The 112036-nt window shown below is 37.7% G+C and overlaps 17 protein-coding genes, 1 long non-coding RNA gene, 1 other non-coding gene and 1 pseudogene across 23 annotated transcripts; 11 read left to right on the top strand and 9 right to left on the bottom strand.

Annotated features, from left to right (window-relative positions):
• Positions 1-5885: 5885 nt before the first annotated feature.
• On the top strand, positions 5886-8195 carry LOC117624034. The gene is made up of 8 exons (XM_034355147.1): positions 5886-6095; positions 6192-6281; positions 6686-6745; positions 6874-6913; positions 7049-7142; positions 7574-7633; positions 7715-7806; positions 7920-8195. Exons 1-8 carry the CDS (start codon positions 5998-6000, stop codon positions 7998-8000), a joined length of 615 nt encoding a protein of 204 aa, XP_034211038.1. The 5' UTR covers positions 5886-5997; the 3' UTR covers positions 8001-8195.
• A 4587-nt stretch (positions 8196-12782) lies between these two features.
• Positions 12783-13474, top strand: LOC117624039. Its single transcript, XR_004585272.1, has 3 exons — positions 12783-12981; positions 13323-13382; positions 13461-13474. It is a non-coding gene; the product is annotated as an uncharacterized LOC117624039 (long non-coding RNA).
• A 4340-nt stretch (positions 13475-17814) lies between these two features.
• Positions 17815-20392, bottom strand: LOC117624031. The gene is made up of 6 exons (XM_034355145.1): positions 20200-20392; positions 19904-19987; positions 19543-19611; positions 18951-19280; positions 18422-18520; positions 17815-18154 (listed from the first exon to the last, which is right to left on the bottom strand). Exons 1-6 carry the CDS (start codon positions 20327-20329, stop codon positions 17850-17852), a joined length of 1017 nt encoding a protein of 338 aa, XP_034211036.1. The 5' UTR covers positions 20330-20392; the 3' UTR covers positions 17815-17849.
• A 791-nt stretch (positions 20393-21183) lies between these two features.
• Positions 21184-23441, bottom strand: LOC117624037 (protein LOL2-like). Its single transcript, XM_034355151.1, has 4 exons — positions 23309-23441; positions 22694-22801; positions 22085-22194; positions 21184-21509 (listed from the first exon to the last, which is right to left on the bottom strand). The coding sequence occupies exons 1-4, from the start codon at positions 23391-23393 to the stop codon at positions 21438-21440; spliced, it is 375 nt and encodes a 124-aa protein (XP_034211042.1). The 5' UTR covers positions 23394-23441; the 3' UTR covers positions 21184-21437.
• A 1052-nt stretch (positions 23442-24493) lies between these two features.
• LOC117624347 (DNA-directed RNA polymerase II subunit RPB2) lies at positions 24494-32508 on the bottom strand. Of its 2 annotated transcripts, none has more exons than XM_034355535.1 (25): positions 31935-32508; positions 31496-31717; positions 31125-31415; positions 30834-31031; positions 30680-30744; positions 30496-30582; positions 30293-30413; positions 30162-30206; positions 29940-30077; positions 29691-29763; positions 29404-29480; positions 29198-29305; positions 29001-29117; positions 28548-28703; positions 28369-28473; positions 28132-28257; positions 27970-28047; positions 27767-27862; positions 26683-26798; positions 26538-26607; positions 26400-26453; positions 26158-26304; positions 25723-26052; positions 25194-25616; positions 24494-25096 (listed from the first exon to the last, which is right to left on the bottom strand). In XM_034355535.1, the coding sequence occupies exons 1-25, from the start codon at positions 32178-32180 to the stop codon at positions 24977-24979; spliced, it is 3609 nt and encodes a 1202-aa protein (XP_034211426.1). In that variant the 5' UTR covers positions 32181-32508; the 3' UTR covers positions 24494-24976. The 2 variants fall into 2 exon arrangements, with proteins under 2 accessions (XP_034211426.1, XP_034211427.1); XM_034355536.1 differs by having other exon boundaries at positions 25753-26052; positions 31935-32507.
• Positions 32509-34281: 1773 nt separating this feature from the next.
• Positions 34282-34988, top strand: LOC117626688 (CASP-like protein 1C3). The gene is made up of 3 exons (XM_034358496.1): positions 34282-34436; positions 34533-34635; positions 34755-34988. The coding sequence occupies exons 1-3, from the start codon at positions 34282-34284 to the stop codon at positions 34986-34988; spliced, it is 492 nt and encodes a 163-aa protein (XP_034214387.1).
• A 478-nt stretch (positions 34989-35466) lies between these two features.
• LOC117625824 (probable 2-carboxy-D-arabinitol-1-phosphatase) lies at positions 35467-37434 on the top strand. 2 transcript variants are annotated; one of them, XM_034357390.1, is made up of 7 exons: positions 35467-35699; positions 35867-36021; positions 36215-36334; positions 36431-36530; positions 36625-36764; positions 36873-36952; positions 37030-37434. In XM_034357390.1, the coding sequence occupies exons 1-7, from the start codon at positions 35540-35542 to the stop codon at positions 37154-37156; spliced, it is 882 nt and encodes a 293-aa protein (XP_034213281.1). In that variant the 5' UTR covers positions 35467-35539; the 3' UTR covers positions 37157-37434. The 2 variants fall into 2 exon arrangements, with proteins under 2 accessions (XP_034213281.1, XP_034213282.1); XM_034357391.1 differs by lacking the exon at positions 36625-36764 and having other exon boundaries at positions 37030-37163.
• Positions 37435-38873: 1439 nt separating this feature from the next.
• On the bottom strand, positions 38874-41492 carry LOC117625138 (3-deoxy-manno-octulosonate cytidylyltransferase, mitochondrial-like). The gene is made up of 8 exons (XM_034356735.1): positions 41099-41492; positions 40677-40722; positions 40481-40567; positions 40262-40386; positions 39845-39984; positions 39708-39759; positions 39498-39608; positions 38874-39276 (listed from the first exon to the last, which is right to left on the bottom strand). Exons 1-8 carry the CDS (start codon positions 41333-41335, stop codon positions 39184-39186), a joined length of 891 nt encoding a protein of 296 aa, XP_034212626.1. The 5' UTR covers positions 41336-41492; the 3' UTR covers positions 38874-39183.
• Positions 41449-43780, top strand: LOC117625137 (pentatricopeptide repeat-containing protein At2g33760). Its single transcript, XM_034356734.1, has one exon. It carries the CDS (start codon positions 41534-41536, stop codon positions 43298-43300), a length of 1767 nt encoding a protein of 588 aa, XP_034212625.1. The 5' UTR covers positions 41449-41533; the 3' UTR covers positions 43301-43780.
• A 2565-nt stretch (positions 43781-46345) lies between these two features.
• On the top strand, positions 46346-52332 carry LOC117625135 (callose synthase 11). Its single transcript, XM_034356732.1, has 2 exons — positions 46346-51791; positions 51960-52332. The coding sequence occupies exon 1, from the start codon at positions 46468-46470 to the stop codon at positions 51772-51774; it is 5307 nt and encodes a 1768-aa protein (XP_034212623.1). The 5' UTR covers positions 46346-46467; the 3' UTR covers positions 51775-51791; positions 51960-52332.
• On the top strand, positions 49430-49509 carry LOC117626830. The gene has a single exon (XR_004585649.1). It is a non-coding gene; the product is annotated as a small nucleolar RNA J33 (small nucleolar RNA).
• A 316-nt stretch (positions 52333-52648) lies between the features above and the next one.
• Positions 52649-55691, bottom strand: LOC117625136. The gene has a single exon (XM_034356733.1). It carries the CDS (start codon positions 55593-55595, stop codon positions 52713-52715), a length of 2883 nt encoding a protein of 960 aa, XP_034212624.1. The 5' UTR covers positions 55596-55691; the 3' UTR covers positions 52649-52712.
• A 301-nt stretch (positions 55692-55992) lies between these two features.
• Positions 55993-63457, bottom strand: LOC117624381 (probable ubiquitin-conjugating enzyme E2 24). Of its 2 annotated transcripts, none has more exons than XM_034355585.1 (9): positions 63031-63457; positions 60755-61809; positions 58841-60309; positions 58586-58717; positions 57627-58061; positions 57468-57531; positions 57105-57244; positions 56696-57007; positions 55993-56526 (listed from the first exon to the last, which is right to left on the bottom strand). In XM_034355585.1, exons 3-9 carry the CDS (start codon positions 60296-60298, stop codon positions 56281-56283), a joined length of 2787 nt encoding a protein of 928 aa, XP_034211476.1. In that variant the 5' UTR covers positions 60299-60309; positions 60755-61809; positions 63031-63457; the 3' UTR covers positions 55993-56280. The 2 variants fall into 2 exon arrangements, with proteins under 2 accessions (XP_034211476.1, XP_034211475.1); XM_034355584.1 differs by having other exon boundaries at positions 60755-61881.
• A 5991-nt stretch (positions 63458-69448) lies between these two features.
• LOC117624755 (50S ribosomal protein L21, mitochondrial) lies at positions 69449-71799 on the bottom strand. 2 transcript variants are annotated; one of them, XM_034356187.1, is made up of 5 exons: positions 71128-71799; positions 70952-71032; positions 70236-70337; positions 69924-69998; positions 69449-69839 (listed from the first exon to the last, which is right to left on the bottom strand). In XM_034356187.1, the coding sequence occupies exons 1-5, from the start codon at positions 71593-71595 to the stop codon at positions 69726-69728; spliced, it is 840 nt and encodes a 279-aa protein (XP_034212078.1). In that variant the 5' UTR covers positions 71596-71799; the 3' UTR covers positions 69449-69725. The 2 variants fall into 2 exon arrangements, 1 of the variants encoding a protein (XP_034212078.1); XR_004585368.1 differs by having other exon boundaries at positions 69799-69839; positions 70134-70337; positions 71128-71766.
• Positions 71800-77631: 5832 nt separating this feature from the next.
• Positions 77632-84806, top strand: LOC117624957 (vesicle-fusing ATPase). The gene is made up of 21 exons (XM_034356497.1): positions 77632-77980; positions 78131-78226; positions 78315-78396; positions 78508-78558; positions 78644-78814; positions 79257-79411; positions 79501-79609; positions 80014-80113; positions 80189-80244; positions 80429-80494; positions 80613-80695; positions 81093-81226; positions 82044-82254; positions 82525-82656; positions 82742-82802; positions 82933-82992; positions 83204-83262; positions 83379-83466; positions 83659-83781; positions 83918-83983; positions 84407-84806. The coding sequence occupies exons 1-21, from the start codon at positions 77793-77795 to the stop codon at positions 84548-84550; spliced, it is 2235 nt and encodes a 744-aa protein (XP_034212388.1). The 5' UTR covers positions 77632-77792; the 3' UTR covers positions 84551-84806.
• A 1188-nt stretch (positions 84807-85994) lies between these two features.
• LOC117624193 lies at positions 85995-87903 on the top strand (annotated as a pseudogene).
• Positions 87904-89757: 1854 nt separating this feature from the next.
• Positions 89758-94297, top strand: LOC117623958 (linoleate 13S-lipoxygenase 3-1, chloroplastic-like). The gene is made up of 8 exons (XM_034355025.1): positions 89758-90127; positions 90267-90544; positions 91644-91884; positions 92042-92320; positions 92430-92623; positions 92722-93023; positions 93134-93400; positions 93488-94297. Exons 1-8 carry the CDS (start codon positions 89758-89760, stop codon positions 94242-94244), a joined length of 2688 nt encoding a protein of 895 aa, XP_034210916.1. The 3' UTR covers positions 94245-94297.
• A 634-nt stretch (positions 94298-94931) lies between these two features.
• LOC117623959 lies at positions 94932-96066 on the bottom strand. Its single transcript, XM_034355026.1, has one exon. The coding sequence runs from the start codon at positions 95872-95874 to the stop codon at positions 95431-95433; it is 444 nt and encodes a 147-aa protein (XP_034210917.1). The 5' UTR covers positions 95875-96066; the 3' UTR covers positions 94932-95430.
• Positions 96067-97193: 1127 nt separating this feature from the next.
• Positions 97194-101674, bottom strand: LOC117623960. The gene is made up of 9 exons (XM_034355028.1): positions 100800-101674; positions 100216-100452; positions 99893-100106; positions 99576-99685; positions 99295-99494; positions 98694-98797; positions 98298-98485; positions 98019-98218; positions 97194-97831 (listed from the first exon to the last, which is right to left on the bottom strand). Exons 1-9 carry the CDS (start codon positions 101038-101040, stop codon positions 97577-97579), a joined length of 1749 nt encoding a protein of 582 aa, XP_034210919.1. The 5' UTR covers positions 101041-101674; the 3' UTR covers positions 97194-97576.
• A 4998-nt stretch (positions 101675-106672) lies between these two features.
• On the top strand, positions 106673-109318 carry LOC117626151 (L-type lectin-domain containing receptor kinase VII.1). Its single transcript, XM_034357798.1, has one exon. It carries the CDS (start codon positions 106913-106915, stop codon positions 109007-109009), a length of 2097 nt encoding a protein of 698 aa, XP_034213689.1. The 5' UTR covers positions 106673-106912; the 3' UTR covers positions 109010-109318.
• The last annotated feature ends 2718 nt before the right edge of the window (positions 109319-112036 follow it).

Here is a 112036-nt window from a genome sequence, read left to right on the forward strand (position 1 = left end):
AATTATGATTTGGTTCGATGGGTTTCTTCAGTTCGGCCGGATTGATGCCCACCCCTACTCTCATGCATGTGAATGTGAAATGCACGTGTATCAGTAAGTCTCGACTCTATGACATTTGCTAGGATTAATATATAACATCATTCGTAAGATGATGACATTTTAGGGTTGAAGAAATAGTGTCACTGAATTTTCAGCGTTTAATTAACGCTAAAGTAAAATGCTAATGATGATGCTAGACAACCTCTCCTTGGACGAATCTATAGCATGACAAGTGAATGTGGTCATCATCCCACTAGCAATTTTTTGACAAGATGTTGGACCAAATGTCCCAAATAGAGTAAGACATCGTTGGCATGAGCGGAAATCCCCAAAGTTTTTCACACATTCTTTAAATGAAAATACATGGAACTCTTAAGTGTTATTATTTTGTCTAGTGTGTTGTGGTTCTTTCTTTTCACATTTAATTTTCTTATTGGAATGTCTTCGATTTTTTTTTAATACCATTGGACTTGTGTGGCATTGCCGGCCACCTCTTCAATAGAGGTGAAATTTTCTATCATTGTGTCATTGCCCTTCTCTCTTTATAAGGAGAAAGAAAAAGAGAGATAGACATAAACAATGAAATAAAAATAAGGAAGTTTTCCTCGTCTCAAAGACAATAAAGTATGATAAAATTAGACAGAAAAACATAATTATGAGAATGCAAGGGGTGCATGCATGGAATGAAAGCTCCCCCCGTCTCCTTCAAGAAGACGGGATTGAATTGAATTGGATAGGTACGTACGCCTAACTTACTAAAGGCTCTCCTTCCTTGTAGTAAGTAAGGAGCGGTGGTGCTTGCTAGGCCACTGTTGAACCAAGTGACACAAATGCCGCAGGCCCGCAGACCAAACATTATTGTCAAACTCAAGCCCGCCGCATAGAGGACGCGTTAAATAATTAATTCATAAAATAAATAATGATAATAAAAACTTTATTTAATGGCATGCATCTTGTTGGTTTTTTTTTTTTGGGTCAATGGCATGCATCTTGTTGATCTTGGTGTTGTGTCTTGTGCAGTACATACAGATATATATGCAGATAATTCCCATGCATATCACATCGGCACATGCCTCGCCTGGTGGGATTTGTCTTTTCACATGATTCATATTTTTCTGTTTTCTTTATTCACTATAATATTGTTTTTGTTTTTATAATTTAATTTATATATGGTCGGTCTTGGTCTCTCTCTCTTCCTCACTCCCTTTCGTTTCTCGTGGGTTTTTTTTGGTCTGATATTTTCTATCAATATATAGAAGGTTTTTTGTCACATATAGTCTTTCACGTTTACGAAATTATTATGAATGGTCTTTGAAATTTTTTTTAATACTAATAGTCCTTAACGTTTGAACTTTTTATCACAAATAGTCCTTACCGTGAGAAATTTTGTTAAATGTTTGAAATGAAACATAACTCACATGTCCAATTACATCGTGACATTTGAATTAAATAAATAAAGAAATATATATATATTTTTTAATGAAAATCCATTAAAAAACCATTTAGCCTCCCTCTCTCTCTCCGGCCCTTCTTCTTCTTCAAATCTCCATTTCCCAAGATCATCAAGTCCAGCTTTTAGAGGGAAAAGGTTGCAGCATAACAAGTATAAAGGCAAAAATGGGAAGAGAGCAATGGCTCCCATGAGGGTTTATGGACCAAAGAAGAAGCTTGATCTTGATGATGGACGTGGAAAATGGGTGCTGAAAAACAAACAGAAGCTGCAAGCAGAAGAGAAGAATATGGAGGCTTCGAGTTCAAAGCACAAAAATGGCGGTCCTGATATTCCTTTTCCTCCAACCTTTGACCCGTCTACAACCAGTGTCATGATCAAGAATATCCCTTATCAGTTTCGGTAAAACCCCCTCTCTCTCTCTCTCTCTCTCTCTCTCTCTCCAAGTTTTTTTTCTAAATGGTAGACGGAGCAAGGGCAAATGGAATTTTCATTAAAAATTTATTTAATTATTTTTTATCCACATGTCACGATGTGATTGGACGTGTGGGCTCTATTTATCTTCCACGTCATACTTAACATAATTTATAATGGCATGAACCATTTGTGATAAAAAGCCTAAATATTAAGGACTATTAGTGTCACAAAAAACCTCAAGGACTATTCGTGATAATTTCGTAAACATGAAGGACCATTTGTGATAAAAAGCCTATATAAAAAGATGAACCACTTTAATAAGGCATAATTTTCTAGCAAAGTTTGAAACGCTAGAGAGTTGTTGAGTACATTTCCTATGTCTTGTCCAAATCTGGAAAACAATGTGTGTATTTATCCACCCATGTGACTGATATATGGTAGATTATGTAAAATTTTAAAGAGATGGACCAACGGCCACTATTAAAATTCAATAAAAAAAATATAATCAACTGCACATCTCATGTATAATATAAGTTATTTTGAATTTAGTAAGGAGTTAGGTGATCTAAAATCGTTTTTTTTTTTAAATAGTAAATTTAACCAAATTTAAGGGTAAATATGATTTTTCATAATTAACAGATAAAAATAAAGTTAAAATAAATACAAAATTAGAAAAAATTAAAGAAAAGGAGAAAAAAAAAATTATAATCCTAAGAACAAACCCAGAACTCACACCCCCCCTCCCCCCCACATCCTCTTTCCTTCTGCGATTTCTCCTCCCATTCTCCCAAGAATCTCAGCATCTTCAGCAAGAAATAGAGTCATGTGACTAGTGAGATTAAAGGGCGCAGACAGGAGGCACATTAGGCTGACCACAGCCTTTTTTGCCCAGCTTGGAAATAGCCAACATAGCCTTCTCGAAGGCCTCAGTGTTCAAAGTAACCCCATCACCCATTGCCCCAAAATCAGTCAAATTGAAAGCCACATGTCTCAGTTTTGGCATGGCTCTCACTGGAACTCGCTTAAATACTGAAAACCCATCTACAACATTCCTTTCCCACACAAAAACTGATGCAAATGCCCGATCCAAAGCACAGTGAAAAGAGTTTTATGCGAGGACAAGAAGGTCGAGAACCAGCGCTTCAAGTCCAGCCTTTGGTGGTGGAACTGCCCAAGTGGTAAGGTCTCCACCATGGTCAATTAGACTATCCAACAATGTAAAACAATGATCTTTTTCACAGATGAACTATTGGGTTGGGCTGATTTGATGCAGAAAATCGAATGGAGCTGTAGATGGGTGGTTGGGGAAGTTGGGGTGTTTGATTTTTGATAGCATGGAAATTGTGGTGAGACGTTAATGTTGTTGGCAATCAGAGTTAGGTGGGTTTGTTTGGACAATTTGATCATTTATGGGACAGTAATTTGATCATTTATGGGACAATGTTTGCAAATACAAACTGCCCAGCCATCTTGGTGGAGAGGGGTTGATGCCCCATGCTACCCAGCTGTCAGATTGGGAAGAAGAAGAAGAAATCTGACGAAGAAGAAGAAGAAGAAATCTGAAAAAGAAGAAGAAGAAGAAACCCAGTCATCAGATTGGGAGGAGGAAGAAGAAGAAGAAAAGAGAGAGAGAGAGTTGATGGACGAAATGACCAATTTGCCTTCACATTTAACGAAAATATTGACAGAATGTAACGGTTAGATCAAATGAGTGATTAAAATAGAGTTTATGTACCATTTGGACTACTAATTTAATTTAGGGACCAAAATGTAAATCACGTGTAAGTTTGAGGACCATTTAAGTAATTTACCCTTTATTAAACAAGAGAGAAGTATACCGTATACACGTGTTGTAGGCAACTGGAGCTACTTCGATTGTAAAAAGAAAAAAAAAAGAAAAAAAGAAAGAAAGGATTATTCATTAACATAAACAACGACTCCAAATGGCTAAGGGGTCCAGGGCCAGTGAGTAGAGGGCAACTTAGATTTGTCCCACAATTTGACCAAATGCATCACAGCTGTCATTTTATATAATATCGAACTATTAATAGCATATATCATAAATGGGGCCATGACAATCTCACACCTAAATTTAGGTCTGATTATGTACATGAACTCCAATTTACTTTTATCATACGAAGATAGATACCGTATGAATACGAGATTTTACGATACTATTATGTTTCTTCCATGCGTACGCAAAATGATCCCCACACGTTTATTTGGAGTAACTATTAGAATAAGGGGAAGTCAATGAGAAACATGACTTTCGATTCCTTATGTGTAAATAAATATAAAAAATTCATGAATTGTACGTTTTAATTTCAATACTCATACGTTAGTGAATACATATGACGTAGAGTTTCACTTGCGTGCAAATAACGACGTAGAGTTTCTAGAGGCATAAATATGACATAACATACGTCAAAAGATGGACCAACCTCAACGACTGTTTACTCTTAATGTTGATGAGGGACTAGATTAGTTGACAATTTGAAAACGGATTCCTTTTTGCTTTTCATCTTTTCTAGATACATTGACTAAATGATTGACCATCGTTTATGTTTATGGAGGTCATCTTTCATCGCCCAACCCAACAAATGCATTAACTCTGTGATCATTGACTTGTGCGACATGGATGGATGGATGGATGGATGGATGGATGGATGGGATAATGTTAATGTGCCACGTTTAAGTCTGCATATCAACTGAACCATCAAACCTCCCTCACCTCCTATCTCCTCTGTTCCCCTTGTCCACACATCAATTCCTTCATCTCTACCTCCCAAAATATCTACAACCCTAAAATCCTCCTCTCTCCTTATGATCGCTTGAGCATGATGACTGTTGGTGGCTACGGATCCCATTTGTTGGTTCCTCTGGACTTTCTTCTTTTGATGGCGGTGGCAGCAAATCTCGTGAAGTCAGTGGCGACTTGTTGTTTGTAGAATGTGATTCTAGGATTTCTGTATTTTTTTTGGGTTGTTTGTGGTTTTTGGGCCTGTATTTTTTTGAGTTGTTTGTGACATTCATTCCTTTGACCCCAAAAAAAAAAAAAAAAAAGTCTTCACCTACAAACTTGGGTTAAGCACCATTTTGGTATCTACGCTTAGCTCCAATTTTTATTACTGTTTATAGTCTAAATGAATTTAAATTAATATAATTAATAGATAAGAGAATTTGAACTGGGATGCAAAGAAGTGGAGTCAATATTCTTGTCAAATGGCCTAACTCACGTCTACTGGTTACTGTTTTGAATTTGAACAATTTGGTCATGGGTTTTACCTCATCAGTGTTTTGAGACTTTGCATGTCTTACATGTGCATATTAACCTTCAAATTACACGGAAATGACTAAAATGATTAATACAATGAACCATAAGGACTAAATTGACCCGTTAAAAAACAAGGGCCAAATTGAAAATCCAATTGAAACATGTGAATCAAAAAATTATTCAACACTTTTTTCTTTGGGTAAAGGATTCAACACTTTCATATCTCATGTACATCTAAGTTTCAACTAGATTGCAGACATAAGTTTAGCCAAGTTAGTTAGAGCGGATGTGCTTTCTACTTTACACCCGAGTTGGAATCCCCCTCTTCATAGTTTAGATTAGATTAAAGTAGACCGACTCAATCCCCCTCCGGTTTGTATAAATAAAACATAAAAAGTTTGAGCTGGATTGATTGGGTTTGGCCCATTAACAGAAATTGGATCAAATAGCATTGAGTAAAGCCGGTCAGGCCCTCCTGGGCCTAAATAGCCCAATTTACTCTGCACCAAATAAATAATGGCATGTCCCATAAAGTTTATGAATAAATTAACCAAAAACTGAAAAAAGAAAGGAGCTTATGGATAACAGGGAGGAAAGAAAAAAGAAATATAATCAAAACAAATAAATATATTTTAACTTCTATCAGAGAGGAAAAAAAGGTTTTACTATTTTAAAGTCGGGTTTTTTATTCATCGCGGTTATTTAAAAGCTTCTTCAACCTCTAAAGCCAATTTGAGCGCGCGCGAATCTTACTCTGCAACTCAAAAAGCTTCTTCAACCTCTAAACCAAAACCTCGACTTCCAAAGCGTAACGACAATGTCGACCGCCAAAGCGAGTAACAAGAAGAGCAGGACCGAGCCTCAGCGCGCCAAATCGGATCACCTCGATCTCGATCTCGATCTCGACCTCTCCAAGTTCGTTTTCCTTTCATTTCTTCTTCATCTTTTTTGTTTTTGCTCGTAGATTTGTGGACGAAGTTATGAGATTAAGATTATGGTTGAATTTTACAGTGATCTCAAAGGAATTATGTCGGCACTGCATCAGATCCGAGAGAAAGCTCACAATGACGGGCTTAAGAAGAACGAGGAGACCATATCAAGGTGAGCGGAATCATATCGGTCTGGTCCAGTTTGATTATCACCGAAATTCGAATATCGTTGACCATTTCTTTGCGAGATTAATTCGAATGTCCTTGTTTGGTTGCTTAGTTTCCCATTTCGTTTACAAATTGTATTAAATAAGTTGATAAAACTCTGAAAATTGAAGGTACAATTGCTTGCTTACTTATTTGTGTTAGTTCTGATAGGATTTACAATATGAATCTGTAACGATAATTTAGTGAAACCTGATGAACGATCTTTTTTTAGTTTTATATGAAATGTTCAAACAGCTACTAATTTAGGCATTTAATTTAATTTATTTAAAATTTTCATGTTTGAATATCTTTTGCTTTTATTCTGTAGTTATAGTTTCCTGAATTACCATGTATGTGTTTTTGCGACAGTGTGGCTGCTGAGGTCAGGTCTGTGATTGATGATCTGAAGTCCAAAGTTGAGAAGGATAGGTAGATAAGAATATTTGAATTCAAACCAGTTTAAGTTACTAAATCTTCTTATTCCTTTTCATCCATAGTTTTACTTGCTGAAGTGTACTCATTTGGATTTGATGCCTTTTGTATTCTTCAATTCTCAGACAAAGTTTCGCTAAATCTCTTTCGAAGAGCTCAAAAGAGGTCTGTGGAAGGAGAAGAAAAGAGCTAAAACCATAGATGATCCTGCGGAGAAATTTGAATTTCTAGTTAATTTGTTTGATCCCCAAATTTTTTATTCTGATTAATAATTTGGTTGTATATAATATATGTCTGCAGTGTGAGAATTGCTTGAAGACTGAAACTGCCAAGTTCCAAGCACTCTATGAGAAGTTTTGCAAGGACCAAGCCAACCATCTACAGGCCTTGAAAGGTAGTTCCTTACAGATTCCAAATCTTGTAATTGCATCTGATTTCTCTTCATACTATAAAGCGTTTCTGTGTAAGTGGATTGTAATTGTAATTAATAACATAAATTCAATTAGATAGGTATTTACCTAATCAGCAACTAGCTTATTTGTCTGCATCTAGTGATTTTTCAATTCTTTACCAGCAACTAGCTTCTTTGTCTGCATACTTTCGGTTTCGGATTTCTATGGATAGGAAGCCTGCTTTTTTATACTCTGCACACAGAACATGACATTGTCTACTGTCATCTTATGCATGTAGCTCCTTTAGTTTGGCTCCATTTTCCAGTAACAAGTAAAATTTAAGAGCATCATATCAAAACTGCAGAACAGGCCTTGCAATTATTAGCTAATATAACCCATCGACTCTGTTAAGCATTGTTGTTCTATTTGACAGGCATCATTTCCAACTATGAAGAAGAGAAGGAAAGGCTCTGCACACGATATGAACAACTGAGTAAGCAACAAAACTCCTCTACTCCTCCTTATAGTGAAATCGAATACAACAAAATTTTCTAATGGGTTGATGTCATGTCAGGAAAGAAAGAAAGGAGTCTGATATCTGAGCATGAGAAATCTTGTACTGATAAAATTGCTAAACTGGAAGAGTCATTGAAAAAGAAGAAGCAGGTACCTCTCTCTCTCTCTCTCTCCCTTGAAAAATAAAAAGAAGAAGCTTGTACTGATATCTCCATGTATATGCAAACATGTCTCAAAACCACATTTTCTGTTTATGAACTCAGGATGACAGAACTTTCAGCGTTCTGAGAAAGACTCTTGGCTCATTTCTGGAGAGTGACGAGGACATCCCGGCTGATGATTGAATGAACATTTAACTGTTTGAGCTCAAGTCTCCAGTTACTCTTTCCCCCTAAAAGATGTTACGTTTATTAATTCTTGCAATATTATATGGTCCATGTTTCTGCCATAGGTGTAAAGTTGAATTTCATATACAGTACCACATTATAACATGCTGCATGTGCAAAATGTTTAAAATTAGTCACAAATTAATTCACAAATTTTGCTCAGTACAATTTCTAGGCACGCCTCACATAAGCAGTTTAATGAACAGGATTGGCTGGGGGAAGTGGTTGCCCCTGTTGAACAGACCATGGAGGGCGCTTGTTGTGTTCCTACAGATAAAAACATTTCACATCCAGTCAAACATATGAAACACAAGCAATTGCATTCTGATCTATTTGCAACAACTATATACAAATGACAATATATGTTGTTTTTTTTTGTTGAGAAATTCTAGGATTGCATTCATAATTCAGTCAAAAAAGCCACTAGCCACAAATGACCAATACAAACTAACCACAAAGGGCCATTTTTCTATCCGATTTATAGTATCTTTCTTTTTATATATTCCAAAGTAGACACTAGAAAGAAAGAACGTTGCCGATTCTGTCATAAATGTGTGACAAATTCACAATATTGTTGCATCTGTGATTTATGACCATCTTAATCATAATGGCCAATTCAAACGTTGAGACTCATTTTATAAGGCAAGCTTGTAGGGCCTTTATTTGGAGACTATAGATTTAAAAAAAAAGAGAGACAGCTGCACTCTTCTTCTTGGGTTTTTGGTGGGAAAGATAACAGACGTTGGTTAGTTAAGGATGTATCATGCCCAACCGAAACCTTCCTTAGTTGAGAGCATCTCAAAATGGTACCATTCACAAAATCTTGCCTCTCAAATTTTGTGGTTCTAGTGGTGGTGAGGGATTAAGGGTTAAAACTCAAAACTTATTATTTTATTTGTGATAAAAATCAACACATAAGAAAAACAACACAAAAATTTATTTTTGAGCCATACTTTAGAACAACAATTTTGAGCAATGAGAAAAGACAAACAAGCATAAATGTTTGGAGTAATTGAGAGATTTTTTAGGTGAGAAAGTGATGAATAAAAGAGAAAAAGAGTCAGCTAGTTGGGAATTGGAAAAATCAAAAACCAAAAAGACCAACAACTATAGCTTGTGGACGCCACGTGGCAGCTCCTCAATGATCATTGTAATTGGAAAAGTTAACAAAAACTGCGCCCTTTTTTGGTTTTTTAAAAAACTGATCGTGGGGCTCACTCTAACCCGGGTCAACAGTGGGGTAAAACCAGCCTTTTATATTGCCTTAGGCCAAATTGGACTGAGCCAAACACATACGTTAGAAAGTGTGTTTTTTCATTTGAGGCCAGATCACTTCCATTAGATATGCTCTGAAGCAAAAAAATAGAACTTTTATTATTGTACCCATGTGAAAGTCTACAAATCCCATAACCTCTTCTAATTTTTGTTTCTAATTTCACATATGAATTAAATAATAAAAAAAGTATTTTCGTGTAATTTAGAGATTACTCTCAAAATTTATCATGAACGCTAGCCTATTGGCACATACACAATTAATGGTTTCAATATGTTTCTCCTCGAGGCTCAGGCACCAAAAAGGAGTTCACCTTGCTCGCCACATATTGAACATCCCAAGAGAATTGCACGTCCGTCGCTTAGGCCACATCCGACACAATATGAGTCTCCAAAGATGGAGCCACAGACATTATAAACAACCACCCAACCCTTGCCGAGAGTTGTGTTCATTGGCACATGATACTTATAAGGGCATAGTTGTGTAATATGCTCACGTACCATTAAACAATACCTACTTTCATATGTCTGCAATTTGTAGATTCATTGTTAAATACAACAAAAGCAATAAAAATAATAATTGTGAGGACATGACAATAAATGAATGAAGATGATAAAATCCAAAAATCAGTATTGTGAGCACATGACATAGAATTACAACAAATACAATATTATATCATAAGAAGAGGCACCCTCGAAATTGCATTACACATTTTACAAGAAAAAGAATGGATCGAATGACCCAAATCAACTCAAAAGATCAGGTGTTGGACATATTCTATACTTCATGTTAGTTGGGTCATGCACTGCTTCTTTCTTTGAATGAAGTTCAATGCAACTGCAGTCTCTCTTTCTCCTTTTACATCGTTATCAAATTTTATGCTGTTATGGTAGCAAATTAGCAATGCATCAATTTATAACCCAGTCTTACTATCTGCCAATGCATTGCAAGTTGGAAAAACCCTTGTCGCATTTTAGACAGTATCATGATGAGTCACATAGACGCTCCTTCTAGTGTAAAAATTTAATCTCAAGTCAAGTAAGCATTTCTTATTGGGCTTATTTATTTGGGTGATTTTCTTTCATTTCTCTATTGTTTTAACATGCCTAGTAAGTTTTGTGAACTTTGAGATCAGCTCAAATAAATTATACTTGATGACAGAAAAAGGTAGAAACCATGAATTACACATTTGAACTCAATTCTAAATTCCTAATCAGTTCCTTATCTAATTGATTTATGAATTTAAAGCAACCCTAGCACATTCATAGCCAGTTTCTCATGAGAGGGTGGGAAGCAGTAGCATTGATTATATCGCTTGGCTCCGCTTTCCCTTTTCTATGTGTACAATTTTATTTATAATTATAGACCATGTGGTGCAAATTGCAATTCATTTGCGATAAAAACAAAATGCAATGTAGACATCAAATGATGAAAGGATGTATGGCTAAACAAAAGCATGACATTAATAGTAAACGACATAAAAGACCACTCTTTTTTCTTTTTCTTTTACTGTATGTAGTCAATCTCATCCAACATAGGGATATAGGAAGATTACAATTATTTAAAAACATTTAAAATAAAAATTCTAATTATTTGTTAAATTATAATTAACATTTAATCTCTGCTTTAATTTTTAGAGTACATAACTCTCCATTCTCTACTACTATTTCAATGGAAAGAACAAGAACTAGTATAAGGGTCACAAGAAATATAAGTCAGGACTCCGCTCGCGGCTCGGACACATATAAGTCATGTGTTCACCATAATTCTCAAAATGTAAACAATTCATGATAACTGCACATCCATCACTTTCACCACAACTGGAACAACACGAGTCTCTAAAGTGGCAACCACAACAATTACAAAGTACCACACACCTCTTGCTAACAATTGTGTTCTTTGGGACATGGTACCTGTAAGGGCATAGTATTGAAAAGTGATCACCCACCTTTAAACAATACTCACATTCATGACCTGTAATTTGTTAATCCATTGTCAAATACAATAAAAGCAATAAAAATAATCAGTTATTATTATTATTATTATTATTATTATTAAACAATGAATGAATGAAGATGATAAAACTCAAAATTAGTATTGTGAGCACATTACATAGAATAACAACAAGTACATAGATGTTATGTAATAAGAGATTGAAAAAAAAAATGAATATATGTAAATAGGGAAGCTTGCTCTTTTTTTTTTGGTCCCTAAAATCAAAAGCTTACCAATAAATTTTTCCGATTCATCAGTATCCAATTCATCAGTCTTTGATTCATCAATCTCCGATTCATCAATTTTGCTCCCTGTTTCCATGCAATTATACATTGTTAAATACACAACGAAAAAAGGTAATTATGCCAAAGAAATTAGAAGGAGCGACATCTATGATCCCATCAACAAATAACGATATTATGCATCATGCACACACCAAAACAACTTGGCTGGAGAAAATCATCTTCAAAAAATGATACAAAATTTTGGCATGATACATCCTCTAAAATTACACCAACAAAAATAATATAAAAACAACACTTTTTTTCTAAACCACATAATGAATAATACATGGAGAAAATGTCATCTGCAACATGCTTCCACCTAACGACAACCATGATAAATCAATTATATCTAAATTTGATCAATTAGCAAAGCCATGCGACCATCTTCAATTATTTCCCTAAAATAAAATAAAAACGTGCCACACAAATATTTTGTTGAGAAGTACACTCTCAAAAATAATTTTCATCTAAAAGTAAACAAATAAAAGTAGCATATTGTACGGGACAAAATTCTACTAGAACCAAAGCGCAAGTAATCTCATAGGGAATTTATCATACACACAATATGAGGCATAAAATTAAATTGCACATAATCTTCGTCACAAATCCTTAAATTAAACGAAAGAGGAAAAAACATGTCTGCACCGCACCAGATCCGAGAGAAGGCTCACAAGGGCGGACTTAAGAAGAACGAAGAGACCATTTCAAGGTGAGCCTCGGTCTGATCTAATTTGATTATCGCAGAAATTCGAATCGTTGAGCTGTTTCTTTGCGATTCGGTGATTAATTTGAATATGTCTTTGTTTCTTTTTTTCCTTAGTTTTTGCATTTAGTTTACAAATTGCAATAGATAAATTGATAAAAACTCTGAAAATTCAAGGTACATTTACTTGCTTATTTGTGTTAGTCCTGATATGAATCCATAACGCTAATTTATAGTGAAACCTGAAGAACGATGTTTTTTTTCTTCAGTTTTATATCTAATGCTCAAATTGCTGCTAATTTATGCATTGAAAAAAAATTATTATTTGAAAATGTTCTGTTTTTCATTTCTTCTGCTTTAATTATGTGTGTCGTTATAGTTTCCTCAATTACCATTTATGTGTTTTTGTGACAGTGTGGCTGAGGTCAGGTCTGTGATTGATGAACTGAAGTCTAAAGTTGAGAAGGATAGGTAATTAAGTGGAAGGAGAAGAAAAGAGCTAAAACCATAGATGATCCTGCGGAGAAATTTGAATTTCTACTTATTTTGTTTGAGGCCCAAAATTTTTGTTCTGATTATTTTGTGCGCGGTGTGAGAATTGCTTGAAGACTGAAACTGCCAAGTTCCAAGCACTCTATGAGAAGTTTTGCAAGGACCAAGCCAACCATCTACAGGCCTTGAAAGGTAGTTCCTTGTAGTTTCCAAATCTTGTAATTGCATTTGCTTTCTCTTCATACTTTAAAGCGTTTCTGTGTAAGCAACTAGTTTATTTGTCTGGATATAGTGATTTTGCAAAGTTTTGTATCAGCAGCTAGCTTTTTTGTCTGCACAATTTCGGTTTCGGATTTTTATGGATAGGAAGCCTGCTTTTTTATACTCTGCACACAGAACATGACATTGTCGATGGTCATCTTATGCATGTAGCTCCTTTAGTTTTCTCCATTTTCCAGTAACAAGTAAAATTTAAGAGCATCATATGAAAACTGCAGAACAGGCCTATTAAGCATTGTTGTTCTATTTGACAGGCATCATTTCCAACTATGAAGAAGAGAAGGAAAGGCTCTGCACACGATATGAACAACTGAGTAAGCAACAAAACTCCTTTACTCCTTATAGTGAAATCGAACACACTAAAATTTTCTGATGGGTTGATGTCATGTCAGGAAAGAAAGAAAGGATCTAATATCTGAGAAAGCTTGTACTGATAAAATTGCTAAACTGGAAGAGTCCATGAAAAGAAGAAGCAGGTAGGTACCCCTCTCTCTGTCTCTCTGTTTCTGTCTCTGTCTCTGTCTTTCTCTGTCTGTCTGTCTCTCTCTGTCTCTCTCTGTGTCTCTCTCGAAAAATAAAAAGAAGAAGCTTGTTCTGACATCTCCATGTATATGTATTTGTGCAAACATGTCTGAAAACCACATTTTCTGTTTATAAACTCAAGTTGAATTTCATATACAGGACCACATTATTACATACTGCGCGTGTGCAATTTGTTTAAAATTAGTCACAAATTAATTCACAAATTTTGCTCTATAAATATGAAGGAAAAAAAAAAAAAAGAACTTTTATTATTGTACCCATGTGAAAGTCTACAAATCCCATAACCTCTCCCAATTGTTATTTCAAGGGAAATCTGTCAAAGAGAGCATCTCATCATCAGGCAGTTCAAAGAGAGCGTCTCATCCCTGTCCTCGGTAAATTATTGATAACCATGGAAACAAAGTTCTAGACTTTGCCATTAACTTCTTACAAAATTTCTGACTTCACATATGAACAGAAAAAGGAAGAAGTATTTTCATGTAATTAAGAGATTATCCCCAAAATTTGTCCTGAATGCTAGCCTATTGGCAGACACAATTAATGGTTTCAATATGTTTCCCCTCGAGGCTCGGGCACCTAAAAGGGTGTTCACCTTGCTCCCCACATATTGAACATTCCAAGAGAATTGCACGTCTGTTGCTTAGGCGACATCCGGCCGCATGCGTTACAAACAACCACACAACCCTTGCCAAGAGTTGCGTTCATTGGCACATGATATTTATAAGGGCATAGTTGTGCAATATGCTTACTCACTTTTAAACAATGTCTATATTCACATGCATGTGTGCAATTTGTAGATTCATTGTTAAAGAAAGGATTGAATGACCCTAATCAACTCAAAAGAATAGGTATTGTACATAACCCAAATATATGTACTTGTATTTTATGTATTTATTATGTGAATAAATATAGGAGTGGTTTGTACTATAATCATCTTAGCACATTTGGCATTGGAGGACTGGCCCGCAGGCAGATCTACAGTCTGCCGAAGGTAAGACACTTTTGGAAACCCCTATAAACTGATGACGTCATCATGATCTTAGCTACCAAAGACATCTTCCGATGCGGCAGTAGCTTGCTAAAGCTCGAGATGGTAGAACCTAAGCCTTATACACGTGTCACTATCAAAGTGATTTGCACAATATCCTACATCAAAACTTTGTGCAAATGTTAACCCCCATTCCTATATAAAAGAAGAAATAGTGCCCAAATAATAAGGAAACTACTTTTTTACTTTTACCACTACTTTGTGCCTTGCACTTCCTGATTTAAGCATCACAGAGCTTTCGACAGGTACCACATTGGTATCCGAAGCTTGATGGTTGCTTTTTTCCATCCCTCTTATGCAGGAGTATCTTGTGACCCTTTGCCGAAGGTCCACGGCTCCTTAGCCCTACTCAAGACTCTACGCTTCCTCTACCTAAGTTGAATTCAATTTAGGACATCAACATGAGTCTTTCTATCTGCCAATGCCATCAAGTTGGAAAGACCTTTGTCGCATTTTAGATAGTATCATGATGAGTCATAGATGCCGTAAAAATCTAATCTCGAGGGAAGTCAGCATTTCTTATTGGGCTTATTTATTTGGGTGATTTTCTTTCATTTCTCTATTGCTTTAACAGGCCTCGTAAGTTTTGTGAACTTTGAGATCAGCTCAAATGAATTACACAAGTCTACTTGATGACAGAAAAAGTTAGAAACCATAAATTACACATTTGAACCCAATTCTAAATTCCTGATATGGCAAGAATGACACTGCCATATCACTTGGTTCCGCCTTCCCTCTTCTATGTGTACGATTTTATTGTAATGCATAGACCATGTGTTGCAAATTGCAATTCATTTGCGATAAAAACAAAACGCAATGTAGACATCAAATGATGATAGGATGCGTGGCTAAACAAAAGCATGGCATTGATGGCAAACAACGTAAAAGGCTACACCTTTTTCTTTTTCTTTTATTGTATGCAGTCAATCTCATCCAATATAGAGATACAGGGCCACATGGAGGAGTCAAATTAAAAATTGCAGGAGATCTACTCATGGAGTGAGTTACTCTACATGCCTATGAAGATTATAATTATTTAAAAACATTTAAAATAAAAATTCTATTAATTTGTTAAATTGAAATTAACATTTAATCTTTGTTTTAACTTTTAGAGTACCATTAACTCTCCATTCTCTACCATTTCAATGGAAAGAACAGGAACCAGCATAAGAGTTGCAAGAAAAATAAGAAGGTTTCCCCGTGCGGCTCAGACACGTAAAAGTCAAGTGTTCACCTATTTTCCCACAATGCAAACAATCCATGAGAACTGCACATCCATAGCTTAGGCCACAACTACCACAAGACGAGTCTTTAAAAAGGCAACCACAAAATTTACAAATTGGCACACACCTTCGGGTAACAATTGCGTTCTTTAGGACATGATACTTGTAAGGCCATAGCTCCGTAAAGTGATCGCCTACCTTTAAACAATACTGACATGACCTGTGTGCAATTGGTTGATATGTTGTTAAATACAATAAAAGCAATAAAAATAATCATTTATTATTATTTAAAAAAAAAAACAACGAATGAATGAAGATGATAAAACTCAAAAATCAGTATTGCGAGCATATTACATAGAATAACAACAAATATATAGATGTTATGTCATAAGAGATTATAAAAATTGAATATATGTAAATAGAGAAGTTGTAGGCACATTTTTTTATTTTTTGTTTTGTCCCTAAAATCAAAAGCTTACCAATAAGTTTTTCAATCTCTAATTCATCGGTCTCTGATTCAACGGCCTCTGATTCAAGCAAAAGAATATAATAGACCATGTGGTACAATGAACTTATATATATATTTCTCTCCTCTAATAGTCATTCAGGTTTACAAACGATACCCAAATAAAACGAAACACATAGCACTCCATAATAAAACATTACATAGTCTCGGATTGATTAAAGTTCACAAATTGACAACATCGTTGTTTGTTATTATAGATGGGAAGAGACTTACCGGAAGGCGGGGGTGGTTGGGCAACGATGGATTGCTTCTCCGGGAGTGGCCCTTTGTCTACTTCCACTTTGGTCTTCATCCTCTTCTTAGTCTCTCTCTGTCTGTGTGTCTGTCTATTGCACGCACGGCAGGGTTGCAGGCAAGACAACAACTTGACATGTCTCGAAACATTGTTGTTTATGTCGCAGGCCGAAGCTCATTGGGTAAAAGTGAGGAGTTATAATAAGGGGGTTCAGTTTAGCAGTCCAATAATAATTATGCACTAGATTGAACGGGTATTAAGGAATCCCTCACTTTTATCCCTCATTATAGCCTCCCTATTAAATTTAGTGATTTATTTGAAATATTAGGAGTGATTCCTTGCAAATAGCTTAAAAATGAGATTCCTCCTTGAAGGAATAATAACGAAAGAAATAGATATATACTTGTATTTTATGTATTTATTACGTGAATAAATATAGGAGTCATATTATCTGGACGAGATGCCATCAAGTTGGAAAGACCCTTATTGCATTTTAGGTAGTGTCATGATGAGTCAAAGATGCTCTTAATGCAAAAATCTAATCTCAAGTCAAGTAAGCATGTCTTACTGGGTGATTTTCTTACATTTCCTTATGGCTTTAACTGGCATCAATGACAATGGATTATATAAGTTTACTTGATGATAGAAAAATTTAGAAACCATGAACTCAATTCCTTATCTAATTGATTTATGAATTTAAAGCAGCCCGGGCACATTCATTTCCCAGTTTCTCATGAGAGTGTGGGAAGAAGTAACATTGATTACATTGCTGGCAATTATATCCAACTACTTCCAGAGGTTGTCGAAGCATTGCTTGGCCCTCATATCATGATTCATGACACTGCCATATCACTTGGTTCTGCCAAATTGCAATTCATTTGCGATAAAAACTAATCGCAATGTAGACATCAAATGATGATAGGATGCATGGTTAAACAAAAGCATGGTATTTTGATGGGAAACGACATAAAAGACCACTCTTTTTTCTTTTATTGTATGCAGTCAATCTCATTCAACATAGGGATACATGGTCACATGTAGGAGTCGAATTAAATATTGCAGGAGATTTACTCATGGAGTGAGTTACTCTACATGTCTAGAAAGATTACAATTATTTAAAAACATTTAAAATAAAAATTCTAATTATTTGTTAAATTGTAATTCACATTAATGTTTAAAATAACTTTAACTCTCCATTCTCTTATTTCAATTGAAAGAACAAGAACCAGTATAAGGGTCACAAGAAAAATTAGAAGGTTTCCCCTCGAGGATCGGACACATATAAGTCATGTGTTCACCTCTGTTCCTACAACGTAAACAATACACGATAACTGCATATCCATAGCTTAGGCCACAACTACCACAACATGAGTCTCTAAAGTGGCAACCACAAAATTTACAAAGCACAACACACCTACTGCTAACAATTGCGTTCTTTGGGACTAGATACTTGTAAGGGCATATTTGCGTAAAGTGATCACCCACCTTTAAACAATACTCACATTCATGACCTGTGTGCAATTTGTTGATTCAATGTTAAATACAATAAAAGCAAGAAAAATAATCAGTTATTATTATTTTTAGAAAAAACAATGAATAAATGAAGATGATAAAACTCAAAAATAAGTATTGTGAGCACATTACATAGAATAACAACAAATACATAGATGTTTTGTCATAAGAGATTTTTTTTTTTTTTAAAAAAGAATATATTTAAATAGAGAAGCTGTAGGCACAATTTATTTTTTTTCTTTTTGTCCTTAAAATCAAAAGCTTACCAATAAGTTTTTCAGTCTCCGATTCATCAGCCTCTGATTCATCCGTCTCTGATTCATCAGTCTCCGATTCATCAGCCTCCGATTCATCAGCCTTGCTCCCTATTTCCATGCAATTACATTGTTAAATACACAAAGAAAAAAGGTGATGATGTCAAAGAAGTTAGAAGGAATGACATCTATGATCCCAACAAATAACGATAAATCAATTATATCTTAATTTGATCAATTAGCAATGCCATGCCACCATCTTCAATTATTTCCCAAAAATAAAACAGAATCGTGCAACACAAATATTATGTTGAGAAATACACTCAAAAATAATTTTCCTCTAAAAGTAAACAAATAGAAATAGGATATTGTACGGAACCAAATCCTACCAGAACCAAAACGCAAGTAATCTCATAATCCTACCAGAACCAAAACGCAAGTAATCTCATAGGGAATTTATCAGACACAAAATTATAGGGAATTTATCAGACACAAATTCTTTGTCACAAACCCTTAAAATTAAACGAAAGAGGAAACATACTGATTGTCTTTGGCCGGTGGATTTGCAAAAGTGGAGACACAACGCCGTCGTCCACGACTGTGTGTGAGCGAAAAGAATTCCGCTTGCGGTTCGGACACATATAAGTCATGTGTTCACCTTTCTTCCCACAATTTAAACAATCCATGATAACTGCACATCCATCTCTTCGGCCACAACTGGCACAACATGAGTTTCTAAAGTGGCAACCACAACGATTACAAAGAACCACACACCTAGTGCTAACAATTGCGTTCTTTGGGACATTAAACTTGTAAGGGCATAGTTGGGTAAAGTGATCACCCACTTGTAAACAATACTCACATTCATGACCTGTACAATTGGTTGATCCATTGTTAAATACAATAAAAGCAATAAAAATAATCAGTTATTATGATTTTTAGTAAAAACAATGAATGAATGAAGATGATAAAACTCAAAAATCAGTACACATGACATAGAATAACAACAAATACATAGATGTTATGTAATAAGAGATTATTTAAAAAATAAAAAATAAAACAAATATATGTAAGTAGAAAAGCTGTAGGTGCATTTTTTTCTTTTTCTTTTGTACCTAAAATCAAAAGCTTACCAATAAGTTTTCTAGGCTCCAATTCATCACTCTCCGATTCATCAGCTTCTGATTCAAGAGAATTGCTCCCTGTTTCCATGCAATTACATTGTTAGATACAAAAAGAAAAAAAGGTGATAATGTCAAAGAAGTTTAGAAGGAATCACATCTATGATCCTATCAACAAATAACGATATTATTGAATATCGATTATGCATCATACACACACCAAAATAGATTGGTTGGAAAAAATCTTCTTCAAAAACTGATTCAAAATTTTGGCATAGTCATAAGAGATTAATAAATAAAAAATAAAAAAAGAATATATGTAAATAGTGAAGCTGTAGGCACATTTTTTTTGTCCACAAAATCAAAAGCTTACCAATAAGTTCTTTAGCCTCTGATTCATCAGACAGAAATTCTTCATCCTCATATTCTTCAGGCTCTGATTCATCAGCCTTGAATCCTATTTCCATGCAATTACATTGTTAAATACAAAAAAAAAAAGAAAAAAAAAAGAAAAAGAAAAAAAAAGTGACGATGTCAAAAAAAGTTAAAAGAAATGACATCTATGATCCCATCAATAAATAACTATATTATTAAATATGGGCTATACATCATGCAAACACCAAAACAATTGCAGGAGAAATCATCTTTTAAAAGAAAAGGTATACATACTGATTACTGACGTTTCGCAGTTGATGGGGACCATAGCTGGAGAGACAAGGTCCTTTCTGCCGCTGTCCTTATAGAGGAACTCCGATTGGGAATCGAATTTCAGGCACTCCAAAGATGAGACGATGTCCATGGCTGTGTAGATCTTGGTGTTTGGCTTTGCGATTGTGAGAAAACAAACGACGGGCGGTTTGGGTTTAGGGTGATTGTGAGAGAATGAAAAAGGGCGTTTCTTACTTAATGTTATATAGGCGGTTTGGCTTGATTGAATAACCGACCCTATTACAACTATATTAATCAATATTATTTTTTCCATTTCAGTCTTGATTAAATAATAAATTATCATTAAAAACTAATAGACCCCAATGCACGCATCTGTAATAGGCAGGGCATTAATTTCTAGAGCTGGAATATTCTTTGGTGATTTTGAGTCCCAAATAAAGGAAGTTAATTAATGTGGTTTTTTCCTTTGTTTTACGTTTCCTTTTATTTTCAAGTTTGCGCTGACAATGGTCATTCATGCCTAGTTGCCAGTCATTTGTGACAAAAACAAAACACCATGTAGACAATCATACGATCCAATGCATGGCTGTGGAATTTATGGCAAATAACATAAAAACGCATTCCTTTTTCTTTTTCTTTTATTGTATGCATTCCCATCTCCAACCATAGAGAGATAGGGCTGCATATAAAAGGAGTCGAATTAGATATTGCAGGAGATTTTTTTCCTGAACCTTTTGCATAGAAGACTACAATTATTTTAAAACATTTAAAATAAAATAAAAATCTCATTATTTGTTAAATTGTAATTAACATTTGATCTTCTTGAACCTTTTGCTTTAACAGTAGAGTATCATTCCAATGGACATTAGTTCGAAGAAAAAGAACCATATCATGGTCGCAAGTAAATGCAGAAGGAATGGAATACACCAAAATTTTCTGATGGGTTGATGTGATGTCAGGAAATAAAGAAAGGAGTCTGATATCTGAGCATGAGAAAGCTTGAACTGATAAAATTGCTAAACTGGAAGAGTCATTGAAAAAGAAGAAGCAGGCACCTCTCTCTCCCCCTCTACGTTTACTAATTCTTGCAATATGATATGGTACGTGTTTCTGCCATAGGTGTGAAGTTGAATTTCAAATACAGTACCACATTATTACATGCTGCATTTGCAAAATGTTTAAAATTAGTCAACAAATTTTCCTCTCTACAATTTCTAGGCACGCCTCACATAAGCAGTTTAATGAACAGGATTGGCAGGGGGAGGTGGTTGCCCCTGTTGAACAGACCATGGAGGACGCTTGTTGTGTTCCTACAGATAAAAACATTTCATATCCAGTCATACATATGAAACACAAGCAATTGCATTCTGATCTATTTACAACAACTAAATACAAATGACAATACATTTTGTTTTAAAAGTGCTTTCTTATTATTCTCCCTTATAATAATAGCTATTACCAATGAAAGAACAACATGACGTCTATAAATACGAAGCAAAAAAAATAGAACTTTCATTATTGTACCCGTGTGAAAGTCTACAAATCCCATAACCTCTTCTAATTTTTATTTCAAAGGAAATCTTTCTTCTTCTTCTTTTTTTTGGGTTGGGGGGGGGGGGGGGGGGAGGATAAGAAATATCATCTCATCATCAGGCAGTTCAAAGAGAGCATCTCATCCCTGTCCTCGGTAATTTCTTGATAATCATGGAAACAAAGTTCTAGACTTCGCTAATAACTTCTTACAAAATTTCTGATTTCACATATGAATACTAGCCTATTGGCAGTGAGACTCACAAGTGTATTCCCATAACAGACACAATTAATGGTTTCAACGTGTCCACAGCACAGAGGTATCTATTCTTTTGCATGTATATTGTTTACTTACTCCAATTTCTGTCACAAACTGGCAAGAGGAACACCTGACGGATGAAGCTCCATATTGATACATCAGCAACACTGCACAACTACCACATTTAACTTGTCCAACCTGATCAGCTGATAAAAGAAGAATGAGTTAAAAAATAGGACATAGTGCCGTCATGACAGTAATTGCATAACTATTGCATAACAATGAATCGATTTTAAGTCCACTGGCACTTGTGGTTTAGTCCTGAACTACTGCACACTGCATGGGGACCTTCGAAATTTCATAACAAATTTTACAAGAAAAAGAATTGATTGCATCACCCTAATCAACCAAAAAGATCAGGTGTTGCACAAATTCTATATTTAATGTTAGTTATAGATCACACATTATTTTGGGGTCATGCACTGCTTCTTTGAATGAAGTTGCAACTGCAGTCTCTCTTTCTCCTTTTACATTGTTATCAAATTTTGGCAATACTTGCGCTAGGCGTACAGTATCATCACAAGATAACATTTAGTAAGGAAACCCACAACAATTTTGGAGAAGGAAAAAGAGGAGAGAATGAGACTGAGAACGTTGCTTACTAGGTACACCAAGTATCTAAGTGAAAGAGGAAGAGAGAAGAACCTTCTAGCACAAAGTTGACTGTCTGACAGCATGAGCATTGAACATGTCTGGCTCCCCGTGAATATTTAAGCAGGCGACGGCAAGAACCACAAACCATTTGAGCTATTTCTGCATCACAATTAGCAAGCTCATCAGATTAAAAAAAACCTTTCACTGTGTGTAAAAACTGAGATGAAAGGCTCTATGGAACATTCTTCTGAGGAATCTAAAGATCAACATTTAGTAATTCAGCGGTTCCAATAAGGTAGCCATGGGATCTGATCTGATGTTTTGGATCCAATAATTATTTATGCTGGTATGGTAGCAAATTAGCAATGCATCATAACCCAAATTATCCATGATTCATTCCTATTCCTGCTCAGCCCCTAATCTATAAATCGTTTGATGATAAAGTTGCCAACGTAGAAAGTTGGAAAATTTTGAGACAAGTAAAAAAGCAAGACAAGTGAGTTGTCAAGTGGGCAACCTTAAACAAAAAATAAAATTAACAACACAACGCCTTTCTAAGTATAAGAGAAACTCCAAATAAAACGAAACACATAGCACTCGAGAATAAAACATAACAGAGTCGATGTTGTTTGTTATTATGCGGTCATACAATGGGAAGAGACTGACCGGAAGGGGAGGGTGGTGGTTGGGCAGCAGCGATGGATTGGTGCTCGGGGACTGGCCCTTTGTCTACTTCCACTGTGCTCTCCATCCTCCTCTCTGTCTCTGTCTCTGTCTCTGTCTCTGTCTCTTGCACGCACCGCGGGGGGTTGCAGACAACAACTTTACATACCTCGAAACGCTGTCGTTTATGTTGCGGGCCTAAGATTATTGGTAAGTTCTAATAGGCCTAAGGTGAGCCTGAAATGGTGAATCCAAATTGGACCAAATGTTGAGCTGTAGACCGCATGGGCTCGCTCGTTTGTGACCCTATTTTTTTATTTTTTGACGAAAGTAACCCTATTTATTGATTTCAAATGTAAGGTTTTTTTATTTTTATTTTTATTTTTTGAGTACTCTTCCTATTGAGAGGAATAATAGCATATTATAGTCACACATACTACATAGATACTAAGACTCGAACCAAGAGAGTACATACTCTAAGCAACTACACTAGTGAGTCTTTTACTAAATCCAAGGATTTACCAGGACTCGAACTCAGTACCTTGCCCGAAGGAGTACATACTCTAAACAACTACACTAGTAGATATTTTGCTAAATCCAAGGATTTATTAGATGAAGTTATAAGGCAAAATTGGTTGTTCAAATAATTAGAATTCATATATGCTAAGATTGATTTAGGCCAGAAAAGGAAGAAAAATGATTATTTCAAATATACTACGTGCCAGTTTGGCATTGCTTATTTGGGGTGATAAGTGATTTAAAAAAAAAAAATTGGAAAGCCCAGCCCGTCTGGTAAACTATGAGAAAATTACTTATTGTTAAAAAATACTGTAAGAGAAAGCTATAGAGAAAAGAAGCTAATGAGGCGCTTTCATTTTTCTGATTATGTAGAAATCAATTTCAAAGAGAGCTGGGTTTAATGATTATGCGGCAATCTAATTATGTAGAAATCAATACCAACAACACTTTTAACAAAAAGTTTACCAAACGCCAAACTGTTTTCTTTCACAGCAAATTTGACAACAATTATTTTCACAGCACAGCAATGCCAAACTGACTCTACAACTAGTTATTTCAAACACATTCAATATTAATATTTTTTGGTTTGTATAAAATTTAACCTATTTGTCAAATCTCCATCCACATGAAAATATTATTGGAGGAACTTTTACAGCATGGATCTGAATCTGATAATTCATAAGATTAATATGCTTTTGTTTTACTAACCACCGAAACAGATAACAGAATTCCGCTTTGACAACAACTTAGGAAAGCACATTACAACTAAAATGTGGCGTATAGATTTATCTATATTTGATAGTGTAATAGCTAAAATACAATCAATTACAGTTCAAGTTATTACAAATCCCTCTCCACCTCTTCATGTGAAATGAGAAGAAAACAAAACAACCTCATGGAAATACTACAGCTGAACCGATGCAAGACTTTGTGCCATATACTCAATCGAAATTAATAGGAACTGACCAATCTTCTGATTCGGTCTCCCACTCTTGGAGTAGCCCCCAGCATGTTTTTATTGTGGCACGATTTACAGACTCCAATCCTCAACTTCATGCTTTTTTTAAACGGAGTTGTTCTGACTTAGCTGCAGCGTACCGAAACTTCAGAAAATGGAGGTTTTTTTTGCCATCATATGCATATATAAATATATCAGGCTCCTTTCTTCTTTTGGTCTTTGGCGGGCTTGATGTCCTTTGTGAGCATTCTTGGTGCTATAGCCATGGACATAAGCTCTTGGAAGAGCAGCTTGCAAGCATAGGGAATGTATACCTACATATACATAATGTGAAAGTGGGTTAGCATTAACCTCTCCACACGCGAGGGAAGAGAGAGGTCTGGAATACACCAGAGAAGTAGAAATATTCACCTGAACAATGTCAGTTTTATTCTTGCAACCTCTGCACTCAAATGAATTCTTCTTGAGATTTGCAATAGCTATTAACCCACAACGCTCACAGACATGAACCCTATATGCATCACTCTGGTCGAACAATCTCTCTTTCAGAAAATGAGCAGCGCCATGGGCAATCATGCAATCTCGCTCCATTTCTCCAAATCGCAGACCACCATCACGAGATCGTCCCTCAGCAGGCTGCCTTGTGAGGATCTGTACTGGACCCCGCCCACGGGAATGGATCTTGTCATCAACCATATGCTTCAGCCTCTGGTAATATGTGGGGCCAAGGAATATCATAGCACTAAGCCGCCTGCCTGTGTGGCCATTATACATGGTCTCAAACCCACGCATTTGATACCCACAGCTGTGAAGAGCTCTGCTAATATTGTCCACCTAACAAAAAAATTGTAATAGATGAGAATCTCCAAAATCCCACAACAAAGAATTGGCTGCAATTTGTTATGACAGGTACAAGTAAGAAATTCTATAAGAAATTTACAGAGGCATGTTTCAAGAGAGTGCAACTCACAGTCACATCCGTAAAGGGAGTTGCATCTCCTTCCTTCCCCATGTGAGCTGCAACCTTCCCCATGATACACTCAATAAGCTGACCAATGGTCATTCGAGAAGGAATAGCATGTGGGTTCACGATAATATCGGGGGTGACCCCTTCCACAGTCCATGGCATGTCTTCTTGTGTATAAGTCATACCCACTGTTCCCTTCTGTCCATGTCTACTGCTAAATTTATCACCAATCTGTGGTATCCGGACAGATCTCACCCTTACTTTCACAAACCTCAACCCATCAGCATTAGTCGTCAGTAGAACCTATTATATGGCACAGAGCAGGTTCAGCTTTGTAAGAAAGCACAACAGAATCTGTTTCAAAAATAAATAAATAAAAGAAGAGAAGTCATTTCACACAAAGCTAACCTGATCCACAATCCCTGTTTCACTGTGGCGTAAGCTTATGCTATGGTCACGCCGTGTGTATCGTGAAGCAGCTTGCCCTTGCGCCTCATCCTGAGCCATGGGAGTGGTCTTTCCTATGATAACATCTTCACCTGAAACCCTAGTTCCCTAAGATCATATCAATGAGAACTTGATTAGATAAAATTTGTTTCACAGGATAGGTGGACAGCAAATCATTGAAAAACAAATTTACATATACTTACAGGAGGTGCGAGACCATCATCATCCAACTTGTCGTAAGAACCATGCCGCATGCCCTGTAAAATAAAATCTTAGTATAGCGTCCAACACTTACACCGGCAGCAGCATCAGTCACATAAACTAAAAAATAAAACTCTCACCATCGTGTTTGCTCTGTCTGGACGCCCGAAATCCTCTTTGACAAGGGTCCCCATCTTTTTCTCCTCGTCCCTGTGACAGGAAGTTAATACATTGTAGAAAAATATAATTACATGTACTCAGGATACCAGTTAGAGATAAACTGACCTATAAGAGCGGAAGAATATTGACCGGAAGAATCCACGGTCTATAGAGGATTGATTCATAATGACAGAATCTTCCTGGTTATAACCAGAATAGCAAGAAATGGCAACAATAGCATTCTGATGCAGAATGGAACAAAGAAAAGGAATCATTAGCAGACTAAATTAGAGAACTTAAACTGCCAAATTGCCCTCAGAACTATCACCAAATTTTTGATTTCCCCGCTGAACTTTTTCTTAGTCAGTTAAGGATACAAACTAATTTTTTTCGCCAATGTCCACCTTACTGTCTAAATCATCAACATTTCATCCAATTTACTGTTAAATATGAGGGCAAATTCGTCATTTCCCACTTTAAATGGGTTGGAGGTGGCTGTTGGGTTGTTGCCATTGGAGGAGGTGGCTGGGTGGAGAGGGGCTACTGGTTTTTAAAAATAAAAAAAATTATGTAGACCCTTTTTTGTGTTTTTTGCTTTAATCTAGACAAGGGGTCAAGGGGGCTGGTGGCTTGAAATGCAGTTATGTACTAATGCTGGAGGCAGGGGCTGGGAAAAAAAATTGCGGTTGAATCTGACTCCCAGATTTGCACGTACATGGTGATTGGAAGAGGAAAAAAAAAAATTTTGAAAATATAGTGGGTGTGTAGAGTAGATTTTTGGGGTGGGATAATTTGTTTTGGTTGGGAGTGTGTATGTGTGTGAGATAGTGAGAGAGAGAGGTGATGTGTGGATGATGGCGGATGGGAGAGGGTGGCAGGCTGCGGGTGACGGGGGGTGAGAAAGTTAATCTTAGTTTTAAATTATTGTTTGTGTTTTATGTTAAGTTAATCTTAGTTTTAAATTATTGTTTGTGTTTTATGTTTTATATTATAGTTTTTTTTATAATGTTTTTAATTATTTTTTAACTGAAATTTGGATGAAATGTCAATGATTTAGGCGGTAGGGGGGGACATTGGCCAAAAAAATTAGTTCATATTCTTAATTACTTAAAAAATGTTCAGGGGGGAAATTGAACATTTGGTGATGCCAGCTGAGGCTGCCTGAAATGAAGAAAAGAGAGAAACACGTAAAACAAAGTTAAATATTTACGATGCCAGCTGGAAGCTGCCTGAAATGAAGATGCTCCATGGCTCGTGTAGTGACAAGGGGCTTCTGAGGGTAGTACAGAACATACGCCAGTGTATCCTGAGTGAAGCAACAAGAAGTAACTTACCATAGTTTCTAATCAACTGTAACATTCACGAAAAGAAAATAGAGAATACATAATTACAATAGTGGGAACCTAATCATACCATTCGGAACTGATAATTGGTGACATAAATTCCCATAGCTTGCTTGCCCATAGCAGATTGATACGTATTACGTGGAGACTGATCACAACAAACAAATAAGTAGATGTAATAACAAATGAATAAGATATCAAACACATAAATTCATTTGCGTGACAAATTTACCTGATTATGATCGGGAAATGGTATAATTGAAGCACAAACACCCAAAATAAGCGATGGATGAATTTCACAATGAGTGTAAGTGTCAGAATATGCCTCTTCAGGATTGAGCCTTGCTTGTACAAGATCCTGGGTACAAGTTTTTAGAAATTGAGATCATCAATGGCCTACGAGTTCTACAGGTCTGTTTTTAATCCAGAATAAAATCATGATGCATTTTTTCCAACGAGAACTACTCACATTAATTGTCATGGAAATCATTGTAGTCTCCTCTTCTTCCGTATCAATATATTCTATAAATCCCTTTGCTACAAGGTCATGCCAGCCACCATCTTCAGGGTTTTCCTGAAAACATAAGGGTAGATTCCTGTAAACACTGGAAGTCCAAAAAAAAATAGTTAAGATTTCAGCTAGCTAACCCTCTGCTGTAATGCATGAATATCTTTCTTCTTTATGAGAAGCCTTTGTTTGTCCACGATGAATAATGGACGACTGCAACGGCCATAATCAGTATATATCCGCAATTCTTTAAGACGGATATCTCTGACAACCCCAACTTCAGTATTGACATCAACCTGCAGTAAGTACATAGTAATCAGCATATATAACGTTTAATGTGACATTAACACGTGGGATTTCACAAGTCAGAACGCATATGGACCCAAATTGCATTGTGTTAGGAAGATTGGGCAGGTAAGAACAAAGCACAATAATATGAAGACAAAAATAGAAAGACACAGAAATGGTGTAATCCAAGAAGACTTGGACTACTTATAAAATCCATGGTTTCAACTATTGCAGTTTGTTCCTTTGGCGTGATATCTACCCAAAATTAAATTTTAATAAAGAAATAAAATAAAATGGATACTGACCCGTCGCCTTAGCTTTCTTAATGTTTTCACCAACATTTCAGGATCACGATGTATGCCAACCCAACAGCCATTAACAAAAATTTTCGTGGCTTGGGGAATAACTGCAGGGGAAATTTCCTACAATCAATTTAAAGTAGATTGTCAAAATAACGAATGAAAATAGAAAGCCAACATTCATTAGAACTACTAGTACAAACCTCAAAATTCTCTGTACCCCATTCTTCCAAAAATTCCAATATTGGATATGCAGCTGATCCTACTGTGATGTATACCATCAACGCAAGATTCTTTACAAGTCCACATGCCTGGTGTAACAGCCGGACAAATACTTGAGTGCCACGTACAGAAAGAAAGGGTTTCTCAAAGTAACTTACACATTCAGAAATTTACACACAATACTCACTTGTCCTTCAGGTGTTTCAGCTGGACACATCATCCCCCACTGCGAGTTATGCAACTGCCGTGGTTTGGCCAATTTCCCTGATAAAAGAAACCTCAATTAAAGGGAAGGAGGAGAAATTCACAATGACAAGCCACATGTAGGTAGCAACATGATGATTCCAGGAGCAAGAAATGACGCCAAAAGCTTTTCACCTTATTGAACAGATTATACTTGTATTTGCAATCCAAAGGCCTTACAGGTGAACCTTAACTATACAATACACAGAAGAAGCCAGAAAGTAGTTTTACCTTCACGCCCTATGGGAGAATTTAGCCTTCTCAAGTGTGACAAGGTGGACGCATATGTCAAACGATTTAACACCTGTTAAAAAAATTTGAATTCCAAATTAATGAATTTGGTACATGATTTTATACAATTGATAAGCTTAAATCGACCAATACAAACCCACCCCACATTTAAACAACCTGAGCAAAGCATGATGGAATTATAACTGCCAAACTCAACAGCAGAAATTAAAAGAAAAATGATAAAAGTACCTGTGACACTCCAGCCCTTGTACCAGCTGCATTTGCTTGCCCCCAGTTCCCAGTAGCAAGTGAATATTTGAGGCCACTAGTGATTGTTTTAGCTTTGATGGCAAATTGCAGGTTAAGTTCCTTTCCATTATCGACACACTGCACCATGCATGGATTGTATAGGTATAAACCCAAATATAATAATTACAGCAACTTAAATAAGTCAGAGTTAATGTAAGGAACCTTTTGCACATAACCTCTCACATCCCTAGTCAACTTCCTGAATAACTGCACTTGCATATACAATTCTATGGTCAACAAAATAATGACAAAACAAATTTCATATGACCTCCAATTTCCACCAGAAAACAAACCATTCGAAACAAGCCTCCCAGTAAGGGACCAGCAAGATCCAGCCTCTTGTTGCCATAATGATCCCTATCATCTTCTGCCCTCCGACCAAGTGCACACAGTAGAAGCCTGTGAATGATATATCTGGTACAAGAAACAGCATGTATTCAGTACACAATTCAGAAGCCACCCTAAGGATAATGCGTGTCCTACCAGTAAAACCTACCCAAAATAGTAAGCTTTCTTTGTCTCACAAAATTCTCCAACACCAACATGTGGAAGCATTTCCTTTTGAAGGATCTCTTTTGCATACCTGTGCATATGATGCATAAGATAATAATCTCATGAGCACTACAGAAGGTTATGCAAAACATCTTGAGGCCCTGCAAATTTACAAAGATAACACATACTTGATCCTCTTTTCTCTACTAACACCAACAGTTGCACCTCTTTTTCCAATATAGTCGAGTGCAACCTGCAACAGGAGAGAATAATATACCATTTGACTATAAGGGAATTGAGACATCTGTAAACTCCGCAAAAAAAATTGACAGAGAGAGACACCTGTTGATTTTGAATCACAAATGCTTCTTCCAGAGAAGGTCTAAGCAACTCCATCATCTGAGTATCAGAGAAGTCATAACATATATGCTCTAATATGTCTTTATCAGCAACAAACCCGAGAGCTCGGAATACAATAATAATAGGAATTTCAGCTCGAATGTATGGAAGAGTAGCACGAATGTATTGTCCAGAAGAACCCTGCAATAATACAAATGCCCGCAAACAAAATCCATATAAATAAAACATACAACATAAACAAAACAACAAAATTGCCACAATCAAATTCATTACCCCTTTAGAACTAGTCCGAGCAAGCATCCGCACAAACATTGTACTGGGCGGTCTGTTTTGGGACTCCGCCATAGACCGAACTTCCGCCACGTAGGCATACTTGTTAGGCTGCCTCTTTTTGAACACGTAGACATGATTGGTGCTCATCTTCTCTTGGGCAATCAGAACCTTTTCACTCCCATTTATAATAAAATATCCACCTTGATCATATGGACACTCTCCCAGCTCTGTTAAATCTTTTTCAGAATTCTGGTACAACGTGCAATAACTAGACCGAAGCATTATAGGAACCTGATAATATACAGCAATTGAATGAATTTGTTAACAATGTTGAATCCATACATCATTACTAAAATGGTCACATTACACACCTTTCCAATGAATACTTTGGTGAAATCCTGAGTTTCGGTGACTTCTTCACCATCATGTCCTTTCTTTACAATGCTCTTTGAGACATCCACATACAAGGGTGCTGAGTACGTTAGATTTCTCAACCTTGCAGCTTTGGGAAATAAGGTTGCAGTTTCTCCATCCGACTCGGTCATCATGGGCTTACTCAAATAAATCTGACCGAACTTAATCCTATATGTAGTCTGCAATCCAACCCAACAGTATTAAAGAGCCAAAGAAAATAACCACCAAATATGCTCCAAATTCTACTTTAATTTCCTAAAAATACACAAATGTGAGAAGGAAACCTAGCTCGCAATATACTTATAAATTTTAGTTTTCATACGCTAATTGTTAGCCCTAAATTCATGGAAACCATGAAGCTCAATCTCATACAGGATTGAACAAAGGACAATCTACCTCGGCGAAATCAGGCTGGTGGCCCGGGTTGTGCTGCGACTCGGGGCGAATCTCGATATCGGCCGACTCATCGACGATTTCCTGCATTGTGTTCTGAATGAACTCGTCGAATGAGTCGAGCTGTTGGCGCACCAAACCCTTCTCTTCGAAGTAGGCTGAGATGACGGCCCAGGCGTCCTCCTGCGTGATTTCATCTTCGTCGTCGTCGTTGTACTGCTGGTCGTCGTACTCGGGCTCCTCGTCCATGAATGTGGTTGCGGATCGGAATTCGAAACCCTAGGTCTGGTTCGGTTCTTTGTGCCCGACTGAACGGTGCGTTTGCGAGTGAGCAAAACCCTAGCAGAGCTTTTCACTGTTCAGGTTCATAGGAGCTTCGAAAGCGGTGAGGTTGCAAGGTTTGAAAATAGAAAAAAGAGAGAACTGTCGTTTTATTAGCACTTGCGGGTATGGATCGTTTTATCTTTTGCCGCCGTTGCTTCCTGCTTCAGGACGTATAGGCGGTTTCAACGTTCAAGCCAAAGAGGAGCAACCAAAACAATAACAAAAAACTTGTGAGAATTTGGATTCTTTTTTCTTTTTTTTTTTCTGCCAATAAAACTATTTCTATAATGTAACAAGTCTTAATTAATGTAGTGATATTTCATCTATACTATTGTAAAGTCAAGGAGAACGCAATTGGGGTTACATGCTTCACAACAACAAAAAAGTGATTATTTACACTGACACTTTTTAAGATTTTCAGCTTGTCCACAAAACTCATTAGGTTTTAGAAATTATATAAATATTTCTTGATATTTTAAATTATTTTCACTAAATTTACTTTTATTGATTCTCCATCCAAAGATTGATGATTTTATATAAAAAGATTCTTCATTTAGGCGTCACGTGTCAAAACAATAAAGCCAAGCAGCTGTACTATTTTAGAAAGTGTTAGGAAAAACCTGAGTATAGCCGGGCGGCTATACTATTATTTTTTAAGATTTAAAAATCCGAGTATAGCCGAACGGCTATACTATTTTTAAAAATTAGGAAAAACGAGTATAGCCGTACGGCTATACTTTTTTAAAAAAATTAGGAAAAATGAAGTATAGCCGTTCGGCTATACTATATATATATATATATATATATATAAAGGACCCGCCCGTGCCTAGTCGGCATGTGTCGAAACAGTAAAGCTGAACGGCTATTCGATTTTTTAAAAAATCTAGGAGAAACGAGTATAGCCGGTTGGCCATAATATGTTTTCAAACCGAGTATAGCCATGCGGCTATACTATTCATAAAAAATAAGTTTAGAAACCGGGTATAGCCGCGCGGCTATACTATATATAAATATAAAAAGGACCAGCCCACCCCCTGGGCGCCATGTGTCAAAAAAGGAAAGCCAATCGGCTGTAGTATTTCTATAATAAAAAATTAGGAAAAAACCGAGGGGAAAGATCTTTTTATTTTTATTTTTTAAATATAAATATTTTAAAAAAAATTAATATTTAAAATTAAGTAATATCTTAACCTTATTTAATTACTTTAATTGATAATTATAGTTTAATTATTATTCCTTTAGTACAACTCATACATTTGATTATAGTTTAATTATAATTTAATTGATAAATAATATAACGCTATGATATGCTACGATAGTGTTTTATAACACAACGTATGCATTTGATTTTTTGAAGTAAATATGTCATGACTCTTAATTGAATCTGTTTTGGAGTTTCCTTATCTTTAAAAAGAAACTATATGGCATGACATGCGCTACAATCATCCTTATAAAAATTCATTCATCATAAATTCAAAATAATGTCCATAGACCATAGTTTGAGAGTCAATATATCATACAATCAATATGCATAAATGTAACATGCAATATGAGAAGAATGATCATGTGGCGCGCATGCATCTGTCTAGGTGTATGTCTGTGTATACACAAAATTTCCATGGATGTGTAATATGGCTAGCTATATTGTATTGTCCCTGTGGAAATCGACCTTCAACTACCCTCATACCCAGTTATATTATTAGTTGCCAAAATCTGCCTGCAATGCACAGAAACTGCTTATGGAAGCCACTAATTAATGGGAGTCTTAATCTTAAACCACGTGGTTAAATCTGGAAACACCCTTTTGCTCTGTGCAAATGTTTAATTGGCTCGTTATTAAGATCAAAATCTTCATAAATTTGTAGGTAAACAAACCCTTCCTGCTGTAAAGAAATACAAAGAAAACAAGTGCCCCACCCTCTATCTGTCCTCCTAACACCCTAAACATCTCTTGCTCTATATACCCTTCTAATTTTATTAGCTGAGGCCTGAAACATCGGATTATTTCCTTCCTCATTTGATCTCCATGACTAAGATTAGGAAGATCTTCACCTTTCTGCTAAGGCTGCTAGCTTTGGCTTCAACTCTGTCTGCCACCATAGTTATGGTCACAAGCCATGACTCTACCAATGTCTTGAACTTTACATTCAAAGCCAAATACAGCAATTCGCCTGCTTTCATGTAAGTTTAATTAAGTTTCTAATCAACCCTTTTCCTCATAATCATGTCCTAATCATTTTATTTTATGATTTTTAAATGTGTTTGCTCATGGCAAAGGTACTTTGTGATTGTGGAAGCAATTGTAAGTGGATACAACCTTATGATTCTGTTTCTTGCTTTGAAGGGTTCGCTTTGGCGCATGGTCATCATTCTAGATGTGGTAAAGAAAGCATTTTTCTTTCTATTTTTTGCATTTTTATTTTCATATTTCTATGTATTTTTTTCCTACGATGAACTGAAATTGAGGTCCTTTTTTCTGATTTGAACAATTTTGCACAGGTTGTGGCTTTGTTACTTACTTCAAGCATGTCAGCAGCCTTGGCAATAGCTCAAGTGGGCAAGAAAGGGAACACTCATGCTGGCTGGCTGCCCATCTGTGGACAAGTCCACAAGTTCTGCAATCATGTAACAGGAGCTCTTGTTGCTGGCATCATTGCAGCAGCATTATATTTTCTGCTAATTCTCTACACTCTTTACACTGTTCTCAATCCTCTGTTTGTTGTAAAACCTTAATTTTGTTGTTTTCATTTGATCTTTCCCCAGTGTAAAAAAAAAAAATAAGTTGAATGTAATATGCTCTAGTGTTCAGTACCTGACGGACTGTTTGGATGAATGGAAAAGTCTTTTTCATAGTTTTCTTATTCTTTGAGAATTGTTCAAGGGAAACTATAACCAACTGCCACCTCTTATATTTCTCTCAGATTCATATATATGATTTGTCTCATTGTCTTTAGTGTCTTTTTGACTTATGTTGGTGGTTATTATTATTTACAAACAGCAGTTTAAAAATCCAATTCAAAGCAGATTCCCATCTACTCCAAAGAGTAAAGAGACAAAGATTTACTCCGCACCAGTCCAATCAATTCTGACCGTCCAATCAGATAACAATCTAATATCATCCAACGGCCAGGATCAACCTTAAGATATCTGTGATGCACCATAATGACCACAACTAAAATTTCTCCAGATTCCATTGGAACCATCCCCACAACCAAATAGAAGTCAAGTGGGACTGAGGAACAGTGACACACAAACATCTCTGGAACCCCAAGCTTTCAAAGAAGATGGTTTGTGGAATTCTTAGTTTCAGCTCTGCTTTATCTCCAATCTCCATATCTCACTATAGAAATAGAACAGCTCCAAAGCTCAAGACTGATCTTTCTTCTTCTATTACACTTGGAATTCGATGCTCAAGTTCTAGCTCAGATGTGCCTCAAACCTTTGGTAAGTTTACCAACTCTATCTCCTTTTTTTTCTTCTTATTTACTTCAATTTCTCATTCAATTCCCACAGAAAGGTGCCTCTGAATGGCTTCAGAATTCAAATTCTTTATTTTGAAAAGATTGATGGGTTGTTCATAGTTTTCTGTCATTTTTCTTTTGTTATCGAAGAAAAATCTGAGAATGATGCTGCTATGACTGGTGGTGCATTTGACTTCACAAGAGCAACAACATCACTTAAAGATAATAAGTCAATCGCTTCATCAAAGAAGGTAACTCTTGTCCGGCATGGCCTTAGCTCTTGGAATGAAGAAAGTAGAGTTCAGGTTAGTTGCTTTCTTCTTCTTAAGTTGCTTAATTAATTAATTAACTATGATAAAAGGAATTTAAGTTGGTTTTTTTTTCCTGCTTTAGATTATGCATCTGTATGAGGCATATCAAACATGCGGAATTATTTTTTTCCTTTCATATAGAAAATATTTAGCTGTTCTTGAAGCTTAACCCTGGATGTATGTACAGGGAAGCTCAAACCAATCTGTCCTGACAGAAACTGGAGTGATGCAAGCAGAGAGGTGCAGAAAAGCCATTGCAAATATGCATTTTGATCAGTGTTATTCGAGTCCAATATCTCGGGCCAAGGTTTGAAGTTGAACATCTTGCTGAAGTATGTTATGGACCTTGTTGCATTTAATTTCAAAGCAGATTTTAATTGTGGGTTTCCGAATTCTGATGCAGTCCACTGCTGAAATTATATGGCAAGGAAGAGAGGAGCCGCTCGTTTTCCTCGACTCGCTGAAGGAGGCTCATCTGTTTTTCCTTGAAGGCATGAAAAATGGTCAGTATGATCGTGTTTTACTTCCTGGTTTTAATTCGTTCCGAATTCATGCATTCTAGAATCATACTAAATCACGTTCAGAATTTGGAGGCAGAGGATGCCAAGCAGAGATATCCAAAGGAGTATGCAACATGGAGAGAGGACCCTGCTAATTTTTATGTGAATGGAATCTATCCTGTAAGAGAACTATGGGGAACAGCCAGAGAGGCTTGGAAGGAGATCTTGTTAACACCTGTGAGACATGACATCGTTTCTTTGCTATCATGATACAAATTTTGTTTGTTGACGCTAATTTTTGATAATATAAAAGATGTGTAAACAAATATCTTTCTGATGTATCAGGGAGAACATGTTTTAGTCATCACTCACAAATCAATTTTGAGGGCACTGATCTGCACAGCTTTAGGGCTAGGCCCCGAGAGGTATGTCGTCAGCAATGCAGTTTAAATATCAAGAAAAATGCAATGTTGGTATCCTGACAATGCTGTTGACGGTTCAGATTTCGTGCCATTGATGTGAACAACGGTGGAATCTCCGTATTCAATTTCAACAAGAAAGGAGAAGCAATGATTCAATCTTTGAACATGACCGCCCATATGTACAGTGATCATGTCTATCTTTACTGAAACTTAGCGCGAGTTGCTGACTGATGAGGAAATATGAAGACAGCATAAAAAAGGTGTTGGAAAGAAGTTAAAACTAAGAGTTCCTCATAGGACATTCGTATGTATTTTTTCTCAGAGTCGAGGTTTCAAATTCAAATGACAAGCTTGGGGTTGTGAAAGGTCGATGGGTAAAACATGCATGCAGTAAATGCTGCAGAGTAGCTTCATGCTTTCTTGTATTAGTAACAGAATATGTACGTTCTACTTAGAAAACAAACAAGACATACATTTCTGCCAAATATTGTTATGGATCAATCTCATCGAACAAAATTCTTGGAAGTAAAAGAATCCTTATATATATATGTATGTATGTATGTATGTATGTATGTATGTATTAGCCTGCAATGGAAGACAAACCTGAATCATAAAGTATGAAAGAATGAAAGGATGGAGGAGAAGGACTGTTTCTCTTCGAAAACGCTTTTATAATCCAAAAATACATTTATTAGTAGGCTCAGGTTATCATGCCAAACTCAAAATGTGAGTGAGAGTGGGTGGTAGAAGTTCAACAGGATCACTTTGTTTGTTTGAGTGACTGGAGAAGGACTAGGATCTGAGGACAATGACATGGAATGGAACATGAAGTGAATATCAGATATTAAAAGAAGCTTTATGTTCCCCCGGCAGCTCATAAGAAAAGAAGAAGAAGCTTTATGTTATAAACCTTTATCAATTCTCTGATTGTTCTGTATCTTGTTCCTCTCTGTCATTTTTTGTTTGTGCTCTTTTTTTTTTGGTTAGGATGGAAAGGTCACTGATACATTAGAAGGTGCAGATCCTTCTTGTTTGGCCAATAAAGTTGCTAGGGTTGTTGGGTCAGCTAAGCCCGGAGAACCTAGCCTTGAGACAGTCCAAGAGTTAGCAAAAGAAAATGGATCTTTCCAGGAGCAAGAGCAAATTCAAACACAAACTGGCCTTGATGATGCCTTGAAAAGGCGGATGCAGCAGCTGATTGACTCTAATCGACTCATGCTTTTTATGAAAGGAGCCCCCAAGGAGCCCAAATGTAAAGTTAGCACATTGGCCGTTCACATTTTGAATAAAGACAATGAAGTTATGGAGGGGATACAAAAGTATTCTAATTGGCCAACAATACCACAGCTTTACAACAAAGGGAAGCTTGGTGGTTGGGGTGACATAGCATTTTTAATGCGTCGTAATGGTGAATTAGGAGAATTTTCCATAGACCATGAAACCAATTCACTGAATTGTGATAATTAATTTATGAATGATCAACAATCAAATTGTTGGTTAGAAATTAGAATACACACCTGAACACCTGTTGACTGAATTTTTTATATTATGTAATCAAATTTTGCCTCATAAGATTGTGTTGTCTTTGATGTTGTGTGAGAGTTTAATTTAAGATACATGCGTGAGTTTAATTATGTAACAAGCTTCTGAAGTTGCTTGTTTAGCCTATTAAGAATTGTGTTTTAAGTGTTTGATGTCGTGTGAGAGTTTACTGGTTTTATATGAAGACAGCAAATACAGCATAAAAAAGGTGTTGGAAAGAAGTTAAAACTAAGAGTTCCCTATAGGACATTGGCATGTATTTTTCTCAGAGTGAAGGTTTCAAATTCAAATTGACAAGCATGGGGGTTCTGAAAGGTTGATGGGTGACAACCCCGCATGCAGTAAATGCTGCAGAGTAAAGCTTCAGGGTTTCTTGTATTGGTAACAGAACATATACATTTTATTTAGAAAACAAACAAGACATACATTTTTGCCAAATATTGTTATGGATCAATCACACCGAACAACAAGATTCTTGGAAGTAAATGAATTCTTGTATATAGTAGTATCAGTATATGTCTGCAATGGAAGACAAAACTGAATCATCAGTAAGAAAGAATAAAACGATGCAGCATGAAGACACTCTCTTTCTAGAAAGCACTCATACGATCCAAGAAAGTGCTTTTGCGATTCAAAAGTACTTTTAAGTTTTTATGCCCAAATAACGCTTTTTTCACTTCCAAAAGCAGGTCCTAGGACATATTTCTTTCCCGCATGAATGATTCTATCTTCTCTAAATCTTCTGGAGTATCAACACCGTGAGCCTCATGATCAACCTTGATCACCTGTGAGAGGTAATCATGAGTTCGAAGTAAATATTTCTTCAAAATACCAGTCAATCTATATACATGAAAAACCACCCAACATCGGATTATCTGTGATCTAACTATACTCAGATTCTGATGCCTTATTTAGCAGCTCACTGATAAGGAGAGAGGAAAAGAACTTATCAAATGAAATAAGATTGATCGAAATACATAGAAGAGTCTTTATGACCAAGCAATACCTTCATCTTATATCCATTCTCAAGGACTTTAAGCTGCTCCAAATCTTCTTCCAGCTGTAATGGAGTAGGTACAAGCTCCGGATATTTCCTCAAGAACTTTGCATCATAGCTCTGGTAAGACACAAGAATGGCATAACTGGTTGGCAACAAGTAGGAGACACATTACATATTAAGGCTCACAAGTGCTGTAACATAAAGATATGCTGATACCTGGATACCAAGATGAAGTAGATATGGAAAACGTGGATTGACCTTGGCTGACCTGTGTTGTGTACATGAAAATTTATCAAGTTGCTGACGGTGTTATATTATATCGCAGACATGCTAAAATCTATAGTAAAACTTACTTATTGTATGGGATCAAGCCCCTCGAAAAATATATTGCATAACCATGAATGTCCACCACGCATTTCACCCGATTGGGATCAGATGCATCTTCAGGTTTCAAAGAAGTAACTGCAGTGCTAAATACAGCATCAGGGGCAGCCTATAACAGTAATCAAACAAAAAGGGGAAGAAATGATTAATTATATTCAGAACGAAAAAAACAAATGAACCTAAAGTCTAAAGAATAAAATCTATAGCCAGCCACATAATGATTTGGACTATTTGATTGCCATAGATTCATCATTCTAGTTCACAAAACAATATGAGTTGAAAAGAGAACAGAATATCAATAAATGACTGTTAATAAGTGTGATTTCATAACATATTCATCTTGAAGGAGCAGAACGGTAACTAACATGAGAGGATAAAGAACTTACTTGCAGGGCCTTGACAACCCCATCTATTATCTCGGGCTCTATAAGAGGCTCATCTCCCTGAATGTTAACAACAATATCAAATTTCTTTTTGAACTTTTGGAGGGCCTCATTGCAGCGTTCAGTTCCTTCAGATCATCAGACATTTATAAGAAACTTAAAAAATGATTCAAGTTTACTAACAATCAGTAAAATAGAAATATTGTGAACCATGGCTCTTACCATTTCTGCAAGTATCTGATGTCATTATCACATCAGCTCCAAACCCTAAACAGCATTCTGCTATTTTCTCATTATCCGTAGCCACAACTAGTAGAAGAGAAAATTTAAGAACTTTTTAATCAACAAATCACCACTTAATAACACAGAACTTATCATGTTGGCAAAGAAAACATATGAGGTTGACTGCTGGAAGTACCAAGTTGGTCCAGCGTGGTTGCAAGTTTTGCCCTTTCCCACGTCCTCTACAAGGCACAAAAAGATAGTTAAGCAAATGATCGTAGCATCTGCCCAGTTTATACCAAATATGATTACACATTCTACTTCCATGCTATTGTTTACAGTTTTCCTCCATTTGTCAAAGACATTGAAAAAGAAAAGAAAGAAGATGAAGAAGAAAACTTCTCATTGTCACAAGTTCAAACACTTGAAACGCAAAAGAATTGATACCCAAAATCCCGATTAGTCTCCACCACACCACACAATTAAACAACCTTTGAAATGATTAATCAAGTTCTCTTTTTTCTTTCATTAACATTGCGTTCATATAATGCAACAATTTAAGTAAACTAAAAAAATGAACTTGAAAGAAAAAAGAAGAAGAAAAACGATCACAAGAACCTGGATCATGGGTTTGCCGAGGATTGGGACCAGAGGTTTGCCTGGAAATCTGGAGGAAGCGAAACGAGCCGGTATGATCCCCAGCACGTGGCTCCGTAACCTGGCGGACCGGCGCCTGGATATCACCGTGTACGCTACGGCCGCAGCTGCTACAGCCGCTCCGGCGAGCAGTCCCTGCGCAAGCCATGAACGGTTGGTGCCGTCAGAGACAGAGGATGAGGAAGAGGGGCCCCTCATGGTTCTGCGATCTCCACTAGGTTAGGGTTTCGGCGGACGGTGGCGCGTGAGTTTGCACTGAGAGTGTCTGCGCGTGTTTGGAGAGTCTGATATCTCGGCGGCGCGAACTGTAAACTAATTCGTAATGGATTTGTGAAACGGTGCGTTTAGGGTAGTAGCTTCAAAGCTCAGGACTTTGAACCCGAAGTTTTTATTTTCATGGAAGCCAAACAGCTCGCAGTCACAGGTTCTTCAACCCCCCAGTCTCCGGTTTACCGAGCTCTTCTCCGAGCCGGCCCGTCTCTCAGAGCCCTGCAACAAGTTCATGGCCACATTGTTGTCTCCGGCTCTCACCGCAGCCGAGCTCTCCTCACCAAGCTCATAACTTTAGCTTGCGAAGCTGGCTCAATTTTCTACACTCGGCGGCTCTTCCTCTCTGTTCCAAACCCTGACTCTTTCCTCTTCAATTCCCTCATCAAAGCCTCTTCAAAGTTTGGGTTCCCCCAACACACTGTTTTCTTCTATAACCGTATGCTTGGTTTCCGTATTGCGCCTTCGAGTTACACCTTTACGTCTGTGATTAAATCGTGCGCCGATATTTCGGCTCTGAGACTCGGTAGATGTGTTCATTCGCACGTTTTGGTATGTGGGTATGGCTCGGATTCATTTGTTCAGGCCGCTCTAGTTACCTTGTACTCCAAGTCTGGTGATTTGGATGCTGCTCGGAAGTTGTTTGATAAAATGCCAGAGAGGAGCGTTGTAGCTTGGAATTCGATGATTTCAGGTTACGAGCAAAACGGGTTTTCGAGGGAAGCGATTGAGGTGTTTAATCAGATGCGGGAATTGGGTGTTGAACCTGATTCGACAACTTTCGTGAGTGTCTTAGCGGCTTGTTCTCAGTTGGGAGCTCTTGATTTAGGCTGTTCGGTGCATCATGATGTTATTAACAATGGGCTGCATGTGGATGTAGCTCTAGGTACTTCGCTAATTATCATGTATGCTAGATGTGGGAATGTGAGCAAAGCACGAGAAGTTTTTGATTCGATGAACGAACGAAATGTCATAGCTTGGACGGCTATGATCTCAGGGTACGCAACGAATGGTTATGGCATTCAAGCTGTGGAACTCTTTTGCCAAATGAGAGTTCATGGCCCTGTTCCTAACACTGTCACATTTGTGGCAGTCTTGGCGGCGTGCGCTCATGCAGGGCTAGTTCACGAAGGGCGGGAGACATATGCAAACATGAGGCAAGAGTATGGCTTAGTGCCAGGAGTGGAGCACCATGCTTGCATGGTCGATATGCTTGGGCGTGCTGGGCTTCTCACCGAAGCATATCAATTGATTAAAGAGCTTGGTCCCGAGGAGGCCGCCCCAGCTGTTTGGACTGCCATGCTTGGGGCTTGCAAGATGCATAAGAACTTCGATCTTGGGCTAATAGTTGCTGAGCATCTTTTGGAGGTTGAGCCTGAAAATCCAGGTCATTATGTAATGCTTTCGAATATATATGCACTGGCAGGTCGGATGGATCGAGTGGAAATGGTTAGAAATATGATGATGGGAAGAAGCTTGAGAAAGCAAGTTGGCTATAGTACAATAGATGTGAACCAGAAAACGTACCTGTTTAGCATGGGTGACAAGTCCCATCCCGAGACAAATGAAGTTTATCAGTATTTAGATGAACTGATGTCGCAGTGCAGGGAAGCAGGTTATGCTCCCGTACCTGAATCAGTGATGCATGAATTGGAAGAAGAAGAGAGGGAATATGCCCTTAGATATCATAGCGAGAAGCTTGCGATCGCATTTGGGCTACTGAAAACCAAGGATGGCATAGCCATTAGGATTGTAAAGAACCTTCGAATGTGCGAGGACTGCCATGAAGCAATTAAGTTTATGTCAGTTGTTACCAAAAGAGAAATTATTGTTCGTGATAAGCTTCGCTTCCACCACTTCAAAGATGGCTCTTGTTCATGCATGGATTACTGGTGAGCTTGAGCTGGTCCAACTAATTGCCTGGTAGCAATGCTTTGTGAGCCTGAGCTGTTAGAGGATTTCAGCTATGCCTTACCACAAAGAGAAGACCCATAATTTGTAGGGTCTTTTGCATTGCTTGGACAGCCAACAGAAACGCATGGCAGATCATTGTTGCAGGGATCAAGTGCAATGCTATGACTTTCTGGTCCATCTATGGAAAGGCCATTACCAATTGTTGTCAGAACTATGATCAATCAGATTATAAGTCGAAATGTTGAATTGCATAACCGAATCAGAGATGCCTTGGACGATTGATTCTTCGTTAGGCCAGGCGAAATATGTCAAGGTCTAACTAGATTGTGTTATTGAAGACCCTCTCATCTGTGCTCTTGCTCTTGATCATGCATTAAAGAATCATATATAGTTATAGGGTTTGTTTTAGCTATCTTGCACCATTATTTGTGCTCAAAATCTCTTTTCCGAGCCAAATTGTGCATAGGAATTTGGTGAATATTGAAATGAGAAAACTCTCTTTTGTGACACAAGCAGTGGCGGATGCAGGAATTTTTTAGGGAAGATGTAAATTTTAGAAGGCTAAAAATTTACAAAGGACTCAAGCAAGGCCATGGGTTCAAGTCCTAACATACGTGTAGTGTGTTAAAAAAAATAAGGCTAAAAATTAAAAAAATATATATATACAACCAAATGCCCTTAGAATTTAACCAATACTAATGTCATTCATAATTAAAACAAATAAGAGTTTTACGTCTACAACTAATTGATTATAGTCTATATGGATATCAATTAATATGAACAAAATCTTTGTCATTGACACAATTAGTTTACCAAAATTCATATCAAATATGAACAAAATCCATGTCCATTACATATTTAATCTAACAAAAGTCAATACCAATTAATCTAACCAAAAGCACATGTAAATTGGAGGTCATGAAACAAAAGTACACATGATTAAAAGTTTGGGGTAATTTTTGGTGATTTTTTTGGCACACATATGAGTTTTTAATGAATTTTTTAATTTAGGCCAATTAGAAATAGACATGTGTCGACTTGCTATTGAACAATTTAAAAAAGAATCAAAATCAAAAGCGCTGATGTCTGACGCGGAGTCTTCTTCTTCCTTGAACTGTGCCTCTGCAACTTAACTTCAAATATTGTAGAAAAACTTCGAAAATTCATAACTTTGGTTGTGGAGCTCCGATTGATGAGCCATTTTCTCCTACATGCTCGTGAGATCGAGCCCAACAATATAAGGTAAATATTCAGGGTCTCACAATGCAGCAAACAATACAATGTCTTAGAGGCATTTAGTCGAATAATTGGTAGGCACTAGCAAAGGAGCAAATTCTGGCATCCCCAATGAAGTTTCCGGCGAGGGGAAGTGCAACTGCACCTCTTTGCGCCTCTGTGAATCCACCAATGGACACAAGTACTCTTGTAAACTGGGACTTCAGAAGCAAAATATAGTTGCTGATGGGCTTGCTGGGCTGAGCTTATCTGGGCCCTTTTGGCTCTCTTTTATTTGTTACCAAAAAAATATTGAACTCTAATTTCTACCTGGAGAATGCGTGGAATATCTTTCATAGATTCGCATGACAACTCTTTTCATGGAAACAAATGTATGTTGCTATTAAATTAAATGCATGGACATGCATAGTGGGGTTAAATAAATGTTATTAGTTGAGTTAAAATGATAAGCAAAAATATTTTTAAAGAAGAAATCCAATAAACAACATAAAATTGTAGCCGTTGGAATGTTACAAAATCATAACTCTGCATCCTTAAAATCATTGATTTATTAATGGTTACTTCCAAGATAATGAAGAGACATATATTAAATGTCACTAATTGTTCTTCTTAAAGTAGTTGGGGGTTATATAGCCATGTGATATACCATGACTATCTCGTGTAAATCTATGAAGAAAGTGATTAAATAAACGTTCATTTTATTTACCAAAAACAAATAAACTTTATAATAAATTCCTGTAAGAGATTCTCTGCCTTTCTTTCTTTCATGACATGAGACCCACGAGGCTGACAACTCGTGGTAAAAACCCCACATGCCAACAGATCCGGAAAACGACATCGCAAAAGGCCGAAAGAAACAAAAAAAGACATTGCAAAGCCCACTTTTATTATGCTTCAGCTGCAGTTCTAATGACAAAAACAAAATCGAAAAAAGCCCACTTTATTCTCAATCTCAAGAACCAACCCATCACAAAACGGTCCGCAGTCGGTCCCAATCATTTATTAACAATTTAAATACACTAATGTTGCATTCATTTACCGTCCAAATTAATTAACGGGATGTTTTTCAAGAATTTATAGTGAAGATTATGTTTCAAGAACTGAGAGGACATTTTATTATTATCATTAATGAATTGTACAATTTACTTTTCTTTTTTTTTTCTCTACAAACAATTGGAAAAAATGAAAGTCAAACACACGACTTCAAACGCATGAAATAATTATTATATGAACAACATTCTGGGGCATTATTTTTCACTCATGAAAAAATAACTTTCAATTTTTATCTTCTTTTTGGGTAATTTTGTTTATGTTGTTGATAATTGGGAATGACCTTAGTGCATGTACTTTTTATCTTTTTCAAATCCTTTTTGTTGGCTTCTCTTTTTTCTGAAAAGATAAATAAAAGGGATATTCCTTCTTTTATTTTTTCTAGGCTCCCATGTGCATGTGTGACACATATCCGTTTCGCACTGTCCCAGTTCAAAACCTTCATCATACGCCGTCGTTTCGGCAAACAGAGAACGTGGGTTGCTGCTTGGTTTGTTGCGTTGCGTATCGTCCCTCCCTCCGATTTCCTACACGATATTCTGATTTCTGATAATGGAGAGATACTCAGTAATGGGTACCACCTTGAGTCCGGAGTCCGGACCCACCAAGGCCCCCCACTTCCCTCATCAGTATCTCCACCATCCTCCGCCACCCGCCCTCTGGCGCGTGCCTCCACCTTACAACTTCCACTCGTCTCTTTCAGTAGCATATGCGTGTACGTTACTTAAAGCCCTAATAAAAACCCAGCACACCATTTCTCTCACTCTCTCACTTCCACAAACAACCAACACAACTCTGAAAAAGAAAAGAAAAATGAAACCCAAAGACCAGCTTTGAGAGCTGAAGAAGAAGAGAGGAGAGCTATGAATCTTCGGCAGCGTCCGCAGCCGACGCGCGGCGGCCGTGGACCACTCCACGCGCCGCTGCCGCCCATGCAACAGGCCTACAACATCATCCCCATCCACGACCTCCTGGCCGACCACCCTTCGCTCCGCTATCCTGAGATACGCGCCGCTGCCGCCTCCTTACGCGCAGTCGGGGACCTCCGGAAGCCGCAGTTTGTCCGCTGGAACCCGAGCTACGACCTCATGGACTGGCTCGGCATCTCCTTCGGGTTCCAAAACGACAACGTTCGGAACCAGCGGGAGCATTTGGTCCTCCACCTGGCCAACTCCCAAATGCGGCTCCAGCCTCCGCCGAACCTGGTCGACTCGCTCGACGCCGGCGTTCTCCGGCGATTCCGGGGCAAATTGCTGCAGAACTACTCCTCCTGGTGCTCCTACATGGGCCGGAAGTCGAACGTCGTCATTTCGAGACGCCGCGCTGATCTCCGCCGCGAGCTGCTCTACGTGGCGCTGTACCTGCTGATTTGGGGCGAGTCTGGTAACCTTCGTTTCGTCCCTGAATGTGTTTGTTATATTTACCATCATATGGCCATGGAACTGAACAAAGTGCTTGATGAGTCTATCGACCCGGATACTGGTCGCCCGTTTGTGCCTTCGGTTTCGGGGCACTGTGGGTTTTTGAAGAGTGTGGTTATGCCCATTTACCAGACCATTAAGACTGAGGTTGAGAGCAGCAGAAATGGTACTGCGCCTCACTCTGCTTGGCGCAATTATGATGATATTAACGAGTACTTTTGGTCTCGGAGGTGTTTCCAGAGGCTGAAATGGCCTATTAATTATTCAAGTAATTTTTTTGCTACCACCCCGAAGAATAAGAGGGTCGGGAAGACGGGGTTTGTGGAGCAGAGGTCGTTTTGGAATGTGTTTAGGAGCTTTGATAAGCTCTGGGTTTTGTTAATCTTGTTTTTACAGGCTTCCATTATTGTTGCTTGGAAGGAGACAGATTATCCCTGGCAGGCATTGGAGAGAAGGGACGATCAGGTGCAGTTGCTAACATTGTTTATTACTTGGGGCGGTCTTCGCCTTCTTCAAGCAGTGCTTGATGCTGGGACTCAGTATAGCTTAGTTTCCAGGGAGACGATGTTGCTTGGTGTTCGGATGGTGCTGAAGGGTGCAGCTGCCGCAACATGGACTATTGTGTTTTCAGTGTTTTATGCGAGGATTTGGGATCAGAAGAATTCGGATGGGAGGTGGTCGGATGCGGCCAATCAGAGGATTTTTGTTTTTCTTGAGGCTGCACTTGTTTTCGTCATCCCAGAAGTGCTGGCATTGGTTCTCTTTATAGTTCCCTGGGTCAGGAACTTTCTTGAAGGGTTGGATTTTAGTATACTCTATGTATTCACATGGTGGTTTCATACACGGATTTTTGTGGGTCGTGGACTGAGGGAAGGGCTTGTCAATAATGTCAAGTATACAATGTTCTGGATTGTAGTGTTGGCTTCAAAATTCACATTCAGTTACTTCCTTCAGATCAGGCCTCTTGTTTCCCCAACGAAAACTCTGTTGGACGCAGGGGATACCAAGTACAAAATACATATCTTTTTTAATAGCGGGAACAGAATAGCAATTGTGTTGTTGTGGATTCCTGTTGTGTTGATTTACTTGATGGATCTGCAAATATGGTTTGCCATTTTCTCATCCTTAGTTGGTGCAACAATTGGGCTGTTTTCACATTTGGGGGAGATCCGGAATATCAATCAGCTAAGGCTTAGATTTCAGTTCTTTACTAGTGCGTTGCAGTTTAATCTTATGCCGGAGGAGGAGTCCTTACGTCCTGAGGTGACAATGGTGAAGAAGCTCCGTGATGCCATCCACAGACTGAAATTGCGGTATGGACTTGGTCAAGCCTACAAGAAGACTGAATCAAGCCAAGTAGAAGCTACCAGGTTTGCCTTGATATGGAATGAAATCATGACAACTTTCAGGGAGGAAGATCTCATCAGTGATCGAGAACTTGAGCTCATGGAATTGCCACCTAATTGTTGGAACATTAGGGTTATTCGTTGGCCATGTTCCCTCCTCTGCAATGAACTATTGCTTGCTCTAAGTCAGGCAAAAGAGCTGGGTGAGGAACTTGACCAGTCGCTTTGGTTGAAGATATGCAAGAGTGAGTATCGCCGGTGTGCTGTCATCGAAGCTTATGACAGCATCAAGTATCTGCTTCTTGTGGTCGTTAAATATGGCACAGAAGAAAATTCCATTGTTTCAAAAATTTTCAAGGAGCTGGATCAATGTATTCAGAGTGGGAAGGTCACGGTTACGTATAAGTTGTCACTGCTTCCACAAATTCATGCAAAGTTGATTTCTCTTATTGAGCTTTTGATTCAACAAAAGAAAGATGAAAGTAAGGCAGTGAATGTGTTGCAGGCCTTGTACGAACTTTCCGTTCGTGAATTCCCGAGGTTGAAGAAGTCCATGGAAACCTTGAGGCTGGAAGGCCTCGCAACTTGTAGTACAGCCACTGATGCAGGCTTGCTTTTTGAAAATGCAATCCAGTTTCCTGAGGATGAGGATGCGGTCTTCTTTAGGCATCTGCGCCGTCTGCATACAATTCTCACTTCTAGAGACTCAATGCACAATGTCCCAACAAATATTGAGGCGAGAAGACGTATTGCCTTCTTTAGCAATTCACTTTTTATGAACATGCCCCGTGCTCCATTTGTTGAAAAAATGATGGCTTTCAGTGTGCTGACTCCATACTATGATGAGGAAGTGTTGTATGGAAAAGAATTTCTTCGAAGTGAGAATGAAGATGGCATTTCCACCCTGTTTTATCTGCAGAAGATTTATGAAGATGAGTGGAAGCATTTTATGGAGAGGATGTACAGGGAGGGCATGGAGAATGACGATGAAATCTTTACTAATAAGGCTAGGGATCTCCGTCTTTGGGCATCGCACAGAGGTCAGACATTATCTCGTACTGTGAGAGGAATGATGTACTACTATAGGGCCCTTAAGATGCTTGCATTTCTTGATTCTGCATCTGAGATGGACATAAGGGATGGATCACAGCAAATTGGCTCTCATGTTTTGATAAACCAGAATAGAGGGTTGGATGGTGTACAGTCAGGCATGCAATCTTCTTCTCGGAAACTCGGAAGAACTAGTAGCAGTGTTAGTTATTTATTTAAGGGGAATGAACATGGGATTGCTCTGTTGAAGTTCACATATGTGGTTGCCTGCCAATTATATGGGCAGCATAAGACGAAGGGAGACTCCCGTGCTGAGGAGATCTTATATCTTATGAAAAATAATGAGGCCCTTCGAGTTGCCTATGTTGATGAGGTTCACTTGGGGAGAGATGAGGTTGAGTACTACTCTGTCCTTGTTAAATTTGATCAGCAGATTCAAAGGGAGGTTGAGATCTATCGGATCATGTTGCCTGGTCCATTGAAGCTTGGTGAAGGCAAACCAGAAAATCAGAACCATGCCATAATCTTCACAAGGGGTGATGCAGTTCAGACCATTGACATGAACCAAGATAATTATTTTGAGGAGGCACTTAAAATGCGGAATTTATTGGAGGAGTTCAAGAACTTTTATGGTATCAGGAGGCCGACTATCTTGGGAGTCCGCGAGAATATCTTCACTGGCTCCGTGTCCTCTCTTGCTTGGTTCATGTCTGCTCAGGAGATGAGTTTTGTGACCCTGAACCAGCGTGTTCTGGCAAACCCTTTGAAAGTGCGAATGCACTATGGTCATCCAGATGTGTTTGACAGGTTCTGGTTCTTGCCTCGAGGTGGAATAAGCAAGGCTTCCAAAGTGATCAATATCAGCGAGGACATATTTGCTGGCTTCAATTGCACACTGCGAGGTGGCAATGTGACTCACCATGAATATATACAGGTGGGCAAGGGGAGGGATGTTGGGCTGAATCAGATCTCCATGTTTGAGGCCAAGGTTGCTAGTGGCAATGGTGAGCAGGTTTTAAGCAGAGATGTGTACCGGTTGGGTCATAGATTGGACTTCTTTCGAATGCTTTCATTTTTCTACTCAACTGCTGGGTTCTACTTTAACACGATGATGGTGATACTGACTGTTTATGCCTTCTTGTGGGGACGTCTTTTTCTTGCTCTCAGTGGTATCAAGGACAGTGCAAACAATAAATCACTTGGTGTGATCTTGAATCAGCAGTTTATTATCCAGCTAGGTTTCTTCACTGCCCTTCCAATGATTGTTGAAAACTCTCTTGAACTGGGTTTTCTTCGAGCAGTTTGGGATTTCTTAACAATGCAGTTGCAGCTTGCTTCAGTTTTCTACACATTCTCAATGGGAACTCGTACCCACTTCTTCGGCCGTACTATTCTTCATGGGGGTGCAAAGTACCGAGCCACTGGACGTGGCTTTGTGGTACAACACAAGAGCTTTGCTGAGAACTATCGACTCTACGCTCGAAGCCATTTTGTGAAGGCAATTGAGCTTGGGATTATTTTAATAGTGTTTGCTGCTCATAACTCTGTAGCTACGAATACTTTTGTTTACATTGCCATGACGATCTCAAGCTGGTGTCTCGTATTGTCGTGGATAATGGCCCCGTTTGTGTTCAACCCTTCTGGATTTGATTGGCTGAAAACTGTATATGACTTTGAAGATTTTATGAATTGGTTATGGTATTCCGGGGGTATTTTTACAAAAGCTGAACAGAGCTGGGAAACATGGTGGTATGAGGAACAAGACCATCTACGAACAACCGGTCTTTGGGGAAAGCTATTGGAAATTCTTTTGGATCTTCGTTTCTTCTTCTTTCAGTATGGCGTCGTGTACCATCTAAATATTGCCCGTGAAAATACCAGCATAGCTGTTTACTTGCTATCTTGGATATACATGGTAGTGGCTGTTGGGATTTATATAGTCATAGCATATGCTCAGGACAAATATGCAGCGAAGGAGCATATCTACTACCGGCTAGTTCAGCTTCTTGTCATAATAGTTTTGGTACTTGTAACTGTATTGCTGCTCGAGTTCACTCACTTCAAATTTCTCGATATAGTCTCAAGTTTCTTGGCGTTCATCCCTACCGGCTGGGGTATAATTTTAATAGCTCAGGTACTTAAACCTTTCCTGCAGTCTACAGTGGTGTGGGATACTGTGGTTTCATTGGCTCGACTGTATGATTTGCTCTTTGGAGTAATTGTTTTGGCTCCTGTGGCATTGCTGTCATGGTTACCTGGGTTTCAGTCAATGCAGACTAGGATCCTGTTCAATGAAGCCTTTAGCAGGGGTCTTCAGATATCTCGTATTCTTACCGGCAAAAAGTCTCAGTGAGATGCATTCATTCAGAGGTATTTCAATCTCAACATATGAAATCCTCCATTATGTAATATGTTTTAGGTTGGACTCTGATTATTATTATATTTCATTGGTCACTTATGCTTTGTGTTCTCTTTCAGGTAGTCCATGTCAGCTGTAATCTTTTACAAATTATCTAACCGGGTTTCTTTGCGTTTCAGGTCATGAGGCGGGACTAGGTTTACAACAGACCAAGTAAGACTGTTCTTCGATTCTACTGTCAGAGCAAAGGTAGTCGCATTGCATGTACTGTGGTGTCGTCGTACATGATTCTCTCATCTGTGAATTCAGCTGCTGATTTTTTACTTAATCAGAGCATCTTCCTCTCTTGCTAGAGATTTTGTAATGAAATGAACAGAGGGTAATTTGAGTGGTTAATTCCGTAGAGTGGTTTAACCACATTGTTGTTATCGTCGTTGTTCAGGATCTGGTTCTGTACATATTGTTCATATCTAGTGTAGCTTCTAATCTATGCTAGGTTGGTTATTTAAAGAGCATATTATTATTATTATTAATGGCATGTTGCTTCTCCCACTTCTTGGATTCAATTGATTTTACCCAAGCAACCAATATCTTATAAACCCAAGATCAGTTTTGGTGTGAAACAACAATTGCAATCATGGAGATAGTAATAAATAAATATACTATAGGAGGGACCAATCGCAAAGTTTCTCATTCTTTAGCCAGAAATTGGATGGTGTATGATTCAACGTTTTAATTTTTTCAAAAAGAAGCATGCATCGTGACATTGCTCAGAAAATGTTTGTTGAAGCGACATGTTTTCTGTTTTAATTTTGTTTTGACAATTTGAATTTTGCAGACTAGACAAAAGAACGTACCCATCAGAATATATATATTTTGCACGCTAGATTTCAATTATCAAAAAAATTAGTTCTCGGTAAAATCTCTGTCCTTCATAATTCCTCATTGCTGATGACAGGGACTTTCTCATATACAGAAGTCTGTCTAAATCTTTTGGGAAGAATGAAACGACCACCAAATCTCTGCTGCAAGAAAATAATGGCAGCAAACAGCAGACCACCACAGGGGATGATGATATTCCAGGCAGTGGAGTAAAAATCTATTTTATGGTTTGCATAAATATACGATAAGTCAAGGAACCATGTACCAGTCTGAGCTCTGTAAAGATCATATGCATGAGGCAGCAGACGAATTACGGTGGTTCCAAGGTAAAATGCGCACGCCAGAGTCTTTTCTCCTGAATTTAAGAATAAGTTGAACAATATCTGTGGGAGCAAAAAACCATCCAGTACGAGGCCGGCATAAGAGCTGAGATCCTCCCGGAGAGAGTGCTGCTGGTAAGCAAGATGGTGGAGGGTAGACACTCGGTAGGCCATGCGGTGTGGTCTTTGAAATGGCCTGTGTGATCTCTGGTAAGCGTTTTTCCGTAGGTTCACAAACCAAACAATCAGTGCACCAGCTATGTACAATGGTAAAGTTGCATAAAGAACCTTCCTCTCAGAATCTCTCAAGCTCTTCTGGTTTCCATGACCTTGTCTTGAGGACCACGTCAGTTGGAGAAGACGTAGCTGCAAAAGGAGAGATACCATCATTAACACCCTGACTACTACTTCATTCACTTGAAGCCATCCACCAGTCCCAAGAAAAGTATCCTGCTGGCTGTGGTGTTTATTTGGCACAAACAATGCTTCAAAGTTGACCAGAAGTGGAATCATGTATCCCAGACTAAGAACAATAAGCATTACAATCGAAACAAATGGGAGAACATCTGGGTGCTTCTTCACGAATAATAGCTGCAAGCCCACAAAGACACATGCAAGGGTGTTGGAAATCAGAACCATACTGATCTCAAAGTCGATTCTTGAAATGGATGCTGCAGCTTGGCTAGTGTAAATAGAATTCGAAGAAAACTCAATAGGTTCAAAATAAAGAGGGTCTAACTTTCCCCTTGTGCTTTCAATAGTTCCCTTGACATTCTGGCCATCCTTTGTATCCAATGGAGAAAACTGTACAATGATTTTAATAGCACAGTCTAACATATCCTGTTTAATCAATGTTTTATTTTTCACTGGTACATGCCTACATCCTATCATGCACAGATTACCATAATCCCTATCATATATTCCTTCAGCAGATAGTTCTGCTTTAGATGGGAAAACATCATGACGAAAACCAAAATCAGATATGAAGAACAACTTATAGCTGACGTTCATCGGACTGCTATGGGTATGGCTTTGGTTCAGTTGCATTGATGATTCTGTTTGCGGCAATTTATCCCAAAACCGGCGTCCATAAACCCGCTCATCCTCCACAAATAAAGGGGATGAATAACCAGATGCTTGTTGTCCTTTACTGTTTCTCACTGTCATGCCAAATTTCATGTCCACTGAAAACTCATCAGGGTATATCTTTCCTTTGCCTCTCCCAGCCTTCTTTTCTGCACATGTTTTTCTCATATCATCATTCTCAGAATACTCATATTTGAAATCTAAGAGTTTCATCAACCATCCCGACAAAGTGTGAAACCCAATTTTAGCAAAGTAACCTGAGTCATTCACTTCTTTGATGCTCCACATTTCCCCCACAACAGTAGACCTATTCCATAAAGACAACTTTGTTGGCAATCTCAAGCTGAATTTAGTTGAGCAATCTCCAACAAAAGCATAAGTCAAAGATTCTGTAAAATTCAAAATCCGGCATGCAACAGCACACAGACGATTCTCCTTCTCATCCCATGCCCCTTCAGTAATGAAGGTTGTGTGAGGGTCAAACGGAAATTTGATGCCATAATAGCTAGAGTTGGGAAAACCCAACAACATCTGCATTTTCCTCCCATCTGCACACCGAGTTCCATAATAAACAAAAGAAGATACATATCCAGCATTCCCACCAAGAGGATTGCAATTCACACTGCCACAATCACTTCCATATTCCAATTCAAAGCTTTCATGTAGTTTACCAAGCAACATACACAAACCACGCTTCGATTTGCCCACATCTAAATTCTCTCCTCTATCGTCACCACGCAAACAACCATTCTCACTATCTTTCCCAGCTAATTTATATTCATAACTAGAACTCTGATATAAACCCAACATCAAAAGGGGTTCAAAATAATCCCTATCATGCTTATCACTCAAACTCTCTAAAGTCCCAGTAATTAAACTGTCATAAATACTTGAACTTCGCGGATAATTAAGCTTAAGAACAACACTAAGAGGCCTCAAATTACCTGACCCGCCATTTCCAACCATACAAAGCTTCTTAGAAGATTCTGAGTAGTACCCATCAAGCCTAAAGTTCAGTAAGCCCTTCCGAAAATGGCTTCTCGGACCTTTGAAATAAACCAACCGCAAATTCCGACGCGTAGAATTGTGGAAGATGGAGTAGTCTCGAAGATGCAAGGTTGCCCTGACTTTGAAAACGCCTTCGGTGAGGGTTTTACCCACATCAGAGGGCACAAAGGACAGAGCTTTCAGGTCATCGACCTCGCTAGTTTTCAGGTTTTGCTTGAAAAGCTGATCGCCGCCGGTGAAGTAACCGTTCCTGAAGCCAATGTCTTGGATGGAGAGGTTGGTGACAAACCACCTGGTGGGGTCTGTGTCCGACTTCGGCACGACGTCGTTGCAGTGTTTGGAGTATAAGGTTTCAGAATCTGAGCTTTGGGTTATGGAGTTTGAGGCAGTGGTGGTGAAATTGATGCAGAAGAAAAGGAAGAAGAATAAGAGGAGTGACCTCGTTGGCGAAATTGTATGAACCCTAACCCTAGATTTATGCAATGGAGCCGAAGAAGATGATGAAGAATTGGACTCCATCGCGGTGCAACGAGGGAGAGAACTGAAGAAGAACCTGAATCGCAGGACATGAGCAGAGAAAGTTGCAATTTTTTAATGTTATTTACTTCAGCTCTCTTTTTTCTTAGCTTAGATTTTAAATTTGAATTTGATATGGACTAATATTCGTTATCAAATATTAATTTCTTGGAATGCTCTTATTATAGTAACATATTTTCTTTATATTTATTTTTAATATAGACTAATATGCGTTATCAAATATTAATATGATTATTTAAACCTAAGTATTAGCCATGATTAAGATATAATTAGAACACGGCCGAAAAGAAAAGGGATACAGAAACATAAGGGATTCTTTCAGTACTTTCTGTCTGTTTCTTGGCAACCAAACAAATCACTCATACCTTCTTAAACCATCTGACACACAAACTCAACTCTTGCTTTTTTATTTCATAAATTTTGTTTGCAAGACTCTGTATAATACAGAATAACAAATCTTACAAAGTCATTTTTTCACAGATACAAACAAACCATAGATTCTCTTTCTTTTTTATTTATTCTTTTTTGGCAAACAACCACAACCTCAGAAATACACGAGCATGACCAATCTTTCACCAAACACAGATTGGAAGTGTCTGGACTTATTTATACACATGACAGAAATGTCTTGCTTGGTTACCTTTATATTACAACTTTTGCACCATGTTCATTTCTCTGGCCCAATGAACCGGTTGCAATCAATTCCCTTATCACAGAAAGCCTCTACCAATTTCGGAAAGAGCTTGGATAGCATAATTTTGAACCCAGTAGAGCTTCCCTTACAATGTTTATCATCCGTTTTCTGAAAATCAACAGCACACCCCACCGGAGCCCCATCCATATACGCCTTGCAAGCCATTACAATATTTTGGGAGCACCGAGTGAAGTGTTCCGCCACAAGCTCCTCGAAATGCTGCATCCACATTATTAAGTTACAATCCATACTTACCAAACAAGACAATTTCAATGATCTTATAAAAGTACGATTTTCTGCGATTTCACGTCAAAGACTACAGAGGAACACTATCTTTATCCAGTATGCCCCCAAGGAAAACATCATATTACCAAAACAACTATCATACCTTAGGTGGCTTTTGGAGTATGTACAGCATGGACTTGCAAGTCATGAGGAAGGCATTTTCATTATAGCTTACTGAGTTTTTCTCTCCCTCAGTTCTTCCCACCTGCTGATCATATCCAGCTTCATTGAAATATGGCTTGTCGTTAAGCACAAGGGCTTGAAGGGAGAGAAGAACTTGAAGAATGGTGGAGCTCCCTGGATTCCAAACTTCAGTGCCCGTACCCGCCCATGTGTTAAGAAGACTGAGACAGACCTTTCCAGACTCATACAAATTAGGGTTGACACGGAGACCACCAGATCTGTAGTGCACCAACTGCATAAAATTTTAAGATTGACATACTAAATTAGCACGCACTATAATAGCCATAAATGTAAATAACAGAACTGCACAACCACACGTAAATACTTACAGGTGGTTCATGAGGATACTCTGGAGGAAGATAAATGTCAAAGAAGAAAAGCCCATCATGATATGGAGTTCCAGGTGCACCAACAATGACTGCCCGCAGAAGATCCATCCTTTCCTCAAAAGCACGGACATAGATTTTTTCTGTTGATGACAGCAAAGTTAATTAAGTATGGGGCCTCTAGTGAGAGTTAAAAGTACTTAGAATAAGAATATCCCTTCAGTTATCAATTCATGGTTTTCCTAACCAACAGAAATTCGTCTATATATTTACTTCTTCCCGATCAAGTCTTGCTCTATGTTACCAAATCATGCTATTGCTATGAAAACCATTAAAAATTAAACTTAAAGAAGATGAAGTGCTAACCAGGAAGATCTTTCTCTAAGATGCTCCACTCTTGATGAATCTTTTTCATCCAGCCTCTTTTCACCTATGAGGAAACAAAATGGATAAGAATTACGACCATCCTGAGTGTATGAAATATGAAGTGGTACATTTGTATGGAAATTTCATCCGGTTTCTGACCTGAGATAATACGAACTCCTTGCTGGCACCATGAAAATTGTGGTCTGAGCAATCAGAAACCATGTCAAATTGCCTGAACTGATCTGCAGTCTCATTGGCTTTTAAATGTGGAAGGCTATTCCCCTCAATTTCTTTGCCTTCCTCAATCAAAATTTTCTTTCCAAATCTTTCCAGCTCAGCCGTTGAATGTGGCTTAGTGAAAAGGTCACAAGTTTCCACTATTCCTTTCTCATGGGAGATCTCAGATTCATTTCCAACTTCAGAAATACAGACTGATGGTGAAGGACCTGAAAGTGATGCGGAATCATGGGATCCAAAGAGATTCGCAGCTATGCTTGTGAAAAATCCAATAGCAGCTTGAGGAAGGAAATAGGAACTAGACTCCCTTGTGTACTTTTTGCAACCTTTACTGGCAGCATCCGAATTCAATGAATCCTGAACATAGAAATGTTATTCAGCTTGTCGGGAGGAAAATGCAAACGATACAGGATATTCAGAGTTTATAGGAAGCAATACTGTAAGTTTTTGGTTGATTTACAATTGTTTGGAAAAGCTTAAATTGTTAAAATGCAGACAAATAAATCTTTAATGTGTGGGCCTCTTCCCAAGGTAACCAAACATGTTGACCCCAACATAAATTGGGAGGTTTTCATGGATTTGAACTCAAGATCTTTTGCTATAATACCAGGTTAAGTTTTTGTTAACTAACCGTTGCTCCAAAAAAATTAAGCTGTTAGGATGTGAGCCAACTATTGTTACAAATGCAACCCAATCCAACAGTCATTTCATGAACCTCAAATGCAACCCGATGTTTCAAAAACATTTGCCACCCAGGGAAGTGGAAACCGAAAAATGCCACCACGAACAGTTGGCTGTTGTTTCTTACATGAGAGAGAGAGAGAGAGAGAGAGAGAGAGAGAGAGAGAGAGAGAGAGAGAGAGAGAGAGAGATGGCGGTACCTTTCCTTTCAGGTTAGAAGGTTGTTTTTCATTTTGAATCATAGCTCGATTCAAGTCCTCAATGTCATCTTCTGCAGGGATTCCAGCTGAACCTTCATGTTTGTCAAACCGGAAAATTTCATGAGGGGCCACCTGTAACAATGAAAAAGAAAACTTTAAAATGAAATCAAAATCTAATGGGAAACCAACACCAGCTCGAAATCATTTAACAAACAGAATGATGAATAAACAAACAAAAATGGCTTAAATTTATACCATGCTTGTAATACCAGTAGCCCATCTCACTTCCACAGCTCCATCTCTGAAGCCCGTAACACTTCCAATGTGAGATAGGTAGCATTTATCAGTGTACTCGTCTTGATGCCCACCACAGTTCTCGTCTATCAGAGCAGCTTCCTCGCTCATGCCAATCTTTGTGTTTGGATAGTTTTTAGCTGCTTGTTCATCAAACTGATTCTGGACCAACCTGAACACATAATCTCCAAAACAGTAGGAGTAATCTGGGTGCTCAACCAGTTCATAAGCGCTTACAATTTCATCCATTTGCTCTCCCTCTGAATTATTTGCTTCAGGTGCAGTGATAGTTTTCCATTGCACCTTTACTGTCCTTTCCTTTGCATCCACACCCCGCACAACACCCCATCTTTGGCTACTAGGCAAGTGTGGATCATCACAAGTACTCTTTTCCTGGACAAACTGTTCAGGCCAAAATTCATGATCATTTACAACACTTACTGGAGCTAATGTCTGTGAATCTAATCCCAAAGCGTGGCTACCATCTTGCCACACAACATCAACTTTTGTCTTTGTCTTTATGATAACAAAGATTTCCTCAAATTTTGAATTAGTGTTTCTTCTCCTGAATCCTCTTTCTGATTTCTTGTGCTGGTTAATGAGCTCACAAGTAGATGCATTCTGAAAAGCCTGCTCCATGATAGCTTTATGGTCACTAACTGGAAGCATACACCAGTCCCCAAGTTGCCAGTTTGCATGAGAGAAACAAGACAACAAAGTCAACTTTTTTGAATTGAGCACACGTGGAGGAGCAGGAAATTTTGTATCACATCCCATGAGAACAGAGGCAAGCCAATCAACATACACCAAACCTCCTTCCACATAACGAACAGTTCCCTCATCTTGATTTTCCCTCCAGTTACCGCATAACCACCTAGTTGACTTGGAAGCAGTTGAAAGCCTGACCTGCACTCTCTGTCCTGGATAATATGGGTACTGTGGATCTTCAAGTATGTTTGGAGAAATGGGTAAGAGCTTCTCTTGATCAACAGCAGTGACCTCACACTCCGTCCCATCATCAAAGACAACAGTAACACGGTCGACCACTCTATCCACCCTTCCAAGCCATGGACCACAAACAACATAATCCCCCACTGAAATGGACCGGATCTTTAAAAGGTTCTTGGAGTTCACATATTTTATCATATTTCCATTAACACCCTCCAAATCAACAAACATATTGATCCCAACCACTCTTCCCATTTGTCCAGATGGATCTCTTACGGCGCACACCATGTCCCCATATATAAATCCCCTCTCAAACGAGAGAAAGTCATCAATTTTCCCAATGGTAGCCTCCAGGCTAGACAATATGCTACTGGCATGTCCGCCATAGAAATATTCATTTTCCTCGTGATCCTCACTACTTCCAGTCTCACTAAAACTCTCCCAATCAGAGTCACTGAGGAGCATATCCATTCTTCAGCTGCCTATGGATATACAACTTAGTTCAATATCAACAATATGATTAAGAGTATGTTTTCATATGTATTTACGAATGCATGTGTGCATGTATGTATAGCATGATTACAAGATAACAAAGAAAAAAATCAAAATAAAATGAATGAAAGGAGTAAAGAGTCCATGTGCGAGATTTCTCCCCTTAGTTGCAAAATGGGACCAAAAAAAAAAAAGCTCTCTAGAGAAACTTGGTTAATTTTCACTCATTGAAAAACCAAGATCTTTTTGGAGATCGGTATTGCCAAAGAAGCACAGAAACCGTGTAAGGGGCATTTCCTTCAAATCTCCGTCTTGCTTGGTGTGAACATAGTACATTATCTTTGAGCAACTTTAATGTATAACATATAAATTATAGATAAGTGGTGAAAAACATAAAAGTAAATAGAAAAGAGAGTAGTAATGTTGACAACATACCCTCTAGAAATGGATCAATTTAACACATGCAAATCTTAATTTATCTTGAAGTCCTTAGAACGTACTGCTACAAGGATCGGTAGTCTGTGGAGTCTCCAAAAGATGAAATGATGAGTATTACCACAACAATCCTCTGTGATAAACAGATTTGCCCTATATTTTTCCACTTGATATTTGATACGGATAATGTGCTAGTATCTCCAATAGGATACTTTCACCACTACAACTGGAGATCTAATGCCAAAGGAGATTTGCCCTACAGGGATAACAGGAGTCAACGAGGACTCCAAATGCCAAAGGAGATTTGCCCAACAGAGGGGTAACAGGAGTCAACAGTGGACTCAAAATGCCAAATGAGATTTGCCCGATGAGTGGAGTGAAGTTTCAACCAGAATAAATTTTCCCACGACAAACTTCAAAAGGAGATTTTCCCAACTGCAGAAGTATCAAGGAATTGCAACTGCCAGATGATATCTTTCCCAGAGGTCGAGGTGAAGCTTCCCGAAATAGCAAGCAGAATGCCAAAGGAGATCTGCCCTAAAGCAAGGCTGGAGTTTGAGATAAATTGATGACAACTAAACAGAAGAACTCTTCTCATCCGCTACAGAATAAAATCAACCAACCAAAGGGAACTTAAGTAACTTTGCCAAAGGAGATTTGCCCAACAGAGCTGAACTTTCACTTGTTAATATAATATATATAGAGAGACATACACACACATGTGTGTGTGTCTCTTTTGCCAAAGGAGATTTGCCCCAAAAGGAAGCCAAAGTTTCTTTCAGGATTTATCCACTGCCAAAGGGGGTTAGCCTCAAGAGTTGAACTAACCAACAGAGTGCAGGAATGAGATCAACAAAGTTCAATCCACCCAACAGAAATCTATCTTCGCGCTTGGTTTACTGCAGTTCAGAGCCAAATACTGGGTGATCTCTCAGGGAGGTAGCTGAACAACCATTTGTCACTGCGAAAGATCTTGGGAGCTTCTCTAAAAGTATGATGTTTCCATACAACCAGCAACAACATCGCCTAACTACTGCAGGAGTGCTCTAAGAAATCTATAAAATAGCCATTTGTGAATGCCAAAAGTCATAAGAGCTTCTTTAAGCAGTTAAACATTTCTGGGAAACCTGCATCAATACCATCTTTTAATTTATAGTGTGACAAGAAAATAGAAACAGAGAGACCAGAATTTATGAGAGAAACATTTGAGAAGGGGCCACACAAGTAGATGCAGAAAACAGAACATGTAATTTAGATTTCACATTAATCGTTTTAGTTTCTTGTGCATGAAAGGAATGGCTTCAAATGGATAGAGATCTGACACTTGGTAAAACAACGAAATTTCACGGAAAGAAGAAGAAGATGAAGAAGTAGGAGCTTCATATAACTCAGCACAAGTAGGATCTTCTGGAAATTTTGCACCTTCAGCATGTGCTCTTTTTGGGTAGTTTATTATTATTATTTTATTGTTACTATCTTCTGTAAAGATTCAAAGAAACCTGCAATATTTCATTTCCATATAGAGAAAATTTAGAAACCTAAATTCAGAGAGAGAGATGGAAAGTGTTATATGATGCTGCAATCTTAAAAGTTGGAGATTTAAAATTGCTTGTACTTGGGATTGCATACAGATTTGATGAAAAGGGTTGGATTTTAGACTTTCAGTGTCCAAAATATAAATTTGAGTAGCATTTTGGAAACACAAGCCGGTTAACTTAAAATCTGTCAAGGAGAGCAAAAATTAAAACCAGAAGGAAGCTCTTACTCTAACTAATCACTTGGTACATGAATCAAGCATCTTCCACCTAATAATTAAAAATTCATGTATGGATTAATTGAGGCTCTCGAATCCCTTCACAAATTTCACTAACACAAAAATATTCATACTTTTCATTCCCCATTCTGTTACTGGGACTTCAACTTGACATCCATATTTTATTTCTTCTAAACCTCATGCATCCAACATGCAACCCAAAAATATTCAATTTCCAGAACCCATCGACTTCTATATACAACTATTTACATACTAAGTTCCTTCTATCCCATTAACCATTTATTCCAAAAAACAAAATTATAAATGAAATTGGTACACTAAACTCGTTCACATCAAGAAATTAAACCTAGAATCTTTCTTTTTTCCAAAATAAAAGTTCAAAATTCAATAAGAAACTTAAAACCATGGCATATATGTGTGCGTTGCGTGTGTGTGTGTAATATAGAGTACAACAATTGATGAAAAGAAAAGAGAGATATGTAGAGAGAGAGAATAAGTGTACCATTAACAGCCTCTGAAAAGCAGGGGAAGCGCGTAAAAAGTCATGAATACAACCAAAAATACCCAGAAGAAAACATGAGAAAGCCACCAAAAGCTGACAATAGAAAGTCGACCCAGAACAAAACTCCTCGAAAGAGCATCAGCCGTCTCATTTTCGTCACTTTCTTGCACTTTCTCTCTCACTTTTCATTTTCTCAGGAAAATCGTCACAGGTTAACAAAAAGCTGAGAATTCAGAGACAGAGAGGCCCTGTTTCAAACCCGTCCTCCACCCCACGACCGAACCACGAAACCATTGCACAAAGTGGCACGACACGCACAGAGACAAAGAGAGCTCCTTGTGTATGTGTCTGTTGGGTTTCGATTGGCGATGGTTGTGTGTTTTGCGTTGTTGAGTGTGTGATGTTTTGGAGGCTTCAAGTGCGTGTGTTTGTGACAGCCAGCCAATTGGATATAAGAGACATACGGGAGAAGAATATACCAACAGTATATCTCCAGTATCAGACACAAATACTGTTGTTAAGTCTCCCAACTACTAAACACATAACACTTTCCGTCAAATTGCTACTTTACCCTTTACCCTAACTTTTTGTTTTTTGGACATAGTAATAGTAATGCGCCGGGTATTGAATTTGGTGCAAGGAAGAGTACACATTGTTTTGACCAACTGGCGTAATTTATATTTGCTATTCTTAAGACGTTTTATCGGCCATAAGATTACCCAACTCTAATATTTATCATTATACTTTGCTTAATTATTATCCAAAAATGTATATGATAATTAATACAAAAACAATTGTAAAAAATAACAAGAATATTGTAAATTAGATTCTATAGGGCAGTAAGTGGCCACAGGTGACATGAAGAATATGCTTGCTTTTATCCAACATAGTACACATGTAGTAAAGGTTGCAAGTACTTTTACAAAGATGATGCAAAGCACTAGTGGTGTTGGTTGTGGCTTAAGTTTGTAGAGAAAAAAGATTTTGCTGTATAGATTTTGTTTGGGGGGGTATGTACTATGCAGTGCTTTTTTTTCTTTTTTCTTTTTCATATTAGGGTTATAAACAAAATAAGTTAACTTAAAAGTGTTTTTGGGTTATAAAATCATTTAATCTTTTATTGCTTTTTAGAGGAACACTTAATGGATTTTAACCAAAAAAAATTTGTTGTGCTTCTAATAAAAGTGCTTTCAACAAAAGCGTTGAGTGCTTGCTTAGAGTTAGAAGCCACACATTAAGTAGTCATTCAATTTACGTTCTTTGATTGGTTGATTGACAAAATTATTTTGAAGAAAAACGAGTGAGTTAACATACACCTCTTGTGTGTTAAAATGAACCGTATAAGAAAGATGACCAAACCCTAAACCAAAAAGGTACCAACCTGGTTGGTTCCTTCCTTTCAGAGGCAAAAACTGGAACGACATTAAAGTTAAAACTATAATAATAAGAGCACAAAGACACTGCCGATTTGGAAAGGCAGATAGAATGCCAAAAAGCCACGGGCAATGAAAATGACCGATCCCTAATTAAACTACCTTTATATCCTACTTAGAAAACCACATGTAATCTCCTTTATACAAATCTTTTTGGCTGAATTCAAAGTGCCAACTCTTTGTTGCACTTATCTGTTCCATGCACTTTGCCAATGTATATGTATGTGCCCTAGATTTGACTTCAAATTCTATAGGTGCTGTCCGGCGGCTCCAAAGGGACTATATATATATATATATATATATATATATATAAATTCTTTCTAGCTAGGTACAAAGATTTACATTGCTTCTTTGAGGTAGGTAAACATATATATATATGTCATCTTATTATTATGATATAGTCCTGTTGCCCCATTGTGCACCGACCTTTTGATGAGGGCAATTTCCAACATATCCTAGCTAGCCAATGTCCAATATTTCAAGGTAATTTTATATTTTTGTTGTTTCCATGTTTCTCTAAGATTGTGTCTCAGTGCTTTTTAGGTTTTAGTCAGAGGTGCAATGCGATTGGATTCAAATTTGTATCCATTCGAATCCGACTTGAAATGCCTGGCCTATAATCAAATCCAAATTCTTCCAAGATATTCTCAATCTCAACTCAAGTTTATATATATTCTCACCGATTTAAGGCATAGTAGGTGTGGCTATTTTTTTCTGGTTGATTTAAATTTTAAAAAAGAAGAAGAACAAAGTGCATTTTCTTTCAACCCTAGCTAGCTTCTTTTTATTGCCTTTCTCCTGTAGATGTGTGTTGTGTCTCTCTTTCTATGAAGTTTCATTCTGACCCGGAAAAATAAACCCGACCCATCCACTGACACACTTGATCTCTACAACAGCAAAGTGGAGCCAAGCTTGGTATTGGTTCCTTCCAAGTTGATCTACCACAAGTATATCCTCAAATTTCCATTCATGCTAGGATTTTTCTCATTTCACTTCGATATATAAATCATGGACGCATGCATGCATGCATGAGTAATATTATAGCATCATTTTTTCTGTGAGCTCATTTCTCTGGTTATTGATTGCTGTGATGATTAATGCTAATTGATTGTTGTGATGATTAATGCTCTAATTATTAATTAATTACCAACTCGATCACATTACAAAAAGACTAAGAAGTAGTGGTGGGTGATCAGAAAAAGCACTAGCTATACCTATAGTACGTATACATACATGCAGCATATACAGATTATAATTAGGACCGCCCACTAATTCTTAGAGAGGAAAAGGGCGAATATTCACAGGCTCATTCCCTTTGTTTTTTTTTTTTAATTTGTTTTTTTTCCTCAATGGCAAGATTTGCTGTCACAATTAGCAATGTTCTTTGCATTTTTAAAGCTCTAGTTCTATATGCAGCGCATGAGGTGCAGCGCAGATTAGATCAACAAGTGGAATAATATTATTCATTCACTAATTCCCTCTGCAATATATAATATATTAATTTTGTGCTGCAAAATGGACTCCACATCATCATTTAACGGTTTTTTAATGGTCAAATTAAAGGTCAAAATTACATTACAATAATTTTTCAATTTGAAGATACCTCATTGTTAAAATTGAAAACGTAAAGACAAATATGCCTTAAACATACAACCGTAGGGGATCAAATTAATTGAAATCAACCCTATATTTTTCACCATTTTTATTGTTGGTTATTAGTTATATGACATGTGGTTTTGGAGCAAAGTTGGTCCCAACTATAGCAGTAGTTTGTATCCTTACCGTTGAAGGTGGGCTACAACATAATTTCGATATGTTTTTGAAATATATATATTTTTTATCGTTGAGAGAGACAAAAGTGGTGGAGTGATCACCTTCTCTTCCAAATCAATGAAACTCGACGCACCACGTGTACATGTACCCATTTACGAATATTATTATTGGCATTGTTGATGAGAGTAACCAATCTCCTCCTAAACTTTATATTAGCATAAGAGAGTTTGACCCATTTGCAGATGACCTAGCTATACAAACATGTATTTGTATATATTTTTCATATTTAATTGTTTAATTAGTGGTCATTATTGGTCCAATACTTCAATTTTTTTTCTCTTTTTAAAGAAAAAGGAAAGATATTATGCTAATCTATCGGCATCCGATCATATTTTGTGATACAAAAAGAAAAAAAAAAGAAAAAAAGATTAACAAGTAGGTTAGGATTGGTGATGGAGATTTATTAGGAGTATTTCTGTGAGTGAGATTAATCAAAGTGGAGAAACTATTGTGACAGGGAACTCCATTAGCAAAATCATATTAAATTGAAAGTGGGATGCAAAGTGGTTTTAGGGAAATGCCCAACTCTTTACATCTATATATATACACTTTGTAGTTGAAAGAGGATTTATAGGTGGCAAAGAAGAAAGTGAATCCACTTAAAAAGCACTTTTTTTCATGGAAGGGGATATTCTTGTATTACTAAAATCGCTAGCCGACCCTTCAACCACCCAGACCAACACGTATTAGGCTTCAATGAAACAAAATCATATGCAGAAAGTGGATGAGTTGGGGTCACCAAATGACCTCTAAACAAGCTCCATTTGTCCCCAAGCATTATTACTTTCATTTTTTCAAATTTTTAACTCAAATGTCTGTTTGTTTGAAGATAAGGCCTCAAGTTCGAATCACAATTCTAAAAACTTATGGACACAAAATAGTTGTTGTTTATAAGAAGGTCCAGTTGAAGTTCAATAATGTCAATACAAGCATGGAAAGAAGTCAGATTGGAGTGGGTGATCATAAAAGAAAATCAAATTCAAGCAAAGCATTAGATTGATGGTGGGGATTAGGGCTAACATATATATATTAACAGGCTTGACATATATATACATGGTATGCATAAGAAGGAAGGCCTTTGCTGAAAGGGGTTTGTGGGACCCTAGCCAATGAAGTGGGGGGTATATAAGAAAATAGCCAAATGGTACTAATGATGGCCGAAAGTGAAAGACTCATCCTAATCAGGTTTTGGGGTCAACGAAATAGATATATATATATATATATATATATATATATATATGTGTGTGCGCTGCAGTTTGCTTAGTCCATTTACAGCATTATTTGCATAATGAATTTTTGTGGATCGATGGGACTGCTTCCTTCCTACTGTTGTTAGTAGGGTAGGGTTTGATAAAGATGGGACGCTCAAAATGAACTTATATATTGATGTTATTCCTTCTCTCACTCTCATCCATTTTGAGGGCTCTTCTCATTTTCCAGCAACTTCCTTCCATTTTGATGCGCCTTGTGAATTTATAGAAAATATTAAAATTGATGTATAAAGAAACGAAGTCGTTTTCAGAAAGAGTGAACGTGTCCCCCTACAAATGTTCCATTACATGAATGAATTGTCTGGATTTGAAATGTTGAGGTTTTGACATTTTTTTATGGTGCAGAGCAGACAGATTTGACTAAAGTAGTCTATGAAATTATTGCAGGGGTCTTTGTATTATCTTAATCAGATATTCTCTTTAGGAACTTAATGCTGTCATTGTGTCTGCAAGACAAAAATATAGTATTATTTGAAACGTGTGTGAATCTTGTATCAAATGGCTACTGAATTTGACTGTCTTCTGTTGGGAAAATAATTATGCACCATGGACAGTTGTTCCTATAAAGTACCATAGATTGAGTAGGCTTCATCAATAGGCCAGCCTCATCAGTGGTATTTCGCCGGGATAGACGGGGAAGTTTGTTCTTTTCCGACAAAACATACTTTTCGCGGCGAATTTTGTCCTTCCCAACAAATTTTCGCCTTGATAAACTATTCCTGGCGCATTTGTTCTTCTTTGATAAATTTTCAACAAGATAGATATTTTCCGACAAACTTTCGACGGAATAGACCTTTACCGGTGAAGTTTTCCATATTGGATTGTAGCTTTAGCCTAGAAAGTTCGCTGCAACCAAATGCTCATTATAGAATTTTGTCCTTCCCAACAAATTTTCGCCTTGATAAACTATTCCTGGCGCATTTGTTCTTCTTTGATAAATTTTCAACAAGATAGATATTTTCCGACAAACTTTCGACGGAATAGACCTTTACCGGTGAAGTTTTCCATATTGGATTGTAGCTTTAGCCTAGAAAGTTCGCTGCAACCAAATGCTCATTATATCTCAATTGGTCATGAGTATTTACTTAATTCCTATGTTGGATTTTTCGTCATCCAATATCTCTTATATCAAAAGAAAAAATGTTGATTATATAGCATTTTTTCTTTTTCAATGGTAAATACTACCCAGCTTTGTAATTTCTCTAAACGCAACCTGGGCTGTCACAGTATACTTCGGAACTCAAGTCTAACTTGGTTTAATAAGCTTTTTGTGTTGGTGGATGGACCATCGAAGCTAGAAACCACTTTCAAGGTTCTGCGAGTTGACCAAAATAAATCACACAACAAGGCACCAATTGCGCACAAAACCAAACGTTAATTCAAGAATTTGGGGTCGCACTAAAGCCCGTTGAATCTTCTGTTTACCACAGCAATTCATCAGCCTTCTGTTTCCCTCTCTCTTTCTGTCTCTCTCATTCAACTCATTGCCACTCTTACACTTTCACCAGCAATCAATCTAAAGACAATAATTTATTTGTGGTGACAGAGGGTCCATGCTTTCCTTACCCAAATGGAAATGGCTTTCCCAGTGTTTCACATATCACTGAACAGAACAGGACACACCAGTAAAAGTTGTCCAAACCCAAACATGTGTACATGGCATCCACCAATGATGTCAACATTGAATCTTCTTAGTAACAATTCAATAGAACCTACAAGTCGACACAATGTAGGATTCAGACCGTCATGCATTCGTTACAAACTACAAGGAATGGCTCAAGAATCCCATTCATGGTTCAGGCAGAGATGCGTCCTTGTTCACATTGGAATAATGCAGTTACATGATATTGAGAGACTTTAGCAAAACTCAAGAGTCAAGACTGATGGCAAAGAAAATATCTATTAGGGAACAAAACTCATTCATTCAGCTCACGGTTTCACAATTTGCACTTCTGAATACAGAAGATACAAAACAAAAATATTTGTGTAACAAATCCTACAACACCCACCACCTCTGGTTCAATCTACATCTCTATTTCGAATGGCATCCCAAAATGTGCATGGAGCAACGTAGGAATCTGATCATGCTCACCATAAAGCACAACCTTATGAGTGGAATGCCATTATTGCCAATATTCAACCACAGGGAACGTTTCTCCTAAGCAGCAACAGCAACCTTTTCTGGCTTCATACCAGGTGCTTTTGGAGGCTTTTCAGGGACTTCTGGTTTCTCAATCCCTTGAACATCAACTATCCTCAACTTCGTCAATTCCTGAAAAAATTCCAAGTAAAACGATAATCAATGTACTAAGACAAACACATTATGACTGTTTAGACAAGGGATTTCTATACATACCTGGCGATGTCCTTTGGTTCGACGGTAATTCTTCCTTCTCTTTTTCTTAAAAATAATTACCTTTGCATCTAATGCCTGAGATGAAGGGAAAAAAAAAAAAACAAATAAGAAAAAAGAAATCTGAAGCACACTCTTTACTCTAGCTTTTTTTCTTTCCAGAGGAAAATCCTCTCAAGAAAAAAAATTAAACCACAAAAGATATGAGAGAACCTGTTGTCCAATCCACATTGGTAATGCGACAAAAGACACAGGTTGTACCTACTCACTCACGCGCACATAGTAAGAAGAAAGAAACAATGGTGTCACACTTACGTGCTCCTCAACAACTGCATGAACTGCTGCATCTGGTAGTAGGGGCCTACCAATTATTGTCTGACTACTTGAGCCCAGCAAGAGAACCTTGTTCAATATTAACTGTAATAGACGAGAATTTGAACCATTAAATAATTGAGTTCATATATAAAATTAGAAAAAATAAATCCACAAGAAAATCCGAAGTGATACAAGTTACAACAATTTGATCTCATATAGTCTGACAACTAGGCAAAATCATCAAACTCCCCAGAGAGAAAGAAAAAAAAGAAAAGAAAAAAAAAGGCCTTTGTTTCATCTACTTATCTAAGTTCTGAAACAGACATCAAAAGAGCTATTACAAAACAAGCCCGAAGAAGCAGAAACAAAAGATTACAGGAAAGTTGAATGTAAGTTCATTAGTTTGGCTTCCATACTACACTACTAGCATTGCCGGATGAATGTCTGAGACGTACCTTACAAGGAAATTGGTATCACAGGTTTCATAATAATGCAATGCCGTATAGGAAGAGTAGCAACATAAGGGTCAAGAACAAACGGGAATAACTAGAAATTCAATCTCCCTACTTCCTATGAATATAACACCAGTACATTGTACAGCTACAAGATATCAGAATGAACTTGTGATTTCAATTTCCGAGAATATGAAATACTGACATTCATTTGTTTGGGTAAATGCAGTAAAACACAATGGGCAACAATAAATCTGTACCTACCTTATCATTCACTTCACAGAACTTCAATCTTTCAGTGAAAATGCAGTCCCCATTGCTAACCTTGAACTGATGCGAACCAATCTACAAGTACAATAAAAAATCACATTAACCAAAACCCATTTCACCATTTTAACAGTCTCATTTATGGCAAAAGATAAAGTGAAACCGACACGAACCTGAACCACAGCGAAAACCGGCTCATACGGTTTGAAAACCCGATCAGATTTCTGAAGAGGCCCAATCACCTGGTACCCAATAGCGGCGGCCTCCGCCTCTTTCTCCTCCGCAGTATACTCCCTTTTCGAGCCGCACCCAGAAACACTCTCGTCCTCACTATCCCCAACTGCTTCATCATCATCATCATAATCGTCATCGTCATCGTCGTCATCATCATCTTCTTCTTCACTGTGCTCATTGTCTTCATTCACATCTCCGATTCGGCTCGACGAGAAATGGCGGGTTTGCGACCAATTGGGATCGGGGTTGGTGAAAATGAGAGGGAATTTGGAGGTGAGAGTTTTGAGGGGTTGATAGATGGGGAGGGGAGGTGGAGTTTGGAGGGACTGGAATGTAGTGTTTGTGGAGAAGAGGGCTGAGGCGTGGCGGGTCAGAACTTGGAGGCGCCGTCGGTTCGCCATGAACATCCTTATGTGACGATATGTTGTTGGCCTTGGTTTTTGAATTTTGGGGGTTTTGAGCTCGCTTCAGCCTTCGGCTGGGGCTAGGGTTTTAGCTTTTGGTTCCGTTTGAGGTTTTTAGGTGGCCGATCTTTCGGTTGGCCATTCGAAATCTCGCGGCTTTGTTTATTGTCGGTTAGTTGAAAAATTACGGTTCCACCATTATGTTTATATCTGTTTTTCAGTCAACCCATTATGTTTATATCTAGTCTCGGCTTTTCCAACGAGTTTTAAAATTAAAAGAAAATATTCTAGCCGGGCGGCTATACGCCGGTTTTTTTTTTTTTAAAAAAATAGTATAGCCGCACGGCTACACTTTTTTGACACTTAGCTGGCGTTTTGTTTTTTAATGGATAGTATAGCCGAGCGGCCATACCCCTTTTTTTTTTGGGGAAAGTAGTACGGCCCTACGGCTATACTCGGTTTTTTTGTTTGTTTAAAAAAATAGTATAGCCGGACGGCTATACTGTATTGGACACGTGGGAGGCTATACTCGGTTTTTTAATTTTTTTACATATAAATAGTATAGCCGGGCGGCTTTACTGGGCCTTTTTTTGTTTTAATTTTTTTAATCAACCGTATAGCCGTGCGGTTATACTCTTTGACACGCGGACACCTACTGCCTAGGAGGATTTTTTTGTTTTATAAATAGTATAGCCACACGGCTATATCTTATTTTTTGTTTATTTTGAAAATAGTATAGCCGACCGGCTATACTGTTTTTGAACGTGGGCCCCTAATTGTTAGTTTGGTCTTTCGCCGTTCGGCTATACTCGATTTTTATAATTTGTTTTAAAAATAGTATCGCCGAACGGCTTTACTGGGCTTTTTTGTTTTAATTTTTTTAATAAACAGTATAGCCGCATGGCTAGACAGGTTTGACACGTACCAACTTTTATATTATAAATAGTATAGCCGCGCGGCTATACTAGGTTTTTATGTTTATTTTAAATATAGTTTAGCCGGCCGGCTATACTGTTTTTACACGTGGGCCCCTAATCGATAGGCGATTTCTTTTTTTTAATATATATAGTATAGCCGAGAGGTTGTACTCGGTTGTTTAAATTTTTTTAAAAAAAATCATATAACCGCATTGCTTTACTGGACTGTTTTTGTTTTTGTTTTAATTTAATAAAGAGTATAGCCCCGTGGCTATACTCTTTAAATACCCTTTTTTTCTTTTTTATTCATTACTATTAGGAAATTACCTGAGTCTCTATTGTCCCTTTTTAATTTTTTACTTTTTCAGAGTTATTACTCGTATAAAAAATTTAACATTTTCACTTTTAATACTATATGACACACATACATACTTATTTTTCAACAATACATCTGCGTTCTGTACATGCCTTAAACACTCTGTAAACTTCACGTTTTTAAAAAGCAAACATACAATACTCATATTGTACATGTATATATGTATTTTTCATGTTTAATACACATCTTTTTTTACAAAATTCTCAATAAGACACAAAAATTTACGTATTATACACATAATATTGAATAAAAATAATATATATTAAAAAAATAAATACATTATATTAAGATATGATATTGTGGCCGAACTTTTAAGTTGTAATTTGCCAAAATTTTGCTAAATAAAACACATACGTATTTTATTCATATTTTTTCCAGTTCGGTATTTTACTAACTATGAATGAACGTGAGAGGTTAATCGCTATGCGGTTCCTCTTTTTTCTTTTTCTTTTTTATAATAAAAGTATAGCCGCACGGCCATACGTTTTTTGAAACATAGGTGGGTCTTTGTTTTATTTTTTAAATAGTATAGCCAGCCCGCTATACTCGGTTTGTTTAAAATAGTATAGCCGCCCGGCTATACTCTGGTTTTTTATGTTTATTTTAATAAATAGTATAGTCGGGTGACTATACTCTGGTTTTTTTATTTTTTTAAATTGTATAGCTGAGCACTATACGTTTTGATACGTGGAAGCCTCATAGATAGACGGGGTCTTTTGTTTGTGTTTTTATAAATAGTATAGCCGATCGGCTATACTCGGTTTTTTTAATTTTAATTTTTTTGAAAACTATTATAGCCGCTCGGCTATACGCAGTTTTTATGTTTATTTTTAAAAATTGTCTAGCAGCCAAGTTATACTGTTTTTGACATGTGGGCCCCTAAATGCTAGGTGTGGTTATGACCTTAGGTCTAGGCAAGGGTGCCACTGGGTTTGTAAGAACCCAAAACAAAATATCTAAAAACAAAGAAAATATCTAAAAAGTAAAGAAAATATCTTTTAGCGAAAGGACCAAATTGCCCTCGCATATTTTAATAGGGAAAATTTTGACTTTTTAATCGAGAAAGAATTTGGGAATTTCGCCTACGCCATTGCGTAGAGCGCAGCGAAAGGAGTTCGTAGACACGGAGTAGACCCGAATCGGAGCTGTAACGAAGAAGATATGGTCTAAAAACCGCGAGGGGGAAAATGGTAATTTGGTCAAAAAGTCAGCTTTTTATAGCGCTCTCTCTCTTCTCCCCCGTCAGCTCCTTCTCTCTCCTCCCGCAGCAACCCTCCCGCGACCTTCCTCCCTTCCCGACGTCGCACCGGCCGCCTCGCTTGGAGCTGATCTCCGAGACCGGTGCCAAACGAACCAGCACACGACGGCCGACATTTCCTGACCCACCTCCGCCGCTGCTGTGGTCATAATCGGCCGGAATCTGCCATGGAAGCCGACGGTTCGTCCGAATGCCACCCGAACTTCCAGTTCGAATATCTCCCTCATTTCTTCACCAAATCTTTCGAGTGAGGTATGGATCTTCACCTATTTTTCATGCTCTAACTGATGGTAGGCTGGGCTTTGGTCGATTTCACCTCTAGATCACTCAATTTTCGACTTGAAGTTTGGCCGAAACTTCGGCCCTTCGAAACTACCATTTCCGGTCACTTTTTGGGGGTAGTCCAAGAACAAAAGTGACTCCAAATGGGGTGTTTTACCTAGAGTAGGAGTTTGGAGTCTCGGTTCCACGATTTTTCGGCACACCCGAATCGCTTTGGACACCCGATCTGCCCCGCGCGTGTGGCAGCGCGTGGCCCGGGGTGGTGGCACGGCTCTGGCCAGTTTTGAGGTCCTCGTGTCGTCACGAGCGCGTGGGATTTCGCGGATCTCGATTCGGAGTCCGTTTGAGCCCCGAACGGATTTTCCATATCGCGCGATCCGTGGGTGCAGTGTCGTTAAATAGTCGGATCGAGCTGAATTTTGGATATGTCGGTCTACGTGATTTCAGGATCACGTAGGATTCGACGGATTGCGAATCGGAGTCCCGGATACTCCGAAATCGCGAACCCTGGGGCTAGGGTTTGAGTTTTAAGTGATAACGCGATTTTGGCCAATCCGACCGTCCGATTCGGACCAAATTCGCAGAACATGGTTCCCGTTGTGTGAGAAACCTTCAGGGGAATCCAGATTGGCCATCGGAGATTGTGGACCCAACGGGTCCCGGGTCGGCCGATCTGACAGTTATCGCTTAGCTGAGTATCGGACCTCCCAAAAACTGGTCCAACTGCCTGAAAGAGCTAATGTGGGTATAGGAGTAGTTGGATTGAGATGCGCGTATTTCTAGGAGCCGGGGGCAGGGTGTTTAGTTGAAATTCGTTTTATTTCAGCAGTTTATTAATTTAATCTTTCGGGGTAATCAGGCACCAGGAGCCCGACAGGATTTTAAAAGGAGACCTCTGAGGGATCGAAGTAGCTCGGACCATCTGTGAGTGGACCTTCTTTCATAAATCAGATTTCATGAATGAATTGATGTGCTTTTATATGAATTGATGTGCTTTTATATAAAATAGATTTTATAAATGATTTTATCTACATGAGTTTTATAAATGAGTTTATTTGAGTAAATTTCTTCATTCAGTCTTTGAGTAAGTTTTAATACGATTTTGAATATGAGCAGTACAGTAATAATGCTATAAGTCGGTGCTGCTTATTTCCCAGTTACAGAAACAGAGTTTGAGTTTTGAATCAGTTAAGACCGCAGCACGACTTGAGTTTTACAGTTATTATTCAGATATTTCTTTTTAAAAGACATTATTTTAAAACCACCTCGTACCCGTTTTTCTTTATGGTGATTACCCATAGTCGGACCGATGTCTACGGACATCTAGTCTGATTATAGTTCAGTCAGTGCACTTGACTTGCCTCACGAGTTTCGGGGACGCTCGGACCGTGAGTGCCAGGATTTGCGGCTCGGCAGACTTGGTGTCCCGAGACCGGCCAGGATTGCGGCTCGGCTGACTTTATGTCCCCGAGACCTGCCAGGATTGCGGATCAGGCTGACTACGGTCCCCTGCATCCTGCCAGAGCGACTCGAGTTGACTTGGTGTCATCGAGGAATCTGCCGGCGGGACAGGCTGATCATAGTTCCCTGATTTCGCCAGTTTGCGGCTCGAGTAGTCTGCGTGACGCCCGAGACCTGCCAGGGAATTGACGGAAGTGACAGGGGTACATACTGGTGGTATTTTCAAAGGATTCTGAGTTTCTTTATTAAATATTGATGTTCAGCTACTATAAATCAGTTTTTCTGATTTTTCGGACATAGATCCCTTTTTATTTGTTCAGTTATGAAAGGTCTGAGTACAGAGTTTTTATACGCGTTGATTTCAGTACTTTTATGAAAGTTTTGAATTCAGTGGTTTGTATGAAACTTTCAAGCTTGAACATGACTGATATAGAATGCCTTGAATTGACTATGCGTGATATAAAACGTAAGTATTCAGTTTTATTTAGCTAAATTTCTTTTACAATGGGGGATATTATGTTTATGAGAATCGTTTTGAAGAACATTATTTTATGGTCCACTCACATTTTCAACCTGTTTTTCGCCCCCAGGCCGTAGAAGTACGCGGGATCCACCACCGGGCCAATCATAGTTTCTGCGCCAAGGTAAAGTTTTGCAGAAAATCCTTGCACCCTTGAAAACCCTAGAAAATGCTCTGATATCATGTTGAACATAAGGAATTGAGGTTGGAATCTGTTTGTTGACTTAGTCTGGCTGTTGGTAGGGTTTTTGAGATTGTTTGACAGGTGAAAAATTTTAGGACTGGTCAAAATACAGGGGAGACTCTGCCGAATTTTCGGCAGAAGTCTAAGGAAATTTTAAAGAGAAATTGAAGTAAGAGGGTAAAAAGGTCATTTGTGCCCGACATTCGCCAGGTGTCGAACACGCACAGGACTTGGCTCGAATTTCAAATTGGAAATTGGGTCGGGTCCTGTCAGGGTTGGTACAAATGGCGCCATTGCACAAGGCCCCAAATTTTTTTATTCGTATATAATATATTAAAATTATAGATATTGTATATATAATCAAGGGCACAATTGACTCTGGATTATACAAAACAATTATAAAAAGGATAAAATTGAGCAATTGACTCAATCTCAAGGAGGTGCTCTTGATATAACTTATTTTTGTATTGAACATATTAATATTTAATTTTACCAACTTGAAACATTAACACTTTAATGAATTTGATTTATGATTTATATTGCATGCCAATTAATGATGAATTTTAGTTATGAAAAAAATTATTTTATGGCATTAAGTCATGAAAAAATATAATTTTTTAAGTATTTTCGTACTAGTTTATGTGAGGGTCTGGGCTTAAGTTTAGCACATGGCCCTTAAAATCTCAAGATCTGCATCACTGTGTGTAGGAATAAATGTTCTTAATCATTTGAATTACAGACCTGTGTCACTAGTTAAATATTACAATATTTATGTTGCTTTTGTTTTAATTTTACGTTTGTAGCATTATGTTGCTTTTATTCTTTAGGATTCAGTTCGAGCATAGGAAGAAAGTAAATCAGTTATTTTATGAGTTTGAGGTGGAATGCCTCTTTGTGAATTGTAGTTTATGTTTTGATTGTGCCGACAATGCTTGGTTTTCTTGAAGGCACATAATTGGTTCTCATGTGTCATTCAGCTCATATTCTTATTGACATTTGTTTACATTTATATATTATTGATATTATTTTTCGCATGTATATGGTTCTTTTGGGCTGTAAGGCCTTCAACGATTCTTTTGGGCTTTCATTTGGGGCACCAAAATCACAAAATTCAAAAGAAAAAAGAACCTTCGTCGTCTCCATTTCTTACAACCAAAGGAACCAGAAACCTCCAACCAGATCTCCTCCGCCTTTGATCTAAAATGGCCGGCCGGTTCGGGTTCTCATCCTCTTCTCCCGCGACCACGATGATAGTCACCAACACCCCGGCTGCAGATCTGGCTTTGACCAATCTGGCCTACTGCTCGCCCACCGATCTTCAAAACTTCGCCATCCCCGGCACCAGGCTCAATCTGGCTTCCGTCGGCGACGCCTTCGTCCTCACTGTCTCATATCCTTTTCATTATTACAGTTTCTGATTATATTTACGTTCTCCGCATCTAAGTCGAATTTTCACAGAAATCCGTTATTACTTGATCACATTTCATTCGGTGTTGTGTTCTTGTTTGGGTTTTTTTTGATTTGCTTAACTGAAAGAAACTCCTCATCAAAGCATACAAAAGGGTCACATTGCGCTGAACGCAATCCAACGGCGGCATGCTAGGGTGTCCACTGGCGATTCAGTGTCTGTGAGCAGGTTAGTCAGGCACTCAATCAATCTGGCTCGGAGCTGAGGTTCGATGTTTTTTCAGTTTCTAATTGCCTTATGGAAATCCCTATTTTAGGTTTGTTCCGCCTGAGGATTTCAACCTGGCGCTGCTCACGCTAGATTTGGAGTTTGTGAAAAAAGGGACTAAAAGTGAACAGGTATATGCATATGGATTTCCATTTTCACATTCTTCTTTTTTTTTTTTTTTATACAAATGCAAATGCCATCCAAAGCATTATGGATTTGAAGAATTTCGGATTGTTTTGTAGGTTGATGCTGTTCTCTTGTCAAACCAACTTAAAAAGAAGTTTATGAACCAGGTAGCTTCTACATTCTACTTTGGTTACTTGTTTTATATCGTCTGGGGTTGGGATTCAACTGGAACATTGGCCTTTTTATGTGCAGGTTATGACGGCTGGACAAAGAGTATCATTTGAGTTTCAGGGGATTAATTACATTTTCACTGTTAATCAAGCTGCTGTAGAGGGACAAGAAACCTCTAATGGTATAGAAAGAGGAATGATTGTGAATGACACATACATCGTCTTCGAGACATCAAAAGCAAGTGGTATAAAGGTGAGCTATCTATCTTTAAATTTTCCTGTAATTTGTGAAATGATGTCAAGCCTCAATAACTTTAAATAGTGGAAAGGGCAGTTATGTTACATTTTTGTATAATTGTGTTGGCTGGCTACATATATTTTTATTTCTATGTTTAGAAAAAAAAATTACTTCTTGTAGTTTGTAATGGTTGACAGTATAGGTTTTGTTTACAATAAGAATAAATTAATCCTATCCTAGATTGGTTGAACGCACTAGGTACATGGTTGTAAGGTCTCCCAATGATGAATCAGTTTTGCACTTGCACCTTCGATCACCTGCATATCCTATTTCAATCAGAGTTGTGCTCAATTTGATATGATGGCTGTGTACAACAGAAGATTCTCAATATCACTTTGAGTAGTAAACAATATCGAATAATGTTTTGAAATTTGATATACTGACTTGTGTTTTCCAGATCGTAAATCAGCGTGAAGCTGCAAGTAGCAGCATATTCAGGCATAAAGAATTTAATCTTCAAACTCTTGGAATTGGTGGCTTAGGTGACGAGTTTGCAGACATATTTCGAAGAGCTTTTGCCTCCCGTGTATTCCCTCCACATGTGACAAATAAGTAAGATAACTGATTTTTCTAGCTGTATTGATGTCCTTTTGGTCTATCTGTATACTATACTCCTAACTGGAAAGACTTTGATGTTCCAGATTAGGGATCAAGCATGTAAAGGGTATGCTGCTTTATGGGCCACCTGGTACTGGAAAAACTCTCATGGCTCGTCAAATTGGAAAGATGTTGAACGGGAAAGAACCAAAGGTTTGAAGATGGATCCATTTATTTTATTAAATTTCTAAGATTTGCTAGGGGCAGTTGAGAACTTATGAATCTTTGAATGGTTACTTTTCGTTTCCAACAAAGTTTCAACTATAATTTCAAAGAAGATTACCAATTGAGAACACAGGAAACTCAGATGAAACTAAGAACAAGATACTCATTCTTCTTAACATGCTAAGGTAATGAGTTGATTAAGCTCTGCCAGCTGTAAACGTGGAACCATGCCAAATCATGATTTAACACATTATTTTGATGCAACTACATTGTGTTAAGGTTATAAAGTTATCTGAGCATGTCTGAATGATTTCTGAAATGCAGCTTATCCTTAGTTAATTTCTACGTTGGTGATTTATGGACTGATTGTTATCTTTGATGAACTGTACTAGATTGTTAATGGCCCTGAAGTCTTGAGCAAGTTTGTTGGTGAAACTGAAAAAAATGTAAGGGATCTATTTGCCGATGCTGAGAATGATCAAAGGGCTAATGGTAAGGGAAATATATGTGTCTAGGTTGGGTTTTTTATATATAATTTCTAATGTCATCATGCCCTTTATTTTTCAGGAGACCAAAGTGATTTGCATGTGATAATCTTTGATGAAATTGATGCTATTTGTAAGGTATAAAGATTTCTTACTCTATCACCCAGATTTCCTCGTGGAGCTGTTTCTTCTATATTGCTTAACCCCATCAACCTTTCCTTTTCACAGTTGCATAGCTTCAGTTGGATTTAAGGTTTTTTTGGTTAGGCAATCAAGGTTTTATACAGCAAGACCATAACACATGCTTTATTTTGCAATACAGTCAAGAGGATCAACTAGAGATGGTACAGGGGTTCATGACAGTATTGTGAACCAATTACTCACAAAGGTCAGTGCAATATAAAATTGGGCTGTAAGTCTTGCAAAAATGTTGTTGCTTGGCCATTATACCTTTCTTTATTTTCCTACGGAATCTTCTTATGGCCGAGAAACCACTTGTTTTTCAGATTGATGGCGTGGAGTCTCTCAATAATGTTTTGCTTATTGGGATGACTAACAGAAAAGATTTGCTCGATGAAGCCCTTTTGAGGTGCTCTCTCTCTCTCTCTTCATCCCTCCGTACCCTGCTCACTGCTGTGTTATTTTTAACTGCTCCAGTTATCTAGGTTCATCTTATGTCTTCAGAAGAATGAATAACAACTCGCAGTCAACATTTCTGTATTGTTGGTTATAGTGGACTGAAACTGCCGTATTGTTGGTCAAGTGAACATTATGGTGACTTTCAAACATGACTTATAACATGTTTATTGAAGATATGTGAAGCATTAGTAGCTATATGCAGTCTGAACAACCTTACGCAATTGGAATTTTGCTTTTGATTTATTTTAATGATGGATGAGAAATGAACTTGCTGATATTCAAAGTCATTCCACTACATGTTTACTCTGTAAATATCTTATAATTTTCCATCTTTTCCTGGTTTGTAGGCCAGGACGTCTGGAAGTGCAAATTGAGATAAGCCTTCCTGATGAAAATGGTCGTCTACAGATTCTACAAATTCATACGAACAAGATGAAGGAGAGCTCTTTTCTTGCTCCGGATGTGAACCTCCAAGAGCTTGGTATGTGCAAAAGTGACGTGCTCGCCGATACTTATTTATATGTTAATTGGTTGAGTTAAGAATTGATTGAAGACTATTCAGTTCAAATTATTACATCAGCTGAAGATGGCGATTAAAATTGTAAATTTAAAATACTTATTTTAACACTAAAATATTACGTAGGCTGGTTTGAGTATTCTAACTTGGTGAAAAGCTGTATCAGAAACAATATTAATGTTATATATGGGCGTATAAAATGTATTTAGATTTTTGTCAATTTGTTGTCCCACCTACTCCTAAACGAAGATGCCTGTAGTAGATTTGTTGTATCTTTTACAAGTTACAACCATTGGGTAAGTGATCAAAACTGAGAAATCAGTAATGATGACAGATGCAAGAAGGATATAGGTACTTATTTTACGCAGAGTTGCAAGGGTAGAAGTTAGGTTCTTTTTATCTACTTATCTTTTGCAGCATTTCATTATGTGGGATTGCTTACATAAATAGTAATGTTTGCAAGTTAATCTCATAGTTTTTGGCATGGGGAATAAAGTTTACCTCTCTCTCTCTCTCTCTCTCTCTCTCTCTCTCTCTTCCATTTCTTTCTATCTTTGTCTAAAGGTTCTGGTTTTACATCAAGAAGAATATTTAGTTAGGCTCGTGCAGGGTAAAACCAATGTTTTAAAAGTCGAAGAACTTGAGAATGCAAATTCTTCTATTATTTTTATTTTCCAAATTCTATTGCGTGAAATTGTAAATATTTTTATAATACTTTGAACTGTAAACATGTATCCACGAAGGAGATGGAGGGCTTTGCTTATATATATCATGTTTGCAGCGGCTCGCACAAAAAACTATAGTGGTGCAGAACTTGAAGGTGTTGTTAAAAGTGCAGTATCATTTGCTTTGAATAGGCAATTAAGTTTGGATGATCTGACCAAGCCAGTGGATGAAGAGAGTATTAAAGTTACCATGGATGATTTTCTACATGCACTCCATGAAATTGTACCTGCATTTGGAGCCTCCACTGATGACCTTGAAAGATGCAGGTATGGCTTTAGTTAGTTGCTAACTAACTTACTATTGAGCTGTTGAGCAATAGGGAAATGTAATTGCTATCGATCTAGCTTAGTTTACATCAGATTGTTATATGAGATCAAGCTAGCAAGTAGTAATCTTGGTGACAGTAACAGAAATATTTATCTTAGTCCGTTTAAAACGAATATCATGCTTTCTCTGAATGTCTGGCAGGATATGGAGTCTCTTAATATTTTTTTTTAAAACTTCATTTCCTGATTCTTTTGCAACTTGATTTACAGAATTGATGGCATGGTGGATTGTGGTGATCGACATAAGCACATTTATCAAAGAGCTATGCTACTAGTGGAGCAAGTTAAATTGAGCAAAGGAAGCCCACTTGTTACATGCCTTCTGGAAGGCCCTAGTGGCAGGTATGCATGTGTATGTTTTTATATATTCATTTTTTAATTTTCTTTTGGTTATTTGAGCATTCTGAACTTTACCCATATTGGACAGTGGTAAATCTGCACTAGCAGCTACTGTTGGCATCGACAGTGATTTTCCTTATGTCAAGATTGTAAGCTCATATCCCATATTTTTTGTTTCATGTTGCACATTTGTATGATTTTCAAGAATTTGCTGTCTTTTCTATATCTCGCTTCCTTTAATTTCTGATACAATGTTTTTGAATTTTGCTAACTGGACAGGTTTCTGCTGAGACAATGATTGGTCTTCATGAGAGCACCAAATGTGCCCAAATTTTAAAGGTTTGTCTGTCTTCTTGGACACTTTTAAGAAAATGTAGTTTTCGGAAAAGTGCTAGTTACTGGTCAGTTTAAAGATGTCACTTTCATGTCTCAAATATTCAACTATGGCTATTGTGAACTCAGCAACATCATGGGATGATTTGCTGATTTACTAAAAAGCCTTGCATTTAATACTATCTTTTCATTTTTAATATTTGTAATTTTTGGATAGGTTTTTGAGGATGCATACAAGTCACCATTGAGCATCATTATCCTCGATGACATTGAGAGGTAATAATTACTGCTGATCTAAATTTAATTTACTTTTGCTACTCATCTTGGTTTGTCCCCAAAGCCTTTACGAGCCATTTATCTGAATAAATTGTTATTTTAAAAACTTGTTGCAGGTTACTGGAGTATGTTGCTATTGGTCCAAGGTTTTCAAATGTGCTATCTCAAACACTGTTGGTCCTTCTGAAGCGCCTTCCTCCAAAGGTTTTTCATTTTCCCTAGACTTCATTGAACATCAGATACACTGGTTTTAGAATATTTATTGGCTGAAACCATACAAAGCCTTTACTTTTTGGAATATGATTATAGATTGGGTTTTTTCCACCCTTTTCCTTATATCTGTGAAGTCTTTGGATGCCTATAATCTTTCTTTTTAACCTTTTCTCCCATCTTCAGGGAAAAAAGCTTCTGGTGTTTGGAACAACAAGTGAATTGGGCTTCCTAGATTCAATCGGTTTTTGTAATACCTTCTCTGTGACTTACAATGTTCCCACATTAAAGACAGAGGATGCAAAGCAGGTAACCATAATTGTTGTTTCCATTTTGGTTTTGTTTTGTTATTTTTACATTTGTCAGTTGTTTCAACATTGATGTTGGTAAGTTGAATGCTCTTCATATGTATATTCATAACTTCCTGGCATTATTCTCATCACAGGTGCTAGCACAGTTGAATGTTTTTGCTGATGAAGACATTCATGCCGCGGCAGAGGCCCTAAATGATGTAAACTTGGTCTTCCCTTACCTTTGTTCGTTATTTTATTTGAATTTGAATTTGAATTTTCTACGGTTAATTTATGGTGTGGCTCGGCAAGCCTTCTTTGAACAGAAAAATTATAGAAGAAAACATAGTTATCATTTTGTGAGACGTTGCTCGTGACATTTTCTTTTGAAACCTAAACGTTTATCTTGTTAGATTTTTCTAGAAGGACAACTTTACATGTGGCTGACTTTGCAACCTCGACTATGTTTAATGTTTTAAGTTATTTTATCATAAATTAATTTGCAATACCATTTCTGAAACCCATTCAAACATCCAGTTCTATGTTTTTGAATGGTATTAATTGGGGGATCTTATTTTTCTGACTTTTCCCTTTATTTAATCCTTTTTTAACTTTCATTCTATCCATTCAATTTCTCTCTCTAGATGCCTATCAAGAAGCTCTATATGGTAATTGAGATGGCAGCCCAGGGTGAGGAAGGAGGATCTGCCGAGGCAATCTACTCTGGAAAAGAGAAGATAAACATCCAGTTCTTTTATGATTGCCTTCAGGATATTGTTCGATATTAGTTAATATGCATTGTCTTAGGATACGAAAACCACAGAATTAATGCTTGGATTTATTATTAATTCTTCACATTCTTAGGTGCTTTCGCCTGTTGGGACGAAATCCTTTGTTGGGTCGAGTTGTATATTGGAAAAGGTCTTGAGACCTTAAAATTCTGAGTGTAGTCCTGTATAGGTTTTTTGGTGTCAGAGTTGAGGAAACCATGATTTTGTACTGATTATCGTGTTAGCATAATCGATTTCTGTTATTGGTTCTACAGTTTGTCTTTTCAGGCTAAGCTGCTGCCATTATTGATCTAGATGCCATACCAGAAACTCTTTATGCAGGACAAAAATCGATATCATTGAAATTGATATTGATACACGTCGTTACGTTTTGTTGGTGACAATGATATCGATACATTATTGCATGATTCAAGTAAAACTTAGCCAAACAAAAAGAGATCCACACATAATTCAGTTAATTAACTGAATTATGTGTTTGGTGCTTATCAGTAGGCACATAGACACACAGAAAACTTACGGCTAATATTGAATATGACATTTTAACTTTTGGATAGGTTTCTTTCATTTGCCGCCCCGAAATAAAGTCATTGTTGCGCCAATCTAATTGTGAAGGAGACAAACTTGCTTACATACAGAATAATGATACGTTGTGTTAGTCCGCACACGACCAAGCTGCATGGCACTAGAATAAATCAGAGTCCCACATCACTTGGCCAAAATTAGGTGTGTGGTACTTATCAGTGGACTCATATTAGGCTCATAGCAATTACATGCACGTATTGGTACATACAAATTATAATCTTTCTATACTTTTCAGTTACATCTTTAGAGCGATAAGCTATATGGTACTAAGTATGAGCATTCGCAGTAAAATCACTTGACCATACTAATCAAATTTCGAAACCACTAAATAATTATCGTAATCCTTCTTCCTCCTCCTCCTCCGCTGCCGTTTTGTTTTCTTCAGCAAAGAGGAGAAGATTCCAAGAGGTAAGGAAGAAGAGGGTGGTGCCACTGCCATTGGCAACGCTACTTTAAATAACAAGGTCACTGCTTCTGTTGCTGTTGAGGAACAGAAGCCTGCAGTGACGACATTGGAACTCACAGCCTTGGTCACTGTACAGACAAGTAAGCAGAAGAAGCAGCCTATGAACATCATTGGCTTGAAGATGATGCTTTTTCCTCTCGTACATGATCACAAGGGTGTTGTTCTACAGCTCGTCAGTATTGAAAATGAAGCAAGTAAGCTGCTTAATCAATTTTAATTGTTTTAGTTGTTTTGATTAAGAGCAAGTCACATAAATATATCCGGCAAGAGAACCTTACCTGTAAATGACAAATGTATTTGTATCATGAAGACTTTGAGCCAGTCGGGAGACACCGGGAAGGGCTGAAAGAGCTAAAGAGAAATGGAGCTAAGGTAGCTGAGGGGTGACGGGACCACTATGACACATACAATGACATTGGAAATCCAGACAAAGGAATTGAATGCATAAGACCCACTCTTGAGCCACACCCAAGACGGTGTCGTACTGGACGCCTTCCAACCAAGACAGGTCACTGATCGATCAGTTCAATACATGTCATATTTGTTCAATTGGGTTTGTGAAATAATTAGTTTTCCTATTCCCAATATCTTTTAGTTTAGGAAGTGAATTACGTCAGTTGGTCAGGGCAGTGACCTCTTCCCTTTGTATTCAAGTTCAAATCTTCCTCTTTGTAAAATAGATTAATAGTTTAGAGACTATCGCTTGTATTAAAAAAAAAATCTATTAGTTTAGTAATTAATTAATTAATTAATGTAACAGATGAGAACATGGAGTCACCAGTGAATGAGTCGACCACAATTTACGTACCTAGAGATGAAGAGTTTGAGGAGGCCAAGCAAGAAGCTCTTGATGTTGGAAAGTTGAAGGGAATTCTGAGCCAGGGACACTAATGTTTTCAAGGGTTATTCAGATATCAATGGTCTCTATAGTGACACAAGTCTTTGCCTGAAACCAAGACCCAAATTAGGAAGCTTCCGTTGCCAAAGGTTGTGAACAAAGTCCAAGAGGACCTCAATTTTGACCCTCCAAAATTAATCTCAAGTAAGCTCCATGTCTCATCTCAATTAAGAAACCATTAGCTATAATTAATTTGTCTATAACAATAATATTAATCTCGCTCTCCCCAAACATTATTTCATGGGACACATCTTGCTGTTTGCGAGATGACGAATTTGGGCGTCAAGCAGTTGCAGGCATAAACCCTCTAACCATTGAAAGGCTTACAGTTTTCCCACCTGTAAGCAAGCTTGATCCATCAATCTATGGTCCACAAGAGTCGGCACTCAAGGAAGAACATTTAAAAGGCCATCTTGATGGCATGTCCGTACAACAGATACATATCGTATGGGAATGTCGCATGTGACATTCCTCTCATAACATATACGTAGAAGCCTCACGTACATGTTGCAACAGTGATGTCACCATGTGTGACGGATTTGTATACACGAAAATTCAACATATATTTCACAACAATGAATTGTGGGTTTTGCAGGCATTAGAAGAAAACAAGCTGTTCATACTAGACTATCATCATGACATGTTCCTTCCATTTCTCAACCAAATAAATGCTCTGGAGGACCGAAAGGCTTATGGAACACGTACGATATTGTTCTTGACCTCATTGGGAACTCTAAAGCCAATTGCTATTGAGCTCAGCTTGCCTCTAACCAAGTCAGGGTCACCATCCAAGCCAGCTGGTGGCCCAAACTCTCAACCCAAAAAGATCTCATCTCCATTCTCACACCACCATCATCTAGATCACATCAGCCAAACGTGCTGCTCTGAACTTTGGGCAGTACCCATATATAATGGAGGGTATGTTCCAACTCGCCCACCACACATGAGGAGGCTGGTGCCACATCAGTATGATGACCCTGATGAGTTTGCCAATTTCATGAGGGACCGACATCAATATTTTCTATCATCGCTGCCTAGTCAGTTTGAGCCAACCAAATACATGGCTGTGATTGATATCATCTCAGCTCACTCTCCTGGTGAGGAGTATATTGGGGAGAGAAAGGACTTGCTATCAACATGGTCAGCTGACAAGGTGATTGTTGAGGAATTTTATAGATTCTCAATGGAGATGAAGAGAATTGAGAAGGAGATTGAGAGAAGAAATGGTGATCCAAATTTGAGGAACAGATGTGGAGCTGGAGTCTCACCCTATGCCTACCTCAGAGGCTGGGGTTACATGTAGAGGAGTGCCCAATAGTATAGCAGTGACTTTTATCCAAATGGTACGACATTATGTGTGACATTTATCTCATAATTTAGGTAGCTAGCTTAGAACCCACAAGGGAAGGGAAGCAAAGTTTTCCAATTCCAAATGTTGATAAACCTAAAAGTTTAGGTTAGCTGGTCCTGGTTTGGTTTGGTCACTACCGAAAAAGGGGGCAATAGTCACCCTTTTATCACTAAGTAATTGGTATTGGTGAAAATTGAATGGTTGGTACATGCTTTTGTTTACTTGTCACTATTATTTATGACTAATCTCTCACATTTTAATATTTTGGTGACAGTTGATTTAAGTATAATAATTACTAGCCTCTTCGTACGTGATTTCGCATTTGAGAGAGGCTTTTTCTAAAAAATTTATATTTATTTTAGAATTAAAAAATATAATGGTTAGTTGTGTTCCATAAAAATAGGATCTATTATCTTTTCTTTTTTTTTTTTAATTTTTAATTTTAATTTTTTTTATTATGAAAAAGTGTGAATTTACCATATTATCTTCATTTAGTTACAGCGATTGTGGACACTTCAATTGCAGGGATGGAGGACACTTTAGTTGCATCATTCATTTGTATGTTTGGATCAGAGGAGTGCTTGGATTAGAAAGTACTAGCTATAGGTCTTCTTAAGCGTGTATGTATTATTGTTTGCAGAGGATTGTACAAATTTTTTATTCATAAGGAAAATATTGTACTACTTAATTTAATTACCATCATGTATCAATTGAATATTTATATTTAATTAAATAATAATATTAGAGGCCTTTTTTACACATGAAGTGAATTACCAAGGAATTATTATTATTATTATTATCTTATCAGAAAAAAGAAAAAGAAAAAGGAATTACTGTTATTATGCCATTAAAGTATATCAAAAGGAAATCGTAATTATTTAAAACATATATAATTCAGAAAATTATTAAACTAATTAAAAATAAAAATAATAATAAAATATAAATATAAAGATAGCTGAAAAGTCAATATATTGTTTGTCACTTTCTTTATTAATGGTGACAAAGGTCAATACCCTCACAATTCTCACCAACTCAAAATTTGTAGTTGCATGGGTACTAAAGCCTTTATCAAACGTGACTAATACTTTCAAAAGTCACAAAAAAAAAAAGGTGGCTATTGCTGATTGTTTTTTGTAGCGGGTGTATGTCATGCATGAAGATGAAGATAAATAATAAAAAACACTGTATTCTCGTTTTCCGCTAAGATACGTCTTTTGATCCTAATGACTTGTCACCACCGACATTGACGTATGGTTGTCTGTCTCTAACAATATGTACTGAGGGCTGACGACGCAGTTGCTTCCAATACAAAAGGACGTGGGCCAAGTGGGCGGTTGTTGAGGAGGACGATAAAAACTTAGATGAATGAAGGGCCTACAAAACAACTGGGAAGGAAGGAATTGAACGTAACTATACTTTTTTTGATGTATACATTGATTTTTTTTTTGGTTTGTTTATAGAAATTAAATGGTGTACGATTTATCTATATTATTAATGCTAAGAATGAATATATGACTAAATATCTCTATTTTTTTTTACCGCTGGATCATTCTAGGCTAGCATGCAGCAACAACTGAAACGATAAAAATGTGAATCAATTGGCCTAATCACAATGAATTCCCAAATAACACATTTCAAATGGGATCAGAGAGTCTGAAACCAAGAAAATGAAGAAACATGGTACAAAGATACTATAAAACAATGTCAACGCCACACAACATTGGCATCCCTAAAAACGTGTACCCCTACCATCCCAAATCACGCCAAAAGTGAATGAAAAGAGCTTTAATTTGTTATTTTCTCCTCTTTTGAAATCAGCTATATATAGGAATAGGAGTGTTGAAGGAAATTCATGTGAAGCAGAGCAAGCAAAAATTGCCAGAAGAAAGAACATATTGTATATAGCTATGACAACTACCATGATTAGCTCATTTAATTCAAAGGCACTGAATTGTGTTCTTTGGAACACGCCAAAGTTTTCTTCTCCTCCTCCCAATTTGTTTTCTTCAACAAAGAGAAGGAGATTGCAACAAATTAGGAAGAAGAAGAAGGCTCATGATCAGGCCACGGTAAGTACATTAATATCCTCTACTGCCGTTGATCAGACGACGACGCTGCCCGTCGAACTCACTGCGCTGGTGACTGTAAGGAAAAGTCTGAAGCTAAGCATCCAAGACATGATGCTTCATTGGTTTGGCAATCATGATCATTTCTCCCACCACAAGGAAAAGGAAAAGTGTCTTGTTTTACAGCTTGTTAGTACTGAAACTGAAGCAGGTAAAGCTATACTGCTACTATTATCGTATTATTATTATTTTATCAATATTTATTTTATTTTTTTATTTTACAATATTTCTCTTTGGTGCCATATCGTTCTTCTTTGACTTTTCTTCTTAATGTCGCATTGAAACATAAGAGTCCATGAAGCCAAAGCTGAGTAATGAAGCTATATTGGATTGGTCCAAGGATCTAAACCTAAACCTAATCCTGGGTGCTGGGAAAACCAGTTACGAAGTTAAATTTGAGGTGGATCCTAAATTTGGGATGCCAGGAGCCATCACAGTGAGTAACAAGTACGAGAAGGAGTTGTATTTGGATAGCATCAACGTTGAAGGCGTCGTGCATATTGCCTGCAACTCTTGGATTCAACCAGACAAAGATTCCTCGGAAAAAAGAATCTTCTTCTCGACTAAGGTCCATGACAGAGATTATATATGTATATGTATGTATATATATATATAAGGATCCTCGAGCCTCTTTTAGGATCCATGCATCATTTACCCGTATTTTGTGAAATCTAAGCCATTCAAATAGTTTAACCACTTAACATACATCAATTTTACGTTTTATGTATTTTTTTTTCCAGAACTAGTGTTTCTTCGTGTTTAAGATGCTTTAGTTTATGAATTTTTGAAGTTCAAAGGTTTGCAGATTGACTTGTGAAGTATGTGAAGCATCTTCAAGAATGGATGACGATGCAGTGGTGTTTGTGAAGAGCACTCAGTACTCTGCAAATGATGATATCTTTTCGTCGGATGAAGAAAGAAAAAAATCCCAAGCACATTAACTTTAATGTTAACATCAGCTTGGAAAGAAAAAACACTTAAGCAACTTCACTCATTTGTCTTTTGCCATGGTAAGGGGGGAACTAGGGCAGCTACTATTCACGTGAATAGTAGCTGCCCTTGTAAAAAGCAATGTGTGGTTCCACCGTTGCCATGGCAAAGGGCAAATACTATTCATTTTTTTGTTTTTTTTCACAAATTTGTTTATCTAAACAATTAATTTGGATAATATTTTCTAATAAGATTTTTGGGTATGTTTTAAAAAAAATTTCGAATTTTTTTCTTAATTTTATAGCAAAAAAAAGCCCAATCGTTGGATTGGAGGAGGGCAGGCGATCGAAGCGCCCAGATGACGACACATGTCCTCTAGCTGTTGGTGGAGTGCGGGGCTGACGTCAGCGCATGCTGACATCATCCTCCCCTCAAGCTCGAACTCGGGCTAGAGCTGCCTTTGGGCCAGCCCATCTTCGTGGGTCCCCCTCCCAACTCGAGCTTGGGCTCCTAGTTGGAACTAGGTTTTTTTTTTTTTTTTTTTTTCTCCCCCCCAGACAAAGGCTGGGCTCCTCGCTAGAGTTGCTCTTATATTGATATTGTGTCATATGCTAAGTTGTTAGATTATTTAAGTGGCTTAGATTTTACGAAATACGGGTAAATGCACGAGTGCTAAATGTAAAGACTCAGGATCCATACTTAAGTTATATAAATTAGTCATGGCCATGTTTTTGCAGGCATACTTACCCGATGAGACACCAGCAGGGCTGAAAGAGCTGAGAGAAATGGAGCTAAGGCAGCTAAGGGGTGATGGGACGGGACTTAGATTACCATCCGACAGAACATACGACTATGACACTTACAATGACATTGGAAATCCAGATGCGGGGATTGAATACATACGATCTACCCTTGGGGGCAATTATACACACCCACACCCTAGACGTTGTCGAACTGGTCGACCACCAACCAGCACAGGTCACTAAGTTAGATAGTGAGAGTACATCGTTAATATTTTGTCATAAAATAGATATATATATATATATCGATAATGTATTGAATACTGTAAATTGATATGCGTTATTAATACGGGTAATTAGTTATAACATCCATCCATGTGAATGCAATGCAACAGATGATAATATGGAGTCACCGGAAAATGAATACAAGAGAATTTACGTGCCAAGAGATGAAGAGTTTGAGGAGGCGAAGCAAGGAGCTCTTGACGTTGGAAAGTTGAAGGGGATTCTCCGGCATATAATTCCTACCCTTACAATTATTGCTAGTAGGGACAGCAATGTTTTCAAGGGGTATGCAGATACCAACTGTCTCTATAGTACTAACAAGTCTTTACCCAAGATTTTGAACAAAGTCCAGGAATTCCTCAAATTTGACCCTCCAAAGTTAATCTCTGGTAAGTGGCAAGCAAGCGTCATAAGATCTCATTACTTTATGATTATTGGAGTAAGAGAACGGAACCATGGATGTGTATAAAAATCTCACTCACACTCCAATTATTTCAGGGCTTAAATCTTGTTGTTTGCCAGATGAAGAATTTGGGCGTCAAGCAATTGCCGGCGTAAACCCTATGAGCATACAAAGGCTCACGGTTTTCCCACCTGTTAGCAAATTGGATCCCTCCATTTATGGTCCACAAGAGTCGGCACTCAAGGAGGAGCATATAATAGGCCATCTCAATGGCATGTCAATACAGCAGGTATATATGTCTAGAAAACAAAAGCCTTTAAAAGACAAATACATAAAACGGAGGAAAGGTTCCCTAAAATGCATAGATGATATTTGTGGGTTTTGCAGGCATTAGAAGAAAACAAGCTGTTCATACTAGACTATCATGACATTTTCCTTCCATATCTGGACCAAATAAATGCTTTGGATGATCGAAGAGCTTACGGAACCCGTACAATTTTGTTCTTGACCTCATTGGGAACCTTGAAGCCCATTTCTATTGAACTCAGCTTCCCTCCAACCAATTCGGATTCACCATCAAAGCAGGTTCTCACTCCTCCAGTTGATGCTACAACAAATTGGCTTTGGCAGATTGGCAAAGCCCACGTCTCGTCCAACGATGCCTGTGCTCATCAACTGATTCATCATTGGTATGCACGCCAGTTTCTATAATTGTTGTTAAGGTGCTGTTTTCATCTAAGCTTGATGATAAACTTGTTTTCCTGTAACCAATAAGGCAAAATTCCAATGTATGAAACAGGTTACGCACCCATGCCTGCATGGAACCACTTATAATAGCAGCCCACCGGCAGCTGAGTGTGATGCACCCTATCTACAAGCTTCTCAATCCTCACATGCGCTACACCTTGAAGATGAATGCATTGGCCCGCCAATTTCTCATCAATGCTGGAGGCGTAATCGAGTCGAATTTCACTGCTGGTAAATATTGCATGGAGATGAGTTGTGCTGCTTATCGAGATTGGTGGCGCTTTGACCTTGAGGGCCTTCCTGCAGATCTCCTTAGAAGGTTTCAGAAAAGCTCTTAATCTATATACTATCAGGATTCAGAACTAAACTATAAAAGTTTATTAACTTTATCTTCATTTCTACACAGAGGCATGGCAGTACCAGACTCTACTCAAGTCCATGGGATAAGACTGGTAATTGAAGACTACCCTTATGCAACAGATGGACTCCTCATATGGTCAGCAATTGAGACATTGGTCCGAACGTATGTCAATTACTACTATCCTGATGCAAGTGCGGTTAATTTTGATACTGAACTGCAGGCCTGGTACAATGAGTCAATCAATTTAGGCCATGCTGATCTTCGCCATGCTAGCTGGTGGCCTAAACTCTCTACTCCAGATGATCTTACATCCATTCTCGCCACCATCATTTGGGTCACATCGGCACAGCATGCTGCCTTGAACAATGGGCAGTATCCATATGGCGGGTATGTCCCGACCCGCTCACCACACATGCGGAGACTACTACCAGAGGAGCATGACCCAGAGTATACTACTTTCATGCAGGATCCACAGAAATACTTCCTATCATCATTCCCCAGTTTACTCGAAGCAACAAAGTACATGGCTGCAATAGACATCATTTCAGCGCACTCACCGGATGAGGAGTATATTGGGGACAGAAAGGACTTGTCAACCTGGTCAGCTGACACTCTGATTATTGAGGCGTTCTACAGATTTTCTATGGAGATGAGGAGGATAGAAAAAGAGATTGAACAAAGAAATACTGATTCAAACCTTAGGAACAGATGTGGGGCTGGGGTTTCCCCATACGAGTTGCTCATGCCAAGCTCAGAACCTGGGGTTACATGTAGAGGAGTGCCCAATAGTATATCAATCTGAGTCAATTTTACATAAAAGTTGGCTATGAGCCTAAATCAATCGGAATTTCTAAACTTGGCACTGAGCCTAGTGTCCTTTTTCCATGATACTGAGCCTAAAAATGAAACCTACTTGAGCTCAGTCAAACCCAAAACTCAGAAATACTCATCAATCAGGAAGAATTCATCCCCCCTAAACCTCATCAAAATCCGAAGTATGTGCTCCTATAGTAGCATAAGTAGGCAATTAGGAAAAGTGGTTGATGATTCAAAGCCAATTATGGTCCCACACCAAAAATATTGCGCATCAAATAAAATAATAACAGCCAACAACTATTATATTTTGATAAGCTATTTTGTTTTGACTGGCGCAGTGCTATTAGCAGGATAAATACTTAAGAGCATGGTTGTTTACAACCGGTATATTGAAGATTTCCTCTATTAGCAGAAACTAATTCAGCATAATCAACACAAAAGGAACATAACGTTAACCAAAATTAGAGCTCAACTCAATGAGAAGAGGAGGAGTTTGATTCAAAGAAAGAAACTAAAATCAAGTAAGTACACAGGATGATAACATACATGGTAAATTTAAGAAGTAAGCAACTTTGTAAATCAAACAACAAAGTAAAAGTAAAGTAGGCAGAACTGGAATTCTAGCAGTTGGATAAACCCTTTTTATGAGAAGAAGCAGATTTGCAATTCCAAATAGCAAAATTTCAAGAAAACCACACTGTTTTTATGGTCACCCAAAACTACGGGTGCATATTAGGCTATTCTACACATTGCCTGTCTTCAAGAGTGGACACATACACACTTATAGTCATTGGCTAATAACTTCAAGCCTTCAGCCAATGTTTATAAGCCACCAAGTCATTACTTATGCTTTAAAAGAAACAGAAATTATTAGCATCAAAATACTAATGTGTTTCATTATCCACAAAAGTAAATATCTACATCAGACATTAACAATATTCCACTAACATATGATTTAAGTAAACCGAAAAGAAGATAGCTTTTTTTTTGCCTCTTTCTACAAAAAAGAAAACTGAAAGTCTAATTCCAGCTTGTAGGCAACCATATTAAACAGAAGCACTTAAGCTGGCCCAATTTTGACATTTTCTCATCATTTAACTTATATCCATTAATCCAAAAGGTAAATTGAGATACAAGAAAACAAGCCGTAAATAATGAAGAAGAAGAGGGGCTTAGTCGTACTTTTCTCTCCATGAGAAAACAAGGAAGAAAACCCAAGAGGCTGCCAACACTACATCGCCGACTGTCTGCCTCAGCCAATCCCAAGCGAGGTCCTCCACCCTCCGCTCGAAGTAGCACCGCCACAGCGCCATGAAAACATGCAGCACCGTGCACCCTTTGGCGAAGAAGCTCTGGAACTCGCGATCCTTCACGAACGACACCATGAGCAGCAAGAACCCGATCGCGAACAGGAGCAACCCGGAGAAGGAATCAGAGGTCCGAATCAAGAGCTGGTCGTGGGGCGTGGACCCCAGCAGCTTCTTCGCAGTCTCGATCCCGTGCCCGAAGGTGTAGACTTCCATCATGTAGAACATCATAAGGGCCCCACAGGTTATGGCGATTGCAGAGTGGAGGAGGCAGATGACGAAGAAAGCTGACGACGAGGGCGATGACATCGATCGGACGGCTCTGATTGATTTCTCACGGTGTTGGTACCGTACGCATGGTTTCTGTGGTACTGCACTCTTACTGTTGAGCTGCGAAAATGAGAAGAAGGTGAAGGCTTTTTCGTTTGTGATTCAGGGGAGAAAAATGTGTCCTTGGTTTTGCATCTTTCTTCTCGTTTTTTTTTTTTTTTAATTTTTAAAACCCTCTTTCCTGTTTTTATTGGTTTTTTATTTTTATTTATTTATATATGGTGAGATTCAGGATAAGGATCCAGTGGGACCTTGTGGGACCCAGAGGGCGTCAATCGTAGGGCATGCATTGGAGTAATTTGTCTTGGCCTGGACACGTGGCGCAATCCTAATAGTGCCGACAGATTCCAACGGGCAGTTTATTCAATTCGGTTGAGCTTAAGATCAAAAGCTGATTGATTCAATGAGTCAATGAGTCAAGGGGTGTTTTGGGCATTGCAGATATTTTTTCAGACAACAATAAGCTAGTAAATTAATTGTAAAAGAAAAGGACAATATACTTCATTTCTTTTCAATAGAATCTCGAAAGTATGAGGGAGGATTTATTGAAAACTTAGGAAATACAATGGTTGCCGACATCCTGACTCCGACTCATAGATTCAAACAACGTTTGAAAGAAAATTAGGGACACCTAAGCAAATGCAATTAATGTAGAAGGTCTAAAACTTGGATAAAAATAATTAAAATTTTATCACATCGAAAAGAATTTATCATTAAGAATTCCTCAATAGAAAGAAATTATATGCTAAATTTATTTCTTAGGTGCCCTTAATTAAATTATTATGAATAAATATAGGGACACCTAAGCAAATGCAATTAATATAAAAGGTCCAAAACTTGGATAAAATCAATTGAAATCTTGTCACATTTATTTCTTAGAGACACCTAAGAAAAAGGATATCTTAATCAAATTATTATGAATAAAACCCTTGTAAAAAGTAAATAAAACAAAAGGATATATTGGACTTTGATACGATTTTGTAGAGGAAAAAGAAGAGGGCCACACACTTCACTTTACTTCACCAGGGTAAAGTGGCAATATCGCAACATGATTAGGTGTTTGTTTTTTATTTTGTTTTGATTAGGTGTTTGTTTTTTATTTTGTTTTGGCTTTGTTTTTTCAGACAGACACCAGTGGCAGTTAAGAGCAAAGGTTTTGCCTTGTAATGTTCGATTGAGGGAGAAAAAGGCCAGTCCCTAAGCCTTTCTGTTCAAAAGATGGTGCTTTTGCTTTTGCTTTTGCTTCTTCCATGGCCAGACAAAATGAAAAGCAGAGAATATAAGAGGAGAGCAGAGACTTCTAGTAACTTCCTTCCAACTTTATTGAATTTTCAAAATTAAGAGACATGAGTATTTGTAGCTACTATATAATTTAGTGGGGGGTTGGGGGTGGTACAATGTTCCTGTGGTGATGAAATAACAAAATGGGCCACTACATATTGAGGGGTTTGGTAGCAACCCATATCATAATTATTGGAAAATTGAACTTTATATATACAACAAAAAATGAATAAACTTTGACAATTCCAAAGGTAGAAAGAATGAGAGAGAGACAGCAGCTCCATGTTGAAGCAGAACTTAAACACTCATCTTGGCACAAATCCTCCAGCCCCACCATGAGTTGATTTTCCGAAGGGGGGAGGGTAAAGAATAATATAATAACTTTCTTGAACAAAACTTTTTAACTTGAATCAATGTCTCTGTTACCTGCCACAACTTTGCGGTGACGCCTAGAACCAGACCTTCGATCTCTCCCGCGCCTTGGGCCCCTCTTACCTGGGCCATTTACAACCCTTTCGGGCAAAGTTTCGACTGATGGTTGAACTGGTGGTTCGTTACTTATAACTGGTGGCGGCGGCGGTGGTAATAGTGGTGGTGGAGGAACAGCCACAGGAACACGAGGAGCCAGGAGCTCCAAAACATCTCTATGATATTTCTGTAGACAGCAATAACATATATAAAAATACATCAAGGAACATGAGAAAAAAGAATAACCAAACTGCAAATGCACCCCAGTAACCCCACCACCATCAAAAAGGAAAATACATGTTTTTCTGAGTACTTTAAATAAACAACATACACTAAAAACACATAGCTCCAAACCTTATGCATTAAATAACTACCTGAACAACAAAATTGCGCCTTTCACAGTCGTAGAACATATTGATAGTCCAGTTTGTCCTTTCCCTGATGTGGTCTCTGACAGTGGAGAAACTAATTTGGTCCCTGGAAGTAAAACGATCAACTTCATTGAACCAAAGACAAGTGAGAAGGTTGCTGATAGGGACGTGCTCCCTTATTATTACACATCCTTCAGGAACATCTGCAGCAAGGCCAAAACAAAGAAACTTAGTAAAGCAAAACATATATGATTTATTATAGCAGTCAGAAGTTCCACCTACCACTTATAATAGGAAGCTTTGCCTCGGAATATGGGGTCAAACCTTCCTTTTTGTAAAACTCAATCTGGAAGTCAATAGAAGCATTGTTGTATTTTCGAGCTGCTTTATTTGCCTCAGCTTCCGTAAACACGTCAAAACGTTTATAATGTTTAGAAATTGCAAAAGTTACATTTTTTCTCCACAAGAACCTGAAATATTGTTTTTTTAAAGGATGCATAAGCATGGATACTGGTAAAACCAGGTAAAACTTGGCTGGATAAAACCAGTATGAACTGGGTGCTATTTGCTTTTCAAGATGATGTTTATACCCAAATAAGTAGAACACTGAAATTGATTGCATAAATGGACAAGACCCCGACAAAGATTAAGAAGACCTATTTATCATGATAGTAATACCTTTCAAGAATTTGATATGGATCCACGACAAGTTCAAGCTTCCCATCAATCCATAAAGAAAAGCGGGCATTTGGAAACATCCTATGCACTAGAAGCTTAGGAATCTGGAAAAATATATATATAACTGAGTCAAAAGGCGCATCAAGGTACAACAAATGTATATGACACACAGCATTCTTCCAAGGCACCACCCCCACTCTTAGCATAAGGTACTACAAATTTGACGAATGTAATCAGCCCCATTAATCCTAGTTACACATTTAAATACAAGGCAACACCACCACCCTTAGCCAAAGGTACTACAAATTTGAAGAATGTAATCATACCCATTAATTCTAGTGACACATTTAAATGCAAGCCAACACCACCACTCTTAGCAAAAGAAACACACCATTCAAACTAAATTCGTTCCTTCCTTCTAGAGAAGCTTAAATTATATTTTACATGTTTCCAAATCATCGTAATGTTCACTTTTGACCAACATATTACACAACATGATCACAACACCAGTCTAGAAATTATTCAGGAAACTAGACAATTCACAAGCCAAACTCTGCTCTAGAGTCAACAAAACTTGCAGGCAAAGAATTATAAATCTTACCTTCCCAGTCCGCCTTCCATCCGTATAAGGAGGGTTATGCACAACAACAGTTCTCCATATACCAACTTTCCTATCGCTGCCCAGTTTTCCAGAACTCCTCAAATAAGCTTCCGTCACCTCATCTATAAACATGTAGAAGCAAACGGTCTCCTTGGAATAATCACTAATGTTTGTCGGCTGGTTTATCTCATCAAAATTCCCTGATGGAACAGATTTAATTGATAAGGAAGGCACCATATTTATCTAATAAAAAGTTGTTTCTAAATCATACTGAACATTACCAAATATAGCTGATGCAACAACCACACCATGACACTGCTCCATATCATGTAGGTCAACCTCATCCATATCATATCCTGTATTGCGTCCAGGTTTACTTCCTCCAACAAATCTGATTGATGTACAAATCCATCAAACAAAATGCACCATAAACATAAATGAGTGAAGGGCCAATGGAAGTAGTACTCATTATTACTAGACTAAATCATTTTTTAAAAACAAAAACTCAGGTAAATGTAAAAAATATAAAATCAAAATAAACGTTGGTGCCTACAAAAGTATTAAGGAAAGCTTGAACAAGGTAAATAAAAAAACATACCCACAGTGCACACTCATTGACTCTCTTATATCATAAGAATCACTCCTTTGCTGCAAAGTAGGATATCCACCAAAGTCTGAGCCTCCAAATTCTGTTTCTCTAGACAAATTTTCTTCATAAATGTATGTTAAATTCTTAAGAACAGGAGAATCTGAAGGGACCTTTGGCATCAAGGCTATGGCTTCCTCCACAGGAAGGTAACATACTGGACAAGCTGAATTGTACGGGATGGAGAAAACTCAGCAACATCATTAACATCAGATAATTTGAGAGATAAGGTCTGGAATTACAAAAAGAAAGAAAAAGAAAAGGTAGAAACTTACGCCGCGGTCCAGTTCTTTTTTTATCTGCTGGTGGGGGAGGCAATGTGAATAGATTACATGGATGCCCAGGAGGAAGGGTGTAACCCAGAAATACAGCAGGGGGAGGAGGAGGCAATGCAAGCGAAAAAGTCACGTTGTTACTTTGCGGTCCATGTGTTTGCAAGGATCCAAGATAACTTATAGTGATGCTATTGTTAACACTAATGTTTTCGACACTGACGCCTTGTTCATCTTCACCTATATATGAACCAATACGCATATATTACTTCCTCACACAAATCAAATATTTAATTTTGAACCAGAAACATGGATATCAAGTTAAATACAGTTAGCAGAAACATAAGGAAGAATAGCCTAAGCTAAGGATTAGCCCAATCAATGTGCTAGACTAATCCTTTACTTTCAATTGGGAAAGTATGTTACACCAACCTCTCATCCCCGTCTTCAGAATTGAACTCAATAGTTTCATCTAAATCATCTAATATCAACTTAAACTACCCAATATCCATATCAAAACAGAAAACTAATCCAGAATCAAATTATTAACTTAAGAAATCAAGCATGCAAAGGACTATGAATCAAACCTTTTCCAACGTACAAAACCCAGACGAAAACCGCGGCGGAGATGAGACAGAGGAACAACATTCCAACCTTTTTGCGGCCGGCAAACTTGCAGATCCAATGGAACAACCTCTCCTTCTCCTTGAGCATCTTTGAAGGCTTACGTGCAGATTGGATTGGCGACACTCCGTTGTTGTTGTTCTGTAGCTGTTTATCCAAAGACCCATAACTCCCTGAACGAATCCCCAATGACCCTCCAGTCATTGTTGATCCAAACCTTCATGTACACCTCTCATCTCCCTCCCAGCCCTCTCATTCAAAATCTCTCACAACACAGATTTTCCTCAATTATCCACTTAATAAAATCCCAAAATTTCAAAGACCCACTTCACCAAATCAGCCCCAGAATTAGGGGCACTTCCAAATTTCACTGAATCACAAGCTCACCTATCTGCCCAAATGCACTTAAACAAAACCGCCCCACTAACACTCAGAGAACTCAACCTTCCAACTCTGGTTTTCTTAATTCCAAGAGACAAAAGATAAAGTTGGGAGTAAGAAGCAGGAGCCAATATGCTTCTGGGAAACAAGTATCACAGAAAACTAAGAACAAAAATTTTGCATTTAATCACTGAAATAAATGAAATATGAACAAATAAGAATTTGAACTCTATGCTGGGGTGGAAAATCTGGGATTGGTGATTGGGTTTGTAGGGTTTATAGCATAAATCTAGGTTTTTATGAAATCTAGGTTTTTTTTTTTTTTTCTGAAGAAATCTGGGATCACAATTTACAACCAGCTTTCTTTTATGTTTGCTAATTTTGAGGTGATGACGGAGCGGAAAAATTCTTGGATTATTTATATAGTCCCAATTACGAAAATAATTTAAATTAAAACATGGGAATTCCTGATTGGCTAACCTGCGCCATGTGCATAATGTTAACAACCGGACGGTGATTTATCACTTATTGTGGTACTAATATTTCGTGCTACCTAAGCTCAAATAGAGACGTTTGGCAATTTGGGAATTTTTTTCCTCTTTAAATATGAAACAAAGGTCTTGGTCATTGAAATTGAAATGCGTGTTAACAATTTTCTATTAGTTCCAAAAAAATATATTTTATATATATATATACCAGTTTGTTGTCTTCTTACTTTACTTTTGTTTTTTCATTTTCTTGTTTTACCGTCTTCAAAATCAAAATCATTTAAATATTTTATTGACAAAAAAAAGATCATTGAAATATTATTTTTCCTTGAAAAAGAGGTCTTGGGATTTTCTTTTTCTCTTTTCTTTTTGGTTCATTTGATAAAACAATAGGTCCTTTTAGACTTGGGATTGTCCTCAATAAGGCCAGGTCATCTAAATTTGATAGTGACCCAAGTTTTACAGCACTTTAGTGCTACTTTTACAAATTTACAACTTGCAAGCATGTATCACCTTTTTTCTTATTTGATAAAATAATCATGTATAACATTGATATGCGAAATTACTTTTAACAATGGGAAGTTAATTATTTACTTGCACAATTTCTGAATTTTTTTTAATGTGACAGTCGCATCGTTATGTGGCGTTATCAATTCATTTATATTATAATATATGTATTTATTAATATTATACTCTATATTTATAAAATATCAACAACGTCATCTAATAATATCATACATCTTGATTAGTAACGTTTCGTAATAGTGTGAACATCACACCCCAATGATTGTTTTGCACAATTCAATTGTTAAGTACCAAGTCCACATTTTTGCACCAAAAAAACAATAAATTCTGTCAAAATAGGAATACCAAAAGTGTCATTCTTGGTGGGTTGTGCTAACAATGCTATTTCTATTTGATTTGGCTCAGAGAGTCAGAGTGCAATATGAAGTTCTTAGAAAGTTGGGAAATCCTTTCTCAACTATTTTGTGGATAGGATAAAAACTAGACACAAGACCTAATCATATGAATATAGGGAATCAATCACAAAGAGTACATCCGTTTATTACAAAATCACTCGTGCAAGTTAATATTTTTCTCAATTTGCACCATTTCTTTTTTTATATGTGAAAGGCGCATGAAAGTCCATTATAATTAGGGCATTGTATCTTATGTTTTATAAGGGCTTTATCTTGATAATAACACCACGTAACATCCTTATGCGAAAGCTCTGGGAAAAAATGAAAATTAAAAAATTAAGAGATAAAATGTGTTATTCTCAAAACTATCCTTAATAGTCTAAAACACTTTCACATATAAAAAATAGCACGTAACATCAATTTACTAGTTTTGGTAGTGATTAACGCAGATGCGCTCCCCACCTTGCACTCGAGTTCGAATATTCCTTTTTGTAGTTTAAATTATATTAAAGTAGAATATCTATGGTATAAAAAAATAAAAATAAAAAGTTGGTTAATTTGTTAAAAAAAAAGAATTGTGAATAAAATGAGAAGGTCCCAATGCATTAAACATCTAAAGATTTTGTGCAGCTTTGGAGTCGGTTGCCATGCTCATACTCAAAGGGAGGGGAGAACATACTTTCATTTGATGCAAACTCCTCGAGGGGCCCTCTCTTTGTTTATTTTTGCCAGATGTGAAAAGTTGTAAATGCTCTCAGCGATTCAAAATTAATGAATGGAAAGACGCCCAAGTTGCGAATTGATCAATGGGATTGATGCATGGATTTAATTCCAATATTGGGTTATTTAGAAAAAGGTTTAAAACATTCGTGAAAATAGCTTGCTACATAATGCGGACATGATGAGTTATTTAGAAAAAGACCACCACTAATTATAATTAGATGCATTAAACCTTCAAATCCCTTTCCGCCAAGTCATTGCTTTTTCCATGGTTAATAATTCAAAATCATGTGTCGAAACTTTCCAAGTTGCTTCCAATCCAAGCCAAAGGTCAACGTCCAAGAGGACCAAGCTAGACCACGACTTCACCACCTTTCTGCTCAATGAGCATCCCCGTGGGCTGAACCATCCCATTGAATTGCATCGTTTATTATTATTTCTTTCTGGCTTTTGTAAACAATTGACCATATGGTTCGCATGCTCTCCACCATGAAAGCCTCAAGCCTGCGTGCAGAGGTGCTCCTTAACCTAATGTTATCCAATCTATATATATATAATGATATTTTACTTTAGCCAATCTGACTCAGGTGGTGCAGAGTGGGAAGCCAATCTGACTAAGCTCATGGCTGCTGCTCAACCTATAAAATTTAGAAAATAATAAAAATAGAAATCACCTTTGATTATTTTTTTGACTAAATATGGGCTGGTTAGTGGGCTTCAGGCCCATTTAGAACTCTTGGCATATCAGAAATTCTCATATCTTCTTTTTATATGCAGAAGATAATGAAAGTCAAGCATGATGATGCATTATGGGCAAATTTTCCTTTTCTTGTACAACTTGGAACTTGGTAGTTTGAAATGAAGTACATATTGTTGCTTGCATCTGCTGTTTGAATCCAACGGGTGTTTCCAGAAAGACAGATAGGTGGTCATCTCTCTCCTATTTGAACTTTAAAAAATGGGTCATCTTTTAGTCTCCTCTGTTTTTTTATTTTCTTCTCATTGCTCTAATAGTTCTCTCTCCTCGTGTCTTATATATCTCAGGGCTGCGGGCGGCGGCTGCTGAACATGTACACTTTCGTGCTGACTGATCCGCAGTTACTATTTGACTATTTCACTTTCACTTTCGAGGCCTCTTTACTTGTTTGTTATCTTCACACCAAAACCTAAAAAAGAAATAAAAACTTCATGCATCAAAGCTGGCCTGCATTCTGCAGCAGCCGCTAGCTATTGTCAAACTCAAACCCATGTGGTGTGTGGTGTGTGGTGACTGGTGAGAGAGAAAAGAAGTCGTGCAGGCCAGTCTGAGTTCACAACTTTGATCTGCTGCATCATTACACTATCTATATATATCTGCCACATATCATCCTTATATTAATACATATTAATATTAAGATAATGCTACATTGGTAACATAATTTATAGGTATATAATCCTTATTAAGTTGACATAGTTGAGCATTGACTTGTACTCAACTCACATGTTTGCATTCTTATTCCTTCTCATCCTTTTAATCTGTGAACCGAACATATCCTTAATGTTTTTATAGAGAGGAGAGCCATGGGAATGGGGCTCGTTGTTTTCTTCTCCTTATAACTTGTACGCAAAACCCATGTTCACATCCTTCAATTACATGTAATTAATCCAAAGATTGACTTTTGTATACGTTTCCTTTTCAATGGGAGTTTCATTCTCTTTTTTTATTTTTCACTCACATTAATTTATCTGTCTTGCGAACACAAACAGACACTCAGACCCTAAAAACGACAAATGAAAAGGCCGCAAACGGACAAAGACAACTACCTTTGCTTGCCTGACAGAAAAAAGAAGTAGAATTATGAATTTGAAAAACCAAAGCAAGCGAATCAACCAGCCAAAAGTGAAAAAACAGATCAAGTAATGACATCAAAACATTGGATTGGATGGTCGTCACACCAAATTGTGATTTAGTTTAATCAAGTAATTAAATAACAAATCCAATATAAAATGTAAAATTGCAATTATATAGACGCTTTGGTGTGTTCTGCCACTCATGGTTGCCCATTAAACCCATTTTGGCAAATCAAACCTTTTCATTATTTCGTCCGTCGTTGATTATGATGGGCTACCTATCTGGAAAATCACCATCTCTTTGAATTTATTTAAAACATAATTAATTCATAGGATACGTTAATTTATTATAATACATGTATATTTATTTATTATTACTATACCATATCTCCATGACATATAAACCATATCATATTTTAAACACTATATGATGGTGTGACTATAACATAAATTTCTTCATGCATTGCAAAATCAAATAGTAAGTTGACATCATTTTCTTGAAAATGTTAATCATATTGCCTACAAACTCATACATAATGTGAAACTCATTATTTAACGTGCGGCTAGCTGTAACTAACAAATCTCGTATTCTTTTATAAATCTTAAACAAAGACATGTTTGCAATATAATTTAATAAGACTTATCTAACTAGTTTGGAGAAGTCGTGTTCATATGCAGTGGTTAATTAACAACTAAAGGAGAGTTCAATCTTGTTTTTGTTGCTAATGGTGCAAGATTAGCAATGAAATTTCAACTTAACACGTCATTCGAACATATCCCACGTTCACCTTTTAGTTTAGAATAATTGTTTCGACCATGTAGAATAGTAACATTCAAAGTTTAATTACGTTTCTTTCCCACTATTGTTTGTTCATTTTTTCACTGGGGCAAAGCCGGCAAACTATGAACTCGAAAGTCAAACAACTTGCTTAATCCCCTTTTGTTATTGTACGGATAGCAAATGGATTTTTCTCGAATGAATATAAGCAAGCAAACTATGCTTTGAGAGATAGAGAGAGAGCAGCAGCAGCAGCTGCCATTTGAATTTGAATATGTACCAAAATCTATTTGTTGTTTCGTACGAAAGAGGAAAGAGGCGTTCGTTGACTTTTCAACCTCAAATTTGGGCTACGTTTTCTTTCGAAATAACCAACATGCCATTTTGAGATTCATGTATGAGGCCAGCCGTCAATGTCAAGTTCACACTGGTTGACTAATAATATTATTTCTTTAACTCCAATTTCCCCATAGAAATCGAATCACGCAAATGATGAAGGAAAACGAAGTTCATTTTCTAATTTTCACTTTCGTTTATATACGATAGAAATATAAAAAATTTGTAACTCAAGTAATTAAAAATAATTATCACTACATCTGCTTAAATTGATAAAAATTTCAACTATTTTTTTCTTTGTCCGGAAATTTCAACAAAGAACATTGCCCGAGAAAAAAAGAAGATATTATTATCTCTGCAAGCTTTTCATGTGCACGGTCCCAGCCACATGCCCTTTTGAGTCGGCAAGTCTGCCTTCGGCCAGACAAGCAATTCCACCACAACAATCAAAGCCAAATGCCATTTTCTTAGTTACCCCAATATCCAAGGGCAAAAAAGACACATCTCCAGCTGAAATTTATGGGTTTCATTGGCTACACAAATCACATATGTTCAGCTACAAAATAATAATAAAAAACCCTTCTCTGCATCCCCTGTTTCAGTTCATTCATTTCTCTACATGAATGAGCTTCCTCTGTTTTTCTACAATGAAGGAAAAAAACCAGCATCCCAAACATCTCCTCCTGCTAATTTTACTGCCTGCAATCCTATCTCTCCAATCAGCTTTGGCTGTGGACTTTGTGTTCAATGGCTTCAACTCCTCAGACATGCTGCTTCTCTACAGCAACGCCACCGTCGAATCTCGGATTCTAACACTCACAAACAGCACAAATTTCTCCATCGGCCGAGCACTTTACAAGTCCAAGATCCCCGCCAAGGCACCAAACTCTTCGTATGTGTATCCTTTCTCAACTTCTTTCATTTTCTCCATTGCTCCTTACAAGAACACTCTCCCTGGCCATGGCATGGTCTTCATTTTCACCCCGGTTGCCGGCATCAAAGGCACGAGCTCAAGCCAGCATCTTGGGCTTTTCAACTTCACCAACGATGGCATCCCCAGCAACCATGTGTTTGGTGTGGAATTTGATGTCTTCAAGAATGAAGAGTTCCAGGACATTAACGACAACCATGTTGGTATTGATGTGAATTCCCTCAAGTCTGTAGAAGCACATGAGGCAGGGTATTGGCCTGAAAATAGCGATTTCAAGAAATTGAAGCTGAACAGTGGAGAAAATTACCAAGTTTGGATTGATTATAAGGATTTCTTTATTAATGTTACTATGGTAAGAGCGGGCATGCAAAGGCCTCGAACCCCAATTTTGAGTGTTTTTTATAATTTATCTGATGTTTTTGAGGATGAAATGTTTGTTGGGTTCACAAGTTCAACAGGGCAGTTGGTTGAGAGCCATAAGGTTTTGGCTTGGAGCTTTAGCAATTCCAACTTTTCGTTGAGTGAGAGCTTGATCACTTCGGGTTTGCCTTCTTTTGTGCTTCCAAAGAGTCCGATTTTCAAGTCAAAAGGTTTTATTGCAGGAATTGTAGTGGGTGGTTTGTTTGTAATTGGTGTATGTGCTCTGTTTTCTCTGTTTTTGATTAAGAGGCATAGGAGGCTAGCAAGGGAGAGAGAGGATATGGAGGACTGGGAATTGGAGTTCTGGCCTCATAGGATTACTTATCAGGAAATCGAAGCGGCTACGAAGAGTTTCGGAGAAGAAAATGTGATTGGGGTTGGAGCCAATGGGAAGGTTTACAAAGGTGTTTTGGCAGGAGGGGCAGAGGTTGCAGTGAAGCGCATTTCACATGAAAATGATGGAATGAGAGAGTTCTTGGCTGAAATTTCAAGCATCGGGAGGTTGAAGCACAGGAACTTGGTAGGTTTGAGAGGTTGGTGTAAGAGAGAGAAGGGTAGCTTCATGCTGGTCTATGATTATATGGAAAATGGAAGTTTGGACAAGAGGGTGTTTGATTGTGATGAGAGTAAGATGTTGAGCTTTGAGGATAGAATTAGGATTTTGAGAGATGTGGCTTCAGGGGTTTTGTACTTGCATGAGGGTTGGGAATCCAAAGTCCTACATAGGGACATTAAGGCAAGCAATGTGCTACTTGATAAGGAAATGAATGGAAGGCTTGGGGATTTTGGGTTGGCAAGGATGCATGGTCACGGTGAAGTGCTTGGCACCACTAGGGTGGTTGGAACCATAGGGTACCTGGCCCCGGAAATCATACGGGTCGGGCGAGCATCAGATCAAACCGATGTGTTTGGGTTCGGAATCTTGATTTTGGAAGTAATGTGTGGGAGGAGGCCTATAGAGGATGGGAAGCCACCTTTGGTGGAATGGGTGTGGCAACTTATGGTACAAGGCAAATTAATGGATGGGTTTGATGAGAGGCTTAGGACTAAAGGAGAATTCAACGAGGAGGAAGTGGAGAGAGTGCTGCATTTGGGATTGTTGTGTGCATATCCTGACCCAAATGCTAGACCATCAATGAGACAAGTGGTCAAAGTCTTGGAGGGGAAGAATGATCAGCCGGAGGAGTCTGAAACTGAGGATATGGATGCATATTTGCTCCACAAATTGCAATCCAAAGAGATGTGGTCTGATTTTTCTCAAACTTTTGGGTATGGATCAGCACACCCAACTTTTGAGGATATTAAGCAGTCCATATCCACTTCAATGTCTTTGTCTTGGTCCAATACTAGCATGGTGGAGGGCAGGTGAATTTCCATTACGCACCAAATGCGATGGCGGAGTTACGTACGGGTCTGAAATTGTCTTAACCGCTCAAATTTTATATGAACAAGATTACCGATATGTACATGGAAGATTACCCGAAAGATACGTAGCTAGCTCCACCACATGGAAATGGGATTTTTCCTTTTGTTCTTTTTTTCTTCCACATATATTCATTCATTTTCATTGGATTGGGTGATGTAGAGGAGTCTTTTCTTTTTCTCTCTTTGCAAATCAGAACCGTACATATGTATTATAGCATACTTTATGACATAATACGAGTGATTTTTAGCTTAATATGCGCATCATGTTATTACTACTAAAGTTACATTGTTTTTTTACCTATTGTGACTCTCTTAGCAATTTTTTGATGCATTCCCATCTGTTGACATGGCAACCCAAGGATAACTACTATTTACATGAGATATGAAGAGACAAATTTGTATGAATTTTGGTATGTGAAGAACATGACTAAGTATTTATAGAAAGAAAAAAATATATACTAAACTTTTTGGTATTTAAATTGGCCGTTGATGTCATGCTGACGTTAGTTTGTCCAGGCAAGTCTTCCCCAATTTCATGGACCCTATTTTTGCCATGGCAACTTTTTTTTTGTGGAGATTATTTTTGAAACCTAAACCCTCTTTTGACAAAATAAAATAAGTGGAAGCGCCCTTACTACGCAGACTTTTTAGATGGCAATTGAGTAACGGCCTGAGTGATAAATTTTTCCCCACGATTTGCTATGAGTGAAAGCTCTTGCGTTTTTACAACTTGACCATCATTATTCATATTGTTAGGAAGGTTGGTAGAAATTAGAATCATCCACTTTAAAAAGCTACATCAATTAATATTTAATCAAATATGTAGGGTCAGGTTGGGCTGTCCCGAGCTTTTGTGGGTTTAAAGGTCTTTTCAGATGGTTAGGCCTGGCCTAGGAGGCTAGGACCCGGGGTATGTTTACCTTGACTGACAGGCCCATCGGGCTACTAATGAACTTCAGAGGGGATCGCTTGGACTATATTATATTGCTTTCGCGAATGGGCCTATTCGAGTTGCGACAAACTTTGTCAGCATATAATTAGGGCTCGTTTGGTTTTTAGAATATGAATTAAACGATAATTTATATTCTCAAGACATGAGAATGGAAGATTTTCAATCCCGTGTTTCTGGCCATCAACAACCAATCGAACTATGTATGCATACACATTCGTATATACATATAACATACCTGCATACGTACATACATACATATACATATATATTTAGAATGGACAAAGCATGTGCGACAGCGGAGACATACTCAGTATCTCCTTTTTCCTAAGGGATGGGGTGCTTTTGGAGTTGGAAGATTTATATTGATTGGCTATAACATTGGGATTCGTTAGGTCCACACGTCAGTTTTAGTGTTGCCAAAGCTCTTGATTCTGCATTTTCACCACATTTCTCTACTATCTCTCTCTCTCTCTCTCTCTCTCTCTCTCTCTCTCTCTCTCTCTCTCTCTCTCTCATTATTCTTCAAATGATTTATTTCCAATTAACAAACAACTATAAAGGTTGCTTTGCTTCTTGCCACTCAAATTATTAGCTTGGTATGAACAACTACAAACTATTTTAATCTCTCACAATCCTCCAAAAACATACAAAAACAGAGAGAAAAGACGAGAGTGATGCGACGCCAATGTAATGTCTTGTTGCCTTAATTGGTTTTGCTTCGCTTGGGAACGTGAAGCCTGAGTCCACATATATGACATGCAGCTCAGCTCAGCTGTCATATCATTTTCATTTCAGGATAGCTTATACGTGCACCACAAAATTTCTCTGGTTTTTTGTCGTATGTAGTTTGAGCTAAGGATCTTGCTGCCCAAAATTAAAAGAAAAGAAACTCGATCGGGGGGTTCTTGAATTTTCTGACAAGCCATCATGTGGGTCATTGTCCCTGCCAAATGTTGCTGGCAGAGGTCCACAAATATCATCCGACTGAACCTTCATAGTTCTCCCTTTTTTTCACACCAGAACCTTCACCCTTTTTTTAAAAATAAAAACAAGTGATAGTCTAAACTAAACTAAATTATTCTAATTATGAGAAAGGAAAGTCGAACTTAAATGAAAGAAGGCGAGCTCATTGACCAACTGGCCTAACTTACTTTTACGGCCTTTATATTAACTGCTCATTTGATCAATCAAGCTTCTAAACTCGGTAAGTGGACACACCAAATTAACCAAACCCTTTTCTGTCTTAAGCTGACCAAATAAGACCAGATCATTAGAATTTGAACAAAGCTATAGCAGATAAGGATCCTACCTAGCAAGCTAGCAAGGCTGATCAGATCCTTGATCAGATTGATTAATGGTCTTATCATCTTCATGCACAATCATGGCATTAAAGAATTCAGATAAACACCGGCATTGTGTTATGCATGTTTTGGATAATCAGTACAGATCGATCTGGGACAGGTTAACAAAAGCATGTTGAACACATGCCATGAAAATGAAATGATCGATTTGCTAACAAACAGTTTCCAATTCAAGGTTGCCCAAATGTCACCTTCTCTTCTATTATGTTGTTCTTATCCCTTTGATCCAAAGGCTCCACACATGTTCAATACATTATTATTTTCCAAATCCATACATATAAATATATATTTACACCTGTAACTTTTAGATTGATCAGATGGTTTAATCTTGTCTGTATGTACCAGCCAAAAATAGTCGTTGTTATCATCATCTCATGTTGAAGTGGTCAAACTTGGCATGATAAATTAATGGGATACAAGGAAGAGATTCAAGGGCAAATTAATTGACTGAAAACAAAATAGCAACTATAAATTATACAGTTTAAAGGGAAAAAGTGACTAATAAAGTTAAGAGAGATTCATTATTATACTCAATATAGGAGCTTAAATTATAAAAATACCTCATATGAAATGGATTTTAAAAACACACCCAAAGTCCATTTACAACATAACAAAAAAACTTTTAACTTCTTATAAATTACGAAAAACTGCCATCAAT

The sequence above is a fragment of the Prunus dulcis genome, chromosome 4 (assembly GCF_902201215.1).
Source record: "Prunus dulcis chromosome 4, ALMONDv2, whole genome shotgun sequence".
Taxonomy (NCBI): domain Eukaryota; kingdom Viridiplantae; phylum Streptophyta; class Magnoliopsida; order Rosales; family Rosaceae; genus Prunus; species Prunus dulcis.

Bases quoted from the DNA above. Each gene is read 5' to 3' on its own strand.
- LOC117624957 (XM_034356497.1), top strand. From the start codon at position 77,793: ATGGCCGGCCGGTTCGGGTTCTCATCCTCTTCTCCCGCGACCACGATG. The intron at 81,227-82,043 runs GTATGTGCAAAA...TCATGTTTGCAG, and splicing joins TGTGAACCTCCAAGAGCTTG to CGGCTCGCACAAAAAACTAT. The intron at 83,984-84,406 runs GTAAACTTGGTC...TTCTCTCTCTAG, and splicing joins CGGCAGAGGCCCTAAATGAT to ATGCCTATCAAGAAGCTCTA.
- LOC117623960 (XM_034355028.1), bottom strand. From the start codon at position 101,040: ATGACTGGAGGGTCATTGGGGATTCGTTCAGGGAGTTATGGGTCTTTG. The intron at 98,219-98,297 runs GTAGGTGGAACT...GCCTTGCTGCAG, and splicing joins AAAGCTTCCTATTATAAGTG to ATGTTCCTGAAGGATGTGTA. The intron at 97,832-98,018 runs GTAGTTATTTAA...TGCTGTCTACAG, and splicing joins GGCGCAATTTTGTTGTTCAG to AAATATCATAGAGATGTTTT.
- LOC117625137 (XM_034356734.1), top strand. From the start codon at position 41,534: ATGGAAGCCAAACAGCTCGCAGTCACAGGTTCTTCAACCCCCCAGTCT.
- LOC117625135 (XM_034356732.1), top strand. From the start codon at position 46,468: ATGAATCTTCGGCAGCGTCCGCAGCCGACGCGCGGCGGCCGTGGACCA.
- LOC117625136 (XM_034356733.1), bottom strand. From the start codon at position 55,595: ATGGAGTCCAATTCTTCATCATCTTCTTCGGCTCCATTGCATAAATCT.
- LOC117624037 (XM_034355151.1), bottom strand. From the start codon at position 23,393: ATGGAGAGCACAGTGGAAGTAGACAAAGGGCCAGTCCCCGAGCACCAA. The intron at 22,802-23,308 runs GTCAGTCTCTTC...ATTGTGATGCAG, and splicing joins ACCACCACCCTCCCCTTCCG to AAATAGCTCAAATGGTTTGT. The intron at 22,195-22,693 runs GTTCTTCTCTCT...TTCTTTTATCAG, and splicing joins AGTCAACTTTGTGCTAGAAG to CTGATCAGGTTGGACAAGTT.
- LOC117626151 (XM_034357798.1), top strand. From the start codon at position 106,913: ATGAGCTTCCTCTGTTTTTCTACAATGAAGGAAAAAAACCAGCATCCC.
- LOC117624347 (XM_034355535.1), bottom strand. From the start codon at position 32,180: ATGGACGAGGAGCCCGAGTACGACGACCAGCAGTACAACGACGACGAC. The intron at 29,118-29,197 runs GTTTGTACTAGT...AATTGATTGTAG, and splicing joins GGGGTACAGAGAATTTTGAG to GAAATTTCCCCTGCAGTTAT. The intron at 26,305-26,399 runs GTAAGTATATGT...ATATGATCTTAG, and splicing joins ATGATGGTCTCGCACCTCCT to GGAACTAGGGTTTCAGGTGA.
- LOC117624755 (XM_034356187.1), bottom strand. From the start codon at position 71,595: ATGTTCATGGCGAACCGACGGCGCCTCCAAGTTCTGACCCGCCACGCC. The intron at 71,033-71,127 runs GTTCGTGTCGGT...TTGTACTTGTAG, and splicing joins CGGTTTTCGCTGTGGTTCAG to ATTGGTTCGCATCAGTTCAA. The intron at 69,999-70,235 runs GTAAGTGTGACA...CCTTCATCTCAG, and splicing joins ATGCAGTTGTTGAGGAGCAC to GCATTAGATGCAAAGGTAAT.
- LOC117623958 (XM_034355025.1), top strand. From the start codon at position 89,758: ATGACAACTACCATGATTAGCTCATTTAATTCAAAGGCACTGAATTGT. The intron at 90,545-91,643 runs GTCCATGACAGA...ATGTTTTTGCAG, and splicing joins GAATCTTCTTCTCGACTAAG to GCATACTTACCCGATGAGAC. The intron at 93,401-93,487 runs GTTTCAGAAAAG...ATTTCTACACAG, and splicing joins CCTGCAGATCTCCTTAGAAG to AGGCATGGCAGTACCAGACT.
- LOC117623959 (XM_034355026.1), bottom strand. From the start codon at position 95,874: ATGTCATCGCCCTCGTCGTCAGCTTTCTTCGTCATCTGCCTCCTCCAC.
- LOC117625138 (XM_034356735.1), bottom strand. From the start codon at position 41,335: ATGAGGGGCCCCTCTTCCTCATCCTCTGTCTCTGACGGCACCAACCGT. The intron at 39,985-40,261 runs GTAAGTTCTTTA...TTACTGTTATAG, and splicing joins GGGTTGTCAAGGCCCTGCAA to GCTGCCCCTGATGCTGTATT. The intron at 39,609-39,707 runs GTATCAGCATAT...GTGTCTTACCAG, and splicing joins TACTTCATCTTGGTATCCAG to AGCTATGATGCAAAGTTCTT.
- LOC117624031 (XM_034355145.1), bottom strand. From the start codon at position 20,329: ATGGACATCGTCTCATCTTTGGAGTGCCTGAAATTCGATTCCCAATCG. The intron at 19,988-20,199 runs GTATGTATACCT...GCATGGAAATAG, and splicing joins CTGCGAAACGTCAGTAATCA to GATTCAAGGCTGATGAATCA. The intron at 19,281-19,542 runs GTAAGCTTTTGA...CCAATTGTACAG, and splicing joins GGAGCCTAGAAAACTTATTG to GTCATGAATGTGAGTATTGT.
- LOC117624034 (XM_034355147.1), top strand. From the start codon at position 5,998: ATGTCGACCGCCAAAGCGAGTAACAAGAAGAGCAGGACCGAGCCTCAG. The intron at 6,096-6,191 runs GTTCGTTTTCCT...TGAATTTTACAG, and splicing joins CTCGATCTCGACCTCTCCAA to TGATCTCAAAGGAATTATGT. The intron at 6,746-6,873 runs GTAGATAAGAAT...TTCAATTCTCAG, and splicing joins TCCAAAGTTGAGAAGGATAG to ACAAAGTTTCGCTAAATCTC.
- LOC117625824 (XM_034357390.1), top strand. From the start codon at position 35,540: ATGGTTTGTGGAATTCTTAGTTTCAGCTCTGCTTTATCTCCAATCTCC. The intron at 36,335-36,430 runs GTTTGAAGTTGA...ATTCTGATGCAG, and splicing joins GTCCAATATCTCGGGCCAAG to TCCACTGCTGAAATTATATG. The intron at 36,765-36,872 runs GTGAGACATGAC...CTGATGTATCAG, and splicing joins AGGAGATCTTGTTAACACCT to GGAGAACATGTTTTAGTCAT.
- LOC117626688 (XM_034358496.1), top strand. From the start codon at position 34,282: ATGACTAAGATTAGGAAGATCTTCACCTTTCTGCTAAGGCTGCTAGCT. The intron at 34,437-34,532 runs GTAAGTTTAATT...CTCATGGCAAAG, and splicing joins AGCAATTCGCCTGCTTTCAT to GTACTTTGTGATTGTGGAAG. The intron at 34,636-34,754 runs GTAAAGAAAGCA...AATTTTGCACAG, and splicing joins TGGTCATCATTCTAGATGTG to GTTGTGGCTTTGTTACTTAC.
- LOC117624381 (XM_034355585.1), bottom strand. From the start codon at position 60,298: ATGGATATGCTCCTCAGTGACTCTGATTGGGAGAGTTTTAGTGAGACT. The intron at 57,532-57,626 runs GTCAGAAACCGG...GTTTCCTCATAG, and splicing joins AGGAGTTCGTATTATCTCAG to GTGAAAAGAGGCTGGATGAA. The intron at 56,527-56,695 runs GTATGATAGTTG...ATGTGGATGCAG, and splicing joins TACTCCAAAAGCCACCTAAG to CATTTCGAGGAGCTTGTGGC.